General features: G+C 39.4%; 2 protein-coding genes across 5 annotated transcripts; both read right to left on the reverse strand.

The window, feature by feature from the left end:
- Positions 1 to 35755: 35755 nt before the first annotated feature.
- LOC122045418 (recQ-mediated genome instability protein 1-like) lies at positions 35756 to 94525 on the reverse strand. Of its 4 annotated transcripts, XM_042605640.1 has the most exons (10): positions 94016 to 94525; positions 84841 to 85011; positions 72661 to 72806; positions 72167 to 72285; positions 68649 to 69064; positions 67899 to 68009; positions 67669 to 67797; positions 36998 to 37223; positions 36815 to 36900; positions 35756 to 36135 (listed from the first exon to the last, which is right to left on the reverse strand). In XM_042605640.1, exons 1-8 carry the CDS (start codon positions 94487 to 94489, stop codon positions 37056 to 37058), a joined length of 1734 nt encoding a protein of 577 aa, XP_042461574.1. In that variant the 5' UTR covers positions 94490 to 94525; the 3' UTR covers positions 35756 to 36135; positions 36815 to 36900; positions 36998 to 37055. The 4 variants fall into 4 exon arrangements, with proteins under 4 accessions (XP_042461574.1, XP_042461575.1, XP_042461573.1 ...); XM_042605641.1 differs by lacking the exon at positions 36815 to 36900; XM_042605639.1 differs by having other exon boundaries at positions 36815 to 37223.
- Positions 94526 to 101057: 6532 nt separating this feature from the next.
- On the reverse strand, positions 101058 to 101913 carry LOC122049013 (glutaredoxin-C3-like). The gene has a single exon (XM_042610516.1). It carries the CDS (start codon positions 101832 to 101834, stop codon positions 101445 to 101447), a length of 390 nt encoding a protein of 129 aa, XP_042466450.1. The 5' UTR covers positions 101835 to 101913; the 3' UTR covers positions 101058 to 101444.
- Between the last annotated feature and the right edge of the window lie 42266 nt (positions 101914 to 144179).

Genomic DNA, 144179 nt, shown 5'->3' on the forward strand with positions numbered 1-144179 from the left:
ACATGTTTCAACTACAAGAGAATAAGATATACCTCTATTGTTCTTATTCCTACGAGGACAGTCCGCCTTCCAATGCCCCGACTGCTTGCAGATGAAGCACTTGCCCTTTGGCTTCTTCATTCCAGCTTTAGGTCCAGTACCTAGAGATCTTTTCACCTTCTTTGCTGAGCCAGCCTGTTTCTTCTTCTTCTTGCCTTTCGACTTAGAAGTAGAAACATTTTCAGCAAAGTGAATCTGAGAACTATGACGAAATATACCTTCTGCTACCTGAAGTTCGGTCAGAAGTTCCGCCAACGTATAAGCCCTTTTGTTCATGTTATAGTTCAGGCGGAACTGCTTAAAACTTCTAGGTAGCGTTTGGAGAATAATATCGATCTGGGTTTCCCCATCGATTTCAGCTCCAAGGATCTGTATTTCGTTCAAATAAGCCATCATCTTTAGGATATGATCCCTTATGGGTGTCCCCTCTGACATGGTGGTTGTCATTAATTTTCTCATTGCCTCTTGCCTAGTAGCCCGATTCTGGTATCCGAAGAGTTCCTTGAGATTGTTCATCATATCATAGGCAGTTGGCAAGTCTTGATGCTGATGTTGCAGTACATTTGACATTGAAGCCAAAATGTAACACCGCGCCATCTCATCTGCCTTGACCCATTTCCTATGATGCTCAATCTCCTCTTCACTAGAATCGCCGTTAGGCACATTAGGGCAGACCTCTAATAGTACAAATTTATAGCCTTCAGCAGTTAGGATAATGTCCAGGTTTCTTTTCCAATCTATGTAGTTGGGACCTATAAGTTTGTTCTCTTTCAGTATAATAGCCAGTGGGTTGAAAGTCATCCTAAGAATCACAAAAAAACTTTTGGTCAAGACTCTAAATTTAGAATAATATTGATTCCTCAAACAATATTATTTAAATTTACCAACACCTCAAAACACCATGAATTTTACATGCCACGTTAGTGTGGACGTATACAAAATCAAACATTTGTAAGAGGAGAGTCTTACCCATTAATTTTATTATCTTGTCATCCTAACTTTATGATAAATAAAATTAATAGTTGGTATTCCTTTAGTCACACAAATAATAGCAGTGACTCCATTGGGGAGGATACTATTAAATGTGTCTAAGTGTATACCATTACTTAATACTTAGTCCATTAAATATGATTGTGCCCCTTCAGTTGAAGAAGATCACACGCTCCTAAATAATCTCTTATAACCATCCATAAAGGAAGTTTAACCTAGTGATCCGCAAACAAACTCATCCGTTGTGGAGGGAGGCACTCGAAGCCAACACGTAAGTTTGTTGCATCACTTACAAACCAGTAATAGAGACCGTGGAATTTATTTACTAATCCATCTCCCACTTAGTTATTTAAGGTGAGGAATTTTAACCATGCACACACACATCACAGCAAATAAAGCAATAAATATGGAAAAATAATTTTCCAACTATTATGGCCTTTTCCATAACTCCGCCCATGATGACCGGTCATGGTCGGTCCCAAGCCCGGATAAGGAGGAGGGTTGCGTTAGGTTGCCAGCTAGCGTCAAACTATGGAAAATATTCAATGAATGAATCCAAAAGGATTCATACAGCCGACCCCACCTAGTGGGAAAAGGCTTGGTTGTTGTTGTTGTTGTTGTTGTATGGCCTTTTCCATCACTGTCCTCCGTGTGCTGTCAACCCTAGCTGCTGCCATCTTTAGCCACCGCAATCGAGTCTAGTCACCACATCTGTCTTGCTTCTTTTTCCATTACGCCCCTGGTCCATAAATAGTACCACGCCTCGCAAGGATACGATCCGCGACAAAAATAGAATTTTACATATATGGATCCTATATTCCACAAACGAATGTACATGTAATCTAGATCGATACAAAAATGTAAAATCCTAAAACTAATATAGCTCCTGCTGTGTTTAATACATACAATCATGCACACACATAAAATGCCCTTGACATGTCCAAGGATCCAATCACACACAATCATTACAAGCCATAATAGTTGGAGCCTGCAACCACAAAGTTAGCATATCCTACTATTATCCTGCCTAAATTATATATTACATGTGCATAATTAAACTGAAAACCAAACACACAGAGGCAAACCCTAGCTCTGATACCAATTGTTAGTTGCTACTCGGAATATCGTATTGGTTCCCCTGTACAAAAATTTTGTACAAGTCTTGAATCATTCCTAACAACCTATTGTGTTCTTTAGAAATTAAATTTGGAATCACAAATAGAACTTAACATTATTGATTCCAAATTCAATTTATCTGTTCTTAGAGGTTTAGACTTGGATCGCAAACGATGCTTAACATTATTAATCCAAATTCACCTATGTTACAAATTTGATTAAATATTTATTTCAGAGATCGGCTTCCAGATTAAACATGGTGAGGCACTAGGCCTTCTGGGTTATAGGAGCATCCACCACTTCCTAGACAAAGCCTTTCAACGAAATTCAATATTTAATCTCCTTATAGTAACCCTAGGTTTGACCATTAAGAACAATAGAATCACAAGATCGAAAAATAAAAGAAACACAAAATCGAAAACATAAATTCGATAACCTAGATTCATTAGCCTTTTGTGTTTGGTATTTCAAGATCTAAATAAAAGGATGAACTAGTTATGATGCGGAAACTAATAACTAGTTGTAACGACCCACCTTCTGATCACTGGCTGTAAGGCCGATCGTCATAATAATGCTAAACTATACTGTGCGGAAAGCTGGGCTAATTAAAATTTTACTCTACTAATGACGGATACAACTGATAAGAGAGGTCTAAAGACCTTCTTTGCTGGTGTACATATGCTAAGGAGGAGAAACTGAACATCCCAACTGAGCTAGGGGCTAGAAACTAACTTCCCAACTACTCACAGACCTGCCGATCGATCCACAGATCGATCGGAGCTGCGGTCGTTCTGTTCCCAACTGGATCGGTCGGCTGACCGATCCTGTATCCTCCTGGATCGGTCAGCCGACCGATCCAGCACGATACAGTAGCGTTCCAGGAGAGCTTCAGGTGCCTGGATCGGTCAGCCGACCGATCCAGTGGCACTGCCCAAACTCTGATCGGTCTCTGATCGGTCTGGAGACCGATCAGAGTTCGGATTTCGTCCGAGGACTCTGATTTCAGCACTTTGGCGTGCCAAAACCTCACACAACAATTCTAACAAGGCTAGGAAACACTCTAACAATGGAAACTAACATTCTCACATCATAAACGAAGGGTTCTAAGCATAATAGAGTGCATAGCTAACTAATTCATAGTGATTAACAACTCGAGTGCAAATAACAAAATACTGTAAAGTTCTGATGCTTAAGTAAAACTTGCTAAAATCCCTTAGAATCTTTTATTCCAGTTCCTGTCACACACATCTTGATCTGCATTGACCTCCAGCTTCCACTACTGGTCCACTTTTCCTTTACCTTTATCTGCAGTATAAGAAAAGTAGTATCTATAAGCTAAAAAGCTTAGTAAGAAACCATCTACCTCACAAAAACATGCAACGATGCAAATATGATTTAAATCATGTTGTTTAAAACCTATGCTGGATATACTGAATAAACTAAGCATGGCATGGCATGTAAGCATACAATGATGGCATATCTAAAGCTGAACATATAAACATGTATAACAACTGCACATAAAGTGATCATGCATATTCACACGGAAAAACTAAGTTGGAGCATGATACTGACTGAAACTGAACTAAGCCAAAACTGATCTTAAACTATAATCACTGGATTAGATTAAGAGTTTGAAAGCTAATATCATAATAAGTGAAAATAGTAATCATGCTGTTGTTTGGGCCCGGCAACTGTACTTGCTATGCGCGCATCTCTAACTAGACCCGGGGTTGCAAATCCCGAATTTAGTAGAGCTACTAGGTTATCTAAACCTAGGGACCGACTATGGGAGCCCAGCCCAATGGATATCTAATCCAGTACAGTGCCAACTGAAAAGTAAAATACTGAGTATAGCTAAACTGTTCTAAATAGCTGTTTCTAGGTTATCTGAACCTAGAGCTAGGTTGTCTGAACCTAGAGGCGACTGTGGGAGCCCACCCATTGGACCGTAGTCCCATATAAGCTAGGATAACTGTTTTAGATGCTTCTAATGCATTCAACTATGCTAATAAAAATACCTAGGTTGCATTTTTTCCTAAGCTAGTTATTTAATCGACCACCTAGTGTGCTTTAACTCCCCTCTCTATTAGGGAGACTACCTTTAGGCACCCAACAGCATCTAAACCTCCAACTGAAGGAGAAAAGACGTGTCCGGCCCATCTAAAGGTACTCGCTAAATCCCTAAACCTGCGAGGAGGGTTAAATACACCCTATGTGTCAAAAACATACGCATATAACTAAACTAATGCACAGAAAATCAAACGGTAGCTATTATACTGCAGGTGAGGGGTTTCTTACCTCCTGTTCGTAATTTCTTACGATTCTATTCGCTAGAATTCCGGTGGAGATGACCTTATCGACGATCCGCTCACGTCTTTGCGTTCCTCTCGCGGAGAAGAACCTCTTTCGTGTTGGAGTCGTCGCCGGAAGATGATCCGAGAGCCCTTGGGCTTGGGCGCCGAGAGGAAGAGGAGGAAGAAGAGGTGGCGGTGAGGTTTCGGTGGTGAGGGTTGAGAAGTTGCCGAACCCAAAAATAAACCAAACCCCACTTAAACCTTCTATTTATACTAAGTAACTAATTCGGCCAACCCAATTATAAATATAATTTGTCCCCTTTCCTTTCAGCACGGCCCTGCTGGGTTCAACTGGTTCCCAACATTATCCCTAAGCCATAGGTCTCGAGTTCGATTCCCGCCTAAGCTATTTTGCGGTTCTAATTATTTTTGTTGCTTCCGCTACTCGGAAAATTCCGGAAAAATATCTAAAAATTTCAGAATAATCATAGAATAATTCTAATGCAAGTTTAAGAATTTTCGGGCGTTACAATCCCCCATACCTTATAAAAAGTTCATCCTCGAACTTAGAACAATTCTGGGTACTTCTGTCTCATGCTGGCTTCTGTCTCCCAAGTTGCCTCTTCTGCTGTGTGACTGTGCCAAATGACTTTAACTAATGGTACTTCCTTGTTCCGCAATTTCCTAACTGCTCGGTCTATTATCTGAATAGGCCGACTATCATAGCTGAGGTCTTCGCGAATCTGTACCGACTGGGGCTCAATCACCTGGGTGGCATCTGGGGTATGCTTCTTCAGCATAAAAACATGAAATACGTTGTGGACAGCTGACATTTCCTGGGGTAGCTCTAGCTTATATGCTACCTTGCCCACTCTTCTGCTGATAAGGTATGGTCCCACATATCTGGGACTAAGCTTGCCCTTCTTCCCAAAACGCATCACTCCCTTCATGGGAGCTACTCTGAGGAACACTGTGTCCCCAACTGAAAACTCTAAGGGTCTGCGCCGTGTATCAGCATAGCTTTTCTGGCGGCTCTGAGCTGTCTCTATCCTCTGGCGGATCTGCTGAATAGTTGTTGTGGTATCTGCCACTAGATCTGTCTGAAGTTCTAGTTCTTTCTGTTCACCACTCTCATACCAGCAGATTGGAGATCTACACCTCCGCCCATAGAGAGCCTCATAAGGTGTCATGCCGATGGTGGCACGATAGCTGTTGTTGTACAAATTCTGCTAAGCTCGGATATTTGCACCAACTTCCTTGAAGTCTAGGGCACACGCCGGAGCTTCTTGAGCCGTTTACTCTCCGTCGACCATCCGTCTGAGGATGGAATCTTTATCTTGAACTTTAACTTAGTGCCCGACGCTGACTGTACACACTGTGATGTAAATCTACTGTCTCTGTGCGAAATGATGGTTCGTGGGACTCCATGAAGTCTCGACGATCTCCAAGATACAATCGAGCTAACTTCTCCATGGAGTGGGATATCTTGATAGCTAAGAAGTGAGCTGATTTAGTCAACTCGACTATTACCCGGATGGCGTCAAAACCATTCATGGTTCGGCGGTCCCACTATGAAATCCATAGAGATATCCTCCCACTTCCACTCTGGAATCAGAATCAGAACTCCCCCTGGTCGCTGATGTTCTGCCTTGACCCTCTGACAGGTGAGGCAGGTGCTAACATATCTGGCGATGTCTCGCTTCATTCCAGGCCACCAAAAATGTTTCTTCAGGTCTTGATACATTTTAGTGGAACCTGGATGCATCGCATAGGGAGTCTTGTGAGCCTCATCTAAAATCTGTCTTCGTAGCTCCTCCTGATCGGAAACACAGAGTCTGTCACCGAAATACAACACCCCGCTATCGGACACTCTGAATTCTCTACTTTCTGATTCTGCTAGCCCTTGCTTGATTTTCTGAATTCCAGGGTCCTGCTCCTGAGCTGACTGAATATCACCAAGCAAGGTAGACTCTAAGGTCATAGTAGAGAGCTATCCCACGATGAGTTCAAGACCGAAATCTACGATCTCCTTCTGTAGGGGCGGTGACATGGCTGTAAGCGATAATAAGGTAGCACTGGATTTTCTGCTAAGTGCGTCGGCTACCTTATTGGTTTTCCCTGGATGGTAGAGGATGTCTATATCGTAGTCTTTGACCAGCTCAAGCCATCTGCGCTGTCGCATATTCAGATCCTTCTGAGTGAAGAAGTACTTCAAACTCGGATGATCTGTATACACTCTGCACTGAGCTCCGTATAAGTAATGTCTCCAAATTTTGAGAGCGAACACTACTGCTGCAAGCTCAAGGTCATGAGTAGGGTAATTCTTCTCATAATCCTTGAGTTGTCTGGAGGCATAGGCGATCACCTTACCATTTTACATCAGCACTGCTCCTAGTCCCAACTTAGAGGCATCACTATAGATGTCAAAGCTGCTAGTGTTGTCTGGTAGAGCCAAAATGGGAGCACTGGTTAATCTCCTTTTTAGCTCGTTGAAGCTGTTCTCACAGTCCTCTGTCCACTGAAATTTCTTGTTCTTTCTGGTAAGAGCTGTCAGTGGGGAGGCTACCCTGAAGAAGTCCTCTACAAACTTTCTGTAATATCCTGCTAATCCCAGAAAGCTCCTGATTTCGCTGGCGTTCTTAGGTCTCTTCCAGTTACTTACTGCTTCTATCTTGCTGGGATCTACCATAATACCATCCTTGGAGATGATGTGACCCAGGAAGGACACCTGATCTAGCCAAAATTCACATTTCGTGAACTTGGCATATAGCTGGTTCTGCTCTAGTCTTAGGTGCTCTGCATGTTCTTCCTGAGTTCCTGAGTAGATAAGAATGTCATCGATAAACACAATAACAAACTTATCTAAATACTCCCTGAATACTATGTTCATGAGATCCATGAATGTAGCTGGAGCATTGGTCACGCCAAAGGGCATGACTACGAACTCGTAGTGTCCGTATCTGGTTCTGAATGCTGTCTTGGGTATATCACCCTCCTTGACTCTGACTTGGTGATATCCTGATCTGAGGTCAATCTTAGAGAACACTGCTGCTCCCTTTAACTGGTCGAACAGGTCATCTATTCTGGGAAGAGGATACCTGTTCTTGATCGTGACCTGATTTAGTGCTCTGTAGTCTATGCACAGTCGCATGCTTCCATCCTTCTTCTTCACGAACAACACAGGCGCTCCCCATGGTGAGTGACTAGGGCGTATGAAACCCTTGTCAAGCTGCTCCTGTAGTTTCTCCTGAAGTTCCTTCAGTTCTGCTGGAGCCATGCGATATGGCGCTTTGGAAATAGGATTGGTGCCGGGGAAGAACTCTATCTCAAATTCAATCTCCCTGACTGGTGCTAGGCCTGGTAACTCTTCAGGGAAGACTGCTGGGTAGTCACATACAACTCAGACCCCTGCTAGCTGTTGGTCCTTGTCCTGGCTGGTATTGACTACATGTGCTACATCCCGAATCCATCAACTTCTGTGCCTTCATAGCTGAGAGAAATTTTCTGGCTTTTCTCTTCGGTTCTCCGATGTACTCGAACTGTGCTTCTGCTTTAGGTTGGAATACGACCTTCTATTTACGGCACTCTATGGAAGCACCGTATTTGATCAAAAAGTCCATTCCAAGGATGACGTCGTAGTCAGTCATTTCCAGCAGGATCAGATCGCAAAAGAGTTCCCTGTCTGCTATAATGACCGGCACTGCTCTGAGCCAGTGCGTGGATGCAATGATCTCTCCTGAAGGTAGTGCCGTCAAAAACTGACCACTGAGTACCTCTGAGGGTATTTCTAATTTTTCGGAGAACACCCTGGCTATATATGAATGGGTTGCCCCAGTATCAAATAGAACAGTAGCACTATACTGAAAAATGCTAATCTGACCTGTGACAACTGTCGAGGCATTGGCTACGTCCTCTCTGGTGAGTGAGTAGATCCTCGCATTCGCCGTAGCTGGAGGGGCTTCTAATCTGCCCTGGCTGATAAGTGGACCTTCTAGAGCGGCCTGCATCTGATATAACTGAGCTGGCTGACCTGCATACTGAATCTGCTGTGGCTGAGGAAGACCGGTCTTGTTCGGGCACTGCTTGGCCATGTGCCCTTCTTGTCCACATTCAAAGCATCCTCGTGTGCCCTTGCGACAACCCCCTGGGTGGAATTTCCCACAAGTAGCTAACTTTGGATAACTGGGTCACTTGCTAGATGGCCCTCCTTTTGGGTCACTTCCTGATTTGCGCTTGCTGTTGGGGTTCCCTTTCCAGTTAGAGCTGTGGCCTTGCTGTTTTTGAGTGTGAGAGTTTCCTTGGCCTTTGGACTCTGAGGAGACCTGCTTCTGCTGCTTTATGCTGTTCTGGTAATGCTCTGTGGTCAAGGCACTGCTCACTAACTCCTCTGGTTTGTGGCCTATGTATGCCACCATCCACGTTCACTGCTATCTCTGGCCTCAGCATCTTGAGCATCAACCGGATTCGTTCCTTCTCTGTGCTGACTAGCTCTGGGCATAGACGAGCCAACCTGTTGAATTTCTTCATGGCTTCCTCAACTGAAAGGTTGCCCTGACGAAACTCAGTGAACTCGTCGTAGTGGCGGTTTGTGACCCGTATGTGAAAGAACTCCTTCTCAAAGTCAGCCCATAACATCTAGTTTACTGGGCGCTTCGTTCTGATTCTTTCCCACCACATGCGTGCGTCTCCTGTCAGGCAGAAGGAGGCACACTTCACCTTCTTGTGTTCTGGCCAGTCCAGAAGCTCCATTGTGCTCTCCAGTGTTTTGAACCAGGCTTGTGCATCCCATGGTTCACTAGTGCCTGAGAAGTTCTCTAGCTTGACTCGCTGCCACTGGATCAGATAGGCTTCCTTTCTTGGCTCAGCTGCTGGGGCTGCTGGTGCTGGTGCTGGTGCTGTAGGCTGAGCTGGTGAAACCTCTAAGACTACTGGAGTCGTCTTTAAGGTGGCTATTTCCTGTTGCTGTTCAGCTAGCTGCTGCTGTAACTGAGCCACTAATGCTGTAAGGTCTGGAGGAGGCACTGAACTGCCTGCCTCTTGCTGGGGCTCAGTAGCTAGTGCCCTTCTAGCTGGGCGTCCTCGTGCCATTTCTAAAGACATGGAGAACATAACATAACTAAGGTAATCACAGTTATATAACTGTAGGACCGTTAGATTCGATAGAGGGGGGGTGAATATCGATTCAAAAACTTAGTGTATAAACGCAGCGGAAAAGTAAAATAGACACAAATGTTTTTTACTTCGTTCGGAGCCTGTGACGACTCCTACTCGAAGGCCCGTGGTCCTTGACCACTTTCGTTGGGCAATCACTAACAAGTCGAAATATGATTACAGAATGAATACAGGAAATGCTAGTGAAAATAAAGAAATACCGACAAGGAAATTAAATAAAAACCGAAGGAGCACTTTGTCGGAGCGTTGTTGGCGTCGCACTGAACGTCGAGCAGCAAGACCAGCAGTAGAAGAGTTCTCAGATTGATTGATGATTCTGAAGCTCCTGTCTGAGGCTTCTTTTATATGCTGTTCCGAGCGCCTGGATCCCTTCCGGGCGCTTGGAATGTGACGTAGCTGCTCAAACCGAGATGCTCCACGTGGCGATGCGCAATCAGGATAAAGTTTGCCTCCCGGGCGCCCGGATCCCTTCCGAGCGCCCGGACCTCCGGGCGCCTGGATTCCTTCCGAGCGCTCGGACCCTGTTTTCCCACAGAATCCGTCCTGCAAGACAAACGTTAGTCCGGAGGCAAATATATATCCTGTAAAACAGATTGTTAGCACAATTAAAGTTCAACAAAGTAATAGCAAAGAGTATGACTTAGATTCCGTCTTTCCGAGATCGGAATCTAGTCACGATCTCGACTTAGATATCCGAAATGGATCTAAGCCGGATCGACGCCTAATGTTCCCTTCCCGGGAACGCGTCCTCGCAGTCACTCCCCTCCAGTGACTTACCTTACTTACCTGCCAGACGTCCGGTCATCCCTTCGACCCGTCTGGACTTCTCGCCAGCTATCCGGTCAGCCCATCGACCTAGCTGGACTTCTCGCCAAGCGTCCGGTCAGCCCGTCGACCCGCTTGGACTTCTCGCCAGCTATCCGGTCAGCCCGTCGACCTAGCTGGACTTCTCGCCAAACGTCCGGTCAGCCCGTCGACCCGCTTGGACTTCTTGCCAGCTATCCGGTCAACCCGTCGACCTAGCTGGACTTCATGCCAGACATCCGGTCAGCCCGTCGACCTGTCTGGACTTCTCCTACACACTGGATCAAAGTGTCAGACAACAACAAAACTAACTTAACCTGATTTGTCATTCATCAAAACCTGGGTTAAATCGTTAGTGCTAACCGCACCAACAATCTCCCCCTTTTTGATGGAATGACAACCTGGTTAAGTTAGTGAAAACATATGCACAACATGCATTTATGTGGTTTTAAAGTTAGTTTGTATTTTCAAATTGGTTTAGCTAACTTAACCACCTAACCCTCCCCCTTTGGCATTCATCAAAAAATAAGCAGGGGTAAACAAGCATAGTGTAGAGTAATAAAAAGTTTAGTTCAAAAATTCAAAGATATTGATAAAAGTACAATTTTTAACAGCAAAAAAATAGTCAAGTTGACTTGGGGGAGTTTAAAGTTTTGAAAACTTGTTTAAAGCATTAGCTTTTAGCTTTTAGAAAAATTGCTAAGTTTAGATAGTCTAATTTTCAAACATAAGTGTATAAGGTCTAAATTTCAAGATCAAGTTTAAATTTTCAAAACAAGTTTCAACTTTGAAACGCTTTTCAAACATAAGTTTTCAAAACCAAAATTCCAAAAACTAAGTTTGAAAAATCTATTTTTCAAAACTGATTGAAATTTATTTTTCAACACTAAGTTTGTAAAAGATTCAATTTTCAAAATTAAGGAAAATGATTTTGAGAATCTTAGTTTGTAAACTTAAGTTTTGAAAAATCTAATTTCCACAATTTTCAATAACAACGTAATTTTTTTTTTAAACTAATTTTTGTAAAATTTAACTTTCAAATCAAATTGTCAAAATTAAGTAAAATCAAATTTTAAGAACTAAATTCAGGACAATTTTCAAAGTAAAGTTAAATTAAATTTAAATCTTTACTTTTAGTTTTCAAAGGAGTTTGGTAAAAGTAAGATCATATTTTTAGAATGTTTTTGTAAAATTTATTTTCCAAAATCAAATTTTCAAAGTTTAAAAGTACTAGTTTCAATACCATGGTTTAAAATACTTGAAAAGTTCAGTTTTCAAAGACTAAATAAAAAGGATAAAAAGTTTATGATTTAAAAAATTTTCACAATTTTAAATAAGTTGTTTTTAAACTTTGATTTTCAAAATTAAGTTTAAAATTCAATTTGGAAAACTAAAGTAGTTTTATTTCTCCCCCTGAATTTGATACTCCTTTAATTTATTACTCTCCTTTAATTTATTAAATTTTCTAGGGGATTTAAAAAGAAAAAATTGAACCTCCCCCTGAATTGGTTACTCCCCTTAATTTAATATCTCTTCCTTAAGTTAATACTAAGGTTTGGTTGTGTTAAATTTCAAAAGCCCTAACACATTTGTCTAATTTAGTAACACTTATATTATTATCTCTGTATCCTTGGTATAACTGTTTATTTGAATTTGATTAATCAATTATTAATTAATTTTAGAATGCGCTTAACTTTAGTTTAAGGTTAAATAAGATAAGATTTTATTAATTCAATAACAGTTAAGCATTATCAATAATTTATTGATTAGTTTTTACTTGATTTAATAATTTAATACTTAGTGAAATAATTTAAATTTTGTATTAATTGATGAAGGTGTTAGTTATAATTTAACTTTTCATTTACTTCCTTTTAAGTTGGATTAACTTAGTTTAAAGTTGGTAGTAGTTTGAAGTTAAACTCGTTATTAAACAAGGTTAAGTAAGGTTCAATTTAAGTCAAACTTTAATTATGTTTTAATAAAAATAATTAATATTTTAAAGGTTGAAAAAAAATGACTTAGAGTAATTTTAATATTTTTACTAAGGTTAAACCTAGGTTCTAATCAAATCAAGCTTAGTTCTCAAATAAAGTAAAACTTAAATAGTTAAGTTCTACTTATTAATTACATAATTAAGTTTAAAGTTAAAGTTAACGGAATTTAAGTTTTTAAGTTAGGTGTCTAAGTTTTAAATGAATTTAAAAGAATTATAATTATTATTATTTTTAAGGGATTTCTAACAGGATTTTAAAATGATTTTTATAATTATTTAATGACAATTAATATACGTTCAATTCAATTTTGATTTTAGATTAAAATTAATATCAGTGATTAATTTAGGTTTAAGTTTTAAGTTTAAGTTAAATTTTTAAGTTTTAATTTAAGTTTTAATTTTCAGTTAGGTTAAATTAAGTTGAAAAGTGAAGTTTAAATTAAGTTTTAATGAGTTTTAATTTAAGATCTAATTTTCAGTTAAGTTAAATTAAAAAATAATTTTAAGGTTAAAGTGATGTTTAAGATTGAAAATGAGTTTAAAGTCAAAATAATAATTTTTAAAGTGAAAATAGTCTATAGAAATAATTTATTATTATTACTATTTTTTTAAGTTAAAAGAATTTTATCATAGTGAAAAAATAAGAAGAATTTTTCAACATGATACATAATTTTTCAAATAGTTTTAAAATGATTTTTGAAATATTTTTTAAATGATTTTTCAAAGTTTTTTTTTTAAAAAAAAATAATTTTTGAAATAATTTTTAAGTTAAAATAATTTTAAAAATATAATTTTTATATTAAAATAATTTTAAGTTAAAATAATTTTTAAGTTAAAATAATTTTTAAAATAACAATAATTTTTAAAAGGTTTTAAAAGAATTTTTTAAAAGAATTTTTAAAGTTTTTAAAATGATTTTTAAAAGAGTTTTTAAAATAATTTTTAAAAATGTTTTAAAATAATTTTTAAAAGAATTTTTTAAAGTTTTTAAAATGATTTTTAAAAGAGTTTTTAAAATAATTTTTAAAATGTTTTAAAAGAATTTTTAAAAGAATTTTTTAAAGTTTTTAAAATGATTTTTAAAAGAGTTTTTAAAATAATTTTTAAAATGTTTTAAAAGAATTTTTAAAAGAATTTTTTAAAGTTTTTAAAATGATTTTTAAAAGAGTTTTTAAAATAATTTTTAAAATGTTTTAAAAGAATTTTAAAAAGTTTTTAAAATGATTTTTAAAATAATTTTTAAAATGTTTTAAAATAATTTTTAAAATAATTTTTTTAAGATTTTAAAATGATTTTTAAAAGAGTTTTTAAAATAATTTTTTAAAATGTTTTAAAAGAATTTTTTAAAGTTTTTAAAATGATTTTTAAAAGATTTTTTTAAAAAAAAAAAAAAATTTTTTAAAATAATTAAGTTAAAATAATTTTTAGGTTAAAATAAATTTTTAATTTAAAATAATTTTTAGGTTAAAATAAATAAATTTTTAAGTTAAAATAATAAATTTTTAAGTTAAAAAAATTAAGTTTTAAAATAAATTTTTAAGTTAAAAATATTAAGTTTTAAAATAAATTTTAATTTAATTAAATTAAATTAAATTAAATTAAATTTAATTTGAAATTCGAAATTTAATTTGAAATTCGAAATTTAATTTTAATTTAATTTGAATTTGAAATTCAAAATTTTAATTTTAATTAATTTTAATTTCGTTTGAAAATTAATTAATTTAATCCTTATTCATCTCATCCGATCTAGATTATCAATCAGGGAATCTTATAATTTTGTGAGATGAATTAGATTTAATTACAGAGTTTGGTTTAACTTGTGTTAGATTCAGGTTTAGCTTTGGTCTCAACAAATAGGCATTCTTCGGATAAACTTCTAAGCTTGGTGAGCCACTTGGACGTCATTAGAAGTAACCAACCTTTCGAGGTTTTCCGAATAGTCCTATCCACGGAGCTTAGTATTAAACCTTGGTCTAACTAGTTAGGATCCATTTAAAGGTAGCTTCGGTCGGTTCCACTTGGCCAAATGCACCAGATTGAAGCCATATCTTTCTAGACATGCGATGCCCAAGCTTCCCCAACGTACTATCATCAAAAAACTTCACCAGTACCATGATTCAAGTTAAACTTGAACCCTCTTTAACTAGTCCTAATTACCCTGTCGGGTAGGTTGGTTGGGGTTACCCTTTTCGGGTAGGTTGGTTAGGGTTACCCTGTCGGGTAGGTTAGTTTTGGAGCCTCCCCCTGAATTATTGGCCATTAATTTAGTTTTTAGTTCTGGGTTTATTATAGTTAAGTTTTGGTTAAAATTTAATGTTTAATTTATAATTTAGATTCAGGTTTTTAATTTTGAATTAATTAAATTAGTCAAATTATCTTTCTTTAAGATAGTGTATTTAATATTTGAATTTTCTTTCAATTTCACTTTTATTAGGTTAATTGAATTATCTTTCTTTAATAGCTTATTTTTAAAGTTTAAGTTTTTATTCATTTTTAACTTTGAATTAATTAAATTGTTTGAATTATATTTCCTTAAAGGTTTATCTTTTAACCTTTTATTAATTGTTAATTTTGAATTTTTCGGATTATCTTTATTTAATATGTTATTTTTAACATTTAATTTTAATTTTGTTAAATTTAGTTTTGATTTTATCAAAGTGTTTGATTTTATTCTTATATTTTCTTTATTTTTTAAGTTGATATAATTAGTGGAATTTATTAGATTATTCTTATCGTTAAAATTTAATTTTTTATTAATTAAATTATCTTGGGTTTGGATAGGATTTTCTAGATTAATATTGTCTAGATTATTAAATAATTTATTAATTTTATCTAGATCAATATTGACCTTGTCATCTCTATCATTTGAGTTTTCAGATTTGTTTAGGTTTAAGTTTGAATTTTTTAAATTAATTGGATTTGTTTTATCAGATAATATCCTAGGGGTATTTTTGTAATTATTGTCAACTACATTATTTTCACATATATTTTCAGAAATAACCAGATCAATGCTCATATTTTTTAAACTACTATTAGCAGGGGTATTTTGATAAATATCACTAACCTTGAGCGCAAACCCTAATTCAGTAGGCTTTTCGATTGGATCTAACCCGAGTTCGGATTCGATTTTTACTTGATCCTCGAGCTCCATCGGCTCCTCGTGAAGTTTGATCAATTGGGTCCAAAGCTCATGTGCATCTTTGTACTTTTCTAGTCTGCATAAAACATTGTTAGGTAAAACATTACAAATGATTTTACTTACATTTGTGTTTAGTTCTGAGTTCTGAGAAAGTTTTCTCAATATAAGCCAATAATCAAACTTTACGCTTCCTAAGAAGCATTCCATTAATCGCTTCCAATAGTTGAAATCTTGATCGTATGGTGGTGGTTCGTGGGGGTTCCGTCCTTCTTGAAGAGTCATTATTCTTGCACACAGAGAAATAGAAAAAAAATCCCAAGACTTGGTCTTGGATTAGCAGTGCTGGAAAAAATAATACTTCACTATTTTCGGAAAAAATAATAAAATATTATTAAAATATTAATAAAATATTTTAAAAAAATATTATTTCAAAATTTTGAAAATGTAATATTTTTTTAAATACTAAACAATGGTGAAAAGATGGCGATGTATTTTTCAAAAACCGTTTTGGAGGGAAAAGACGAAAGGCGTACCTGCTCTGATATCTAATTTTTCTTTCAAAAAGTCCCCCCTTTGCCTGATTGGTGGTTGCACCAAATCAGAGCGGTACCTGCTCTGATACCACTTGTAGGACCGTTAGATTCGATAGAGGGGGGGTGAATTTCGATTCGAAAACTTAGTGTATAAACGCAGCGGAAAAGTAAAATAGACACAAATGTTTTTTACTTCGTTCGGAGCCTGTGACGACTCCTACTCGAAGGCCCGTGGTCCTTGACCACTTTCGTTGGGCAATCACTAACAAGTCGAAATATGATTACAGAATGAATACAGGAAATGCTAGTGAGAATAAAGCAATACCGACAAGGAAATTAAATAAAAACCGAAGGAGCACTTTGTCGGAGCGTTGTTGGCGTCGCACTGAACGTCGAGCAGCAAGATGAGCAGTAGAAGAGTTCTCAGATTGATTGATGATTTTGAAGCTCCTGTCTGAGGCTTCTTTTATATGCTGTTCCGGGCGCCTGGATCCCTTCCGGGCGCTTGGAATGTGACGTAGCTGCTCAAACCGAGATGCTCCACGTGGCGATGCGCAATCAGGATAAAGTTTGCCTCCCGGGCGCCCGGATCCCTTCCGAGCGCCAGGATCCCTTCCGGGCGCCCGGACCTCCGAGCGCCCGGATTCCTTCCGGGCGCCCGGACCCTGTTTTCCCACAGAATCCGTCCTGCAAGACAAACGTTAGTCCGGAAGCAAATATATATCCTGTAAAACAGATTGTTAGCACAATTAAAGTTCAACAAAGTAATAGCAAAGAGTATGACTTAGATTCTGTCTTTCCGAGACCGGAATCTAGTCACGATCTCGACTTAGATATCCGAAATGGATCTAAGCCGGATCGACGCCTAATGTTCCCTTCCCGGGAACGCGTCCTCGCAGTCACTCCCCTCCAGTGACTTACCTTACTTACCTGCCAGACGTCCGGTCATCCCTTCGACCCATCTGGACTTCTCGCCAGCTATCCGGTCAGCCCGTCGACCTAGCTGGACTTCTCGCCAAGCGTCCGGTCGACCCGCTTGGACTTCTCGCCAGCTATCCGGTCAGCCCGTCGACCTAGCTGGACTTCTCGCCAAACGTCCGGTCAGCCCGTCGACCCGCTTGGACTTCTTGCCAGCTATCCGGTCAGCCCGTCGACCTAGCTGGACTTCATGCCAGACATCCGGTCAGCCCGTCGACCTGTCTGGACTTCTCCTACACACTGGATCAAAGTGTCAGACAACAACAAAACTAACTTAACCTGATTTGTCATTCATCAAAACCTGGGTTAAATCGTTAGTGCTAACCGCACCAACAATAACTACTGATATCATGTTCAAAAACTATCACATACTAACAAGCAATAGGCATATAAACATGAACTGTAATAACAAAATAGGAGCATAAATAAAGTAGATGTATTCTTACTTGGAAGTTGTAGGTACAATGCTGATGTGTGTGTAGGAAGTATGGAACACTGCTCTGATACCACTCTGTAACGACCCGCCTTCTGATCACTGGCTGTAAGGCCGATCGTCACAATAATGCTAAACTATATTGTGCGGAAAGCTGGGCTAATTAAAATTTTACTCTACTAATGACGGATACAACTGATAAGAGAGGTCTAAAGACCTTCTTTGCTGGTGTACATATGCTAAGGAGGAGAAACTGAACATCCCAACAGAGTTAGGGGCTAGAAACTAACATCCCAACTACTCACAGACCTGCCGATCGATCCACAGATCGATCGGAGCTGCGGTCGTTCTGTTCCCAACTGGATCGGTCGGCTGACCGATCCAGGTATGTCTGGATCGGTCGGCTGACCGATCCAGGCACCTGAAGCTCTCCTGGAACGCTACTGTATCGTGCTGGATCGGTCGGCTGACCGATCCAGGAGGATACAGTAGCATACTGTATCTGTCTGGATCGGTCGGCCGACCGATCCAGTGGCACTGCCCAAACTCTGATCGGTCTCTGATCGGTCTGGAGACCGATCAGAGTTCTGATTTCGTCCGGGGACTCTGATTTCAGCACTTTGGCGTGCCAAAACCTCACACAACAATTCTAACAAGGCTAGGAAACACTCTAACAATGGAAACTAACATTCTCATATCATAAACGAAGGGTTCTAAGCATAATAGAGTGCATAGCTAACTAATTCATAGTGATTAACAACTCGAGTGCAAATAACAAAATACTGTAAAGTTCTGATGCTTAAGTAAAACTTGCTAAAATCCCTTAGAATCTTTTATTCCAGTTCCTGCCACACACATCTTGATCTGCATTGACCTCCAGCTTCCACTACTGGTCCACTTTTCCTTTACCTTTATCTGCAGTATAAGAAAAGTAGTATCTATAAGCTAAAAAGCTTAGTAAAAAACCATCTACCTCACAAAAATATGCAACGATGCAAATATGATTTTAAATCATGTTGTTTAAAACCTATGCTGGATATACTGAATAAACTAAGCATGGCATGGCATGTAAGCATACAATCATGGCATATCTAAAGCTGAACATATAAACATGTATAACAACTGCACATAAAGTGATCATGCATATTCACACGGAAAAACTAAGCTGGAGCATGATACTGACTGAAACTGAACTAAGCCAAAACTGATCTTAAACTATAATCACTGGATTAGATTAAGAGTTTGAAAGCTAATATCATAATAAGTGAAAATAGTAATCATGCTGCTGTTTGGGCCCGACAACTGTACTTGCTATGCGCGCATCTCTAACTAGACCCGGGGTTGCAAATCCCGAATTTAGTAGAGCTACTAGGTTATCTAAACCTAGGGACCGACTATGGGAGTCCAGCCCAATGGATATCTAATCCAGTACAGTGCCAACTGAAAAGTTAAATACTGAGTATAGCTAACTGTTTCTAATATAGCTTTCTAGGTTATCTGAACCTAGAGCTAGGTTGTCTGAACCTAGAGGCGACTGTGGGAGCCCACCCATTGGACCGTAGTCCCATATAAGCTAGGATAACTGTTTTAGATGCTTCTAATGCATTCAACTGTGCTAATAAAAATACCTAGGTTGCATTTTTTCCTAAGCTAGTTATTTAATCGACCACCTAGTGTGCTTTAACTCCCCTCTCTATTAGGGAGACTACCTTTAGGCACCCAACAGCATCTAAACCTCCAACTGAAGGAGAAAAGACGTGTCCGACCCATCTAAAGGTACTCGCTAAATCCCTAAACCTGCGAGGAGGGTTAAATACACCCTATGTGTCGGAAACATACGCATATAACTAAACTAATGCACAGAAAATCAAACGGTAGCTATTATACTGCAGGTGAGGGGTTTCTTACCTCCTGTTCGTAATTTCTTACGATTCTATTCGCTAGAATTCCGGTGGAGATGACCTTATCGACGATCCGCTCACGTCTTTGCGTTCCTCTCGCGGAGAAGAACCTCTTTCGTGTTGGAGTCGTCGCCGGAAGATGATCCGAGAGCCCTTGGGCTTGGGCGCCGAGAGGAAGAGGAGGAAGAAGAGGCGGCGGTGAGGTTTCGGTGGTGAGGGTTGAGAAGTTGCCGAACCCAAAAATAAACCAAACCCCACTTAAACCTTCTATTTATACTAAGTAACTAATTCGGCCAACCCAATTATAAATATAATTTGTCCCCTTTCCTTTCAGCATGGCCCTGCTGGGTTCAACTGGTTCCCAACATTATCCCTAAGCCATAGGTCTCGGGTTCGATTCCCGCCTAAGCTATTTTGCGGTTCTAATTATTTTTGTTGCTTCCGCTACTCGGAAAATTCCGAAAAAATATCTAAAAATTCCAGAAAAATCATAGAATAATTCTAATGCAAGTTTGAGAATTTTCGGGCGTTACACTAGTTATACTTTTATAGCTTATAGACCTCACGATCTTCTGTCGTATTCCTCTTCTTATCTCGGACGTTGTGTGGGCGATGATCTACTGAGATGAGAATCCACCCAAGCTTCCTTCTTCTTCAAGCAAGTTTCGGCCAATCAACAAACTCCTTGAGATGAAGAACTTCGGCCATCAACCAAGCTCCAAGGGATGCAAAGAAACAATGCCTCCTATCTCTTCTTCTTCTCTAAGAAAAATCCGGCCACCAAGATCTCTCCAAGAAGATGATGCCGTCGGCCACTTAAGAAGAAGAATAGGGGAAGAGGAAGAAGAGAGGGCCGACCACCACCAAGGAAGAGAGGAATACTAGAGGATATCTTATTGTTTATAAGGTGAGGCACCTCTACCCTCTCTTTTATATTCCTTAGTCTTGGCAAATAAGGAAAGTTTTAATAAAAAATTTCTTATTTTCTTTACCATTGAAAGGAAAATTTAATTGATAAAAAAATTTCCCTTTCTCTTATTAATGTGGCCGGTCATATCAAATCCTCCAAGGAAGGAAAGTTTTAAACATAAAATAAAAACTTCCTTATTTGTTTCCGTAAATTTTTAAATAAAAATTTCTCTTTTAAAAATTCCATTCATGGTTGGTTATAAAAGGACACTTTTATAAATTAAAATCTCTCTATTAAAACATGTGGATGATTTACAAAAAGGAAAGTTTTCTCTAAAATTAAAATCTTCCTTTTAACTACAAGTAAGGAAAGATATCAAATCTTTCTCTTAATCTTTTGTAGAAAGCTATAAAAGGAAAGATTTAATTTTAAATCTCTCTTTTAAAATCATGAGAATGGTTACAAAAAAGGAAAGTTTTATCCAAAATTAAAATCTTCCTTTTAACTACAAATAAGGAAAAATATCAAACCTTTCTCTTAATCTTTTGTAGAAAACTATAAAAGGAAATATTTAAATTTTAAACTCTATTTTAAAACCATGGTTTCCACATAAGGAAAGATTTTAAAATAAACTCCTTTTTATTTTTTATGTGGTTGGCCACCTAAGCTTGGGCTCCAAGCTAGGGCCGGCCACCACTTGGTCCGTCCAAGGCTTATCTTGGCTGGCCCTTGCTTGGGCTCCAAGCTTAGCTTGGCCGACCATCTAAGTGTTAGGACCAAAAGTAGCTAGAGGGGGGGGGTGAATAGCTCGTCGCGTGCTCGTCGCTTGGCGTTGCTTGTCGTTTCTTGTTTCTTCAAAGAGATGCGCAGCGGAAAATAAAGAAACAAACTACAAGACGCTAACACGTTTGGTTTACTTGGTATCCACCTCCAAAGGAGGTGACTAATCCAAGGATCCACACCACGCACACACCCTCCACTAAATAAACTCTCCTTGATGGTAACTACCAAGGGCGGAGAAGCCCTACAAGACTCAATACACGAAGAGAAGAAAAGGATACAAGAAATACAAGCTTACAAGCTTTACAATGAGTACAAACCCTAACCCTAGCTTCTCTTCTTGGCTTTGATCCGCCTCTTGACTTGGAGAGCTTCCAAGATCCTTCAAGAACTGGCGATCTGAGCTTTTTGAGTGCTGTGGAGGAACTGGCGAGAATCTGAGAAGTTGTCGTTCAAGTTCTACCGAAGACCACGCTCGCCTGCGGCTTTAAACCCGACGCAACGGTCGGATCCCGATCGATTCAAATGTTCCGAATCGATCGGGGAGGCTTTGGATCGATCCAGAGCGCCTCTGTGCTCTGGAAACGCGCCTGGATCGATCCACGGATCGATCCAGCGCTTATCGCGCGAAGCAGCATCGTCCCGATCGATCGGCTGATCGATCGGGACCTCTGGATCGATCCACGGATCGATCCAGAAGCTTTCTGTTCGCTGGGAAGAATCTGGATCGATCCACTGATCGATCCAGAGCCTGGATCGATCCACGGATCGATCCAGCACTTGGTTTTTGCCCAAAACCAAGTCCCAAACCTCCCTAACCAACATCCGGTCAACCTTGACCTGTTGGTACATCATGCCTAGCATCTGGTCACTCCCTTGACCTGCCAGGACTCCCCACCAAGTGTCCGGTCAATCCCTTTGACCCACTTGGACTTTTTCTCGTCGTGCCAAGTATCCGGTCACTCCCTTGACCTACTTGGACTTTCACCAGATGTCTGGTCAACCTTGACCCATCTGGATTTCCTTCATGCCAAGTACCCAGTCAATCATTTGACCTACTTGGACTTCCCAACACCAGATGTCCGATCATCCTTGATCCATCTGGATTTCCTTCCTTGCCTGGCTTCACTCACCAGGACTTATACCTAGCTTCACTCACTAGGGTTTTCACCTGGCTTCACTCACCAGGATTTCCATCTGCCTAGCTTCACTCACTAGGACTTTCACCTGGCTTCACTCACCAGGATTTCCTTCTGCCTAGCTTCACTCACTAGGACTTTCACCTGGCTTCACTCACCAGGATTTCCTTTTGCCTAGCTTCACTCACTAGGACTTTCACCTGGCTTCACTCACCAGGATTTCCTTTTGCCTAGCTTCACTCACTAGGACTTTCACCTGGCTTCACTCACCAGGATTTCCCAGTCAAGTATCCGGTCAATCCTTGACCTACTTGACTCTTCTTCAATCATTATCTTATTGTCAAACATCTAAACCCAAACCAAGACTCAGCTTGGTTAACCAGGTCAACCTTGACCTGAGGGATGTTGCACCAACAATCTCCCCCTTTTTGATGTTTGACAATACCATAATAACACTTACAATACCACATGTAAGTTAGGCTAATCCCATAGCCTCATCCTCCATGCCACTAGGTAATGAAAGCATAAGTTAAGCTCTTCATTCTCCTCCTAAGAGGGAAAACTCCCTCTAGGTAATGAAAGCCTAACTTACTCCCTTTCACAAGCCCTTTCATTCTCCCCCTATTGGCACACATCAATCCCCTATTGATAAATCACATCGACCCATATTTGGACACACATCAACCTGTGCTCCAATTTTGGGCACACTTCAACAAATCCATTTGTTGAAGACTCTCCCCCTGAAGAGTTGCTCATCGTTGTTCACAACATCACTCGTTGTGATCAACACGATACTGAAGGTCCCATACCCTTCATTATCCTTACCCCTACATTTTCCCCCAATGTAGGCAAATGCCCATCCTTGAGCATTATCCTTTAAAACCTCTGAACAATGAGGATATCCACTCCCCATTTTCAACCCATGCTCAACCTTGAGCATATTCTTAACAGAAGGTTAACCACCTTCCAAGGTTCATGAAAAATAATTTTTCATGTCTTTAAGGAGTACCTCCCCCTAAAGACATGGTGGTAACTTCTGTCATTGCACCAACAATGACTTGGAATCCCTAAAACTTTAGGAAACCCAATTGTAGAAGTTTTGAGGTTCAAATATTCAAAATTTGAAACAAACCTCAACCTAAACTTCAACTTAGCCTTCCTTAACCAATCCATCCTTGTTTTCACATGAAAACACCCTTCTTGTGTATACACATGTATATTTAGGGGTTTGGAAAGGTTACCTAGACTGAAATAGGTTCAAAATGCTGAAATCAGGCTTTCCCAGCCAAAATCAGCAACTTGGATCGATTGGAGTTGGGTTCCAATCGATTGAACCCAGCTGAATCGATCCACTGATCGATTCAGGACGTGTGGATCGATCGGCTGATCGATCCAGCGAGCTACTGCTCGCGGGAAATGCCTTCTGAATCGATCCACTGATCGATTCAGACTTCCTGGATCGATCGGCTGATCGATCCAGCGAGCTACTGCTCGCGATAATTGCCTTCTGAATCGATCCATGGATCGATTCAGGCACTCCAATCGATCCATGGATCGATCGGAGCTCTGATAGTTGCTGAAATTCCATTTCAGTCAACTTCAGAAACCCCTAGAAAATTCTACAAAAATCCAAAAATTATGAAATTTCGTGTAGACATTGTTTAGGGCATATACTATCAAGGAAAAATAGTTTTCTATGAAAATACATCATATTTTCAAAGATTGACACAAACTTGAAAACTTGCAAAAACTTTAGTGTTTTCTTCAAGTTTGTGTCTAACTATTCAATGGTGATTACTATCAAAAGATAGCCTTCACCAAGGTTTTCCAAAATCATTTTAAAACATTTTCAAAACCAATATCCCATCATGTTCCTTGGGCATAATGCACATGACTTGTACATTAGCTTTCCCAATGATGGGAAAACACATAACTATGTGTTTTGATGAACCTAAAACTCAAAAGAATGTACCAAATCAACATCTTGAGTTTTGTTCATCATCCTAACATCTCACTTGTATCTAATGTGCACTAAAACACATACAAGTCATCTTATAGGTCTTTGTGAGATGTAGATTTTGGTTTTGCCCTAATCTAGGGATCATGCATATCTATTTAGGCATTTTAGATATATATTAGACATCCACCAAGGATGTCACTTGTTAATAAGTGTTGTTAAATGCCATTTGTCCTTAATTACAAGGAATTAAACTTAATGCATGATAATGTTATGGCATACATCAAAATAAAATAACTTTCAAAAGAAAGATATCCTATAGCTACATGATGTATGAATGTCATGACATGGTATTTTTGTATTTTTCATAATAAGTCATGAATGCAAAAATAGACATGATGTCATGACATATGATGGGCAACCAATCATGGCAAGATTTAGCATAAATAAAATATACCTAGATTAACTATCTAAGTATCCTTAAACCCTTAGCTAAAACTTACAACTTAAACCTAGATTGCCCTAGAGTGCTTCAAGAAAATGCCAAAGTCTACATTGGCATTTCTAATTCCCTTGATTAATTTATGCCAATTGAAATTAAGCATATTCCTCAAATGTTGACATATTTCATTTTTCCACAAGAGTAGCACTTTTAAATTAAGGCCCGGATTGCCTTAAGTTTTCTAAGAACATACCAAAATCCCAACTTGGTAGTTCTTATGAATTTCCCAATATGTGCCATTTAAAGATTAAAATCAATTTTTCACCACTAGGCACATTTTACTCTTTCAAGGAGTAAATAATTGTTCCATTTCATTTTCAAAGGTTAACAAAAACCTTGAAAATGCTCCTTGAGTGTCAATTTCCTCAAAGTTGGGTTAACTACCCTTCCAATCGGAGTTGACACTCTCTAACCCCTCTATGGGGTAGAGAAGATGCTCCTAGGAACCCAACACCTATTGGTGCTCCTTGGATGCTCTAGGTACTCACTAGGGATAACTTCCCTAGATACCTTCCTAGTGACCTTGTTAGGCTTCTTAGAAGCCTTGGTCACATTTTCTAGGTCAACCCTAGGGATAGCCTCCCTTGTGACCTTGTTAGTGACTTTCTTAGTCTTCTTAGAAGTCTTAGTCACTTTGGTTGCAAAAATACTCTTAGGGATGACTTCCCTAGTATTTTTGACTTGACCACTAGACCTAGGGTTTGTTCCATAACTATATGGAACTCTATGGTAACTGGGCACATCCTTCTTAGCCTTTGGTTTGTATCCCAAACCTCTATGGCTATTTGATGACTTTGATTTTCCTAACCCTAAGTTATGCTCATTTTGCCCTAATAGGATATTTTCCATCCTTTTTAGGGTCTTTTCCATTTTATCAAGTCTTGATCTCAAGACTTGATTTTCTATCATTAAATCCTTAGATTTTGATTTTCCATTACACCCATGAGCATTTTTGTTTCTAGGCTTATAACTACAATCCTTAGTGTGATTGCCTAGATTTCTATCTACCTCCCTAACCTTAGGTGTGGTAGTCTTAGCATGTAGGGCCACATGCTTTTCCTTAAAGCCCTCATGCTTTCTATTCTTATGGTAAATTGCATTAAAATGATATAAGTTAGAACTAGCATGCTTTTTACCATAATGTAAAGGAGTAGGCTCAATAAAAGATACCTTCTTCTTTACCTTGGAGGCTCCCCCTTGACTAGTGCCTCCTTGAGCCTTGACCATCTTCTTCCCCTTGGGGCATTGACTACGGTAATGTCCCTTTTGTTGGCACAAAAAGCACACAATGTGCTCCTTGCTCTTCTTTATTCCGGGGATGGTCTCCTTGGGCTTCACCTTGCCATTTTGTGCCACTTTGCCCTTCTTCTTGGCCAATTTGGGGCACTTGCTCTTGTAGTGCCCATGTTCCCTACATTCAAAACATATAATATGATTTTTATTATTAATTGAAATATTTATACCTTTGCTTGTAGGGGTGGCACTTGTTCCGGATGTAGAAGCTTCTCCATTTGATTTTTCTTGACTTGTGGGGGTTGAAGCTTCTTCCTCCTCTTCTTCTCTTGACCCGGATGTAGAAGCTTCTCTTTCTTCTTGATCCGGTGTCACCAAAGATTGCTCCCCCTCAATCCTAGAGGTGGAGGCTTCATCATCTTGAATATGAAACAAGGAGTATGCTCCCTCCTTGTTCCCTTCGTTGCATTCCCTTGAGGATGAAGCTTCTTGGATTTCCTCTTCTTCGGAGGTTGAGCATCTCTCAACCTCGGAATCCTCCTCTTGGTCTTGCTCCAAAGAGTCACCCTTTCTGGATTCTTCTTGATCTTGTACAGTGGAGGGGATCTCTTCATGAAGCTTGGCCAATTTGCTCCAAAGATCCTTTGCATCTTCAAATTCTCCAATTTTGCAAAGGATGGTGCTTGGCAATAGATTGACCAAAAGCTTGGTCACTTTGTCATTGGCCTCGCACCTTTGGACTTGCTCCGGGCTCCATTTGCTTTTCTTTAGAACTTTGCCCTTGGAATTTGTTGGAGCTTCGAAGCCTTCCGTAAGAGCAAACCATTGCTCTATCTCCATCATAAGAAAGTTTTCGATTCTTGATTTCCAAGAATCGAAGCTTGTAGAGGTGTATGGTGGAGCCACCCTTGTGTCAAATCCAAGTCCATCTTGGAATTGCATCTTGAAGTTGAGCTTGATAAAATCTTGAACTTGAAGAATTTGCTTCAACTTCTTCACCCTCTAGCTTTTCTTGTTACGCTTGACCCTTCCGGCGATGATTCCGGTGAAGAGCGGCCTTGCTCTGATACCACTTGTTAGGACCAAAAGTAGCTAGAGGGGGGGGTGAATAGCTCGTCGCGTGCTCGTCGCTTGGCGTTGCTTGTCGTTTCTTGTTTCTTCAAAGAGATGCGCAGCGGAAAATAAAGAAACAAACTACAAGACGCTAACACGTTTGGTTTACTTGGTATCCACCTCCAAAGGAGGTGACTAATCCAAGGATCCACACCACGCACACACCCTCCACTAAATAAACTCTCCTTGATGGTAACTACCAAGGGCGGAGAAGCCCTACAAGACTCAATACACGAAGAGAAGAAAAGGATACAAGAAATACAAGCTTACAAGCTTTACAATGAGTACAAACCCTAACCCTAGCTTCTCTTCTTGGCTTTGATCCGCCTCTTGACTTGGAGAGCTTCCAAGATCCTTCAAGAACTGGCGATCTGAGCTTTTTGAGTGCTGTGGAGGAACTGGCGAGAATCTGAGAAGTTGTCGTTCAAGTTCTACCGAAGACCACGCTCGCCTGCGGCTTTAAACCCGACGCAACGGTCGGATCCCGATCGATTCAAATGTTCTGAATCGATCGGGGAGGCTTTGGATCGATCCATGGATCGATCCAGAGCGCCTCTGTGCTCTGGAAACAGCGCCTGGATCGATCCACGGATCGATCCAGCGCTTATCGCGCGAAACAGCATCGTCCCGATCGATCGGCTGATCGATCGGGACCTCTGGATCGATCCACCGATCGATCCAGAAGCTCTCTGTTCGCTGGGAGGAATCTGGATCGATCCACTGATCGATCCAGAGCCTGGATCGATCCACGGATCGATCTAGCACTTGGTTTTTGCCCAAAACCAAGTCCCAAACCTCCCTAACCAACATCCGGTCAACCTTGACCTGTTGGTACATCATGCCTAGCATCTGGTCACTCCCTTGACCTGCCAGGACTCCCCACCAAGTGTCCGGTCAATCCCTTTGACCCACTTGGACTTTTTCTCGTCGTGCCAAGTATCCGGTCACTCCCTTGACCTACTTGGACTTTCACCAGATGTCTGGTCAACCTTGACCCATCTGGATTTCCTTCATGCCAAGTACCCAATCAATCCTTTGACCTACTTGGACTTCCCAACACCAGATGTCCGATCATCCTTGATCCATCTGGATTTCCTTCCTTGCCTGGCTTCACTCACCAGGACTTATACCTAGCTTTACTCACTAGGGTTTTCACCTGGCTTCACTCACCAGGATTTCCATCTGCCTAGCTTCACTCACTAGGACTTTCACCTAGCTTCACTCACCAGGATTTCCTTCTGCCTAGCTTCACTCACTAGGACTTTCACCTGGCTTCACTCACCAGGATTTCCTTTTGCCTAGCTTCACTCACTAGGACTTTCACCTGGCTTCACTCACCAGGATTTCCTTTTGCCTAGCTTCACTCACTAGGACTTTCACCTGGCTTCACTCACCAGGATTTCCTTTTGCCTAGCTTCACTCACTAGGACTTTCACCTGGCTTCACTCACCAGGATTTCCCAGTCAAGTATCCGGTCAATCCTTGACCTACTTGACTCTTCTTCAATCATTATCTTATTGTCAAACATCTAAACCCAAACCAAGACTCAGCTTGGTTAACCAGGTCAACCTTGACCTGAGGGATGTTGCACCAACACTAAGGATGGGTAAGAAGGTGGGTATGAGTGGGTATAACACTTTATAATTAAGAGACTACGACAGGGACCGAGAGGAGGAATTGGTTTTGATCTCCCGATGAACTTGAGCTTCCCGTATTCGCCCCGAACACCCAACTCGAGTGCATCAATAATATCTCATTCCACTAAAGAGTTATTATTGAACTACCGCACCAATCTCATATTACTATATGAGCTCCTTCTTATCATGAGTGTGTTAGTCTCCCTGTATTTAAGATATAGAATGTCCACTAATTAAATGAGTTACTGACAACTCACTTAATTAATATCTAGCTCCAAGAGTAGTACCACTCATCTTCATTGTCATGTCGGACTAAGTCCACCTGCAGGGTTTACATGGCAATCCTTATGAGCTCCTCAAGGGGACATCATCAACCTAGATTACTAGGACACAGTTTCATTCTATAATCAACAACACACCATATAAATAATATTATTTCCCAACTTATCGGACCTATTGATTTATCGAATTAAATCGCACCCTTTGATAAATTAAAGAAATGAATATTGAGTATATGTGCTTGTTATTATATCATGATTAAGAGCACACACTTCCCTAATAACAAAGATCTTGTTCTTTTATACAGTCAGTATAAAAAGAAACTACCTCACATGGTCCTGCTCAATACACTCAGAGTGTACTAGTGTAATTTTATAGTTAAGATAAACTAATACCAAATTACACTACAACTATTCCAATTGTTTATTCCTTTCCATCTTAGTCGTGAGCTACTTTTTATAACTTATAAGGAACTGATAACATGATCTTCTGTGTGTGACACCACACACCATATTATCTACAATATAAATTAATTGAACAACTACACTTAGCATATAAATGCAAACATTTGACCAATGTGATTCTTTATTTCAAAATAAATGTTTACAAAAAGCTAGACTTTTAGTATACACTCTAACAATTCCGGCCTTCTCCTCAAGCAATCTTCCACTCCGGCTTCTCGTCCCTCAGAAACGTCGTGCACTTCCTTCTCGTCCGCCAGCGTACTCTTCCGCAATACCTTGTCTCTCGGACGCACCAAGCCCATCGACTCTTTCTCATGTCATCCTTCTCGCTAGCTATATTTTTTTCTCGATATTTTGTGCTCCTAAGTTCCTGCACACTTAGACACAAGAATCAAACACAACATGACCTAACTTGACTTGGTTAATCACACCAAAACTATCACAGGGTGCTTACAATCTCTTCGTTTTTAATGTGAGCAACACAAATTAAGTTAGGAAATAACAAACATAGTGAAGTAAATTTAAACATTAAAAATGCAAATTAAAACAATTAATATGTAAAATGTTACCTCACCCTAAACTTAATCTATAAATCTCCTCCTTTTATCATATTAAAAATAGGGGTAAAAAATTCTAAGGGTGACAAACACTTAAAAAAATTCTAAAAATTATTTTTCAAAAAGCTAGATTATAAAAATCAGTTTCAGAATAAATAATTTAAAATTATTTTTAGTCATTGAAAACTTCTAAAAAGTTTTGTAACTATTTAACATGCTTATTCAAAACAGCGATAAAATTTCTTCTGATAACAAAAAATTAAGATAAGTAGTAGTTAATTATTCTATACAAAAGATATATTTTTTAAAAAATATTTAACAAATAGATTTTGAGAAAACAATTCTTGAAACCTTTTCTCAATACATACAATAGACATTATATCTTTAGAAAAATTAAATTTTCAAAGATTGACTTTTTTTAAAAAAATAATATTAAAAATTAATATTTTAGTAAAAAAAAATTTGAAAATTTAATAACGGTCAAACAATTTAAAAAATATTTATTTTGACAGAAAATATGATATTTTATCAAAAATAAAATAAAATTTTCAAAAATAACTTTGTGAAATAATTTAAATTTTAAAGATATGGTTTTGTTGAAAATTTATAAAAAACAATATAGCAGTCAAAAATTAAAAAAATTTCCTACAGATAACTAATAAAATCTGTTTTCACAACAAAAATTAAGATCTAATTAATTTTTAACAAAAATTATATGAAACAATTTATTTAAAAAAGTTAGACAATTTTAAGTAAAAAATATTAAATCAAATTAAAAATAAAACATGTATAAAGATTTAATATAGGCATGATTTTGAAACCTAATATAGGTTCCTATCTACTGGATTAATCAAAAAAAAATTTTAAATATACTTTTTTGTTACTCTTCTAATTTGACCCTTATGGAATCTATAATACAAATTTAGTTCTTGATAATTTCTAAAATTTGATATAGCAAAATTTGAAAATGTAGAATTTTTAAAATTTTCTATTTGTTCTTTCAATTTTTCATTTTCATCCTTTAGTTTATCATATATTTCTAAAGGACATGCATTCGCTAAGATTGCTTTCAATTCTAAAACTTTCTTTTTCAAATTATTGACTTAAGCTTATGTAACGATCTAGTCATAAATTTAATACCTGAATATAATTCGTCAGGAGGTAGTAGACATACCTCACTTACTAGATCTTCTCTAAAGTTTGTTTCTTCCTCCTCGCTATAGGTTTTTTCTGAGGAGCCTCCCCCTTCATTTATTCTCTCCTCCTGGTGACTTGCCATCAGTGCAAGTCTAGTGTACTCCTCTAAATTAGATTCTGATGATGACTCGTCCCAAGTCACCTTCAGGGTTTTGAGCTTTGTTGTGCTTGGTCCTTTCTTGTTGTCCTTCTTCAGTCTTGGGCATTCATCTTTAATGTGTCCTTCTTCATTGCAGTGATAGCATCGCACTTTCCTTTTTCTTATTTTCTTGGCCTGCACTTCATTGAATTTATTAGATCTAAAAAATTCTTAAATTTCCTTACCATAAATGTCGTTTCATCATCGTCAACGGAAGTGTCGGCCTCTGATTCCTCCTTCTTAGCTTTTAGGACAATGTTGTTTGATTTTTTTATGCCCTGAGTATCTACACAATAAGACTCCTGAAGTACAAAAGTAGAGAATAAACTTTCAAGCGTACTTACATCGAGGTCCTTAGAGATGTAGTAAGCATCTACTAAGGCTGACCAGTTTGGAGTTCTCAGAAAGGCGTTAAGTGTGTACCTTAAAGAATCATGATTTGTTACCTTTTCTCCGAGGTTATTGAGATGGGTGATTAGATCTTTGATCTTAGCATGGAGTTGAGCTACCTTCTCTCCTTTGTTCATCCGGAGATTCATCAGTTGATTTCAGAGGATGTCCCATCTCACTAATTTTACTTCCAAAGTGCCCTCGTGATTCATGAAGTTTCAAGATTTCTCCCAGAGCTCCTTTGCAGAGTCGTACCTTCCGATCTAGCTAACCTCCCAGGGCAAAAGGACGCTAAGCAGATGGAATTCCGCTTAGCCATTAGCTACAAAGTCGGCTTGTTCCTTCTTCATCCACATGTACTCTTCTTTGTCAACTCCTTTTTGATCCTTTTGTGCTACAAAACCGTATTTTATAATTAACAAAATTTTAAAATCAATTTTAAAGAATACCTCCATGCGCTTTTTCCATGTTGCGAAATCTCCCTCGAATTTCACCGGGTAGATGTTGGATCCAGCCATCGTCTTTATGCTTCAGTTGGCAGTTAGTCCTTCTAAAGCGGTTGGGCTCTGATATCACTTATTAGTCTCGGTGCGGCTGGCTAGAGGGGATGAATAGCCTGAAATAAAATTCAGCCCTTTCTCGCTCTTTTGACTTTGATTAGTAAGCACAATTAATTTACCAAAATAATTAACATAAAAAAAATAACAACTTATAAAAGAAATGCATAAGAAGACCAGAATTTACTTGGTTACAACCTAGGTGGTTGTTAATCCAAGACAGATGAAGGCACTAGAAAGATCTCCTTCATTAAAAGCAGAAAAGTCTCTTACACCTTTTGATAGCTCAGAAAGTTACTAGGAAATGAATACAGAAGTTGTTATTTTTTTTTTCTTGCTCCAGGGGTCTTTTTATAGCCCCTATAAAACTCTATCCGAAGTTTAAAGGCGCCTTCAATTGGGTTCAAGGCACCTTCTATTAGCCAAGTTTTATCACCGAAGATAAAACCTTATCTTCAGCCAAAGGTCATCTGAAAGCATCTTCAATAGGCTGGAAGACACCTTCAACATTGTTCATGGAAGGCGCCTTCCAAGCTATTGAAGGCGCCTTCCTTGCAGCAGAGCAGCTCCTTAGCTGATCTTCATTGTGTGATGCTCCGACTTTCTCCTCGAGCAATCTTCCGCTCGGTCTTCTCATCACTCAAAAATGTCGGGTGCTTCTTTCTTGTCCGCAAGCGTACTCTTCCGCAGCACATCGTCCCTCAGATGCACTGAGCTCGTCGACTCTTACTCTTTCCCATGTCATTCTTCTCGCTAGCTGCGTCTTTCGCTCAACTTCTTATATTCCTAAGTTCCTACACACATAGACACAATGATCAGATACAACAAGCCCTAACTTGACTTGGATCATCATACTAAAACTACCACGGGATACTTACAACGACTACTCTTTGTTTATAAATTATTTTTCTATGTCTTTCTCTGTAAACTTCTAATTCAAATGTCGCAAATGGAGTTTCTTGCCCTGCATCAATTACCTAATCAATCAAGAACCCTTTTGTATTGCAAGGAAATACTCTCAATCGATCACTTGGCTTTGGCCTTAATCAATTACCCAATCTACCCAAAACTCTTTCCTGAGGAAAAGCTCTCAATTGATCACCTGATCGATTAGTTTTGGCCTTGATTTACTACCCAATCGATAGCCCATGCCTAATGCACTAAACTTGGTTTTAGGGTTCCTTTGCCCAACCCGAACCCTTCCATGACTTGTTGGGATTTTTGTTGCCTAGAATATTGTCAACAATGACCTGTCAGGACTTCTTTACTAAATGTTCAGTCAACTCTTGACCAACTTGGACTTTCTCTTGCCGAGTTCCCAACTAGGGCTATCTCGTGTCAAGTATTTAGCTCACAACTAATCCACCTTGGATTTAATCTAGTTCCCAAATAGGTTTACCTAGTCCCACTAATACTTCACTTGTGCTAACTATTTAGCTCCTAGCTAATCCACCTTGAACTTAACCTAGTTCCCAACTAGGTTTGTCTAGTCCCACTAAGACTTCACTTGTGTCAAGTGTTTAGCTCCCAGCTAACCCACCTTGGACTTAACCTAGTTTCCAACTAGATATGCCTAGTCACACTAGGACTTCCCTTGTGTTAAGTATTTAGCTCTCAGCCAACCCACCTTAGACTTAACCTTAGTTCCCAACTAGGTTTAGTTGGTTCCACTAGAACTTCCATTTGCCTAACCTCCAGATAGAACTTCTCGTTTGTCTAATTTCTAATTAGGACTTTATCATTCAAGTATCCAGTCAACTTTGACTTACTTGACTTTTTATTCATATATTGTCCAAACATTGAAACTCAAGTTTGAGCCAACTCGAGCTTAGTCAACCTGGTCAGTCTTGACTCAAGAAAAATTATAGTAACACCAAAGAACGATAGTCATTCAATCGTGTCTCCAAGAATATCCACATATTATGCTAGACTGTCGGAGGTTGAGGTCGAATACTAGATTGGATGATTTAGAGTAAGTCCGGGGAATCGAGTGATCAGGGACGTTAAGTGTTCGGGGACATTGAGTGCTTGGGAACGCTGAGTGCTCAAGGACACCAAGTAGTTAAAGATGTCAAGTGCTCGGGGATGCTGAGTGCTCGGGGTCATCAAGTACTCTGAAATCCGGTATGGCAGATCGAGAAGCGAGACCAGCTGCTCAGAAATAACCAGGTAGCACCATATGGGATACCTCAAATTATTAATTATTTGAGAACATACATTTAATTACTAATTGTTTATCAATACGTGGTCAAAATTATTCATTTTTGATACATAGATTTAATTACTAATAATTTAGTGGCTGATTATCAAAATTACTATTTAATTTATTTTTAACTAAAAATTAATTAAAATCTTATATTTTTCATCTAACGTACTTAAGGTGACTAATTAAGAAAAAAAAGTTAAATTAGATTATTTTTAGATTAGAATCGTAAATTATTTTAATGGATCATATAAATTAATTATTTTAAAGCGGAGTTATATATTTAAAAATTAATTAATTTTTATCAAAAATAAATTAATTAATCATTTATGATAATTAACTGAATCATCAACTAAATAAAACTATAGTTGAGGCATTGCGTAAGTTAAAATCCACTTGAACATCAAAGTACAAGTGATTCATAATAATTCACATAGAATTTATCTACCAAGAAGCTACACGTATAGGTTTTCCTTATTTGTAAAAAAAAAAAAAATCTCGCTTCTAGATCTTCCTCTACTAAGTTTCATATTTACATTTTTTTTTTAATTTATTAATATCCAACGGACTTTGATTTTTAAGATTGTAAATTTTTAATCACCCTTTATCTATCTACTTAGACTTTTAACCATTTAATATAGAATCAATTCCTTAATCTCACGTACTTAGAAGATAACAAATTTATTATAATAAGATAAAGAATCAATTCTTATGTCCTTAAGAAAAAAAATCTCTTCCACCATCTAACTAATCTAACTAATTTGACGATTGATTATAAATTGATTCTATAATTTACCTCTTTTGATATAATCAGAAAATAATCCCTTAACAATTAAATATAAACTAATTCTATAATCTACCTCTTTTTATATAATTGGAAAACAGACTAGGAGGAACTAAGGACCCACCAAGTATAAAAGTATTCAATCTCAACCGGTATAAGAGAAATGGAAGGAAAACATGTCAATAGGAAGTCTTAGTGGACCAAGTCTGTAGTGGGTGGTTATATCAAATTTTATCGGTGTTAGGGCCAAATCACATAAACTTGAAGTTGAAAGTCCATTATAGAAATTTGAAATTTAATCAGAGGATATCATCATCTTATTACATTTCAAAGATTTGCATTAAATTTTCTCCAAAATGCATTTTCTTTGGAAAATTCAGAATTGGAACTTGGCGTTATTGTTTGCATTTGCAAAACGAACTTCTCCAGTGTTTATGCAAAACGAACTTCCCCAATGTCTAGATAAACAGACAGAAGTCCATGCGAGGGTGTTTTTCAAGAGCACCATCCATGTGCAAAATCTTCTTAAATATGATGCAAGCAGCTAGATTGAAGACTTCTAAGGAAGATAGATTTATACATTTCTCCATCGGATACAAAAATCTAAAGAAACTAATACAAGCATAAGTTCACCTAGTTTGGATTATCTGGTGATTCTCAGTGTCTTCCCCGCTGGATAGGCATCATCCCTCACTCTCTACAGTCCATGAATGCACATGCTGCGCATATCTCAAGCAAAAAAGTTCATGCAAGTCATCCTAGCACAACTGAATCCTCATACCCACATAGATAACTTCAGCTAATGAGCCATAAACTTCTTTAGCAGTGAATCACCATCTGATTGATGCAGTTCAATCCAGCTTCTTGTTCAACAGGTTATCCCTTTGAATGACATCATCACCCTGTATATATTGTGCTCAAGTTACACGAATACAACAGTCAATAAACAGCAGAAAATCTACTAGGAGCGTTCAATGCTCTGCTCATTGGAATATTAAGAGTGAATCATGTATTTAATTTGCCGTGTCATAACTGCTAATAACCTATTTACCCAAGTGCAAACGTAAAATTAGCCACTGATGAATCACTGCTGTAGTATCTGATTAGAAAGGCCCCAATGCAAGAGTGAGAATTTCAGTTTTATCTCTGAATTATTCAGTGTCGGCAGCAATCAGCTTGCAGTAGAATGTGAAATTAGAAAGGGTGGTGCCATACGCCATCACAAGAACAAAACCAGAAAATTTGGGAGCTTGATAGCTTAAATCTATAGACAACTGGCTAGTTACCAAGGAGTTTAGCTGTTTGTTACTGATTAATAGTTATGCAAAACTGACTCGTTCATCCAGTTTTAAAATGGTACATGTAGCTTCATAAATGAGAAAAGGATTCATCCATGATCAAATATTCTAACTATACGAAACCAAAGTATAAGTAGAGGCCTAGCAGTTAATTTATGACAAACATCACTCAGTTTATTCGTATAACATAAAATAGAACTTGTTCTAGAAATGACCAATTTTATGCTACCAATGTTGCTAAGAGTTGCTTCTTGGTATCACAAACAAATCCAACATATATTACCTGTAGACGCAGTATAGGGCTCCAGCTCTTGACATGATAACAAAACTGATATTGTTAAATCTTTGAAAACTGACAACCTTCATTTCCTAGTGATAATCTCAACTCACAATTAATTAGCATGGTCCCTTCTATGCAAAGATTTGGAAGCCCTTATGAAAAACAGCAAACGACTCATCAAGTTACCTCCAAAATGACTAAGCTGTGGCATGCCCCTTTTAAGCATAAATGAAGAAAATATATGTCAAGGAGATAACTCAATTAGATTCAAATTGCGGTTTGAAAATTCTTGTGAAACAGTCTTCTCCAATCTTTTGAGGAGCAGGCATGCATCAGAGCTAGAAATTCCTTGATTCATCTCAAGGACAACAGGAAGAGAAGAACTTTTATTCATCTCCAGAAGCATTGTGCCCTGTTCAAATAAAATATCTTTGAGAGAAGAATCTAACTTAACAGCAGAAAAAATTAAAGATTTACAACCGAGAGTTAGTAGACTAGAATTGACTGTAGCATTTCTGACAAGGAGATCCAAGTTCGACACTTTCATTAACACAAAATGTTGTTGTATTGAGAATAAGCAAATGGATGGGGAAACTATCATACTCAAGAACCATATTTTGCCTTTTGTTCTACCAAGTGACACCTACAGTGGATAGAGGAAATGGAAAATAAAAAATAAACAGGGACTAATAAAAATGCTCTAATCTAGTGGTATTTTTTATGCAAGAAAAAATGCTTCGATCTCACAATGAGGACATTCTGCTGCTAGTCTATGAAAAATTTGTATGTTGATATCATGAATGTGAACTTATTGTTGAAGTGAATGATTATTTGCTAGCTTTAAGGCCAGGCTAACTGATAGATTTATGTTGATGCAATCGTGCCCTAGGTGGTCGTGCTTAATCATGAGTTTTGATGTGTTTAAATGGTCAAGCAAAGGTTCAAGTTAGGTTTTACTTAAGTATTTGAAATGTGTGTTAAGTTGTAGGCCTAAATTGTAGCATCCTTGAAAGATTGTAAGAGGATTTTTTACAACCGGAAAAAATCCAAGAAAGAGAAAGTATAGAGGGCTTTCAAGAGTTATTCACCAAACGATCATATAGATCATGGAGCAGGAACGAGGATTCAAACCACGTAAATCCGAGAGAGCATCAAGATGATGGTTGGATAGAGCATTCATCCATCAAAGTTTGAAAGCGAATTATGAGCCCCCAGGGCGTAGCACAGACGGTGGGCGCATGATATCTCTGGCGTAATGGCCAGGGGTCGATTCTCAGGAACTGACGACCTGGGGTTTACCCCGTCATGCGCCTATGGCCTGTGTACCTGCATGAACCTCCCTCCATATCCGTGGGGCCGGCACTAGGGGGGCCGCTAAGGTAGCGGATCTACCTTTTTTGAAAGCGAATTATGCGCCCCCAGGGCGTAGCACAAATAGTGGGTGCATGGCAGTAATGACCAGGGGTCGATTCTCAGGAACTGACGACCTAGGATTTACCCCACCATGCCCCTATGGCATGTGTACCTGCACATATCTCCCTCCATATCCGTGGGAGCGGCACTAGGGGGGCTACTAAGGTAGCGGATCTACCTTTGAAAGTGAATTATGCAGAAGTGATGAATAAAGGCATTCTTCAAAACCAACTTTTTGATATGATGCTAATCATGAAAAATGGTTTTGAGATGCGTAGTGATGTCAACCAAAACATTTTGAATGCGCTGATGGACAAAGAAACAAAGAGAGGAATACACAACAAATTGAAATGTCGAGCGCCATCTACTGAGTGTGCTCCCAATGCACAAAATCAATCAAATTACAGCATACCAGTCCATAAAGGAGTCAAATAAAGGCAAAGTGGCAAAATGGTACCTCTTGAGAGCACAAATAACTGAATTCAAGATTAAAAAAAAAGGAAATAGTGGCAAAATTTCATTGCAAGATTAAGGTAGCTAGCTAACAAATTGAAAAGCATCCAGGAAACAATGTCAAATTGGACATGATTTAAAGTGTCAATTCATTCTCAAGAAGACCTTACTTGGTATCCATAGTAGATTTGTTTCACATGTCTAGGAAATTTGAAGTATGTAGTTTAGAAAGATTTTTTTTCTCTATTATGGAATTGCATGAAACAAGAATTGTAGGAATAGTAGAAAAGGCCTCTAGAAGAAAAGATGTAGCCCTTGCAGCAAGCAAAAAGAAGGGGAAGAAGAATAAGTATCCAATTCCACCAAAATCATCATCCGAATCTTCTTCCATGGATAACAATGAGGAGGCCTACATGGTAAGACAAGTAAAGCTTTTAGAAAACTAAATATTGGTAGGAGTAATGTAATGAAGATACTAGGGAAGAGGAAAAGTAGAAGAACAGTGAGGTGCTTCAATTGCCATAAAGTACAAATTCAAAATCAATGCCCAAAACTGAAGAAAAGGGAGAAGGAGAAAAAAAAAACTAGAAGTTGAGGAAAAGTCAAAGAGGAGGAACCTAAAGGGCCACTTGGAATGATACATCGTCATCAGAGAAAGGAGTCAAACACATTACATGGTATGAATCAGATGACATGGTAAGTGAGGTAAAGAGTTAAAGATTTACTTGATCCAATTTCTAGTTTAATGAGATCCTTAGATAAGGCTAAAATGAAAAATATGCATGTAAAACTATTAGGAATTTTTTAGGACAAATTAGAAAATGTTTGCCTTGGTGATAAATTGCATAGCTTAGAAGAAGAAAACAAGAGGCTAAGGGAACAAGTAAATACCCTTAAGATCGCCTTAGAAGAATTTACGATCATTATTGTAAAATACCGAAAGGGCGAATAACCATAAGAGAATTTTCCAAAAATTTTAGAAATTTTTCGGGAATTTTTCGGAGCTCGTATGACGAGTTTAGGGGGGATAAAAATTAGACTCTGGAAAAGCTTGTTTAGGCTACCTCGTTTTAACGAGGAAAAGTTTCCTTTTCCTTTTCCTTTTCCTTTTTCTTTTCTTTATTTTCTTTTCTCCTCCCCCGTGCGGTGGCCGACGCCGTTCCCCGCGCCGAGCCTCCTCTCATGCCGAACTCACGTCGATCCTTGCCCTAACCGCACGCGACGGTTCCATCTCCCCCTATTTCTCCCCTCGCACGAACCCCTTCTTCTTCTTCTCGCTTCTTCTTACAGTGCCCTAGCCGCAGTCTGCCGCCCGATTCAACCGATCTTCCCGTGCCCTAGGTTGGGTTCACAGCCGGCCGACTTCCTCCTCGCCGGCACTCGAGCACCGCCCGACATCTACTGGCGCCGCCCCTCTCGTGCGACACCAAGCCACCGCCGCCCGACCACCAAATCTCTCTGGCGTGCCCTAGATTTGGGTCCATAGTCACCAAGCCCTAAGCCACCGATACCGTCTCCTTATCTTCCTCCGACGTCGACGCCACAGGGAACCGGTCGCGGCATTTGACTCTTTTCGTCTATGCCCTAGATCGCCGGCCAATCTTTTCCTCTGCTCCAGCGTCAGCATCCAATTCCCTTCCAACTCTGACCATCGAGCTATGCACTAGTGCTGTCGCCCGCTTACTCTGCACTGGTCCTTCAGCACAGCAACAATCGGGTTTCATCAGAGAGGAAGCTACGAGTTAGGTTGATGTTTGATCCGTAAACTCCATTGCGTGATCTTCTTCTTGATCCGTTTGATTCCAGCGGTGAGGTTTTGTGTATTGTAGGGTATTCGATTGGTGGACAGCAGCTTGATCAGGGCAGGGAGGTAGATTCCAGCAATGTCTCCTTTCTGGCAACAACCTTTTCGGCTGTGAATTGAGGTAAGGGTAGGTATTTGATACGTTTTGTAGTTAGACGATCATGTGTAGATTTATTAGGTTTATGGGTTGAATTAAGTGTAGGAAATAGATTGTGTAATTAGTTGTTAATGTGTTAATTAGGGTTTGCCCTAATTTAGTGTTAGAGATTTTTATTTAGCTATTTCATTGAATATTAGCTAAATAAAAATATATATATTGGTGACACAGGACTTTGACGCGAGACGAGTATCTCAACGTCAGATTTGGATCGGATACGATCCTATTATTGGAGGCGGGTACCTTGACTTATCTTTTAGATATGTCATTTGATATGCATAGTAGTTTTTAACAAGTAGTAATGATTATGTTTCATATCTGCATCGGTTTGTCACTACCGGATACCTATTACATGCTTGTTTTGCTTACCTGTTTTGTATTTCATGTTAGTACCCACCTGATTATATATGCTTATAGGGGTAGTGACATAACCATGCTCTATTATGTTCAGGACCTAGGTTTTTATACCTTATCTGATCTGTGTACCTAGACTATTGATTGGATTTATTTGTCCTATGGTACGCATTTTGTAGAGATGGATAGGTTCAGGATATTCCCATCTTAGTATCATGCCCCATTTCGTATGATTGCATGTTGTGCGATAGTCGGCTCCATTATTGTTGAGCACATCGCCAGTTACATAGATCTGCACACACCACCACTCATGGGTTAGTGGTATGTCAGGCAGGGTATGTGGCAGTTCTGCTGTTAGGCTCCGCTGGTCCGGTGACAGCGTGATAGCCGACACACAGTTCTGCTCTGTTAGGCTCCGCTGGTCTGGAGACGCAGCATGGTAGCCGGCAGACAGTTTAGCTCTGTTTGGCTCCGTTGGTCCGCTCATGGGTAGTGTGACGCAGCGTGGTAGACGGCAGGGATTCCTCCTCTGGACTGGCTCAGGGAGATGAAAGCATTGTGCTCCCCCACTTATGATTTGAGATAGGAGGATAGGTGTACTCCGACAGCATCCCGTCCACTCGGTCACTCAGGAGCAGTAATGGCAGAGTGCACGGTTGTCACAGCCCTACCCACTCGGTCTCACCATCGTGTGTGAGATGGCTAACTGGCGGTAGGGGTGACCAGGACATGTTATTGCCATCATACGCATTTATGCATTTATTGTTTGTGTTTGATGCACTTGTATGCTGTATATTGGATGGATGAATTTGTTTGACATGTATACAGAATTCCTACACCTCTCGGTTTATTATCCATACACCAGGTCTTGGTTAGTATAGTTGTTCTCCTATTTATTTCAGTTGCATTTATCCTTCTTATATCAGGAGACTGTACGCATGATTAGTGCTATTTGTTATATTTCTTACTATGCATGTCAGTATTTACCCGCTGAGGAGTTGACTCACCCCGTGGTTATTACTATTTCACGTTGAGGTTGTCCGGAGAGTTCCAGTCGCTAGTCCCCCTGCAGTTCGCGAGGATATTTGTTTGATTTCTTTTTTTTTATTGTACTATCTAGACTTGTACTAGTTTTGTTTCTATGGATACTGTATGGTTTTATTGTCAATGGGTTTTATTGGATATGTTTTGCTACATGCCTGCATGGATGGCAGAAGAGGTGAATTGATTTTATCGTTGTGATTTGTGTTTTTGGGTGTAGTGGAGTAGGATATAAGTTTTGAGCTTTATGGGTGTAGTTGAGTAGGATTTTTGACTTGATTTTTCCTTATCGTTGCATTTGTTTAGTTTTTTCTATTAACTGCGTGGATGCTTGCTTATTTTACTTTTATGTTATATGTATGTTCCGGCCGTGTTGGCCGAGGTATCTGGATGATGTAGTAAAGTTTCAGATTGTCACCCATACAGGGGAGATGCTGCCGAAATTTCTTCTAGCAGGGACTCCCTTGAAGCATGACAATTTATTTGGTATCAGAGCCAAGTTTTATGATGCTTGGTTTTCGTATTGTTGGTTTTGCGGGTCAGGTTGTTACAAGTATAGAATGTCTGGTTTTAGTATTTTGGGATTTTCGAGATTTATCTGATACCAATTTATTTGGTATCAGAGCGGGTTACGATACCTGCTTTTGGTGTTCTGGATTTTAGGGTTAGCCCAAGTTTGCTAGTTAACTTGAGTATTTATTTTCGGATTTATACGGGTTTCCGTCGATTTTCTCGTCCGGAATTTTGAGGTAAAAATGGGGACTGGACAGCGACGGAACATCTCCAGACGACAAATAGGTATAAAGATAATTTTATAATTTTTATACTTGTAGTGATATTTGTGTTATAACTTAACAGATATGAAGAGATCTACACGAGTAGCTGCGAGACGTGGTGTTGGACGGCCACGTTAGAGGACTTTGGAATCTCTGGCAACAGAGTTGCCAGAGATCCCTACTGGGTTTGAGCCTGTCGGTCAAGGACAGACTCAAGATACTGCAGGTGCGTCTAGCTCTCAGACTCCGATGGCTTAGTTGGAGGTACCCACCCATACCGTACACACTGTACCACACGTGGCAAACCCGATACCTCCACCAGCAGAGCCTGCGACATACCTGGCACCACCGCCACCTGGACCTACCGTGTTCCCGGCACCAGAGGCACCTGTGCCCCCAGTACCTACAGTGTACCCAGCATCTGTACCAGCGGTACCGGTTGCTCCATTTCCGGTACCACCACCTCCCGTACCTCCAGCCGCGGCCACTCATATCGACCCTGTAGTGTGCAGCAGCACCAGGAGTACCTCCCCCGGTCTATTCAGCGGTACCACCTGTAGCACCAGCTCCAGGGATTCCTCCAGTTTCCGCGTCAATCCCTACCCATCTCACAGATATTGTTGCGGCACGAGCCCGGATCCCAGCGTTGGCAAAGTCGATGAAGAGTCGATTCACACTCTTTCGAGGAGAGCTTGATCCGAGCGTTGCCCAGTCCTGGATAGAGACCATGGAGCGGACCTTCTTCTACATGGCTTGCTCCAAGTGGGAGAAAGCAGAGCTGGCTGCTTTCCATTTACAAGATGAGGCCGACACCTGGTGTGTTACGCAGCGTTCCATCATAGGTGAGCAGAACATCACCTAGGCCAAATTCAGAGAGGCTTTTGAGAGCCGCTACTTCCCACGAGCATATCAGATGACTCGCCGGCAGGATTTTCTGAGTCTGCGGTAAAACAACCGCTCGATGACCGAGTATAATGCAGAGTTTAACCGATTGGCTAGATTTTGTCCAGAACTAGTTGCTGACAGTTCCCGTATGCAGCAATTTATTTAGGGACTGGATGGGCACCTGCAAGTAAAGCTTGCCGGTTTTGGAAATTCATCCTATATAGAGACACTGGACAGAGCCCTGATGATAGAGTCAGCTCACCAAAGAGCGTATCCGGACAAGAAAAGGAAGCAGACGGGTCAGACATCTAAACAAATTCAACAGCCACAGGCTACACAGCAGCGGAGTGGTCGTAGTCGGCCAGGTCAGGGTACTTCTGGGGCTTCTAGTCAGCCTCAGAAGTAAGGGCGATCTACATCAGGACGTATCCTCAAATATGTCTTTCTTGTCCCTTCCCTCACATGCAACATCATCTCTGTTAGCAAATTCACTCATGACAATAATTGTGTTGCTAACTTTGTCCCTTATCGTGTCAATTTCAGGACCTACTATCAGGAAAGATAATTGGCAATGCTAGAATTCACAATGGATTATATTATCTTGAGGTTGTCACATCTAAAGTCTTTCAACTCAAGTGTCTAACATTGTTTCTATTTCTCTTTCAAGGTCTAGGGAAATAATGTTGTGCCATCATAGGTTAGGCCATCCTAGTGTGGCCTAGTTTTTCATATTTGAAAAGATTGCTTCCTTCTCTATTTCATAATAAAAATCTTAGTGTTCTTGACTGTGAAATGTGCCACTTTGCTAAGCAACCTCGTACTATTTTCTCTCCAACACCATATACACCTTCCACATCATTTTCATTAATCCATAGTGATATTTGGGATCCTTCACCAATCGCCACATCTCAAGGGAAAAAATGGTTTCTAACCGTTATTAACTATCATACGTGGGTTTATCTCCTTCACAACAAATCTGACACAAGTCAAATATTCAAAAACTTCCACCAGATGGTTCAAACCCAATTTCACACCACAATTCAAACTCTTCGCACCGACAATGGTAAAGAATACTTCAATACCATTTTAGGTGACTATCTTTCTGAGAATGGGATTCTCCACCAAAGCACCTATGTCAATACCCCACAACAAAATGAGGTGTCAGAAAGAAAAAATCGTCATTTGTTGGAAGTAGCTCACGCTCTAATGTTCACCATGAATGCCCCAAAATAAATATGGGGGATGTCATTCTCACCGTTGCGTACCTAATCAATTGCCACCAAGTCGTACTCTCAATTTTAAAAATCCGTTGTTTGTTCTCATACAAAGACACCCTCATGTGCCTACATCCAATAACCTTCCCTTAAATACCTTTGGTTGTATAGCATTTGTTCACGTACATGACCACAACTAAAGTAAACTTGATCCAAAAGCTATCAAGGTTATCTTTATTGGGTATTCGCTAACACAAAAGAGTTTATCAATGTTATTGTCCTCAAACCCAAAAAACATATACATCTCATGATGTGCAATTCCTAGAAAATACACCTTACTTCTCCTCAACTCCGTTTCAGGGGGAGAATCGAGATGAAGCTTGTCAAGATAATCCTCTTTTTCCAACACCCATACCTGATTCAATCCAGTCTAGCAATCACACTCCAGACCATCTTCTAGTATTAGAAACAAGGGGAGAAGTGATACCAGAACGAGAGTTACATGTTTACTCAAGACGAAAACCTCAGGCTACTAAAGACATTATGAATTCTAAACACAGTCAAGAAAATGAACAGGTAGAGGATCCTCAATCAAGTACTATCTCCAATCTCAATATTCCTATAGCAATTAGGAAAGGTGGTCTTGCACTCAACATCCCATTTCAAAATGTGTTTCATATTCCAATTTATCTTCATCATTTTGTACCTTTACCTTGAGTGTGTCTGGTATAAAAATTCCCAAGTCTGTTCAAGAGGCTTTGGTTGTTCCTGAATGGAGAAAGGTTATTTTTGAGGAAATGCATGCCTTAAAGCAAAATAATACTTGGAGTTTGGTCGAATTACCATGAGGGAAAAATAAAGTTTGTTGCAAAAGGATATTTATGAAGAAATATAAGTCATATGGTTCAACTGAAAGATATAAAGCTTGCCTTGTAGCCAAGGGATTTACTCAAACATATGGCATTGACTATACTGAGACATTTGCTCCTGCTCCAAACTTAACACTATTCGGATACTTCTATCATTGGCAACAAATCTTTATTGGCCACTTCATCAACTTGACATAAAAAATGCATTCTTGAATGGTGAATTGAAAAGGAAGTCTATATGAGCCAACCCCCAGGATTTGAAAAAAAATTGGAAATCAAATTGTTGGCAAACTCAACAAGTCTATCTATGACTTGAAACAATCTCCACGTGCCTAGTTTGACATATTCTCTAAGGTTATCAAGGAACTGTTCTCATAGTGTATGTTAATGATATCATAGTCACTGGAACGACAACCAGGAAATGAAGAATATTAAGATCATGATGGCAAAGGATTTTGCAATTAAAGATCTCGGAGAACTGTAATATTTTTTGGGAATGAAAATTGCTAGGAGCAAAAAAAGGTATATTTGTTTCTCAAAGAAAGTACATTTTAGCTCTATTGTAAGAAACTGAGATGCTAGGGTACAAGCCAAGTAATACACCACTTGAGCAAGGAAATAAAGGAAGATTGTTTGAGGGAGATTTAGTGGATAAAGAAAGGTATCTAATGCCTTGTTGGGAAACTCATATATCTCTCACACACTCGCCCTGATATTGCTTTTCCAGTGAATCTAGTAAGCCAATATATGCATTCACCATGTCAAGGCCGTCTCAATGTAGTCTATAGAATTCTGAGATATTTAAAACAAACTCCTGTGAGAGGGTTATTTTTTGAAAAGACTGATGATCGAAGAGTGAGTGCTTACGCTGATGTCGATTGGGTTGGATCAATCGAAGATCAAAAATCTACCTCCGGATATTGTACGTTAGTTTGGGGGAATTTAGTACCATGGCAGAGCAAAAAACAGTCAATTGTGGCAAGAAGCAGTGCAGAAGTAAAATATCGAGCTATGGCTCATGGAGTGTGTGAACTAATTTGGCTTAAAAGAGTTATGAAAGAGCTGAAAATAAATCTTGAAAGCCCTATGAAGTTGTTTTGTGACAATAAATCAACCATCAGCATAGCTCATAATCCTGTTCATCATGATAGAACCAAACATGTTGAAGTTGATAGATATTTTATCAAGGCAAAATTGGAAGAAGGCAGTCTCAATGTTGAATACATCCCTACTTCTCATCAACTAGTTGACTTACTCATAAAAGGACTATCAGAACGAACCCATGAATTTCTTATCAGCAAGCTTGGCTTTATCAACATTTACAGTCAAGCTTGAGGGGGAGTGTAGATTTACTTAGTGAATTAATTAGTATCAATTAAAATCTTTTAGTATCAATTAAAATCAATTGGTATCAATCTATTTAATCTGATAGGATTTTAATTGATTGACAAGATATTTTGGTTTTGTATATTTGGTAAGATAATATTTTTTTCATGATTTGTTAGGATTGATAGACTCATTGTATCTATAAAAGTGTATTCTACTCATCACTGAAATAACAATTATTAGTCTCCACCTTTCTACACCTAACATCAATAAAAATAGTTAGTGGATTTTGAAAAAAGAAAATTTTCTTTAATATATATAATTGAGCCCCAAGTGATTAGGATAAATCGTAGATTTTGATGTTTGAGCAAATAGTTTAAGTCACGATATATTTTATTTATGATGTGTGTATTTGAGTATGCAGAACTTGATAATATACACATGGAGATGACTTAGCGCGACCAAGGTCGATGGATACCTAATGAGGCTTAAGGTATGAAGACATAGGAGAAGGATGATATGGTACATTTAAGGGACCATAGACAAGGAGCATCGAAGTGTTACAATTTAGTGCATGCAAGGGATGAAAAGTTTGACAAAAGATGGCCTCATGGTGAAGAAGCTACAAGGTAAACTCCTATTGAGTTGAGAAACATGTACCTCGGAGAGAGTGCATCTCAACTTAGGTGAACGTAACCATTAGGATAGTTATAGTTGACAATCTAGTCGAAGGGTTACTTTAATAGAGTGAACAATGCCTTCAGTTGATTGAACATGCCTTCAGCTAGTTGGAGGTGGAGTCAACCAAGGAGTCGACTCAAAGTGCATCAACCAACAAACAAAATGCTTATTTTCGAGGCCAAGGTTGAGTTAGTCAACTGTTGAGTTGATCCGGACAAATGGTGGTTGAGTTAATAAGGTAGTCGACTTAAGCAGATCAGCCAACAAACAAAATATTTGTTCGTTGATGGGTTAACACAGAAGTCGACTGATCAAAGCATTCAGTCAACTGAAGCTACACCATAAAAAGCTAGAGAGAACCGTTAATGAGAAAACGTTGCACAACGGTTAGAGTGCTTAACGACTATAGTTCAATTGATTAATGGTGGAATGAGTCAATTGATCAATGTCAACACAGCAAAACGGTAAATTTCACTTGAAGACGTTGGAGGCCAAATTTCACTTGAAGACGTTGGAGGCCTATGTAAATGACCGAAGAGGAGTACTTTAGAGCCAATGTTAATTGCTCAATTCTTGTAACTCTCTAAGCTCATTGTAACCTCTTCACTTCCCAATTGTAAGCCTAAATTGTAATACCCTTGAAAGATCGTAAGAAGTTTCTCTATCTATGGAAGAAATCCGAGAAGGAAAAAGTATATAGGACTTTCAAGAGTGATCCTTCAAAGTATCAGAGGTCGTTTAGGTGGAACATGAGTTCTAAACCACGTAAATTCACGAGTTAGCATCGATATTTCTTTTAGTTTTCAATTTTGTTGCATATAGTATTTTGTGTGCTAACGTCGTAAGAATAATAATTGAAAGTATAATAGCTATTGACCACTCTCTAGCTTTTGGCCATCTCACACATTTGGGTCCCAACAAGTATCACCAAATTAGGAGCAGAATTGGTGATAAGTCAAGACACAGGATGGACTGTATGAGCTAGTTATACCCTTTGAACATTAATATACTCTTAATACCTTCAAGAGGAGAGGGTGATGAATTAAGTCTTCATAGGGAAATTCCTTCTTTTAATGACATCATCATGCTACTCGCTTAGAACACATTCGTCTCGTCCTTGAGACCTTTGGAAAAGTTCTTGGTCAATGTGAAGAAGTGCTATTTCTTACAACCATAGGTCATCTTCCTTAGGATTAATATCTTCGAAGAAGGCATTTCGATAAACCTAAAGAAAATCATGGTAATCAAGGATTAATTTAAATCCCATACCCTTTAGGATGCTCGAAATTTCATGGCTTTGCGACCTTCTATAAGCACTTTAGTACCATCACAACACTTGTAAAAAATGCTTTAAGAAAGGGGATTTTCCATAGTCTAAACCCACCCTTGTCGCCTTTTAGGAGATTAAGGAAAGGATGAGTAAGACTCTCCTTCTTAAACATCCTACCCTCTGCAAACCTTTTGTGGCGTGCCGTCATATGTCTAGGTATGGATATAGGAAGTTAAGACAGGCATTGAATTGTATTTTTTAGCAAAAAGACTAATGAAACTTTAATCGGCTTACAATAAAATGCTTTATGATATCATCCAAGACCTTAGCATTAGTGTTACTAGTTATTGCCTCGTGAATTTATCCTCACTTTGACCACAAGACACTAACTGTTGTAGATGCTAGATGTATCGAGTTCCTCAGAAATACACTTTTGCCTTAAACATTGATTTAGCTTGGACAGCAAACCCACTAATGCATTGAGTCACCTTGTCACCAAATTACACGCTATAAGTACAATTGGTGGGATTTGACTAGTTTAAGAAAGAATATCCCTCTTATTATCACTTTAGCCATCATGAGTTTATGATAAGAGACTGCACATTTATGCATTACTGAGACTTCACAAGTGACCCTTATTTGAGAAATGCATGTAGATGGTATAGTTGGACACTTTAAAAAGGATATCCCATTACTAAGAAATGCATTCTTGGAAAAGACCATCACCCTTATGTTTAGGGCTGGCATTTGAGACAAAATTCCCGACCCTTCCCGACTTCCAACCCGTTCCCGCCCCGAACATTTCCCGACCCAAGTGATCCGGATTTTTTCCGACCCGATCAAAATTGGGAAAAGGATCGGGAGCACAAGCTCTACCCAGCGGAATTTCCGACCCAAATACATTAATAATATTTTTTAATTAGACTTTTTTTTTAAAAAAAAAACATAGAAAACTAGGGTTCAATATCCTCAAATTCAAATGTCTAAAAGACTAAAAGTGAAGGGCGGTTTTAAAATATCTACCGTCTTGGGCCTCTCGGCGAAGGTGTGAACGGAACGGCTATTAAAAATTAAACTATCTAAAAGTGAAGGACGGTTTTAAAAAAAAACATAGAAAGAAAACTAGGGTTAAAGACTTAAGAGTAAGTAACACATCTCATATTCTCATTCAACAGCTGTTCACGCCTTCGCCGCACCGCATAACGGTTCAAGTTCTACTTTGAGAGTTGAAGCTTGCCTAAATTTGTCTAAGTAAGTTCCTTTTCTTGCAATTTCAGTCTTGTACTTTCTCTCTTGTACATTATCTACTTTGCTTGAAAAGAAGCACGCTTTCATTTTGGTATCAGAGCTTGTTCTTAAGGTTGTCATGGCTGAGTAAACCTTATCAGGGTATTTTAGGGGAAAGGATGAGTAATTTTTGAATATCCCTCCAAAAATCTTTTACTCCCGAAACTATAAAGGATGTCTTTCCTTAAAACTTAAGCCTAGTGAATTGCAACTGTTGATCAGTTATAACAAAGCTTAAGGGCATGTCTAGCGAATTACAACTGTTGACCAGTTATAGCGAAAACATGAACTGATGTAGTGTCTGAATAACTTGGCCCTAAGATTTATCAAACTGAAAATTTGTGGTAATAAGGCGACCAGGGAACAACGAGTGGATTGCAAAAGAACATGTCCTAACTTGGTAACAAGGCAAGGGATGCCGACATAAATCCAAGGGCACACCTGTGTGAGCAAGAAAACTCCTAGAACCCTCTAAGCTGTAAGCCTCAACTTGTAAGTAAGATAAATCATAGGGAACAGTTATAATAGTGTCTTATGTCAAGACGTTGGGAGGAAAAGATTCAGGAGTGGTACACAAAATCTCATACCTCAAACCTAGAATACCTTGACTTAGCCCAAAACAAGGAACAACCAACTAAGAGAGAACTTGCTCATAACTTATCAGTAATCTACGATAGAGTTTGCTTGTCCTGTAGAATACATCTCAAAAATTTCAAAATAATCCAAGAACAGCTTGAGGACATTAAGAAAGAGAACAAGGAATTAAAGAAGGCCTTAGAAAATCTTACAAAAGAAATTATAGAAAATCGGCCTCTTTCTGAAAGACAGTTAAAAGGCATTGTTGCAGAACAACCACAGCTAACGGAACAGCAAGTGTTCAAAATTTCGAAAGATTTGCAGAGAAAGCTGACACAGGTCGAATCATTATTGCAAAGGGTAGAGACGTGGTCCTCTACATGAGCTATATCAACGCTCAAGCAACAAACTCCTATAAAGAAGCAGTAAGAGCAACTGAAGGAATAGAAGCACCGGCCCTTGGGTTCTGTAGACCAGCAGAATATAAAGGAGCAACAAGTAGCAGCACAGCCATCATCAAACAGGCAAATACACAAATCCAACTTCTAGTAAGCATTCTAGAAAAGTTGGAATCCCTTGAAGAAAGAATCAAGAAAATTGAGGATAAGATAGCCGTGAGCTCAAATTCTCAACAGGAGGCAACCTTACCAGATAACCTGATTCAAAGCTTAACGGATAGAATAAAAACTCTATCTATACAAGAGAAGCCAAAGGAATCCAAAGGTAAATTAAGAGTTTTTACTGATCCATTTACTATTTTGGAAGAAGAACAGGCCAGAGTAAGAAAACAATGATGACAAGGACAAGGGCACAAAACCCACCTGTAACTACAGCAGTGACAAGGCCAGAAGAAGCCAGGGTTTTTGAAGATCAAATTAGAGAATACCGTCAAGCCCATAGACGACGGTATAACACTCAAAGGGCAGTTCAAAGGATGGCTAGTCGTATTACGAGACGAACATACACTCATTCTCTAGAACAACAGATGGACCCGCAAGTACAGCTTAGATTATCCATGCAAGAAAGAGCAGCGATAGTACCAGCTGAGGTACTCTATCATTCCAGGAGAGATGATGCTCATCATCGAGTTTATATGCATAGATCAGAAGAAGCCCTTTTAGTCACAAGAAATCAAGCTGATTTATCCTTCATCCAGCCTGAAAGTTATGCACAACTACAGAGAAGTGGTATGAGGTTTAAGTGGTATGAGGTTTATACACATGGGTGTAATACAGGTACGCATCCAAATTCTACATCGACAGGAGGAAGGTACCTTAGCCTTGGTTGTATTTCGAGATAATAGATGGCAGGGAGATCAGGCCATTTTTGCAACTATGGAGATTGACTTAACTAATGGAAGTCAGTTGGTATATGTAATTCCTGATACTATGCTAACAATCTCAGACTTCTACAGAAACATACAGATATCTATCCTGACACGAGGATATGAAGGATGGCAGAATAGTGAATCCAATTTATTAATCACTAGAGGACTGGTTGGGAGACTTTCAAATACTCCAAATGTTGGTTTTGCGTATGAAGTCCAGAACGTGGTGGATTACTTAACAAGCCATGGAGTAAGGGCACTCCCAGGAAGAAGCTACAGCACGAGGGATGTCATTGGGCAAAACTGGATAGTCAGACCATCATCTACTAATATTCCAGTACAACCTACTGAGGTAAATACAAGGAATTTATTAAATGAGAATATATCCTTGCAGTTTGAAAATTACCAGGCCACTACTGCAAGTCATCCAACATACAACTTAAATGATGAGGAAGTCCAATCGGATGAAGAGGAGGTACGCAACCATATTGTTGCAGTACTAATTGAAACCCCAGTTCCCGAGGAAGAATTGTTGGTTAAAAGAATCTCTTCCTTAGCTGTGTTACCTCAAAGAAGGACAGAAGGATCAGCCGGATATGATCTAGCCATAAGTTATCCACAAGAAATTGCAGCACGATCAAGATCTATGATGGCTACTGGCATCTGCATTCAAATACCAAAAGAAACATATGCAAGGATAGCTCCAAGATCTAGTGCAGCTATGAGAGGACTAATGATTATGGGAGGAGTTATTGATAGTGATTACAGAGGTGAACTAAAAATTATTGCCTATAATGCAACTGACAATGATATATTTCTAGATCAGCAAGAGTGCATTGCTCAAATTATCCTAGAAAGGATCACCACACCTCCTGTACGAGAAGTAGCTGAACTAGCTAATACGACAAGAGCGGATCATGGGTTTGGTTCAACAAACCAAATATGCTCCAGGTACTTGGCAAATCCTTTATGCACTGGTTGTCAATATTGTTGTGATGATACAGACTATCACCTACAACCAATACCTGACCCGGAACTAGAAGCATCAACAAAGAAAGGTAAAAATCCTCTAGACATTCGTCTAAAAACTAAAGAGGAGATTGAAGAAGAGATTCGGAGAATACAACAACAAGCAAGGTTAGATGCTATCGAAGATCATAAATTTTATGAAGATCAGGCTTATTGTCAACTCACTGAAGGAACATGGGCACATAGCATTGCAACAACTAGACGAATTCTCCGTGATTCCAGAGAATACAGAAGACAATTACAAGCTGTACTAGATGACCCTACCACTTCAAGTTCCTCATATTCTTCTAATTTTATATGTGTCCTTTCTGAAGAAATTACAGAATCTGATGATGATGATGATTATTTTCAATATCTACAATATTTAGCATTACAGGACACACCAACAGTACATGATGATGAATTCATCAATCCTTTCGCGAAAGGTGGTGGGAAAGAGATAGTTGCAAAAGAGATAGTTGCAGCCACTACAGCTGATGCAGAATGGGTAACTGATTACCCTCAGATATCCAGATTACAGGAGCAAATTTACTCACAGGAAGCAGTGTCAAATTATCGACCCCTGCGGATACAACAATGAATCCTGTAGGATATCCCCCCAACAGACCCAGCAGGCGCCAAAGGAAGAACCAGTGAGCTTTGGTCATCCTGCAGAACCAAAAGCAGTATTTAAACGAAAAGAAACTTCGGAATGGTGGAATTTGCCAACTGCCCACCAACAAACTGGTGCCCTTTTAGTACTTCCTACTCAATTAAATAGGGTTGAGGATGTTTTTCTCAGGTGGGAAGCAATTACAAGAAATGTGGTGGCTTTACAAAACTTCACGGACACCCAAGACAAGGCGGATTTTATAGAAAATTTATTGGGAGAATCAGAAAGACTTACATGGATCCAATGGAGAATGAATTACCCACATGAATATCAAGAGCTTGTTAATTCAAGTGATGGGAGGAATGGCACCCAAAATATTATTTCTCAAATCAGAAGGGTATTTCTACTGGAGGACCCCTTTCAAGGCTCAACCGAGATGCAAGACCGAGCATATAGAGATCTTGAAAGATTAACATGCAATCAGGTAAAGGATATTTTACCGTTCATGAATGAATATATGACCTTAGCAGCAAAAACAGGGAGATTATTTACCGGACCAGAATTATCGGAGAAGTTCTGGCTTAAGCTACCAGGTGATCTCGGAAGAAGATTAAAGGAGGCTTTTGAAGAAAAGTACCAGGGCAACACAATGGGAGTACATCCCCGAGTTATGTTTTCATACAAGTTCTTGGAAGAAGAATGTAAGAAAGCTGCATTCAGTAGATCATTGAAAGACCTCTCCTTTTACGCACAAATACCAATACCAGGATATTATGATAATCCTAAGAGAAAGTATGGGGTACGAAAATCAACAACATACAAAGGAAAGCCACATCAATCCCATGCCAGGATAGAAAAGCGCAAACATTTAGTCAGAAATAAGAAGTGCAAATGCTTTCTTTGTGGAGAAGAAGGGCATTTTGCAAGAGAATGCCCCAAGGAGTATAAGAATATCAAAAGGGTGGCCATATTCGAGGGTCTGGAATTACCAGATGATTATGAGATCCTATCAGTTCAGGAAGGAGATGACATGTCTGATGCTATCTATAGCGTATCAGAAGGAGAAGACCTTCAGGTTAATTCTTTACTCCAAGAAACTTTATTTGTCTTCATAGAACAAACAAATACTTACATGATAGGCAAAAGTGGCGGATGGCAACCCATGGTTCGAATTTCAAAGTTACAACATGACTGCAACCACATTTGGGAAGTAAATGGTGAAATACCTCCGGAATACCAAAGATGCAGCTGTTGTAAAAGAGAAACAATGCGAAAACATAGGATGCATTGTGGGGTATGCAAAATCACATCTTGCGGTATGTGTACAAGAAACTATTTTGACACAACAATACCCGTGGAAAGGTCTGTTCCTATTCCGTTCTCTCCAACTAACCTTATACAGGAGCAGCAAAATTACATTACATGGGCTAAATCAAAAATTGATCGATTAAATCAAGAGATCCAGACAATCAGGACGGTATCTGACCTGCAGATAGAGGCAATAAAACAGGAGTTTAAGCTAAAGGAGGCAGAATTAATTCGCCAAACAGATGCTGATAAAATGGAGGTAGACGCAGAGAATGAAGAATTGCGCTTAAAAATTGACCTTCTTGAACTTGAAAATACAGATTTGAAGAAGAAGCTTAGCCAATCTCCAGGCCAGCTCCCAGATAATAACGAGATTGAAGAAGAAGAAGGCGAGGAAGGCGAGGAAGGAGCCTATGTTTTAATTGATTCAGGACGAGAAAAGATCTTTTCTATGGAGCAAGCTGAGCAGCCAAGGAGGCGATCAAATGGTCTCTTTAATCTGATAGTAGAAATTGATATACAAGGAGTAGAGAAGTTCAAGGTCAACGCAATCTTAGACACAGGAGCAACTACCTGCTGTATTGATCAGGTATCTATTCCACCACTCTCCATTGAAGATAACACTTTTGTGGTAAATTTCAGTGGGATAAATTCAACGACAACTGCAAACAAGAAGTTGAAATATGGAACTATGCGTATTGGAGATCACAGCTTCAGGATACCTTACACCTATGCATTTCCATTATCAATTGGTGGAAATATATCTATGATATTGGGCTGCAATTTTATAAGATCTATGTATGGAGGAGTAAGGATTGAAGGAAATGAAGTTACGTTTTACAAGAACGTAACCACTATTAAAACTCAACAGACGATTCCTGCTGCAACGGCCATAGAAGAACTGGATTTGGAGGAAGAAGAATACAATCAGATACAAGAGCAGGTATGCACTTGGCATCAAGATCAAAAGCTGACAGATTTATTATCTGAACTAACCAATACAGGATACATAGGAAATGATCCTATGAAATACTGGGGGAATAATAAGATATCCTGTAGATTGGATATTAAAAATCCAGAGCTGATAATTGAAGATAGGCCATTGAAACATGTCACACCACAAATGAAGGAAGCCTTTCAAAAACATATTGATGCTCTACTACAATTAAAGGTAATCAGGCCCAGCTCCAGTAAGCACAGGACTACTGCCATTATAGTCCAATCAGGTACTACAGTGGATCAAAAGACAGGACGGGAAATAAAAGGAAAAGAGCGTATGGTCTTCAATTACAAATGCCTGAATGACAACACAAACAAAGACCAGTACAGCCTTCCGGGGATAAACACCATCATTCATAAAGTAGGGAGAAGCAAAATCTACTCAAAATTTGACTTAAAGAGTGGATTTCATCAAGTGGCAATGCATCCTGATTCAATACCCTGGACGACCTTTTGGGTTCCTCAAGGGTTATTCGAATGGCTTGTAATGCCATTTGGTCTTAAGAACGCACCTGCAGTATTTCAAAGGAAGATGGATGAGTGCTTCAAAGGTACGGAACAATTTATTGCAGTATATATTGATGATATACTAGTATTTTCAGAAACTGAAGAACAACATAAGAAGCACTTGGAAAAATTATTTGAAATCTGCAAAAGAAATGGGCTAATTCTGAGCCCAACAAAAATGAAAATAGGAAGTTCAACAATTGAGTTCCTTGGCGCAACAATTGGGCAGTCCAGAATCAAGTTACAAGCCCATATTATAACCAAGGTGGCTGATTTTGCAAAGAAGGAACTGCAAACTACTAAAGGGCTAAGATCATGGCTAGGGCTTCTCAACTATGCAAGGGCTTACATTCCTAACTTAGGAAGAATACATGGGCCATTATATTCAAAGACTAGCCCAAATGGTGAGAAGAAAATGAATGCACAAGATTGGCAGCTAATAGAAAAGGTGCAAGGTATGATCAAAACCTTACCTGACTTAACTATTCCACCTGCAAAGTGTTATGTTATCATAGAATCTGACGGATGCATGGAAGGCTGGGGAGGAATTCTTAAATGGAAACCAATGAAGTTTGACTCAAAGTCAGCAGAACAAATTAGTGCATATGCCAGCGGGAAGTTTTCACCTCCTAAGTCCACCATAGATGCAGAAATCTATGCGGTGATGAATAGCTTAAATAGCTTCAAGATCTATTACTTAGATAAAGAAGAACTTCTCATCAGGACTGACTGCCAGGCCATTATAAGTTTCTTCAACAAGTCGTCACAAAACAAACCATCCAGGGTGCGCTGGATTGCGTTCACCGACTTTATTACGGGCCTTGGAATTCCGGTCTAATTCCAACACATCGAGGGTAAAGACAATACTCTTTCTGACGCATTATCTCGTTTGGTTTCTGTAATAACAGGTCCATGGAGCCCAACAAACGGAGACGAATTAATACTAGCACATTGCTTGAAGGACCTTATGAATTTTTGGGTCAATACCAAGAAGTCTCAGGAGAATCCGACCCAAGAACATGTACACCAGGCGAAGAAGACGCGCGAAGACATCTGGCGGACATCGAGTGGACCACAGCAAAAAGGCTTATCAATAGCCTGTGGGAATTCAAGCTTATCATTGACACCAAGGAGACAGACTTTTTCAAAAGAAGCCAGCACCCAAAAGGAATCTACTTTAAAGATGCACTACCAGCTGTCACCACATCAAAACAACAATTATTAGATGCCTTCCTTCTGGTACAAGGCATAGTCCAAGACGTGATAGACACTCCACCCTAAAGATGGAACGTGGTGAGCCCGTGAATCCAAAAGATAAGAATGGATTGAGCCCCGGGGAGCCGTCCATATCTTAAAGTTTCTTAGCCTTAGCTGGAAAGTCATATAGACTTTATAGACTTAGCTGTAAAGCATATAGGCTTGTGTGTAAAGAGAACTTGGGAAGTGACAAGTGAACGACTGATGGGGCCCAATGAGCACCCGGTTCACCCTCATCTTCTCTATAAATTCTCTCTAATAGCTCATAGCAGAACACACATCGCATAACGGTTCAAGTTCTACTTTGAGAGTTGAAGCTTGCCTAAATTTGTCTAAGTAAGTTCCTTTTAGGCAAGCTGAGAAAGTTTCAAGCAAAGTAGATAATGTACAAGAGAGAAAGTACAAGACTGAAATTGCAAGAAAAGGAACTTACTTAGACAAATTTAGGCAAGCTTCAACTCTCAAAGTAGAACTTGAACCGTTATGCGATGTGTGTTCTGCTATGAGCTATTAGAGAGAATTTATAGAGAAGATGAGGGTGAACCGGGTGCTCATTGGGCCCCATCAGTCGTTCACTTGTCACTTCCCAAGTTCTCTTTACACACAAGCCTATATGCTTTACAGCTAAGTCTATAAAGTCTATATGACTTTCCAGCTAAGGCTAAGAAACTTTAAGATATGGACGGCTCCCCGGGGCTCAATCCATTCTTATCTTTTGGATTCACGGGCTCACCACGTTCCATCTTTAGGGTGGAGTGTCTATCACGTCTTGGACTATGCCTTGTACCAGAAGGAAGGCATCTAATAATTGTTGTTTTGATGTGGTGACAGCTGGTAGTGCATCTTTAAAGTAGATTCCTTTTGGGTGCTGGCTTCTTTTGAAAAAGTCTGTCTCCTTGGTGTCAATGATAAGCTTGAATTCCCACAGGCTATTGATAAGCCTTTTTGCTGTGGTCCACTCGATGTCCGCCAGATGTCTTCGCGCGTCTTCTTCGCCTGGTGTACATGTTCTTGGGTCGGATTCTCCTGAGACTTCTTGGTATTGATCCAAAAATTCATAAGGTCCTTCAAGCAATGTGCTGCTTGACCATTGGGCCGGATTTTGAGTTGTTGTGCTGAGTCTTCCATCTGTGCTAGTATTAATTCGTCTCCGTTTGTTGGGCTCCATGGACCTGTTATTACAGAAACCAAACGAGATAATGCGTCAGAAAGAGTATTGTCTTTACCCTCGATGTGTTGGAATTAGACCGGAATTCCAAGGCCCGTAATAAAGTCGGTGAACGCAATCCAGCGCACACTGGATGGTTTGTTTTGTGATGACTTGTTGAAGAAACTTATAATGGCCTGGCAGTCAGTCCTGATGAGAAGTTCTTCTTTATCTAAGTAATAGATCTTGAAGCTATTTAAGCTATTCATCACCGCATAGATTTCTGCATCTATGGTGGACTTAGGAGGTGAAAACTTCCCGCTGGCATATGCACTAATTTGTTCTGCTGACTTTGAGTCAAACTTCATTGGTTTCCATTTAAGAATTCCTCCCCAGCCTTCCATGCATCCGTCAGATTCTATGATAACATAACACTTTGCAGGTGGAATAGTTAAGTCAGGTAAGGTTTTGATCATACCTTGCACCTTTTCTATTAGCTGCCAATCTTGTGCATTCATTTTCTTCTCACCATTTGGGCTAGTCTTTGAATATAATGGCCCAAGTATTCTTCCTAAGTTAGGAATGTAAGCCCTTGCATAGTTGAGAAGCCCTAGCCATGATCTTAGCCCTTTAGTAGTTTGCAGTTCCTTCTTTGCAAAATCAGCCACCTTGGTTATAATATGGGCTTGTAACTTGATTCTGGACTGCCCAATTGTTGCGCCAAGGAACTCAATTGTTGAACTTCCTATTTTCATTTTTGTTGGGCTCAGAATTAGCCCATTTCTTTTGCAGATTTCAAATAATTTTTCCAAGTGCTTCTTATGTTGTTCTTCAGTTTTTGAAAATACTAGTATATCATCAATATATACTGCAATAAATTGTTCCGTACCTTTGAAGCACTCATCCATCTTCCTTTGAAATACTGCAGGTGCGTTCATAAGACCAAATGGCATTACAAGTCATTCGAATAACCCTTGAGGAACCCAAAAGGTCGTCCAGGGTATTGAATCAGGATGCATTGCCACTTGATGAAATCCACTCTTTAAGTCAAACTTTGAGTAGATTTTGCTTCTCCCTACTTTATGAATGATGGTGTTTATCCCCGGAAGGCTGTACTGGTCTTTGTTTGTGTTGTCATTCAGGCGTTTGTAATTGAAGACCATACGCTCTTTTCCTTTTATTTCCCGTCCTGTCTTTTGATCCACTGTAGTACCTGATTGGACTATAATGGCAGTAGTCCTGTGCTTACTGGAGCTGGGCCTGATTACCTTTAATTGTAGTAGAGCATCAATATGTTTTTGAAAGGCTTCCTTCATTTGTGGTGTGACATGTTTCAATGGCCTATCTTCAATTATCAGCTCTGGATTTTTAATATCCAATCTACAGGATATCTTATTATTCCCCCAGTATTTCATAGGATCATTTCCTATGTATCCTGTATTGGTTAGTTCAGATAATAAATCTGTCAGCTTTTGATCTTGATGCCAAGTGCATACCTGCTCTTGTATCTGATTGTATTCTTCTTCCTCCAAATCCAGTTCTTCTATGGCCGTTGCAGCAGGAATCGTAGTGGTTACGTTCTTGTAAAACGTAACTTCATTTCCTTCAATCCTTACTCCTCCATACATAGATCTTATAAAATTGCAGCCCAATATCATAGATATATTTCCACCAATTGATAATGGAAATGCATAGGTGTAAGGTATCCTGAAGCTGTGATCTCCAATACGCATAGTTCCATATTTCAACTTCTTGTTTGCAGTTGTCGTTGAATTTATCCCACTGAAATTTACCACAAAAGTGTTATCTTCAATGGAGAGTGGTGGAATAGATACCTGATCAATACAGCAGGTAGTTGCTCCTATGTCTAAGAGTGCGTTGACCTTGAACTTCTCTACTCCTTGTATATCAATTTCTACTATCAGATTAAAGAGACCATTTGATCGCCTCCTTGGCTGCTCAGCTTGCTCCATAGAAAAGATCTTTTCTCGTCCTGAATCAATTAAAACATAGGCTCCTTCCTCGCCTTCCTCGCCTTCTTCTTCTTCAATCTCGTTATTATCTGGGAGCTGGCCTGGAGATTGGCTAAGCTTCTTCTTCAAATCTGTATTTTCAAGCTCAAGAAGGTCAATTTTTAAGCGCAATTCTTCATTCTATGCGTCTACCTCCATTTTATCAGTATCTGTTTGGCGAATTAATTCTGCCTCCTTTAGCTTAAACTCCTGTTTTATTGCCTCTATCTGCAGGTCAGATACCGTCCTGATTGTCTGGATCTCTTGATTTAATCGATCAATTTCTGATTTATCCCATGTAATGTAATTTTGCTGCTCCTGTATAAGGTTAGTTGGAGAGAACGGAATAGGTCTGCTCTCGTTCAACTTTTTGGTGAGCCTCCCATTATTATCAATCTGATCTTCAGGATAGTATTTGAGTATTCTGGTTGAAAATGCATTTAAATCCATCTGCTGGAAATAGGTGCATAATGTCATCTGATCCATTTACATATCTTATTTATCTTGTCTTGTTCTCCAATCAACTTTTGTTTGCTGGCACAAGGTTTTATAGCCTAGCATGCTCTTCTCAGTAATATTTGAATGTTTCTAACTGTGCTCTCTAAACGATATTCATATTATTGTAGCCTTCAACATCGAATTCAACTCCGTTCAACAATCGTTCATTCATGGACACTCTGAAAATTGCAGCATAACATCTCGTTCAACATCACGTTCAACGTCGCATTCAACTCCATTCAACAGCCGTTCATTCATGGATGCATCTAGCAGAAGTGGTAGCTCTCCTTCCACCACTCAACCTCACACATTATCTCCATCCAAAACACCAATCATTCATGAGGAAGTAGTAGATATTGGAGGCAAAATGAAAACAGTAGCGGATGTATGGTCACACACCAAGAAAATTATAAGGAGAAATGATAAAAATAAGGTCATTGTTGTTGTCGCTATTTGCAATTATTGCAAAATTGAAGTTCTTGCCCATAGCAGAACACATGGGAATAATGACATTGATGGACATGTGAAGAAATGCAAAAATAATCCTCATAATATGGTGAAGTCAGGTTCTTCTCAACCAATCTTAATACAGTCGCCCATGAATAATGCTTTTGACACCCCACATCTTTAGCCAAAAAAAAAAGCTTGAAGATAAGGTTGTCGCATTTGTTGCTAAAGATGAGATGTCGTTTAGGGTAATGGAAGGGGCAGGATTTGTAGAGATAATGAAGGAAGCTCAAACTCGATTAAAGATTCCCAATAGAAAGAAAATTGAATCTCTTGTATGGGATTTATATACAGCGGAGGTGGCTAAGATAAAGAGTGTCATTGATGATCAAAGGATAAGTATCACGACCGATATTTGAACCTCAATTCATAATATCAATTACATGGTAATCTCAGCTCATTTCTTGGACAATGATTAGAAGTTGCATAAGCAAATAATAAATTTCACCAAAATTACCTCACACAAAGGAGATGACATTGGCAAAGTTTTAGAAACATGCTTGAGTGATTGGGGGATAGATAAAGTTTTCACTATCACAGTTGATAATGCTAGCACGAATGACAAAGTGGTGGAGTACATGGGAAAGAGGCTAAAGGAAATGGCCACTCTATTATTTGATGGTAAATACTTGCATTTGAGATGTTGTTGTCATATTATAAATTTAATTGTCAAGAGTGGGTTAATCTTAATAAGTCAGTTGAGTCCATTAGAAACTGTGTGAAGTATATTCACTCTTCTGGGGCATGGCTGGACCAATTTAGGGAGTGTGTTATCCTATTGAAAATGGATAAAAAGTCAACCGTTCCAATGAATGTGCCTACAAGATGCAATTCCACCTATACAATGCTTTTTGTTGCATACAAGTTTAAGAAAGTGCTTGGTAGGATGACAAAGAATGTTCAATTTGTTGAATACTTTGAAAAGGAAGATGGTTCGGAGAAGAAAAAGAGTGGGGCCTCCTATGGAAATGAATTTTCTCAAGAGATTTCATGATACTACATTGCAACTTAGTGCTACCAAGAAAACTACATCACCCTTGATTTGGGAGGAATTAGTTTCAATGAGGGCAGTCATTGACAAGACAATACTTGACACTACTTATCCTTCAATGCAAGAAGTTGCTAAGAGAATGGAGAGTAAATTCAAGAAGTATTGGCGCAATCTTAAGAACATGAACAAGCTTGTTTTCCTAGGTCACATTCTAGATCCTCATTATAAACTTCAAATGATTGGGATCCATTTGGGGGATATGAAATTAGATGCTAGTAAAATACAATCCTTTGTTGACGGTTTAAAGAATTGTCTAATGGAGTTGTATCATGCATATAAAGGGAATTCACCTTTGGATCATATTAATGGGATTGATGATGGCGATGTAGACAAAGACTTAATGGAAATGTATAAGAATGATCCCGTTAAACTAAACTACCATCTGAAAATAGTTCAAGTAAGAAAAACTCAAAAGCAAGCAGAAATAACCAATGAGGTGGACAAATACTTCTCGGATCCTTTTTGTGAAATAGAACTCAAGCTTTGATATTTTGGAATGGTGGATAGGGAATACAACGGCATTTCCAATCATTTCTAAGATTGTCGAGGATATTTTTTCAATCCCTTCATCTACTATTGCTAGTGAGAATGCTTTTAGCATTGGGAGGAGGGTCGTAGATCCATTTAGGGCATCATTGCATCTCAAAATGATGGAGGCACTAGTGTATACTAGTGACGGACTTAGAGGTGAAGAAATTAACTTATACAAGAAGCCGACAGAAGACAAATTCAACTTTTATAAGGATTGTGAAGAAGTGGTCACAAGTATGTCAATATTTAACTTGTTTATTATTTTTTATGAGTACTTTGATTTTTTGTATCATTCTTTTATGAAACACATTACAAATTAACTTCTATAAAATGAAGATTTTTTTAACAGAAGTGCATCTATTTATTTTAGTCATTGATGTTCATGAAGAGGAATGTGGCTCAGTAAGTTGGAGTAGGGTAAGTTGGTGCTTGGTATATAATATATATTTATGGTTTTATGTAATTGTTGCATTTCTAGCTACTCCTTAGTTGGGTAAGCCTTCAATAATCAGTAACTATAAAAGATGGCATATTCATTTGAATTTATTGTTTGATCGGATAACTGCTTTAGTTTTTCATTTGTAATTTTTAATCTTGGTAGAGACTAGAGATTATGCTTATATGATATTTGTTGTTTGTAGGTACCCTCATGCACACGATAAAGTAATGCATCCTCCTCAAGTGTAAACTCCAAAGTCCAAAGGCCTTGTGGTAGAAGAATAGCTAATTGATGTGATATGTTAAATTTTATTTTGGATTTGCTTAGATTAAGTGATTAACCAAAAAATTGTTTCAATGGAAGTTGATGGTTTTGCGATTCACATGTATTTTTTCCGCTTTTTGATTACTCAATGTTAGTGTGTTTCAGTTTCAGTTGCAAGTATCATGTTGAACTATGAACGATTTCAAGTTAGTACTTCAGTTATATTGATTTTCCCTTTAGATGTGTTCTCTTATCTGAATATAGCAATACATTTGAATTTTGAACTACAGGTAATAGATACTCCTGGTCTTCTTACAAGACATGATGGTTAGTGATCCAAACAATAGCATTTTTTTTAGTTCAGCATGCACTGAAAATGAATCATCATGATATTGAGACATTTGTTTTTTCGGGTGAAATTTTCTTCTGGACTCGTTATAGAAATTTTGCAAGTCCTGTTGTGTGATGTTTCTCCTTTCCATCTGTTATTTTTACCTTACTAGATACCTATGAGTTGTATCTACCATTATTTTGTGACTTGAGGTAGCAAAGTATTGTTTCCAAATGCGATCTCTGGCTTGATGTTGTTTCCAATGCGATCTCCTGCAAGAGTCTCCTGTCGGCATTTTACAAGATGATGAATTTGGTAAATATAAGATGTGTGGACCTGATGGCTCCATTCATGTCTCCATAATGAGCAATCAAGGTGTCGACAAGGTAATCACAAAAGCACGATATGCAAATTTCTAAATTCTCTGTGATTCTTTTTTCGTCTGCTATCATCATCAGCTGAAGGCTAGAGTTCATGACCTACTTCTCTCCCAAATGGCTCACATCTCAATTGCAATTCATTTCAATTGATATCATTTGTCTCAGGTCAAAAGTATAGAAGGATGATTTACAACTTGAGTGATAGAAATTTCAATTGCTATCATTACAGCCATATATCATATGTAAAATGAACCAAGTGTCGGTGGAAATAAATGCACATGTAGCATTTTTCTTTGGTTCAACATTGCTCAAAACAGCATCAAGAGAACATGACAAATCAGTCTTAAAGAAATTTTAAAAAATATTTTTGGGATATCATCTCTACACGACAGGATCTCAAACATTCAGGTCCCAACACTTATCGGGTACGGGATCGGGAGAAAAAAAATCCCAATTTTTATCAGGACAGGGATTGGGTAAGATGGTTACGAGACGGGTCCCTACCTGATTCCACCCCTACTTATGTTGAATCTATTTTATTGCAACAAGATGTCGCTCGGATTGTATTGCAATGTCGCACATGTTAGACAACTAAGGCAGCTAGGAAACACAAGTCTCTCTACACATCACCCCAATTTCCTGAACCCTAGTATTAGTATAGACTTTGTTTTAGGTTTACCTCTGAATTAATTGAAACCACAACTCTAATATTTAAAAAAGGCATACCTTATTAAGGCCAACAATGCTTCATAGATAGTCAAGTTGTTGTTTAGGGAGATTGTCTATTGCATGGGTTATCAGCTATTTTTAGAAAACTAAAGTTATTTTAGCTCAAGTGTTCATCTGCCTTGCACCTACAAACTCATGGGTAATGGATAGAATGAGGTTGTTAAGCGACACTTTCTATTCATCTAAGTTAACAGAGAAATTTGTTGAGCATATTAGATATTCATATTAATGTCAGCAGGAAGATTGCACTAAATAGTGAAGCTTATAAAATTTCAACGGATGCACATTATAAATTTTAGTATAATATAGGGGAATATATGCTTCTCTATGATCACTTTGAAAGTTTTCCTAAAAACTCCTTCAAGAAGATTCAAGTTCACTCCTATCCCTTCTAAATTCTAAAAAAGAATAGTTTCTTACTTACCTACTAACTTAAACATTAGCCTAATTTTCAATGTTGAGTACTTACTATCTCATTAAGAGATATTCAAGCCTTCCCCCTTGTTTATTGATTTGTCTATAGGTCATGCTTCTATAGTACCAGTTCCTGCACTTCTATCTACGGTACCACCCACCTCTCAGATCACACGCATTATAGGCACTTAGACAGTGATAGCACCTCATGGCAGTATTCATGGTCACTTAGTGTATTGGAAAGGATTTCCATAGATTAACAACACATGGATTACTAAAGATGAGCTTTGACAGTGTGCCACCAAGTTACTTGAAGCTATAAAATAATAGCCACTTGATCCATCTACAGAAGCTCCACCATTATGCACCTATGTTTTGCGTCACAAAGCGCCTCTTCTCCTGCTCAACGATGTCAAACTCCTCTTGGAAAGGGAAATAAATTTAAAATTTTTAAATTACAATTTTGTTATTTAAATTGGCAGTAAAATGAATAGAGTTAATTGTTTACTAAGTCTTCAGATCGAGTCTATATAAATATCCTTGTCATCGTATGTAATATTTAATAATATCCCCACTTTATCTTGCATGAGATTTTTCATCTGTGGATAGGGTTGTAAACGAGCCGAACCAAGCTGAGCTTTGGGGTGTTTAAGCTTGTTTCATAATATAACCGAGCCGAGCCGAGCCGAGCTTAAATTAACTAAGCTTTTGAAATGATTGTTCAAACTTGGCTTGGTTTATTTTTTACGAGCTCGAGCTTGTTTGAAGCTTGGGAGCTTGGTTCGTTTAGATATTATCGAGCTCTCAATTCAAGCTCGACTTGAGCTCGGCTTGAGCTCGGCTTGAGCTTTGTTCGAGTTTGGTTCGTTTAGATGTTATCGAACTCTCAATTCAAGTTTGTTTGTTTGATTGTTTGAAACTTTTAGTCTTTTGATTGGTTATTGAACTTGATAATTTAAACTTATTTATTTTATTTTATTATTCATTTAGCACATTGAAAAGAGTTTTATTAATGAATATGGTCGAACGTTAACGAGCTGAACACATGTGTTCAAGCTTGTTTGTTTAGTTTAATGAGCTGTTCAACTTGTTTGTTTAATTAATCTTGTGTATATTGAACGAACATAAACAAATTCTTACCAAGCTGAACACCAAACTTGTTCACGAATGTTTAGTTCATTTACAGCCTTATTTGTGGAGGCAAGGATTTATGCCACATGTTACATCAATATGATATGAAGAAAAGATAACTTGGCCAATAGAAAAAAAAAAATTTCAAAAACGGCTGAATCAAAACCAGAGGGAAGAGGAGCTCCACATAAGGTTGCCAATTGTTGATTGAAAGGGTTGCAAATTTACAAAATATGTAAAGCAAAACATATAAAACATGAGACAATATAAGGTTCAAATTGTCACAAAATAGAACTACCTCAAACTTGGCCAAGAAAAGTTGGAACTTTTTCATTGTCTCCCTCATATCAGCAACTATTCTCTTTTCTGTGGAAGAAAGAGCAGCAGTTACTTCTTCTGGAGAATGGCCTATTCCATTCTGCACAACCTGAGGAACAAAAGGTAAAATGTTTACCACAAATGATCAACAATGAACAAAAAATTGGAAAAAAAAAAGGCAATATCAATCAAAAGCAAGAAAAAACTTACTTTGTGATCAATGAGGACCTCTGATATTAGACTTCCATCATCCACATAAACACTGAGTTCATATGTTCTCCTTTCTTTGAATTGAAATCCTTTCACACCAGTCAAAAAACACTGCAAAAAACTAACAGTGATAGTTTCAATCTACAAGTTAAAATAATTAACTGCTAAGTATGTACTATACTTCAATAGGTAGAAACTTAGGAAAAAGTGAGTCAATGTTTAATGACTTCATCAAATTAACAGAAAATTACTATATAAGAATCTGTGAGCTAGACAAAGTGCTTCCATTCTTCCATTCACATCAAAGATTGAAGCAAACAGTGAGTTTTCGTTATCAAATCCTTAATGTGCATGACTATATTATGCACATCGTAAATTTGTCCATGTAGGCTAGCAAGAAAGCATTTCCTCCCCATAGCATGTTAGGATTCTGTCACAGCAATCATCAGAAGTATTTCAAGTATATTAATATTTCTTTTCTATTCTAGTGTTACAGTATAGTCCTTCCAATGAAAACAATTTTTCAACTGCTTTGCTCGTAGAAACAGCAACAAATATTCTAAGTATTATACTTGCAACAAATCAATACAAATGTGCATTATAAAGCATGAAAATGGGTATCTGCACCAAAGTGAATGCCGACAGAATTCAAGAAAGAAAACAAACCTTGTTTTGAAAAAATAAAAATCAAAATCAAAGGACTTCAACAAAAGTTTGAATAAAATAACGAATGAGAATAAAAAAAGTGACCTTAATCCTCCCGTGAATCGGTGGTATCTTGTCTTTCTCTGTGGTCCATTTAGCAAATAAACAAGCCAGATATGTGAAAGGGATTGAATCCAAGTCACTTAGAATCAAGGGATGTTCTATTTCAACTGCATCTTCCACGTCTGAAGAATGGGCATGCTCCATGGTAGAGAGAGGATTATGGGTTGAATTAGATAGCATGTCCGATCTGTTTCCATGGCAAGCAGGTCCCTCAGTAATATTTTCTTCAATATGAGCAGAGTATTCTTCTCTTAGAGGGATCCTAGCACTCTGAGCAGCAACTACTTCATTGCTGTGTCTCACAATACAGGGATCATCTTGAATTGTAGTACCCAGTTCAACAAATTCTGGGATTGTGGTACGTGTAGTGACTATCCCAGCACTAACCAAATCGGTACCTACAAAGTGATTGCACATTAGATAGAGAGAGAAAATTTTGGATTGTGTTACAATCCATGAAATATTCGGATGATAGGTGAAGTACTACACTGGGATACATTTTCATTACGTGATGATGACATGTGTAAGTAATAAGAGTAGAAAATGTTCAAGCATATAAGAAAACTTATACGGAAACTTGTGCAACCAATTTGAGAAGCTAAGATGAGAAATTTACAAATTATTTAGTACAGTTGAGCAGAGAACAGAAAGGCGCGCGCGCGCGCACACACACTCCACTGTTAAATTTGTGAGCAAGTAATATAATACATTAAAAGGGTAGCCCGGTGCACAAAACTATCATAGATATGGGGTCCCGATAAAGGGTCTATTGTATGTAGCTTTACCAAGGTTATTTCCACGACTCGAAACCATGACCACCGGGTCACACAACAACAACTTTGTCATTGCATCAAGGCTCCCTTCAAGTAAGATAATGCATTGACTAAGAAAACACACACACACACACACACAATATAATGCATTAAAAGGATAGCCCGGTGCACAAAACTCCCGCAGATATGGGGTCCCGAGAAAGGGTCTATTGTATGCAGTTTTACCCTGCATTGCAAAAGGTTATTTCCACGACTCGAAACCATGACCACCGGGTCACACAACAACAATTTTGTCGTTGCATCAAGGCTCCCTTCAAGTAAAATAATGCATTGACTAAGAAAATTCTAATCAGGTGAATCCAAACATATCAGGTTGTATGCTTGTGTATTAGTGGCTTTTGAGATTCCAACTTCTAAGAGATTTGACATAACATGTATACAACCTCGATCAGGGTTGGTTGTAGAAAAACATAAATTAGACAAACAACCAGGCCAGTATTAGTATTGTGGCAAAAATATTACAAGTAAGCATTCAAATGCATATACTAGAGATGAAAACAGGCATGTCATATGTTAAAGAATCCCTTTCTCTGAGATTTGATTTTACCTAAAGTTTTTAGGGACCTAATTGCAAATACCATATAGCTGCCATTGTGATAATATGCAACTCTATCCCCTCTGAGATCAAGCTTTGATAACGACTCAATCCACATCAGCTCTACTTCACAACCTCCCTATGTGACATAGGGGCATTCACCTGCAACCAAAAGCACATGACACCCACCTATTCATGACGCCAACAACTCCATGCTCATGACTTATTCTGCAACCAGACCTCTCCATGACGCCATCAAGCGCTCATAACTCTACACAGCATCTCTTGTTGTGCCTGCATATAGACCTCTCACCGACTGCCTTCCTCATGCATTGTCCCTTCCTCACAGACATCTCCTCGTGCACCAACCTCACCGCATGACAATTCTGTGAAGTTCCTACACAAGCATAGATAACTGCATCGTCTCTTGCAACCCCATCTATGTACCCAATACATTCTTTCCAGTGAGCTCATTGTTAGATCCCACATTCGTCCTCTCTTTTTGGGCAGCATATATTGTTTTAGAAAGTAAATCTTCGTTTCTTCTCTTTCAAAGTCAAATAGCATTGCTCTCCTCGGTGATCAAAAGCTATCATCAATATAGAATATCATATGCATCTATTAGTTCCCAAGTATCCCCTACCATTGGTTCTTAAGCCTTTTTAGATCCATGACAATGGCCACGGAAAAGTTGAATGGGAAAAGCAATATGCTTTGTGGGCTGCAAACCTACAACAATTTAAATTTGAATTTAGTTGACTGGCCAATGTTACTCGGAACACCTTACCACCCAAGCTACAAAGATTCACCAAAACCTTGTGGGAGCAAATTGATCATCAATTAGTTGCTCTCCTTTGGTAATCTATTGATCTCAGCCACATTAGCATCTTTCTCCTGCTATAAGTCTTGGTCGTATACAAGTCATCTCAAATACTCGGACCTATGTTGTGATTATGTCTTTTTAGTTGTGGAAATCAATCACCAAGATAAGCAATATTAGTGAACGATTACAGAGTTTTGATTTCAGAAACATCATTCAGATCACTCAGATGTTATGCAAGATTACTAGGATAAACTTCTTACATTTACTTTCCTTTATGCTGTCCAGTTTGAATTAGAGAACACTAGAGTTTAGTAGGCTATTTCACTCCACTCTTGTTTCACCCATGGTGAGTTAGACTAACTCACATGGGCAATTAAATTGCCATCTCGAGGATCGCATGGTAATGAAGAAGGTTGTCAAGCGAGGTAGTAGCAGCCATCCTGATCTATAGGCCATGCTCAAGTGCTCCAACTGTGGGAAACTACTACTCTCTTTATGGCTACCCACCAGGCCATCCTTTACATGCAACTCATGTAGCTGAGTCACACATTACTTCCTAGGACAATCCATCAACCCATATATACTTTGCGTTTGATTCCACTATTAAAGTTCTTATTGAGTTATATTTGCGCTTCTTAAGATGCTATCAGTACCTTATCTCAACCAATTACCTATAGTGGCCATTGTGCATAATTTTGGTAACATCTTTTCCTCTGACCATATCCTACCAATGTTAGAAGAGCTAATGGGTCCTACTCACTCATGGGTTAAGAATGTTTCTGCTTCACTTTTGTTGCCTTTGTTCTCAGTCTTCTATACAATTAAGTTTCAATGCTAATTTTCATTTAGGATCTAAGGATGAGTTTCATAGATTGTACTAAATACTAATTGGATATGTCATTATCGTCTTTGGATCTTTTAGTGGCCCTATCTGTCTCTAGACTTATAATTGTCCTCATCAAGTTAATCTATAAAGTTTAAAAAATAGTTTTTAGTGCTTCTAGTCTTTAATTGTCTTGAGTATAAGTTATATTTATTAAGAAAACATACTTGGTCTATGTTCCCTAGTAGAGTCCATAAATGTGCTACTACACCTTTTGTTTTACTTCATTTTGATATTTTAGGTTTGAGTCATGTCATTTTCACTCTAAAGTGTAAGTATTGTGAGAAATTCCTCATTAATTGAATGATTTCTAAATGCATTTTTCCAAACATTATATGTTGTTGAACCACAAATTGTAAAACAACAAATTACCAAATATTAAATTACTTTTAGACAATGCACCTTGGTATAAAGTGACAAAAGTACCTTGATCCAATACTTGCGAATTTAGTGTTGTTGAATTTGTTGGTGCACCTAAAACATTGTTGGAGGGCCATGCTGCAAGACAAGCCCTTGTAGACAATGGACTCATATTACCACGCTTCCTGTGGAAGTTAATGAGGTGAAATAACATTTTTGTGCCCCAAAATGATCACAACAAATGAAAAAGAGAATATTAAAATTACCATGTATTACCAAGCTTCTTGTCAATAACAATTAGTCATCCTATATTTGTTAGGAATTTTTTTAACCAAACATTTGAGGAGATGTTCACTCAACCAGCATAAAGATTTATCTTAGTAGTTTACACCAATACAATCCCTCCCCCTCCCCCTCCCCCTCCCCCCTTCCAACCAATACACACACACACACCCTCCCCTGACCATTTAGTTAATGGATTATGTTCATCATGGCACCATCAACCATTAACAGTATCCCCAAAGATAGGAAGCACAAAATGAGAAAATAAAGCATAGTACCTTTTGCCTCGTGGAGGTTTATTTACTTCAGCAACAAGCCTCTTCCTTGCTGCATCTAAATCCTCAACTAGGCCCCCAAGCACCGTAAAAATTTCTGGGACAAGCATTAAAAGCCCTCGTCGTATATGCACATTATGAACAACAACCTACAATTATAAATAATATGCCTTTGATAAAGTAATGTATTTCAATTAAAAGTTTTAGGTTGAGTACTGAGTGACATCATGAAAAACCAAGCGTTAAAGTGGAGAAAAGAAGTAAAAAAAAGGATGAAAATTGTCCGTCAACTTGACCAATCTGAGTGTCAATCACACAAGGTCAGATATTGTGCTCACCGATTAATTGGTTGTTGAATCCCATGTGATTTGAGGCTTGTTCAATCTGAGAACTAATTAAAAAGTGAGAGGGGCTTTTAGAGATTTTCAATAGATCACTGAGAGTTGTGAGATGGACATTTTGTGATTTAGTCTATCTATCCCCATAGGCGGATTCAATAATATAGAAATTGAAAACTTTGAGGACTGTTTGATTCTCTTATAAACCTAACGCATGCTCTTTGACTCTCTCAAGGATCCCTTCACTCCTTTTTTGCATAAATACCTCAAACAATTTCTTTAATAATTCATGAATAATAGACTTCGCAAACCACATGACTCCCAATTCTTAATTTTTCCACACTTATAACCATAACCCAAGTAACAACAAAATTGTATTAGTTAATGGATCTTTAGCTGTTGCTGATTTTGGAGATGTTCACCTTATCCCTAGCATTATCCTGAAAATGTCCATGTACCAAAATTGTGCCTTGTTTCCATTCAAAAATTAATTATTGAACTTCACTATCATGCCAATTTTCCCCCTTCTTATTGTGTTTTCTAGGATAAGGACTAGGAAGGAGGATTGGACTTGCTAAGGAACATAGCGGTCTTTACTACTTTGAATCAAATAAGAAGATTAGGAATAATTTGTCTTTGTCTTCTCACCGTTCTTCCAATAAAGACAATATTTGGTTGTATCACAAATGCTTTGGTCATCCCTCTTTTAGGATTTTAAAAGTCATGTTTCCTCTTTTTTTCAAGGATTGGATGTTTTTGAGTTTCAGTGTGATGTTTGCAAATTGGCAAAATATTCTCGTGGCAATAAAAGAAGCTCTATTCCCTTTCATTTGATTCATAATGACAGATGGGGTCCTTCTAATATTCCCAATGTTTCTGGGGCTTGATGATTTGTCTCCTTAATTGATGATTACACTCGGGTTACATGATTGTTTCTCGTCAAACAAAAATATGATGTCAACATTGTTATTCCTAATTTCCACTTAGTGATTCAAAAACATGCATATCAAATCGACATGTAAAACGACCAATAAATGCTCCAATTAGGCGATGTGAAACTATGATAAACATGCATATCAAACGAGGAAGAGGAAGACCAAAATAGACTTGGTTAGCAACAATAAAAACAAGATAAAATTTATTTAAATATAGATGATGATATAATAGAAGATAGAGCTCAATGGCGTAAAAGGATTCATACAGCCGACCCCACCTAGTGGGAAAAGGCTTGGTGGTTGTTGTTATTGATTCAAAAACAATTTGGAGTGAAAATCAAAAGCTTTAGGGCCGACAATGCAAGAAATTACTTTAACCAAATCTTATCCCCATATTTCCAATCCTAGGGATTATTTATGACTCGTCTTGTGTTCATACACCCCAATAGAAAGAATAGCAGAAAGGAAAATGGACATTTACTCAACACTACTCATGTTTGTTCGTAAATCCTATTGGGGAGAGGTTGTCCTTAATGTCACATACATGATAAACAAGTTTCCCTCATGTGTCTTAGACAACAAGAATCCCATGCAACTTCTCGACAATTTCTATACTCATTTCCGAATCACAAATGGGGTTACTCCTAGGATTTTTTAGTGCACTGTCTTTATCCATATCCACGGTCTACTACGAGGTAAACTAGACCCTCGTGCCATCAAATATGTCTTTCTTGGATACTCATCCACTCAAAAAAGGTGCGTAAAAGTGTTATCACCCTTCATCTCAAAAGTTTTACATTTCCTTCTTTGAATATAATCCATTGTCCTTCAAGTCCTATCCTCAAGGGGAGATTTTAATGACAAAAGAAAGCACTTGTGAGTCATTTAAACCCATTAACGCTCTTGATCTTCCTCCTACTCAAATCCATACCGAATCACATTATATTCCTATTCCATCTAGTGAGTCACCTCCATCTTCCTTTCCATCCGGTGTCCCTCGTGATACTCCAAGGATTCCTCAAGTGTATTCAAGGAGAAAGGCTGCTCCAGAAGTGATACAAATTCAAGAACCTCACCCGCAAACCTCCGACCCTGATACTGGGATCAGGGTAAGATCTAACTCATCTTTACAATCTACTGAATCATCCATTAACCTAACAAACAGCCTTAACCTTCCCATTGTTGTTTGAAAAAGTACTAGAGAATGAACCAAACACTCTCTCTGACCTCTATCGCACTATGTTTCTCTTAAACATCTATCACCAGCCCACGAAAAATTCATTGCGAGTCTAAATACCATGATTGTTCCTAACATTGTTTCTAAAGCATTGTCAACAAAGGGAATGGAGGGATGTCATGAGAGAGAAAATGGATGCATTAGAAAAGAATAAGACATGGGAGGTTGTTGATAAACCAAAGGGAAATAACATCGTTGCTTGTAAGTGGATTTTCACAATAAAATACAACGCAAATGGATCCCTTGAGAGATATAAAGCTAGGTTGGTGGCAAAAGGAAATACTCAAACTTAGGGCATCTCTAATGGAAGAGTCATGAGAGGTTTGTAAAATCAAAAAAAATAAATAAAAAACCTTGAACCATTGTAAAGGTGGGGTTTGAGGTTCGTAGTTTAAGAGAAGTAATGAAAACTCAAACTTATTCTTTTGTCTCAAAATTAATGTAATATGCATGGAGTCATGCAACTCATGCTATGAATTGGATCACAACAAAGCTCATTTAGAGCTTTAACCATTAAAGATGTTTCAATGAGTTTTCCTATTGTCAATGTTGCAAAGTTCGACCTAGGCGACCGCCTAGGCGCTAGGCAGCCCCTAGCCGAACCGAAAACCATCTATTCAGCCAAAGTAGGCGGTACTGTTTATGTGCAGTCCTAAGCGCTGAATAGATGGCCTATTCGATAAGCGGTCAATCTGTTCAATCTAGGTGATTTTTTTTTGTTTTAAATAAAAATATAAATTTTTATATTATAATTATATTAGTTAATTAATAGTTTATTTAATTAATTATTAAATTATAAAATAAATAATTATAATTTATATATTAAGTAGAAATTATATATAATTTATAAAAAAAAAATTATATCACTGATATAATCCATATAAAACTATTTATATTTATAATTTTTTTTTTTATTTTAATATAACAATTTTAATTAAAGTACATTTGAAGGGGTTAGTAGCTTAAAGTCGTAAACTATTTTTTAATACTAATAGATTGATAGTTCGTTATGTTCTCATAAATATCAATTGTATTTGTAGGTATATACAAAGAAAATGAATAGACTAGATACGCATCGATTAAATAATCTAGTCTTTGTTCAATTCAATGCAAAATTGATGAACAAGGAAAATAGGGAGAAAGAGAGGAAAATTAAAGTGCTTTTAGCAAGTGATGCAAGTTCTGCACAAGATTGGATTGTCAATGGGGTTGATGATGAGGTTGAACCGGACACGGGCATGACTTGGAAAGTTGTTAGTGATGCTGTAGGAACAGATGAAGCGCTTAGGCCTAGAAGAAGTAGTAGACTTAGAGAACTTGATGAGGATGACTTTCAATCTGAGAGAGAGGAGGAAGTAAATGTTGTAAAATACCGTAACAAAATAATAATAAGGTTTAATAGACGAATAACCTTAATGGAATTTTTAGAAATTTTTTGAAAATTTTTCGGAGCTCGTATGCCGTATTTTACAGGGATGAGTTTATTGGGCTTAGAGGAATCCTATTTGGAGTACCCACTTAAGTGGGAGTTGATTAAGGAATAAACTTAAGGTTTAATTGATTAAATCTAAAGTATAAAAGGGAAAACCTAGGTTTTCCTTTATTCCCTCATTCCTCTTCCGTCTCCTCTTCATTCTTTCTGATCCAAGCTTCGCCGATTTCCCCCTTCTCTACCGCCTCTCCCGATCTTCTCCTCATCGCCGCCCATGCCCTAACTTCTTCTCACCCGCCGCCCATGCCCTAACTTCCTCCCACCCGCCGACCTCCCGATTCTTCATCGCGCCGACGCTTCTCCTCTTCTCCCCATCCCTTGTCGCCGCCACCTGATTGGCGACGCTGGCCTCTCCAACACCGACGATCGGAGCACATCATGAAGCCAGCCAGTGGCGAGCTTTTCTTCCTCTCGCGTTACTGCAACGCCCTGATTTGCCATCACCGCACCTTCCTCCACTCGATCGTCGCAGAAACAGTTGTTGCCGGGTGTTGCCATCGCCGAGAGGGAGGAGTCGACGAAGGGAATTAGGACAAACTCTCCCTCTCGCTCGCGGATCTGAGCAAGGCAGAGGTGGTTTCCATTAGGGAGGTCCATCACCTTCTCCTCTCCACTGGATTCATTTTCCTCTTCCTTGCCGGCATGGATCTACTATCGATCCTTCGATAGGGATGGCAATGGGGCAGGGCGGGGGCGGGGGCGGGTTTGTCATTCCCATCCCCGCCCCGTTCTCATTTTTTCGGGTTCAGGGATCCCAGAACCCGAACCCACGGGGATCAAATCCCCATCCCCGCCCCATCCCCGCCTCATTCCCAAATTTAATTTATATTATTATTATTATTTAATAATAATTATTAATGATAATATTAATATTAATATCAATATTAATAATATTATTAATAATAATATTTTCAAAAAATTTAATATTAATATTAACACTATTATTAATATTTTTTTAAAAAAATCATATTATTATTTATTAATATTAATAATAATAATATTCGGGGCGGGTTCAGGACGAGTATAGGAATGGGGATAGTATTCCCATACCCGCCCCGAACCCGCCCCATCCCCGAAAAATAGGGGATCCCCATCCCCATTTCGGGTTTTCCCCGCGGGGCCCCAAACCCGCATGGAAAATTGTCATCCCTATCCTTCGAGTGGGACAGATTGACCATCCTTCTTCTCCGATTGCCATCGAGCCATGCCATAATGTCGTCGCCATTCTCCTCTGCCCTAGTTCATCACCACAGCAGCAATCAGATTTCGCTAGAGAGGAAGCTACGAGTTGGAATTCAAGTAAGACGTGTTTGGTTTCAGATTAGCAGGATTTGGTTGGTTTAGATAATTTCATGTTCGTTCACAGGATCGTTTGATTGAGTTGTAATGGATTGGTTATTGGGCAAAATCCTCCAAATAGCACTGTTCTGGCCAGCAGAGTGCAACTGTGATTGATCCAACCAAAAATTAGGGATCGATTAAGGGTAAGATGTTTAGTTAAAGGTTGTGAATTAAGATTTGGGTTTAATTCTCAGTTGTTGATGTATTGATTGTGGATTGTGGTGCTTAATTTGAAGGGGCAACGATTTCATTGAGCTATGGCCAGTTTTCTAGCCGTGATTGTTCCGGCCACAAGTCAACAGTAAAGCACACTAGAATTAGTGAGTTGTTGAATTGATTCATTTTTAGCTTAATCTGAATCAAGTATGGAATGCTTAGGGATATTGTGTTTGATTATGGATTTAATTATTGATTAGTGGATTTAAAAGGATTTATGATAAGATTTGATTAGTAATTGATTGGTAAGAATTAAGGAATTGGTTGGTGGATTAAAGATGAACTTATCATCTAATTAGATTTGGATCGTTAGGTGGATTTAAATATGGTTACCTAATTAAATTAGGATTGGATTTTTGGATTTAGCTAATTGATGTACTTTGAATTAGCTGAAACCGTACATATGTTGATGCAGGACTTTGATTCGAGACGAGCATCTCAACGTGGGATTGCTTAGTACGATCAACAGATAATGGCGGGTACCTTTGACTTATCTCTTTTGATATTGTCATTCTGATATGCGTAATAGGTTATAGCCAGTAGTAATGGTTATATTTATATTTGCTTGGTATGTCACTACTTGATACCCGTAGTATGCCCATATTGTTATCTGTTATGCATTTATGTTTATGCCTCTTGATTCTTGTCATATGTACTTATGTTTATATAAGTAGTGGCATACAATGCATTACCGAGTATAGGCCTAGCTACTAGATATACGTGGCATGTGTACCTAGATTTATTATCTGACATGTATACCTAGTTTTACTATCTGGCATGTGTACCTAGATTTATTATCTAGCATGTGTACCTAGTTTTACTATCTGGCATGTGTACCTAGATTTATTACCTGACATGTATACCTAGATCCTTATTATGGACTCGGTTTTCCTTTTGGTACATATTATATGGAGGTTGATATTTTCAGGAGTTACATGCTTTAGTGTCATGCACCATTTTGCATAATTACATGCTGAGCGATTGTCGGCTCCTTTATAGTTGAGCACATCGCCAGTTACATCTGCACACACAACCACTCATGAGTTAGTGGTATATCAGGCAAGGTGTGTGCAGTTTGCTCTGTCAGGGATCCGCTGGTACGCTCATAGGTAGTGTGACTGCAGCGTGATAGCGGGCAGGGATCCCTCCTCTTGACTATGATACAGGGAGATGAGAGCTTAGGCTCCCCCACTATGTTTGGAGTAAAAGGATAGGTGCACTCCGACAGCATCCTGTCCACTAGGTCACTCAGGAATAATGATGGCAGAGTGCACAGCCGTCATAGCCCTACCCACTCGACCTCACCATCGCGTGTGAGGTGGCTGACTGACGTCAGGGGTGACTATGTCATTTGCATCATATGCATGGATTGTATTTATTGCTTGTGATTGCTGCATTTTGGATGCTGCATTTTGGTGGTTGCATATGATTGACATGCATACAGGAGACATTATGTATTTGGTCTGACGACCCTGCACCTGTTGGTATGGTTCACACCTTTATGTTCGGATAGGAAGTCCTTGTGAGCACAATTTCTTCTGTTGTTCAGTTTTGCATTACCTGTTATTGTTCAGGAGACTGTACTGCATGATTATTACTGATAGTTATATCTTACTATGCATGTCTGATCGATACCCGCTGAGTTCTTGAACTCACTCCGTTGATTTATTCCTATTTCAAGTTAAAGCCGCCTGGAGATCCTGTCCGCCAGTCTCATGTCACATCGAGCGACTTCTTCCGTTCTTGCTTCCGTTCGCTTTATTGGTTTTGGACTTATTCATGTATATGTATCTTTGTATGGAATTTAGCTTTGTGTTTTCTTGTATTTGGTTTGATGTTTTCGTGTCAAGTTGGGTCGGATCGGCTCGCAGTTAGTTGTTTTTGTTCGTTTCATGTTCGTTATTTTGTGATTTTCGTTGTGTGATGTTTCAGCCGTGTAGGATGTCAATTAACTACGTGGTTGTGTTTACTTCCAGTCGTGTTGGCTGCTTATAAACTGCGTGGTTGTTTTTATCCAGACGTGTGGGCTGATGTTGTTTGTGAGTAGCCATATGGCAATGTATTTATGTTTCAGATTGTCACCGATACAAAGGAGATGCTATCGGATTTTCATCTGGGCAGGGCTCCTCTGGGGCGTGACAAATGTGGATGAGTTTGATTTTGAATTAGACAAAGAGCGTGTCATAGAAGAATATGGAGAAAGAGAGCAATTACCTAAGGATTTATAGTTTGTACTGATGTTATCTTTGGAGTTTAGATAAAGTGATATGTGGATTTTATATCCTAGTTGCTATTGTGTTATGTACTAGACTACTAAGCTTGTTTCCATGTTTTTTTTAACTTTAAAGTTTGAACTTTGAATACTATTTGCTATTGGGCTTAGGCTACTTGATGTTTATTTTGGTATTTACTTACTTGATATTCATTTGGTATTTACTGTTTTCTACTACTTGTCATTGTGCCAATTTGATGTTCAGAGCGCCTAGATAATGCCTAGGCGCCGCCTAGACAACGCCTAGGCGCTCTAGGCGCTAGGCATCAGTCGAGCGCCCGTCGCTTTCTGCAACATTGCATATTGTTGATATGACATATTAGGATCGTAAAAAATGTTCATTTAGATGCAGAAATTTATATGCACATCCCACCAGGATATTGGTAACAGATTATGTAAATTGAGAAAGACTCTTTATGGTCTAAAACAATCTCCTAAAGCATGGTTCGGAAGATTTGCAAAAGCCATGAAGAAGTTTGGGTTAAACAAAGCCAAGGGGACCATACTCTCTCTTCATTAAGCACTCAGTTGCAAGGCAAGGAAGGTGACGGCTCTTCTAGTCTATGTAAATGATATCATTGTAACCAGAAATGATGAAAAGGAAAAACATGATCTAAAGCAGAAATTAGTGGAGTTTGAAATAAAGGAATTAAGCAAACTGAAGTACTTCCTTGGTAATGAGATACCATACTCTACTAGCAGAAGTATGTGACCGATCTGTTAGCTAAAACAGAGATGATTGAGTGTAACCCAATTTCTAATCCAATAGATCCAAATCATAAGATGTATCAGAAATTATCGTTGACAAAAGGATGTATAAGAGGTTGGTTGGTAGTCATATACCTTGTTCCCACTCGGCTAAACATAGCATATGTTGTGAGTGTAATAAACGAATTCATGTATGATCCAAAAGAATTTCACCATCAAGCTGCTTATTACATTACTTGAAAAGCACTCCGAGAAATGGAATCTTGTTCAAGAAAAATGAGACGCTAAATTTAGAAGGTTACACAGATGTAGACTATACAGGTTCTCTAGTGGATAGAAGATCAACTATAGATATTGTACTTTCTTTAGTAGTAATCTGCTGACATGAAGGAGCGAAAAGCAAAATACATCTGCATAATTAGAATTTAGGGTTATTGCTCAAGAATTATGTAAACTAGTCTAGAATTATGTAAACTAGTCTAGAATTATGTAAACTAGTCTGGTTAAAGATTATTTTGAATGATTTGAAAATCAAATGGGAATGTCCCATGAAATTCTAGTGTGACAATAAGTGAGTTATCAATATTGCTAATAATCTTATTCAACATGATAAGACTAAGCAAATTGAAATTGATAGACATTTCATCAAGGAAAAATTAGAGGAAGGATTAGTGTATATGTCATATGTCCCTTCGAAATTACAATTGGCTAATATGTTAACAAAACAGTTCAAGATTCCATTTCATGATCTTATAATCAAACTGGAATAGAAAACATCTATTCCTCAACTTGAGGGGGGCTATCGAGTTGTAAACAACAATGTGCATGGTAGGAAATAAACAAAATAGGAAATCCCTTAAATTAAGGGGTTTAGCTAGAAAGATATCCTGTATTTAGGAATAAGTTAATTCCCTATTCTCACTCCTGATTTCCTATTTTATATATTGTAATTTTGTATATAAACACTTGTATGTTCCTATTCTGAAGGGTGCAGAAGAGAAATCAACTTTTTCCACAAAACTAACAATAATAAAAAAATTAAAAAATGATTATCATTATTATTTATTGGTCTTACATTATCAAAGAATATATAAATATCTTTTAAAATAATATGATATTATTGTAGAAGATTTCCTATTTTATATATTGTAATTTTGTATATAAACACTTGTGTATTCCAATTATGAATGGTGTACAAGAGAAATCAACTTTTTCCACAAAACTAACAATAATAAAATAAATTGAAAAACGATTATCATTATTATTTATTGGTCTAACATTATCAAACAATATATAAATATCTTTTTAAATAATATGATATTATTGCAAAATTAATTAGTATATCAGGATGAAGTATGTCATCAAATATCAATACATATAGCTAGTGATTGAAATACCTTTCCGTGTCGGGAGACACGAACGGTTTTTACCGGGCGGGAATAAAACTGACATCATACGCATGACAATTTTGCTTGTCATCACGTGTGTCAAGCGCATGCGTATTGCGCGATAGAAGATGGGTCGGAAGTGTCCCGGAGGCATCGCAGAATGCCTCCGACGGCGCCAGCAGTGTCCCGCAACGCGCGATGCTATTGTTCTTTCAAAAAATAATTTAAATTATATTTAATTAATTTAAACAATTCTCGACTCAAGTGTGATATTTCCAAGAGACTTTTATAAACCTTAATTAAATTATCCCAATCAAATATATAAAAAATTTATTTAAAATTTAAAAATTAATAATAATAAATTTTATTAATTGATACTCTAAATTTTTTTTACTATTTTAAATTTTATTTAAAAATTCTAATAAATCATATTTATATCTGATAATTTTTCTATTTTATTTTTTTATTGTTTTAATGCTTAATTGATATTCTGATATTTTTTTATTATTTTAAACATATATTATTTAAATTAATAATTAATTAAATGAATAAATAGTTAATTTATATAATTATTATATATAAAATAGCATCTTTGTATTAATTTATATAATTATGATTATTTAATCTAGGCGTTGGAGAACCAATACTTCCAAGTTCCATCTGATTTACGCCATCAATTTTTAATTTTTTTTAAAGAAACTATATTTAATTATTTTTTCTAACAATATTAAGTTGTTCAATAATGGAGAACTTATATAAAATCAATATACAATTTATTTTTAAATTATACACAATAAACATATTTATCTAATAATTACTATATATAATTAAAAAAATACTGAATCCGTATCAGCATGGCATGATACCAAAACTATATCATTTCAGTCTAGGACTGAAACCTCGGCACGGCGCATAAACCATATAATCTGTGTATATTTTTTTCATTATTACAAACTATTGTGAATAAGATCATAAAAATAATAACAATACTCTAAAATAATTCAGAAAAAAATTTATAATTAATAACAATCTTATTATCAATATTAATCAAGCAAATAATATAACTTTTGTATTATGATAGTCTATATTATTTATAAAAAAATATACAACAACAACCAAGTCTTATCCCACTCAAAAATAGTCTCTTGCAAAGCAAGGTAAGACTACGTACAATAAACTCTTCCCCGAGACCCACATTGGCAAGAGATTCGAGCACCGGAATGCCCTTTTAATTATTTATAAATAATATAAACTAGATTATTGATAATTGAATGTTATTTGCTGAATAATTAATATAATTAATAATATTATTATTCTAACGTTAATCAATTAAATGATTTAACCTTTTCATTACAATAATTACTTGGTCGATCATTACTTATATAAGTATTTATCCATTAATACTTATTTGTTATTAATACTTATAATCATTCAAGTATTGACATCTAGCTTCCTTGTCATCATTATGTTAATGCATTTTCCAAAATGTTCATCACACCACTACATAAAGAGCATGACTGGGCTGAGCCAAAATGGTAATATTTTCACTAAATAAGCAAATGTATAACATATTCAAATTCCACCTCTTAAGTTGATGGCTATGATTTCAGGTAACTAATCCCATGTCATAACAATCATAATTGAAGTACTTATGCCCCCACAGGTTGGCGCAGTCTGTACTTGCATAAGTGTTTGCCTCAATAAGTCTTGGGGTCAATTCCGAATGGGTGTGAAAATGCATCGTTAGGTGTCTAACCTTCCCCATGCAAAGGACTATTGCACTAAGGCAAATATCCCCCATGATTTATCCCTTCCAAAGTGTGTGGGGCCGCCCTAGAGGGGCCGCTAAGGTGACAGCTTCACCGTCCCCAATAATTGAAGTATTTATAACCCACAAATTAAACTATCTTCCACCTCTTGAGTTGATGGCAATGTTTTCAGGTAATGAATCCCACATCAAAAAGATCATAATTGAAGTATTTATAACCCACACACTAAAACTATCTTCCTCAAGTATGATAGATCTCTTGGAGGCTTAGCAAAAAGGAACAAGACAAGAATGATTAAAAGATAGTTCACAATAAATGTTTCCGTAAACAATAGAAAAAGTAGACATTTTTCAAATAGTTGAGAGATAAGAATAGTAATGGAGAATACAAAGTTTCACAAAAAGATCAATATGTAAAATGAACTGAGGCTCACTGAGATTAGACAAGGCAATGTTCAAAAAAAAGGCTACAGAAGCTAATAGCATACCTTCAGACCAGAAGAAGCAAGAACCTCAAGCTCTTTAATGGGTCTGTATTCCATGCCAAATACGCGTTGCACACCATCTGTCATTGACAATTTTAGACATCTCTTATATCCAACTGGTACTTCATGATATCTTTCTCGAATGGGGGCAGAGATGTTAACAATTTCATCAATCTGGAATTCATAGAGGGAAAATCTAGTGTTAAGTGAATGGCGAATGTATTTTCAAACATGCATGGACTACTTTGCCATGAAAGTAAAATATTACTATATATATATAAAAAAAAAATCAAAGTATATATATATATATATATATATATGTACTTTGATTTTTTATAATTTAATTACTTCCATGTAAGTGATCAAGTTAGACACCTATTGATACATGTCAACTAAAACCTTAACCAATGTCAAAATGTGCAGACCCGCTTACTTGCAAAGCCTTCATAGGACAAGGTTCAGCAATATAAAACTGCAATAGCATCACACTGAATAATAGATTAAAGTCAATTTGCAGGTGACCAATTGAATTCTATTATATACCCTGTGAAAGCAAAGTAAATATAAATTTGAAACTTTCAGCCAAAGATTTGCAACCTCTTATCACTATTCCAGAAGTTGTTCTGGGAAAGTCTAAACCAAGTGGAAATGTTTTCCCTTCTGCTATATCATCCTATTTTAGACTATAAGACAACATAACTAATAAAGAATGCTCGGTAAAGAGAAAAGTACAGACACAATATGAAAATCATTATGCATCATTCCCTAACACCTTAACAAATTCACCAAATTGAATTCGTATTACAACACAAAAGGAAAAAATAACGTAGATTTCAGATCAACCTTTCATCCAAGGTTTAAAATCTGAATTGTGCCAGAATTTTGATTTCTAATTGAAACAATACAATTTGTGTTGTGATGGTACCATTTTGATATTTATTTAATTGAATTATTAATAATAACATGATTAATTAATTAACTTTTTATTGTAATTATGTTTTACTAAATAATTAATTGGATTGTTAATAATTAATAACATGTTTGTTCTATTTATAATTGTTGATTAATTTGATCACATAAAGACTTAAATGTGTTAGCAACGAATTAATTTTAGCTTTAGTCACCCGTGAACTGTTAACTTTTCAGTTTCATAATGATTTAATTTATAATGTATTCAACTTTTGTAGGTAGAACGTTAGGATGAACAGAAAGAAAATGAATCCTTCAATTGTGCTCTACAACAATGAAAAAACTTCAGATTTGAACACCCGAGAGTCTTTCATTGTTGAGGATGTAATTTTCTTTGAGATGAGCCTACACATTTATGTAATGAAATTTGTTCCTGAGCATTTGATTTAAAGATCATTAAATGTTGCTTTGTTTCTTGTATAAGATCTAAATAACTCTCAGATGTTGTGAAATAATTCATTTGATTTTAATTTAGTTTTGTTTCTTCCACATAACTCATTCCACTTAGTGGGATAAAGGCTTGATTGTTGTTGTTTTTTTGTTTCTTCCCCTTAAGTACAATTATTAGAGTGGATATAAACTAATGTGATATAATATTTTTCAATTTTTGATATCTGAATATTTATTTTAGATTTAAATTGGATTTTAAATTTTTTTATTTAATTTATTTAATTTTATAAGTAAAAAAATTTTAAAAATATGACTTGATTCAATCAAATTTCTAAAATTTTAGATTCAAGACTTTTTAATAAAATCAAATTAGAATTTGAACATTTTGTATTCCTTCAAATTGATCTACATAGAATTGATCTTGATATTTTTGAAAAAAAATAATCTAAAATGATTTGTGTGCGCCTATTGCAATCATCATCTTTTTTCAATAATAATCCAATGAAATTGGTAAAACAAATTGTGAAGATAAGTAAATAAATTATTTTTTAACTTAAACAAATAATTTTTCATTTAATCAAAGTGTTATGTCGAACCTAAGTGTTTATTGACACTCGAACAAAAGCTAAGAGAAAGACACAAAGGAGGACAATAAGCTTGACATAATCTGATCAAAGCTTACTCATAATCTCTCTTGGACTCTTCTAGCATCACAAAAGTTATAACACACAAAAAAAAAATCAATTTCATCCTATTTAAATCTTTTCAAGTTAAATTATTTTTAAAATTTTTAGAATTGAGTTGAAGTTGGTTAAGTAGACATAGTGATTAGGATCAAGTGGTATAGGTGGAATATATTAAGTAGACATAGTGACTAGGATCAAGTGGTATTTGAACCTGACTTGATTCAAATTTATTTTGGCCTATTTAAAATTGAACCAAATTTTTATATATAGGATAGTCCAGCTCAATCATCTTTAATTAGAACAATAGTATTTTAAGAGGTTAGGAATTATATTCAATTCCCTATTTTTTCTCTCTCCCACGCTCAAAGTGGCTTAGTTAGTACTCCAATCGATTGGAGTATGTTTTTCAGTCGAATAATACCTAAGTTGACTAATTAATTGATTTAAGGTAAATGAAAGCTTATTGTTCACCTCTACCTATGTGGTAGTCGACTAAGACTATGTACCAGTTGAACTGACAGTAGCTTAAGTCGACTGAAGAAGCAATTGATTGTTGTAATAGAATAATTAATTTGCCGTGAAGTCAATAAAGGGAACTTGAATTGCAGTTGAACAATTACAACGAAATGGTTAGCTATTACAACAGTGGACAGAAGTTTCACTAAAGAGTAGTCGACTAATGGCAAAAGACAGGACACAGTTGCGTGGCCAAGTGCGGCAAAGACCAGTCAACTGATCCAGAACATAACAACATAGTTTGGAGGCAGCTTGAGGACTTGGGTGGAGATTATAAATATAGGGTTGTAGGCTATGTTTTTACAACACTTCAAAAGCATTGTTACTCTGCCATTTTCTCAAGTCTCTGACTCTCTTATTCCATTTGTAATCTCCATTTGTTCTAAATGCTTTACTTGTAAAGATGACTGATCCTGTCTGGAAGCTGAGAAAACGAACCTGCCGGTGTGACGTGTCTGGAAGGTTGACCGCATCCCCATGACCCGGTGGATGATCTGTCCGCTACGTTGACCGAGTCGTCTGGAGTCCTCCTCCGGTCAACTGTACCTGTATCCATCGACCGGGTTGCCCCGGCCTCTGGTACCTCGGTGCTCGAGGCGAATTCCCCAGATATATGAGTATCCAGATAATAATAGAAGAGTGCAACAAATGCAAGAAGAACGAGCAGGATGACGTACCCTGGCCCGGGGGGGCGCCCTCGGATGGATGGGTGAGCTGGTCGGATACAGATCGAGTCGTCGCGACTCTGCCGGATAGTGGATGCATCTGAGCCGACCGAAGAGGAGGTCCGGAGATGGCGACATGGAGCCGAATACGGCGTGGCTCCGAAAGGTGAGATACAACCGGAATATAACGGCGACACAGCCGGCATGTGACATCGGCCAGCAGGCCGGAATATAACATACAGTCACGGCTCATAGGCCGGTTAGTAGCCACAGCTCACAATACCAATGGTGATACAAAGAACAAAGCACAACGGCTCGATGGCCGAATACACCACGGACGACTGCCGGAGATGCAACAGTGGATCGGATCTACGCCGAAAATGATGAAGACAGTGGCTGTAGAGCCATCTAGGGCTGCTAGAAGTGACGACCAACAAAGAGGAGTGTAGCCGGCGCAAGGCACCACAGGGAGTGCAGGGCGACAACGGCTCGGAGGGCGGAGGTAGTGGTGAGATCTATACATGACTGCCCACGGTGTTGATGACTCTCGCCGGCGTCGGGGTCAGCGCCGGCGAGGAATGCGAGAGGGAGAGGGAGGAAGGAAACCCCTCTCTTTGGCTCCTGTTGGTGGCAGAGGAGTTAACCCGGAGCAGAGGAGGGGGTGGCAGCTCGCCGGCGATGAAGGAGGGGACGAGGCTGGCGGCTGGGTTGCGAGGCGTGGAGCCAAGGCTTGACGGCGGCGGAGCCGCGTGATGCGCTAGCGGCAGCGGCGAGAGGCACCGATGTCAAAGGAGAAGGGAGGACGTGACCCGAAGACGGTCATCGCCGGCGGATCTCTCCGGCGGCCGTGACGATGAACCGAGAAGCTATTTCTTCTTCTCCCCTCTGGCGGCGGCGGAACAGCACGAAGAAAAAACCCTCCCTTCCTTTCACCTGAACCGGCTACCAAATAACCCCCCTAACCCTCCACCTCCCAAATGACGCATATGCCCCCTCTCTTCTCCCTAATCCCTTCTATGCCCCCAACACTATCCGCATCACAAGCCTCCCCTTCAAGTCTAGTCGAAGGAGGCGTTAGTCCGACTGACTGGACAATCAATCGCAAAGAACTGAACCGCTCTCGATGTCAAAGCCAAATCGCTGAACCAATAGTATAATGTCCCTCGAGCGGTCGCTGTAATAATGGTGTCGTAGGAGATGGTAACGATACCGAGCCGACCAAGTCTGTAATCGATCTGACGCTGAGCGACGCAACGTCAGGTGTGATGCCGAGCAAGCTGTGCGAGCGACAACGTCGATCGAGTGCTAAAACAACAAGCAAGCGACGAGTGCCATGATAGCAGACCGAGCGACACGATGGACCATGAATAGACCGAGTGGACAAGCGATGCTGAGTGTGCGACCGCGGAGATGCCGATCGATCGAATATATGCCGAGCGGACGATGCCGCGCGTACGACCGGAATGATGTCGATCGATCGGAGAGATGTCGAGCGGACGATGCCGCGCGTACGACCAGAATGATGTCGATCGATCGGAGAGATGCCGAGCGGACGATGCCGCGCGTACGACCGGAATGATGTCGATCGATCGAAGAGATGCCGAGCGTGCGGCTCATGAAAGTGCTGAGGGCGTATCATGCACGAACAGCGCTGGAGTGTCGAGAGTCGAACAGGCGCAAAGCCCAGAGATATTTTAGTCCATAACCAGTGGGGATACTCCTGTCCGTGACCATCGGCGATAGCTCGACCTCGAAGATAGATGCTCGCGACGAATGCTCGACCCCGAACGGGGGAGATAGATAATCGTGACAAGCTGGTCCGTGACCAGTGAAGGCCGCTCAACCCCGAACGGGGGAGATATGATATCTGAAGGTGACTACCACTCTACCCCGAACGGGGGAGATAGAATATACGATGCTGGTCCGAGACCAGTGGAGTCTGCTCAGCCCCGAACGGGGGACATAGATACCCGCTCGACCCCGAACGGGGGAGATAAGATGCTAAGCTCAACCCCGAACGGGGGAGATAAGATATATGATATGCAAGTTCATGCAGAGGTCTTCAAGCCGGGGTTTTTATAGTCGCCGGTTCGACTCTACGGTTTAACGTCTGGGCTAGACGGTCTTCAAGCCGGGGTTTTTATAGTCGCCGGTTCGACTCTACGGTTTAACGTCTGGGCTAGACGGTCTTCAAGCCGGGGTTTTTATAGTCGCCGGTTCGACTCTACGGTTTAATGTCTGGGCTAGACGGTCTTGAGAGATAATTCAAACCCGGCCGATCGGCTCGGGGGTCTTCAAGCCGGGATTTTTATAGTCGCCGGTTCGACTCTACGGTTTAACGTCTGGGCTAGACGGTCTTCAAGCCGGGGTTTTTATAGTCGCCGGTTCGACTCTACGGTTTAACGTCTGGGCTAGACGGTCTTCAAGTGAGACTATATACCCGGCCGAACGGCTCGGGCCTTCACATCGAGCGCTGGGCTCGGATACCATATACCCGGCCGAACGGCTCGGGCCTTCACATCGAGCGCTGGGCTCGGATACCATATACCCCGCCGACCGGCTCGGGCCTTCACATCGAGCGCTTGGCTCATAAATCTCCCGGTCGATCGGCTCGGGGGCCTTCGTCTTCGAGCCTGTGGCTCGGCTATAAACCTCCCGGCCGAACGACTCGGGGGCCTTCGTCATCGAGCCCGTGGCTCGGATATAAACCTCCCGGCCGAACGACTCGGGGGCCTTCGTCATCGAGCCCGTGGCTCGGATATAAACCTCCCGGCCGAACGGCTCGGGGGCCTTCGTCATCGAGCCCGTGGCTCGGATATAAACCTCCCGGCCGAACGACTCGGGGGCCTTCGTCATCGAGCCCGTGGCTCGGATATAAACCTCCCGGCCGAACGGCTCGGGGGCCTTCGTCATCGAGCTCGATATAAACCTCCCCGAGGCCTTCACTCCCTGAGGTTCTTGGATATAATCTACCTACCGAACGGCTCGGGCCTTCGTCCCGAGGTGGCTCAGATAAAACCTCCTGGCCGAGCAGCTCAGGCCTTCGTCATCGAGCCCGTGGCTCGGATATAAACCTCCCGGCCGAACGGCTCGGGGGCCTTCGTCTTCGAGCCTGTGGCTCGGATATAAACCTCCCGGCCGAACGGCTCGGGGGCCTTCGGGACTAGTACAGATCATATGACTGAGAACAAATAACGGAAAAACTGACCGTGATCATGAGGATGGCAGAACTATCCGGCGTCGTTCATCTTCACGTTCCAGATCAGGCGCGTTCCCACAGACGGCGCCATTTTGATCCTGTCTGGAAGCTGAGAAAACGAACCTGCCGGTGTGACGTGTCACGTTGACCGAGTCGTCTGGAGTCCTCCTCCGGTCAACTGTACCTGTATCCATCGACCGGGTTGCCCCGGCCTCTGGTACCTCGGTGCTCGAGGCGAATTCCCCAGATATATGAGTATCCAGATAATAATAGAAGAGTGCAACAAATGCAAGAAGAACGAGCAGGATGACGTACCCTGGCCCGGGGGGGCGCCCTCGGATGGATGGGTGAGCTGGTCGGATACAGATCGAGTCGTCGCGACTCTGCCGGATAGTGGATGCATCTGAGCCGACCGAAGAGGAGGTCCGGAGATGGCGACATGGAGCCGAATACGGCGTGGCTCCGAAAGGTGAGATACAACCGGAATATAACGGCGACACAGCCGGCATGTGACATCGGCCAGCAGGCCGGAATATAACATACAGTCACGGCTCATAGGCCGGTTAGTAGCCACAGCTCACAATACCAATGGTGATACAAAGAACAAAGCACAACGGCTCGATGGCCGAATACACCACGGACGACTGCCGGAGATGCAACAGTGGATCGGATCTACGCCGAAAATGATGAAGACAGTGGCTGTAGAGCCATCTGGGGCTGCTAGAAGTGACGACCAACAAAGAGGAGTGTAGCCGGCGCAAGGCACCACAGGGAGTGCAGGACGACAACGGCTCGGAGGGCGGAGGTAGTGGTGAGATCTATACATGACTGCCCACGGTGTTGATGACTCTCGCCGGCGTCGGGGTCAGCGCCGGCGAGGAATGCGAGAGGGAGAGGGAGGAAGGAAACCCCTCTCTTTGGCTCCTGTTGGTGGCGGAGGAGTTAACCCGGAGCAGAGGAGGGGGTGGCAGCTCGCCGGCGATGAAGGAGGGGACGAGGCTGGCGGCTGGGTTGCGAGGCGTGGAGCCAAGGCTTGACGGCGGCGGAGCCGCGTGATGCGCTAGCGGCAGCGGCGAGAGGCACCGATGTCAAAGGAGAAGGGAGGACGTGACCCGAAGACGGTCATCGCCGGCGGATCTCTCCGGCGGCCGTGACGATGAACCGAGAAGCTATTTCTTCTTCTCCCTTCTGGCGGCGGCGGAACCGCACGAAGAAAAAACCCTCCCCTTTTTTTCACATGAACCGGCTACCAAATAACCCCCCTCACCCTCCACCTCCCAAATGACGCATATGCCCCCTCTCTTCTCCCTAATCCCTTCTATGCCCCCAACACTATCCGCATCAATGACAATTAAAAGAGGTTTCTCCACTTTCAAAAGGGTATCCAAGAAGGAGAAAAGTAGTGGATTTTGTGGAGTAACTTGCCAAAATATCATATGTTGTGGTGTATGGGCTATCGAACCACATAAAATCTTCGAGTTTCTATTGTTCACCCTATATTCTTTTATCATTTCAGTTTGTGCATTGTGCTTGTGATTTTCTTTTAGTTAATCTTTCTTTGTTGCATAAAAGGTTTAAGGAAGGCTATTCACCCCACCCACCACCATCTAGCCTTCTCTCTTAGATCCTACATTTGGTATCAAAACAAGTTAGTTCCAAAGGACTAACCGCTAGAGAAAGAATATTTTCATGGTGATGCAAGAAGGATTTAGTACAATGAGGCCTTCCTGTTTCAATGGCTCATATTTTTCATATTGAAAAGGTAGGCTGAAGTATTATTAAGGTTTCAAGATGCCCATTGACAAGTTTAGTTCCATCATCAAATCCCTGCACACATGAAAAAGGTGCAATCAAATGCTAAAACTACTACCACTCTTCAATGTGGACTTTCACCCAAACAATATGCCAAAACTAAACCATTTAAAAGCACAAAAGAGCATTGGGGCAAGCTCAAAATATTACATGAAGCTACACATGACTCTAAAATAGCTAAGAGTGATTTACTTATGAATCAATTGTAGAAAAGGCAAAACCATTAGTGTAAGATGAATATAAAGAAAATCTGTAAGGAACCAAAAAAACAACCAAACTAGAGGTAAAACTAGACCCAATCTACTATAAGTTGTTTTTGAGTTTTGAGTGAAATAGCAAGGGTCACTACAAGTTGAAGTGCCCTCTGCTCAATGAGCAAGAAGAAAAGAATGAGAAAAAAGACTCTAAAAGCAGCATGGGATGAATCCTCTTCATCTTCCTTCGTCCGAAGAAGAAAAATCAAACAAGAATACTAAAAATGTGGCATTCATGGCTTTCAACAACAATGATAAAAGTTCAAGTCATGAAGGCTCATCCTCGAATAACTAGTAGATAAAAATAAAGATAAAGATAAAGATTGAGTTAAGTTGATGAAGAAACTAACTAGTTGAATGATCAAAACGAATAATAGGGCCTAGCCAGAAGACCCTGTTAGCAACAAGTTTGTGACTAGATGACATCAAGAATAGTATTCGCCAATTTAACTTAAAAGTAAAGACCATGGCTAATAAGATAGACTTGCTCTCGTGACTAGGCCATGTAACTTATAACCTCTTGTAATGCATCTTTGAGTGAACCACTGTTGCCTCATTTTTTCACACAAAGAAAAGAAGGAAAAGTTTTATTCAATTACTCTAGAAAGACAAGATAAACAAGTTTCCAAGCATCTAGGGCAATGGAATTGTTTCTAAAACGCAATCCCTAGAGGAAGAAGCACTTGCCTGAAGAACGAACGGGCCCTCGAGCTCGGTCTTGTGCAATCTGTGAACATACTCTGGAAGGACGCCGGCACCGGAAGTATTCATGTCGGAAATAAGGAACTGTTCGAAGCACCTTTTGGCCCTTCCGGCGACATCCAGACGGGAAAAATCTGATCCACTGGCCATCAAAGTTGCGGCGCACGACTCCAACCATTCTGGCCGGAGCCGTAATCCTAGACTCCTGAGAAAGTCATCAATTTCTCTGGTAAAACCATCCCTCTCCTCCTCCATCCCTCCGGGTGCGTCGGCGGAGTCTCCAGCGCGGCCGGGTGGGGCTTCAACCACTGGTGGTGAAAGATCATCCGGAACGTCCAAGAAATCATCGTCGGAGATCTCTAACAGAGTGTTAGGGTTCGGAGTGATCAAGGTTTGGGGTGGTGGGGCGTCTTCATCGTCCTCAGAAGAACTCGGCAAACGGAGGTGCCTTCGCAGCATCCCTTTCTCGCTCTCTCTCTAGAAGCGGCGCCTGTTTTATTTATTATAAAAAACACTTTATTTAACTTATATTTTTTTGTCAAAATTTTCACTTCGTATTCTTTGAAAAAACAAATGGGACCCGGTCTGATTATGTAAAGTGAGTGATAGTGTGGTGTGATAGATAGTTAAGATGATAGGATAGTTAAAGTTAAGATGAGATGATGATATGAGTTAAAGTATATATAATTGAATGAGTTATTTTTATCGGGCTTAGATCTCTATTTTTCATCGCAAAGACTCTTAGCATATAATCGGTCTGTCCAAAGTGTCAGTCGAACCTCTCTCAGTATATAGTCAGTCGGCTTTAGAGCTGGTCAAACATACAAAGCTTAGCTCCTCACTTTTTAATGTCGGTCGAGCATTCTGAACTCAATGCCTCACTTCTTAATACCAAAGTGCATAACATACAGCCGATCGGATCTAGAGTTGGTCAGACATTCAAAAATCAAATCCTTACTCCTAGAGGTCAGGCCAGCATATGGTCGGTCAACCCAGAGTGCTAGTCGGAATTCCGGGACTTAGCCCCCACTCTTCAAAGACAAATATCATAGTATGCAGTCGGTCAACTAAAAATTAGGTCAGGCCTTCCGTGACTTACCCTCACACCCTTCAAGGGCAAGGACCCTATCATTCGGTCTGTCAACCCAAAGTGAAGATCTCATATAGGTCGGCAAGAAAGGAGATGAATTGCCTGCAACAGAATGTAGCACCTCTTTCGATCTTGGACTTTAGTTAGCATACGCTAATTAAAAATTAATAACATAAAAAAAAAAGCAACATTAAGAATTACTTGATTTGCAACTGGGGAGGTTGCTAATCTAAGACAGTTGAACACACACTATCAAGCTCCTTCTTCGACAGAGTTGAAGGTGTAGTAGCTTCTTACAACATTTAAGAACAACCAGAATTAAAATATGAATTCGAAAATGTAAGTACAGTGTGTTGTTTTAAACTTTAAGGATAAAAGCTCTATTTATAGCATATTGGTCGAACTAGTCATTTGTTGATGTGACAACTCCTGGACGCCTAGACCCAGTCCGGCCACTTGGACATGGTCGTCTCAATCCACTCTACAACGACTCTTCATCAATAAAGTTATCACTGTCCGGGCGTCTAGACTGATCTGAGCGCCTGGAGTCTTGCTGACATGGACTCTAAATTTGATCCTTGCTGCAACTACTTGATGAGACGCTAAGCTTGTCCAAGCACTCGAACCTAGACTAAGCTCCTGGAGTCTGGGCGCCTGGACTTGGTTGAGGCTCCTGGACAAGTCAACTTTGTGTTGACTTATTCGGTAGCTTCTCCGATCACTTGAATGATTCTCTAATCATCTAGAGTTGAGCTCATCCGAACCCAATTTCGACATTCTCCTCGAACAATCTTCCTCCCTGACTTCTCGTCCTCAGAAGCGTCGCGCGCATTCTTCTTGTCTGCCGGTGTACTCTTTCGTAACTTTTCGTCCCTCGGATGTACTAACCCCATCAACTTGTTTGTCATATTATCCTTTTCGTCTGATGTATCTTCCGCTCAACTTTTTATATTCTTAGTCTCTGCACACTTAAATACAAGGCATCAAAAAATACGTCAAAAAATATAAAATATAACTTAACCTGGTTAATCACATCAAAACTCACTCGGGGTACTTATAATTTTTCCCTTTTTATGTGAAACTCAAGTTAAGTTAGGGTTAAACTAAAATAAAATATTTTGAACAAGTAAATGAAATATGCAATTAGTAAAAAAAAAAATTGCAATAAATAAACCTCCCCTTAATTTATTCCCTATTTTTCCCTCTTTAATCACATAAAAACAAAATACGAAAAAATACGAAAAAAAATAGTTTAGAAAAAATATTGAAAAATTTTCAAATGGTACAAAACATATTTTCTAGAGATATGTCATTTTATTGAAATTTATATTCAAAGAAATAATTTTTTATCAATTAATTCTCTATTTTAGGAAAAATAAAAATATATATATACTATTATTTTTCCAAAAATCTTGAAGACTTTTGTCAAAGTCAAAGAGAAATAGCTAGATCAGGATAAAAATTTTCACCAACCCAATATTTGTAGTGCGATGTCAATAAATATCTTTAAATAGATAGTATTATTTTCAAAATTAATTATTAAAAATAGTTTTCAAGTCCTAAAAATCTTGCTAATTTTTCTCACTATCCAAAGTACAAAGATAACTTTTTGAAAAATCAAGTTTTTCAAAATTAATCTAAAAAAAAATAATTTTTATATTATATTTTTGGATAAAAATTATTATATAATAATCAAAAAAATTTAAAAAAATTTTACTCTTACATAAAACATAACTCATTATTATAGAAAAATAAAAAATTTGAAAAATAAATTTTATAACAATTTTTAATCATTTAAAGTTCATTTTTCAAAAGAAGAAATTTAAAAAATTGTACAGAGGTAAACAAAAATTAAAAAATATTTCTGTTGGTCGATTAAATCATCATGTAACACAGTAAAAATTTCAACTTAAAATATGAACAATAACTGAATGAAACAATTAAATTCTTAAACAATGTTAAAATTACACTAAATTTACATTTTAGCATGTTTAAAAAATTAATAGAATTAGATTAAGCCTGATTTGGAAACTCAAAATAAGTTTATGTTTATTAGATTTACATAAGAATTTTTTGGAATAAATTTTCTATCTATTTTTATAATTAGACTCTTATGATTCCTAATATACTAGTTAAGTCATTTATTTGAAATTTGGAATAGTAGAATTTGAACCTGCATAATTTTTAAAAATTTGTATTTATCCTTTCAATTTTATATTTTTATTTTAAATGCTATTGAATTCTTCTAGTGGACATGCTTTAGTTAAATTTAACTTTAACTCCTTGGTTTCTATTTTTAAATTCATACATTTATTTTGCAGTTTACATAAATTTCTAGATAGTATTTGAATAGCAATTTAAAGCTGGTTGGGAGGTAAGAGTCATACCTCACTTATTGTGTCGGACTCATCATTCGAAGTTCCATCTTCATCGATACTCTTAATGCTCATCTCGGATGAAGTCTCATCGTCTTCTTCATCTTGGTGACTTGCCATTAGCACAAGTCCGGCGTATTGCTCCGTCTCAGATTAGGATGAAGTCTAGTCCCAAGTCGCCTTTAGATTTTTTTGTTTCATCTGTCTTCGCCCTTTGTCTTTGTGACTTTGTCTTTTTCCTTGGTTTTCAGTTTCAGGCAAGTTGTCTTTAACGTGTCCTTCTTCTTAATAGTTATAGCACCAAATCTTTTGTTTACTTTGTAAAAGCTTTTTAACCCGCGACTTGTTAAACTTGTTAGATTTAAAGAAATTACTAAACTTCCTTACCATAAAGGTTGTTTCATTTTCGTCGAGTGATGTGTCGAAATCCAGTTTGTCTTTCTGGTTAGCTTTCAGTGCTACATTTTGGCTTAGCTCCTTTTCCCTTTTTAGACATGTGCATCTCGATTCATGTAATTCGAAAGTGGAAAATAAATTTTCTAATATACTTACCTCGAGATCTTTGGAGATGTAGAAATAGTCTACTATAGACGTCCACTCTAGTGTTCTCGGAAAAGTATTTAAATACCTTAGCGAATCTCGGTTTGTTACCATTTCTCTAAGATTCATGAGTCTAGTGATCAACTCCTTGATTTTTGTGTGTAGATGAGTGACTGTTTCAGTTGACGGTTAGTCCTTCTGAAGCGTCCAGACTCTGATACCAATTGAAGATCCCATGTAAACAAGCAGAGGGTGAATTACTTGCAACAAAAGATAACACCTTTCTTAATCTTTGGACTTTAGTTAGCACATGCTAATTAAAAATTAATAGCCTAAAAAGAAAAAGGGACACTAAGAATACTTAGTTTACAATCAGGAAGGTTGCTAATTTAAGGCAATTGAATGCACACTATCAAGCTCTTTCTTTGACAGAGTCGGAGATGAAGTAGCCCCTTACAATGTTTAAGAACAAGTAGAATTAAAACATGAATTCAGAAATGTAAGTATAGTGTATTGTTTTAAACTTTGAGAACCAGAGCTTTATTTATAGCTCACTGGTCAAACTAGTCATTTGCTGACGTGGCAACTCCCGGGCGCCTGGACGTGGTCATCTCGATCCACTCTATAACGATTTTTTGTCACGAAGTTATCACTGTCCGGGCGCCTGGACCGATCCGAGCGCTTGGAGTCTTGCTGATGTAGAGTACTCTAAATCTGATCCTCGCTGCAACAGCTCGACGAGGTGCCCAAGCTTGTTCGAGCACCTGGACCTAGTACGAGCGCTGGACAAGTTAGTTTCGTGTTGATTTGTCTAGCAGCTTCTCCGATCGCTTAGGTTATTCTCCGGGCATCCAGAGTTGAACTCACCTGAACCCAACTCTAGCATTCTCCTCGAGTAGCCTTCCTCTCTAGCTTCTTGTCCCTCAGAAGTGTCATGTGCATCTTTCTCATTCGCCTATGTACTCTTCCACAGATTCTCGAATGCACCAAGCTCGTCGACTCGCTTCCCCTATCATCCTTCTTATCTATTGTGTCTTCCACTAGACTTCTTGTGTTTTTAAGTCCCTACACACTTAGACACAAGACATCAATTAATATAAAGTCTAACTTAACCCAGTTGATCACATCAAAATTCACTCGGGATACTTACACAAAGTACCGGTCAAACCTATGAGACTGAGCTCCCCACTTCTCATATGTTAGTCTTTCATCATATGGTCGGTCGATTGCAAGGTTGGTTGGACTGCCTCTAAGAGACAACATTGTTAGAAAATCGTAACAGTCTGTTAGATAATAACAACTATACGTCAAAGAATATTCCACTATTATAACATATATCTACAATGAAACCTTCCTCCGAGAGTGATCATACCCCTTCCATTACTTGATGTTACCTGACATATTTTGACTCAAACATTCTAAGCCGCTTCATTATTGCGGAGGATATGAAAGACAGTTCAGTTCATATACAAGTAATGTAACCTTCCTTGAAGGGTAACTGTATATCTTTCATTATTCGACATATTCTGATACTAGATATTTTTTAACGCCTCATTATATGGACATACACATATACGCTATTATTCATCTTTTTCTCCATTTTTGGCCATTATTCTGACTTGAATGTCGAAGTATCTGTGTTAAGGATCCCCTTTTTTATTCTTGCTCTAACACCCTAGTTTCTCTATCTGTGGCATGCATAAGTTCGTCCTCATCAGCCAAGTCTTCTTCTTCTCGTAGTTAACACCGAAGCCACGCGCCTTGCCATTGCACCATCTTCTATGTTTTCAGATAGGATCAGTGCAGTAAATTATTGGTAAGTTTATAGTTGACCGTCAAGTTAGTTAGGAGATGAAAATGATTTTTTTCAAAGACATGTATCCACCAAAAATTAATCTTTTCTTTGTATAATAAATTTATTATCCCCTAACCAACTTAACATATATGGAGACATCTAATTCTTCATCCAACCTCATAAATGCCGTTTGGTCTTCCTGTAAATATCGTTTTGTCTCTAGTTTTTGACTAACTTCTCATTCTTTTTCAATTTACGTTATTATTCCTTTATAGATATTTGATTTTTCATTTCTTCTTCTTAGACAAAACTTATAAAAATTTCAAAATAAATTACAGTTTTAAACCTTATAATTTATAGGGTTGTAAATGATCTAAGTCGAGCCAACCTTAATTAATTATCTTCGTGATTTCTGTTATTTTCTAATTGAGCTTGTTAAGGAGGTAAATACAATTACAATTGTATTTGTTAAGGAGGCCAGTTAAGGAGGTAAATACAATTGTCAATTTGTAAGTGTGATTTTAAACTATTTGGCAATTACAATTATTAACAATGATATTTACGTTCTCGTCAACCTTAAATAAAGTCGCTTTTCTTTTATAGTCTTCAAGTCTCTTCCTAAATTTATCGACTAATTCTTTACTATTCGACTGTTGTCACATAATTAAGTAATTAAATAGTTGAGTATATTACATCTCAATAAAGAGGGCCAATTACTTGTCCGAGCTCGCCCAAGTGCCTGAAGATTCTATCACCAGTTATGGTACATAATAGAAGCTACCAAACAACCTGCAGGAAGCGAGGGAATTAATTCTTCGTTGTTGTTGCCAAACTCAATAGTACTGTCAATACGATTCATCACCTTCTTGACAAAAATAGAACACATGCAAATTATTTCCAGCTCATTAAAAAGAGTGAATCTTTTAACAGATGCTTATTTCATTAAAAAAAAAATGGTGGAGCACCGACAAACAAGTCACTTCGTACGGAGGGGAAGCAGTTGGAAGGCGTTAATTTGTCCTCCACTCGCACCGCAATGTCCCGCATGCATTCCTTGAGCATGCACATGCTTATTGCTAATCTTCAACACTGTCTTCTCTTTTTCCCTTTTTCCTTTTTTTATTTCTGTTTTTTTTTTGGAATTTGTTTTTGAAATCTAATAAATTATTAATCGAGTTCTTCTGATTTGGAGTATTTAACCTGGGGGATATCAAAAGAAGAACAAAGTAGCACTGCATTTTGTTTTGTTTTTTTTGAAGACATTTCTATACATAAAGATCATCATCATCAAACCAAGTTACACTCCAAAACCCAAAGGCAAAAAAAATCAAAAAGGGAAGACAATAAGAAAAAAAGGCATACAAATGCACCCCATAAAGCGCATGCACATCTCTGTGATCGTGCATGAGGTGATGATGTGCCCAAAATGGAGGACCTAAAAAAACCAACCTCCCTGATCTCCCTCACTCTCTTCTCTTAATTTTGTTAATGAACATGAATTGAAAAGGAGACAAACTCGATCGCAAGGATTTATAAGAAGAAGATTTTAGATTTTTTTTTGTTAGGAGAATAAGAAGCAGTTGTGGTATGATGCTGCCCTCCGGTCTGTTTGAATCAGAGCCAGAGAGCGCCGGCTTCCTTGAGGAGGGGGACGAGGGTGCCGTTGATGTGAGCTGCCATTACCCTGTCCATGGCGCCCACGAGCTTTCCGCCTATGAAGACGACAGGGACGGCCGGGGCGGAGCCGGCGCCGAGCAGCCGCGAGAGCGCGCGCTCCATCTCCTTACCGCGCGGGTCCTCGTCCAGCTCCACCACCGTGGGGCTGACGCCCATGCCGCAGAAGAGCCGTTTCACGGCGTGGCACATGCAGCAGCTGCTCACGCTGAAGATTACCACCGCGCTCTCCGACGCCAGCCTCTCCACCCGCTCCAGCGCGTCCATCGTCGCTCCCCTCCCCGCCGTCACGTACCCCCACGCCTCCGCCGCCGCAGCCTGATACTGCATTTTCTGTCGATCTCACGCAGAAACCCCCGCTCGGTGCAACAGTTGTCGATGGAGAGGAGTTGTTTGCTTTGCTCTGCTCTGCTTTGCAGTGAATGTGGGAAGTGGAGTGAGTATTTATAGGAGGAAAGCAGGGGCGATTTGTTAATAAAAAAAAAGACAGTTTCAGAGGTCCCATGACCCTGAAACAGTTTCAGGAGTAAACGGGAAGTTCGCCAAAGGAATTAAACCTGTGCTGTGCATCTCAAACTGTGTCAACTTGCACTATTTCATTTCTTTCCTGCCGATCCCACTGTTCCTCTCACTAGCTTATTAATAAAATAAATCTTTACGTGATAAGCAGAAGGAGCAGAGCATGCTTGTGGTTTTTAGTTAATTGTTATCATCTTTTTCAAGTAAAAGAGGCAGAAGAAAAGAAAAAGAAGAAGACGAAAGGAGTGGGTGCAGGCTTTATCAGGAGGATACAGGGATGTCGGGTAAATGCGGCTGTCACCGTCCTTGTTGTCGGGTTGAGAAGTGATCGCCGGTGGGGCGACCTCGGCCGCGGCGGGCCACTTCGACTCGACACCAAAACGGGGGCCGAGAGAAGCAGAACCAGGCGTTTTCTCGTCTGATGAACAGCCTTTCTCTCTCGCTCCCCTCGCCTTCCTGAACAAAATCTGAAATTTTCTTCTCGGCCAATTTTCAAACATGCATTAGCTTTTTGAAAGTTTTACAAAAACCATCCATATTACATTTCTAATTTAACAAATATTTATATAGACCTTACCTAAGACTTAAAAAAATTATAATATAAGGAACTCAGTTTAAAAAATTCTTAACAGAAGAGAAACATTTATAATAGAAAAATTAAATATCATTGACGATGTTTGAAAAAAAAAGAAGATAAGTTGATTGAGAAGATGATTTTGATGTTGATTATTTAAAGACTCTGATTTAATAAAAGTGATTTTTAAATGGTCTTGCGTGTTATAAGGGGTATCAGTGGTTAGGTCAGGAAAAGGATATCTGACATAAACCTTCCAACACTCAAGTCAATGATCGAGTCGAGAAGATGAACAGTAGCTATGATTGTATAAAATTAGAAAACATCGCGTATTTTTAATTTGTCTGTAGATAGAGACTCTCTTTTATAATTGATCCTGTCCGAAATCTGAGTTAGATGAAGGTATGGTAAACTGGTGTGGACGTTAGGGGGGGGCAACTGAAACACCTTTCTCGTTTATTCTTCTGAAAAGGGGCTCCCATGTGGTGCTGACGGGCGGTGACGCTTGAGCCGACGATACTTGAGCTCTGCGCACACTTAAACGAGCACACGGGTGTTAAAGGGCAGAAACCAGGGAAAAAGTCCCCGGAGCAGGCCCTTCGACGCTCAAATCAGGTACTTTTTCCCTAGAAAAACAGCGTACGAAACGAAAAGAAAGTAGAAGATAAGTGCGAATGCACGAGAGAGCGTACCTGCGAAAGGGTGAGGTCCTTCCTCTTCTGGAGCCTGACTGATGTCAGCGAATGTCGAGTGTCAGGACTTGTCGGGTGATGAAGGACATGTGACATCCTTTTATAGCCTGAAGGAAGGTTCCATTCGCAGGTGATGACAGATCGTTGGAATATTCCCAGACACTTGGCAGTTTTCTCTGACAGGTGGTTATGATTCTCTGACCTTGTTATCCTGTAGCACCTCCTTCTTTGACCGGATATGAATAGAGCAGCTCGGGATGATCAGTCGGGCGTACCATCTGGCCCAAACTGTGGGGGTCAGGAGCTATGGATAAATCATCTAAGGGTCAACCGGGAGTTGACCACCCAGGAGTTAGCTTGCTGAGTGCACTTGGCTCCAGTACAATCATGTTGCGAAAACTCGACCAGCCAGATTTCGGCCAAGCATTTCCCCGACTGCCCACCCAGGTGTCCCCGACCTGGAGTTTTGATCTGTGAGAACCCGACCGGGAATTAGGTGGCTGGCGTCGTCACCCGGTTTTACTTCCTATTTCCATGCTTGTGGACTGTCATGTCCCCTTGACTTCTGACTACCACGTCCCCTTGACTTCTGACTAACACACCCCCTTAACTTCTGACTAACACGTCTCCTTGACTTCTGACTGTCACACCCCCTTGACTTCTGACTGCCACACCCCCTTGACTTCTGACCGCCATGTCCCCTTGACTTCTGACTGTCACCTCCCCTTGACTCGGGATTGCCACGCCCTATCAGACCCTGTCATCACGCACCGTATCACAAGCCTCCCCCCAAGTCTAGTCGAAGGGGGCTCAAGTCCGACTGACTAGACTCAGGCTCAAGTTTACTTGTTCCACTATTTCATTCTTAAATGCTGCATCTTTTCCTAGCTCCTCGGCTAAGCAACCTGATTAATTACTCAATCAACCTTGAGAGAAGAGCCCAATAAACGCCTTAAAGCCACCTCTTCCCGCCTTCCTCTTTAAAAGGACTGAGTCCTCCCATATCATTGTACTTTTCTTGCTTTCTTCTTCTGATAATGGAATCCACCCTTAACTCTGATGAGGTGTCATCTTTACGCCAGCAACTAGCCCACATGAATCAGCTACTTGCCTACAAGGATACAACTTTAGCCGAGATGACGCAAAACAGAGATCTTCAGTCTTCTCTCCGCCAAGATATTGAGGAACTCTTGTTAGCCTCCAAATCTCGAATCTGAGTCGAAGTAGTGTTAAAGCAGAAAGCTTATGCGGATCAAGAGAGCCAGACTCACTTCCCGATCTATCTAAAAAAGAACCATGTTGCCTCCATAACCCTTCTTCAAGAAGAGAACCAGCTCAAAGACGAAAGTATTGCTCAACAGCGCCGTATTATCGAATTCACCAAGGTCGAGCTGGCTTAGGCGCGATTTAACTCGGGGCAAGCAGATCGCACAGAATACTTTTGCTCGAGGTACAACCCGGCTACTTACGCTGGCGCGGACTTCTGATTAATTTAGATATCCCCAGTTGTGAAATGAGAGCTTGAGAGGTGTTCCATGTACTCCATTAAATAAATGCAAATCTGGTTGGGCTCCAGTCTCTGTTTATCCCCCCCCATATTCTGGCCCTTCTTTGTTGGCTAATAACCCGCCCGGGCCTTAAGAGTGCAAAAGGCTGACCTATGAGTTATAAAGCGTGGTAGTGTGGTGATGCGAGGACGAGAGTTTGAAGCCTTATAACTCGCGTTGGGATGAGAGTATGGAATCCCGACCAAGAGGTCATTGGTCGTGAGGGCAAACTCACTTATAACTTGCACGGGGACGAGAGTCTGGAATTTCGATCGAGAGGTCGTTGGTCGTGAGAGCAAGCTTACTTATAACTCGCGCTAGGGTGAGAGTCTGGAATCCCGGCTGAAATGTCGTTGGTCGTGAGAGCAAGCTCACTTATAACTCGCACTGGGTGAGAGTCTGGAATCCTGACCGAGAGGTCGTTGGTCGTGAGAGCAAGCTCACGTATAATTTGCATTGGGGAGAGAGTCTGGAATCTCAACCGAGATGTCATTGGTCATGAGAGCAAGCTCACTTATAACTCGCATTGGGGCGAGAATATGGAATCCCGACCGAGAGGTCGTTGGTCGTGAGAGCAAGCTCACTTATAACTTGCACTGGGGCGAAAGTATGGAATCCCGACCGAGAGGTCATTGGTCGTGAGAGCAAGCTCACTTATAACTCGCACTGGGGCGAGAGTCTGGAGGTGTGAGAGCATGCTTACTTATAACTCGTAATGGGGCAAGAGTCTGGAGGCGTAAGAGTATGCTCACTTATAACTCGCACTGGGGCGAGAGTCTGGAGGTGTGAGAGCATGCTTACTTATAACTCTTAATGGGGCAAGAGTCTGGAGGCGTAAGAGTATGCTCACTTATAACTCGCATTGGGGCGAGAGTTTGGAATTTCGACCGAGAGGTCGTTGGTCGTGAGAGAAAGCTTGCATATAACTGCACTGAGGCAAAAGTCTGGAATCCCGACCGAGAGATCGTTGGTCGTGAGAGCAAGCTCACTTATAACTCACACTGGGGTGAGAGTCTGGAATCCCGATCGAGAGGTCGTTGGTTGTGAAGCAAGCTCACTTATAACTCACGCTAGGGCGAGAGTCTGGAATCTCGACCGAGAGGTCGTTGGTCGTGAGAGCAAGCTCACTTATAACTTGCACTGGGGCGAAAGTCTGGAGGCGTGAGAACATGCTTACTTATAACTCACACTGGGGTGAGAGTCTGGAGGCATGAGAGCATGCTCACTTATAACTCGCACTGGGGCGAGAGTTTGGAATCCCGACCAAGAGGTCGTTGGTCGTGAGATTAAGTTCACTTATAACTCGCACTGGGCGAGAGTCTGGAGGCGTGAGAGCATACTCACTTATAACTCGCACTTGGGCGAGAGTCTGGAAGCGTGAGAGCATGCTCACTTATAAGCATGCTCTCTTATAACTCGCATTGGGGCGAGAGTCTGGAATCCCGACCAAGAGGTCGTTGGTCGTGAGAGGAAGCTCACTTATAACTCGCACTGGGCCGAGAGTCTGGAGGTGTGAGAACATGCTTATTTATAACTCGCACTGGGGTGAAAGTTTGAAATCCCGACCAAGAGGCCGTTGGTCGTGAGAGCAAGCTCACTTATAACTAGCACTGGGAAGAGAGTCTGGAAACATGAGAGCATGCTCACTTATAACTCGCACTGGGCGAGAATCTAGAGGCATAAGGGCATGCTCACTTATAACTCGCATTGGGTTAAGAGTCTGGAATCTCGACCGAGAGGTCGTTGTTCACGAGAGCAAACTCACTTATAACTCACACTGGAGAGAGAGTTTGGAATCCTGACCGAGAGGTCGTTGGTCGTGAGAGCAAGCTCACTTATAATTCGCACTGGGGTGAGAGTCTGGAGGTGTGAGAGCATGCTCACTTATAACTCACACTAGAGCGAGAGTCTGGAATCTCGACCGAGGGGTCGTTGGTCGTGAAAGCAAGTTCACTTATAATTCGCACTGGGGTGAAAGTCTAGAATCCCGACTGAGAAAGGATCCGGATTCCTGATCTTCACTAACTAAGGTGTTTTTTTATTAGTTTTGCAGAAACAGCCATGTTTCGCGCCTACACCGTTGATTCTTCCCGGCTGCCCAGCGATATTCTACAAAAACAGGGTCAGGAAATTTTGGAGGGACACAAGGTTCCTCATGCTCCGCAAACCAGCGCCTCAACGGAGCCTTCCTCTCAACCGTCCAGGAACCCAGAGGCCCTTGGAACCGATGATATTGCGGAGGAGAGGACTCCCTCTCTTCCTCTAGAGAAACGCCTGCGCCTCTAAAGTAAAAGGAAGTAGGTCATCCCATCAGTTCAATCCTCTCCCTCGAGGCTCCCTCTATCCTCCAAGGCCAAGGCGAAGACCCCGGCTCGGGTGACTCCTTCTCTAATAACAGAGGCTGCGGGTTCCCTCGTTCAGTTTTTGTCCCGGAACAGACCACCTTCAGGTTTGGAGACCAGCCCGAGGATTCTATGACCCCGTCTCTTCCACCCCATGCTCCTACTTCGGCCCCCGCCTCTTCTTCGAGGCCCAAGGAGCTCACTAAAGGCAAGTATGCCTTCACCTTATCCTTTTAGCCACACTAAGGTGCAGGGTCCTATTCCATCGCCCAACGCTTCTCCCCATTGCGACCAGGTGAAATTTCATGGGACCCTGGGTGAGTCATAGAAGACCGCTGCCGACCAGATTTTGGAAGGCCCCCCTCTGGAGCTAGCTGATCTGTTCTCTAATTGGCTAGTATCGGTGAGTTTCTTGTTCCTTTCCCTGATCCTTGAGTTAATACTAATTCGTTCCTATACTTGACAGGCCTACGCCATGGGTCTGAGTATATCCCAGTACGTGGCCGGTCTACAATAAGAGAACGAGTTCCTGAGGGCTCGTCTTCAAGAGTTGGAGTCCCACACTACCACCGGCCACATTTTTTATTTGACCACCTCTGATAATCCGATACAATCCTGCCTTCAAGCCGCTGGAGAGAAAGCCCAAGCTGCCGGGGACATGGCTCAGACAGAATCAGAGAAGGTGCAGACCTTGCGATCTACCCTGAAGACCAGTGAGTCCAAGCTCAAGTCTGAAGGGCTGAGGCGCACCCAAATTCTTGCTGATCTAGAGGAGAAGGAGACTGAGGTGGTGCCCCTCTCTTCAAAGTTGAAAGAACTGTAGGAAGTACACGCTGCTTTGGCGAAAGATTTGGAGGCAAAGAAGGCAGATCTGTTCGCTAGTACTGACCGAGAAGCTGCTCTTCTAAAGCAGTGGGAGGTAGACTCGGTTACTTTGAAGTCCGACTTATCTAAGGCCAAGGACGAAGCTGCCGCCACACACCAAGAGCTGGCCTTGGTCCGAGTTGATGCGGACGAGGCCAAGGATGAGCTAAAAGATTATCAGGCTGGTGAGGCTGCTCGTTTGGAAGATTATAAGGCCTCTTACCTGGCAGGTGGGGTATTTGGAGCAAAGATGGGTAGCCTCATCGATCGGATAGTCTGCTACAGAGGGGTGGGAGCCCTGGGGCAGCTTCATGAGAAAGGCTACCTCCGGTTAGCTCCTTCTGAGGATTTCCTGGGCAGAGCTCGCCTTATACGAGAGCTTCCTGATGATGCCTTCCCGACTTTCGATGATTAGTGTGTGTTTCCTGTCTTCTACTTTCACACTGAGCCTTGTCCTGGGCCTGTGTGCTGGCAAACTATTTCTGTAATGCATAAATGTATAGTTCGTTAAGCGCTTTTTCCAATGATCTATGTTATTTCCCACTAGATATGTTCGCATGGTTCGCATGATCCGCTAAGTGCTTATCCTTTCGGCCGTGATTTTACCAACTTAGTTTCCATGTAGACGTCGAGACTGTGGTCAATCGGGTTTTTGTTGCTCGATCGGGCGTCCAACCTGACTAGTCTACTTAACGCTCTGATCGAAGTCGATCATTGGGCGACCCAACCAGTTGTTTTAGTGAGCCAATCTACTTTAAGACACGTGACCGAGTTTTGCGTGACTGAGCCATTCACCTGGTCACGAGCCAAGGTACTAGAGAGTCCCAAGAATAGGACACTATAGTGTCACCTATTCCCGAAGCTATAATCACCTCTCATTTTTCCCTTTATGCCTTTCACTTGTACATTTCCCCACATGCCCCCTCAGCTTAATTTTCTAGAAGGATCCTGCAGCGATAACTACTCTTAGGTTTACGATTGACATCATCTACTTTGCATACAAACTGTCTGATGGGCATGAATGATGAGGCCTCCTATGCCCTCCTTGGTGGCTATAAATATCCCTTCCTCTCAGCTTTTCTGAACTTTTCGCCTCCAGAGTAAGCCTTCCTTTTATTCCTAATGCCTGTGGTGCCTTGCCCCTTATGTTTTATGTTTACATCATCCTATGAATTCTCCTGCACCTAGCTACGCTCCAGGAGTTTCAACCTTTACAGGCTTGGATCTAGACGATCTCTGCTTCACTTATGAAATCCCGATGGCCATGCACATTATTATTCCTTTTGAGATCCACCGGGCTTCTTCACCTCCAACGGGATACACAACCTTCTTCAAGGAGCAAGTGGTTGTTGGCCTCCGCTTCCCAATTCACCCTCTCTTTACTCAAGTGAGTCGTTACTTCCTCATCCCTCTCGGCCAACTTATACCTAATTCCATAAGGATCTTGTCCGGATTCATCCTTCTTTGCGAAGTGTGTGATCTACCTTGGACTCCCTGCCTATTCCACTGGTTCTTTACCCCTCGCCGTCACAATGAGGGCCTCTTCCGTCTCCAAACTCGCACCAGAACAACTTTTTTCGTTCCTCTTCTATCCTCAAACTCAGATGGGAAAGAAAAATATTTCTTCCTAAGTTTTCCCCTAGCCGTAGAATGACCCACATAGTGGTGCTCAGCTCTACCTCCGACACCGCTTCTCAGAGACTTTCAGACAGACCCTGACTTTATAGAGGTCTCTGCGCAACTGGGATGCTGGCGCTTGGACTTGCTCAGGCTACTATCAAAGGACGTACTGTTCCTATTCATGCTGAGCCACACACCTTCAGAGCTACCACGTTCGCTAGGTACAGCTTATTATGCCTCAGCTGACCTTTGTTTTTATATTCTAATTTTTGTGTTCTTCTTGTAGCCGACACCCTGGCTCGGGCGTCCCCAATCAGGACTCTCCCACTGAGTAATATGGAGATACAGCGCCGAGGACACATACTACTGGATAGGAGGGATCTGTCACACCTTGCTCTCCTTCCCATAGGGGCTACTACTTCAACCGCTCCATAGTCAACCGCCAGAGAGACTCCTAAACCTTCCAGGCGTGTTCCTCCTGTGCCTCTTGCTCGTCGGCCCCGAACTTCCTCAGAGGAGTTGGATTCGGACGAGCAGCCTCTGTCACGCCACGCCAGACTCCAATCTATGGGATTAGGTCCGGTTCCTAAGGCTTTGACTGCTGCTCCATCATCCCGACCGAGTCCTACGCCCGTCCCGGAGCCCCCACCCCCGAGTGAGGCTATCAGACCGCCTCGACCCCGGGCAGAAACTGGACGAGGGAAGGCTTCGACAACCTAAATCCAGTGTCCCAGCCAAACCTTCTCCTCGACCGACCGCTTCCTCTCAACCTGCTCCTTCCGCTCATCCTGAGTCGGCTACCTCTTGCCTCAACCCGACTCCATCTTCATCGGGCCCTTCTGTTCCATCAGGATCTACGCATACTCCTCCTGGTCCATCTTCTCAATGAGGGGTTGCTTCCACCCAGCTTGGTTCGAGCGGGATAGCTTTAGGTTCTTCCCGACCTCGGTATCTCCGCTACCGTGCCGCTTTGCCTACAGAGTTGGAACAACACCGTGCTCTTCATGTCCCTGCTCGCAATGTTCTATTACGAGGTCGCTTAGCAACTCATTGGGAGTGCACCATGCGGTCGATGGACACCTGCCCCCTGCCTGGCTTGGTGGGCTCATCCACTAAAACTACTACTAACGTAAGTCTTCAATCTCTTTTGTAGTTATGCTCCTCTTACTCTGTCTTTCTACTCATACCTCTACAAAATTACGAGTAGATGTTTGCTCAGTTGCTCCGCCTGAACAAGATAATCCTGTACATATATCGACACCATAAAATCTTAAAGGATCAAGTGGCAGACCTAGAGTCTCAAATCTCCAACCTTGAGGCAGTTGTGTCGGGACTTAGGGCAAAAGTGGTGGCTTTGAAGAAAGCGAGAACCTCCCGGGAGCAAACCTTGGAAAAGGCCTAGTCAGAAATCAACCATCTTCGAGAGGATAAGAGCAGGCTTGAAGCTCTCCTGCAGACCTCTGAGACTAAATGTCAAGAAACTCAATCGACACTGACTCAGCGATCTGTAATTCTGGAGAACGTCAAGCTTATACATAAGCAGGAAATGGATCGCATGACCCAAGAGTTGAGTTCCCGAGACCTGCTTGATATGGACCAAAGGCGGGACCTGGAGTCCCAGGTGACAGAGTTGGGTTTTATACAAGCAGAGCTATCTCAATCTGTTCTATCAAACTCCATGATCGCCCTGGAGACCTACAAGGTTGGAGAGAGTGACTGTTGACAAGCAAGCCTAGAAGGCATTCTCTAGAGTTTGGCACACAGGTAGGGGACCGCTTCGTCACGTCTATGGCCTACGACGCAGTAGGGGCATTGCAACAACTTGAAGAACAAGGATATCTGCCTTCAGTTCCCCCCTGCAGATTTTCTCAACCATCGTCACATCCTCAAAGAGATGCCCGACGATGTATTCGTCGAATTTAAATGATTTATGTGTGAATCGTAGGAACACCTTATTGCACTCTACTTAGTAAAGATGTCATGTCTTCTCCTTAGTCTTGACGCTGGACTCAATAGGCCAAGGTTATTTTATCCTGAGCACAGGGTCCTATCCTAATCTAGTCTTAAAAAATATTCGTGAATGTCCTGAACCCAAGTATCCCAACCTGACAATTTGTGCCCGGCCTACAACATTTCCCCAATATAAAGCTTTACAAAATACTAATTTTGAGTGCGATAAGGTTGGAGGTAGTTAGCGTTCCAGGGACGGCCTAGCTTCCTACCCTGAGCGTCTTGCAAATAGTAGGCGCCTGATGCTAACCGTTTAACAATTCTATAAGGACCGTCCCACTGAGGTGCTAATTTTGTTATCTCCCCTACGAGCTTTGTCCTCTTCCACACTAAGTCCCCTTCTTCGAAAAATGGGGAACAACTCTTCTATCATAGTTTTGACGCAACCTTTACCGATATACCGTTAGACAGGCTGTTGCGCATTCGCGAACTTCACTGATCAAATCTAGCTCTGAGATTCATTGTTCGACATTCCCCTCATCATACAACACTCTTCTAACTGAAGGCACTCCGACCTCGATAGGAACCACAACCTCACTGTCGTAGACCAGGTGAAATGGTGTGAGTCCTGTGCTTTCTCGAGGAGTCGTGCGGTAGGCCCAGAGGATGCTGGGCAACTCCTCCATCCAATCACCCCCAACATGGTCCAACTTGACTTTCAACCCCCGCACTATCTCCCTATTAGTAACCTTGGTCTGCCCATTTCTTTAAGGATAAGCTATAGATGTGAAAGCCTAGGTTATACTGAACCCTTGACACCAGGCTTGGATTTTACGCCCCTGGAATTGTCTTCCGTTGTCTGACACCAATTTGTGTGGTATTCCAAATTGGTAGAGGATGATCTTCCATAAGAATTGAATATTAGATCCTTCGGTAATCCTGGCCAGAGCTTCTGCTTCCACCCATTTAAAAAAGTAATCTACTGCTACGAGAAGGAATCTCTTCTGCCCTAGCACCATCGGGAATGATCATACAATATTCATGCCCCATTAATCAAAGGAGCATGAGACTATTGAAGTTTTCAATATGTTAGTCGACCGATGGGTCAGATTCTGATATTTTTGGCAGGATAAGCAAGTGTTCACCAAACTTTGAGCATCTTTCTGCAGAGTGGAACAGAAATATCCGACCAGTAATACTTTCCGAGCTAGTGTCCTTCCCCCAGCATGGTTGCTGCAATATCCTTGATGTACTTCCTGCAGAGCGTACTCTACTTCTTCCATTTCTAAATATTTAAGTAGTGGTCTGGAGAATGCTCGCTTGTACAATTGGTCTTCGATCAGGGTATACATATAAGCTCTCTTCCTGATTAATCTGGCCTCTTCTGGGTCATCGGGCAAGTCACCCTACTGAAGATAAATGATCATCGGGGCCCTCCAATCGATCTGCTCCTCCGTATTATTCTGCAGGTTTATCTGAGCTATTAAGAAGGTCCGAGCTATTGACCTATCAAGCACCCAAGTGGTCAAAGAGCTAGCCATCTTGGCTAGTTCATCAGCCCTTTGATTATTTGCTTTGGGAATCTTAGTTACAGTGACCTTCTTAAAATACTCCCTTATCTTCTCATATACTTCTCGGTATACCTGCAGCTTATCACTATTGATTTCAAAGTTGTCTGCTACTTGTTGAGCTACAAACTGAGAATCTGAATAAACAGTCACTCGGACAGCTCCAACATGCCGAGCTGCTTGCAGCCCTGTCAATAGTGCTTCATAGTTTGCCTCATTATTGGTAGCTTTGAAATTTAACCTGATCACAAGTGGCAAGATATCTTTCTGAGGGGAGATCAGGAGGATCCCAACTCTGCTTCCTTGTTGGGTAGATGACTCATCCACATAGATCTTTTAAGTTTCTTCTGATTCCAGTTGATGAACCTCCGTTAGAAAATCTGCTAGAGCTTGGCCTTAATCACAATGCGATGTTGGTATTGTATGTCATATTCTCCCAACTCCATGACCGATTTGATGAGACGACATGCTACTTCTACATTAGTGAGGGCATTACCCATAGTGCTGTTGGTAAGGACTGTGATAGGGTGTGCCAGGAAATAGGGCCTCAAGCATCGAGTGTTGACTCTCCGCAAGTGTACGGAAATGTTGTAAATAATAATAAAAGATATCGTATCCACAGGGACTGGAATAACTACTAAAGATTTCTCAACACGAATTAGCTAAACAATTAATCAATTTATTCACAAAAGAAAAGTGTAACTATGAAAAGTAAAACATAGAAACAAAAGAATAAGAAATAAGAATAAGGGCAATGATAAGAGATGTTCTAGGAGTTTTGGTTTCTTTGTAAGGTTGTTCAATGTAAATGATCTACCGAATCTTATTTCTCAATTGTCTATCATTTGTAGAGAGTTGTCGATTCTCTCTTGCAATAAACAACTGGCCTAGGACTAAAATCTATACCTAAATATGATCAAATAGGAATGAATCTATGCTGTCCTTACACGGGCTTGCCTGTCACGTGTGTCCCTCGGATAATCAACATAGGAATTCATCACTTATCAACTACATCGAGATACAAAGATTAATGCAAACTATCCATCCTACCCCCTTGAAAGACACTATTTCACCTTCAAGATCATCCCTCAAATGTTCTTACATGGGCATGTTCCTGTCACGAACGTCCCTCAGAAAATCGAATGAGAAACAATCCATACAAGATCCACAAGATATTTAAACATTCAATCAAGTATGGTAATTAGGCATAATCACAATAATCCATACAAGATCAAATTGATACAAACAGGGCAAAATCATAGAAATAGGAAATTGGCAAATCCACAAGAGTTTTACATCAAACCATCCTTACAATTACTCCCCCCATCCTAGAACAAAGAAATCTACTCCATGAAATGAGAAAAGAAATCTGAAAAGAAGGGAATTATAAGCATTCTTAATCCCAAATCCAAGAAAAGGAAGAAAGAAAGCTTACCTACGATGATGAACCGTCTCCGGATCCATTCCACAATCTTGGAGTCGAAACGTTGAAGATCTCCCCTTGAATCGCTGCAAAATCCCTCCAAGATGAAGAAGAATCGCCCTAAATCTTGATTCCCCTCAAAAGGGAGAAGATCCCCTTTCAAATCATGAATAAGGGCTTATATAGAAGGGGGGTTTGGGCGCCACACGACCCCGAGGCACGACCGTGTGAAGCTTACACTGCCTGCCTCACTCCCCTCTCTGCCTATCTCACACGACTGTGTAGTGTACACGGCCGTGGCTTGCTCCTCCACTGCTTCCCTTGCACGGCCGTGTAGATCTACATGGCCTGCACTGCCTCCGGCTCTGGAGCCCTTGCACGGCCGTGTGGTGCACACGACCAAGGCATTCTTGGGCTCTGGAAATGCTGCACGACCGTATAGATCTACACGACCGTGTATAGCTTCGGTTCTGGATGGCTTGCAAGGCTGTGTGGTGCACACGACCATGAACCCTCTTGGATTCAAACCTGGCACGGGCGTGAGATGCTCACACGACCATGGCTTCTTCCTTCTCTGCTGCAGCCACACGGGTGGTGATCACCACACGACCTGAGCAACCCCCCATGTCATGGGCGTGTGGCACACATGGCTTGTGCCTTCCTTTTTCGTTCAAGCGTCAAATCTTTTCCAAAATCGACTCCTGCATACAGAAAATGCCCAAAAAGCAGATCTCTGAACAAAAAGAGTAAATATGCTGAAAGGAAAACTGGAAGTATGAAAATGTATAGATAAGGCATGCTCGAAGTATGTGAATGTGCGTCAAAATATGCTAAACAAGTGTATACAATCTACGCACATCATCGAGCCATGAGTATCAATCCATAGACTAATTTTTCCAGGTTGCGTATCGGAACTTGACCCCTTTTAATAAGTGACTGAAGAAGTACAATGGCTGTTGTACATCGTCCTGCTCCTTCACCAACACCACCCCTATGACCTCAGGGGTGGCTGACAGATAAATCCAAAGTGGCTCTTCCGCGGTAGGTTTGAACAGGGAAGGTAAAGTCTCCAGGTGCTTCTTTAATTCTTTAAAGGTTCGATTGCATTCCTCGTCCCACTGGAACTTGGCAACTCTCTTGAGTATTTTGAAGAAAGGCAGGGCTTTATCCGCAGACCAAGATATGAACCGAGATAGTGATGTTATCCGACCTACCAACTTCTGAGCTTCCTTCAAATTCTGAGGCACCTTCATATCTCGCAGGGTTCGGACCTTCTCCGGATTTGCTTCAATCCCTCACTCAGTGACGAGGTATTCCAAGAACTTTCCTCCTCAAGCTCCAAACAAGTATTTCAGGGGATTCAACTTTAGCCCATACTATCTCAGAGTGCCGCAGGTTTCTTCTATGTCGACGATCAAATTTATAGCTAGAGTGGACTTGATGAGTATGTCATCTACATAGACTTCAACATTTCACCCTATTTGCTCCCGGAATATCTTATCCATCGTCCTCTGATAGGTAGCTCCGGCATTCCTCAATCCAAAGGGCATAACGATATAATAGAAAGTATCATCTGCTGTGATGAAGCTAAGCTTCTCTTGATCTCCTTGCGTCAATGGGGTCTGGTGTATCCTTGATAAGCATCGAGCATACAAATTCTTTCATAGCCCGAGGTCGAGTCCACCATCTGATCGATCCTGGGTAGCGGGTAGTAGTCCTTAGGGCTAGCGCGGTTGAGGTCCCGGAAGTCAATGCAAACTCTCCATTTATTATTGGGTTTATCTACTAGGATCACATTAGAGAGCCAGTACAGGAATTGTACATCTCTAATATGACCTGCTTTTCTGAGCTGATCCACCTCAGCCCGGATGATCTTATTTTGCTCGGCCGCGAAACTCCTCTTCTTCTGCTTGACCGATCGGGAATAAGGTAAAAGGTGTAGTCAGTCACCTCGGGCTTGACCCCAGGCAACTTCTCAAGGGACCAAGTGAAAACATCCCTGTTACGAGTCAGACATTAGATTAGGTCCATCTTAATTTCGATAGGTAGGTCGCTGGATATACGGGTGACACTCTCCGGGCGTTCAGGATAGAGTTGTACCTCCTCCCATGGGATGAGTTCCTCTGTTATAGGCAAAGGCTCCTCTTAAATGACGTGGATCCTACCATCCTGAGTTCGTTGAGCCTTGCGAGCCTCCATCTTCACCATGTCGACGTAACACCTGCGGGAGACCAACTGCTCACCTTTAACTTCCCTGACCTGGTCTCCCACAGGGAATTTGATCTTCTGATGAAAAGTGGAGACTGCCGCTTGAAATTTGTGCAAGTTTGGCCTCCCTAGGATGACGTTGTATGAAGATGGTGAATCCACCACTATGAAGGTGGTCCTCCACGTTCTCACTAGGGGCTCGCTACCCAAAGATATAGCTAGCTTGATCTGGCCCATGGGTCGTACTTCCTTACTAGTGAAACCATATAATGAAGTAGCCACTGGCTGGATTTCGCTGGCGTCGATTTACATGCTCTCGAACGTGCCTTTGAATAGCACGTTGACAAAGCTTCCGATATTCACGAAAACTCTGGCCACGCGACTGTTGGCGATCACGACCTTGATTATCAGAGCGTCTTTATGAGGTAGCTCCAGCCCTTCCAGGTCCTATGACCCAAAGCTGATGACGGGCCCTGCGGCTTGCTCCTGGCTGTACCCTACATCGTGTATCTCCAAGCGCCGCTCATGAGATTTCCGAGCTCGGGTAGAATCTCCATCTGTGGGTCCTCCTGAGATCATGCCTATATCGCGAATGATTATGTTTCCCCGGTTCTCCTCTTCCCAGGCTCCTGGTTGTGACCAGACTGTTGATTTCCTTGTCCTGCATTTTTGGGTTGGGGTCTGCCAGACTGACTGACCACGGGCTGTTGGCTGGCCAGAATCCTCTCTTGAGTCTTGGGCGCGATCTCAGGTGGAGGTAGGCCTAGTTCAGCGGCGCACCAAGAGTCTCGAGCAAACTGGAAATAATCATTGGTGGCATGGATGTGAGATCGATGGTAAGTACAATAATGTGGCCCCCGTGGTCCAGGTCTTGGGGCTTGAATCGCCACCGCACGCTGGGCCGACCTAGGATCCTGACTGGGAGGAAAGGGTGGTTGAGCATCCCGGGCGCACGGAAGAGGCTGAGTTGGCGGGTGAGGCTGCCTTTTCTCTGGTTTGTCAGCAAGAGTAGGCGCTTTGTCTGCTTTGCGTCGAGTGGCTTGAGCCTCTTCCACGTTGATATAACTAGCGGCCTTCCCAAGCATCTCGTCGAAGTTCTTCACGAGATCTCGAATAAGATCTCGGAAGAACTCCCTCTCTACCAGTCCATGAGAGAAGGCGTTTATTAGTATTTCAGAGGTGACTGATGGAACGTCCTGAGCCACCTAGTTGAAGCGTTTGATATAACTTTTTGGCTGACCCCTGCTTAAGAGCGAAGAGACAATGGTCCGTTTTTTGGTACTTCCTGCTGCTAGCAAAGTGATACGGGAAGACGGTTTTAAAATCATGGAAACAAGTGATAGACCCGCTCGGTAATCCATCAAACCATTTTTGTGCCGAGGCAGAAAGAGTATTCAGAAACACTCAACACTTAATAGAGTCGCTGTACTGATGTAACAACGCCACATTTTGGAACTTGCAAGATGGTCTTCCAGATCCTTATTGTCATCATACTCTCCATTGGTCAGGGGATTGTATCCCTTCGGTAGTTTCTCTTCTAGTACCCTTAAAAAGAAGGATACTTGCTCATCAGGTTCCCCTCAGGGCTCCTCTCGGAGAACTATAGCCTTCCCTTTCTTTGAATCCCTGGGCGGAGAACTTTCAGCCATAGAGACCTGCGGTTGCTCTTTCTTATTATAATAGTCCGGACCCTTATGGTAGTAGTTCGAGACTGATTCCCGGTAGAAAGCAGGGGGGAATTCCTCGGGTTGCTTCCTCTTAGATTCTCTGTCTGAAACATAAGTTGGGTCATTGGAAACAACAGGCATTTTGTATGGTCGCAAGGCAGTGGTTTGCTTTTTGAAAGCCGCTCTTCTCTTAGCTTCCTTGAACAGCTCGTACTTCCCTACCGTCATGGTCACGTTGATTCGTCTCGTATCCTCCATCTTCACGTTCTAGAATAGGTGAAGTAGTTTTCCATAGACAACGCCAAATTGATATCGTCCGGAATCTGAGTTAGATGAATGCTTGGTGAACTGGTGCGGATGTTGACGGCGGCGCGGGGGGGGGGGGGGGGGGGGGGATTGAAACACCTTTCTCCTATATTCTTCTGAAAAGGGGCTCCCACGTGGTGCTGACGGGCGATGATGCTTGAGCCGATGGTACCTGAGCTCTGTGCACACTCAAACGAGCACACGGGCGTTAAAAGCCAGAAACAAAGAGAAAAGTCCCCGAGAAGACCCTCCGATGCTCAAGTCATGTACTTTTTCCCCAGAAGAATAGTGTACGAAATAGAAAGAAAGTAGAAGACAAATGTGAATACACGAGAGAGCGTACCTGTGAAATGGTGAGGTCCTTCCTCTTTATAAGACAGTGCGTACCTTCTGGAGCCTGACTGATGTCAGCGAATGTCGAGTGTCAAGACTTGTCGGGTGATGGAGGACACGTGGCATCCTCCTATAGCTTGAAGGAAGGTTCTATTCGTAGGTGATGACAGACTGTTGGAATATTCCCTGACACTTGGCAGTTTTCTTTGACAGACGGTTATGATTCCCTGACCTTGTTGTCCTGTAGCGCCTCCTTCTTTGACCGGGTATGAATAGAGCAGCTTGAGATGATTAGTCGGGCGTACCATCTGGCCCAAACTGTGGGTGTCAGGAGCTATGGATAGATCATTTACGGGTCGACCGGGAGTTGACCGCCCAGGAATTAGCTTGCTGAGTGCACTTGGCTCCAGTACAATCATGTTGCGAAAACCTGACCAGTCAGATTTTGGCCAGGCATTTCCTCGACTGCCCACCTAGGTGTCCCCGACCTAGAGTTCCGATATGTGAGAACCCAACCAGGAATTAGGTGGCTGGCGTCATCACTCGGTTTTACTTCCTATTTCCATGCCTGTGGACTGTCACACCCCTTTGACTTCTGATTGCCACGCCCCCTTGACTTCTGACTAACACGCCCCCTTGACTTCTGACTACCACGCCCTCTTGACTTGTGACCGCCACACCTCCTTGACTTCTAACTGCCACATTCCCTTGACTTCTGACTGTCACATTCCCTTGACTCCTGACTGCCGCGCCCTTTTGACTTCTGACTACCATGTCCCCTTGACTCTGGATTGTCACACCCTATCGGACCCTACCATCATGCATCGTATCAATAGTGTTACTTTTTTATTGCACACGAATCTCAAAGCGTGTCAAAAAAATACATACCATAAAGATGCTTAGACACATTTTTTAAAATGGACTCATAATTTTTGTATTTGGCAGAAAGGAAGTTTCTTATCTACAACTTGCATGCAGAATATTCTCTGTCCTTTGTGACATAAAATGTTAAAAAGGAATATGAGATTGTTGGGGTTGAGAGGCCTACCATATGCTTACATGGCCAGCCGACCGAGTTCCTCCTGTGTCCCGATCGACAATCGCTCATAAGGATCAGCCGATCAGACTTATAGAGTGTTGTCGAGAACTCGTCCTTCACTCGGCCCATTTGTTCAGCCAAAAGGTTCAATCAAACCAAGCGTCCACTCTGTCCGATCAAACTATAGTTCCGATCGGTTGGACTATTCGACCCAGCCAGTTAATTGTGCTATCTTCGAGTGACCAATAAGTCTTGGTTCTAGAGAGTGCTGACTCGTCTTGAGTTATTCATCAATATTTAGTGATTCAGTATCCGACTGGGGCAATGGTTTGGTCGGACAATCTAATGGACTCGGCATTCGACCGACCCAATGGGGCGGTCGGATAACCTCTCGATCGTGATGATCGACTGTGTTGGCTTCAAAGGTTGATCCTTCTTTGATTTTGACCGTCATATCAACGACCCTCTTGACTTTGACCCTACTCGGAAGCTCCACATCATCCACCGTATCGATCATAAAAATAGAAATTACTAAAAATAACAAAAAAAATATTCAAAATCTCTTAAAATGACCTAAACGATATTTTTTTGGATTTAAAACTTAGCGATTACAAGTTTCCCGAAAACAAAAGTATATTTTTAAATTCTGCACGTGTGAGTATAGACAAAATCCGATATCGAATCTTGAGTCCAAAGTTATGATCCATTCAAAATTAAGTCTTCCTATATTAGTCATGTATCAAGTGGATGATCCAATATCACAAGTAATTTGAGCACGTCAGACATATGGTATATCTTGTGAGAAATCCAATCTTCATTGCATGAGAGTCCGTCTTATTTTTTTTACCATCGCATCATGTTCCGAAGAGCTAACAATGGGATATCTAGATTGTATATAAAAATGAGTATATCAAGTCTACCACGTTAAATTGATTTATGCTAATCAAGTCATACTAACTCACTTGATTGAGTCAACCAAATAAGCTACGGTGATCCAACTAAATAAATTAAATTGAGTTAAGAGCATCTGTATAGTTTGAATGTTAATATACATCATCTTTTTAAATAACATATCATATATCTATTATATTAATCTATTTTTTATTAGCCCATGCTTATGTTTATTTTAACATTAATTTCATTGTCCATTATTTATTTTTATCTTTTATATTCAAAATTTATTTTTTTTATTTTAAAAACTTTTTTATATAAAATCTCTTCATTAACTTTTGACAAATCCAACTGAATAAACAAGCTCGGTCTAGTACGAGTTCATCCAAAATAGATATATAATATTTTCGTTCCTAGTGTCTAAAATATTATTCTTAAAGTTTACTATAGAAAAAAAATGCACGAAATCAAAGATCCATTAGACAATCGACAACGGAATAGCCGCCGGTCAACCTGTCTCAGTCAAACGTCAAAAGTGACCCACCACCTGAGGCCAGACAGCGCGGGCCCCACGAAGTGCGTCAGCATGAGTCCCCCGACGACGTGGTAGGCAGCGTGTGACGGTGTCGGCGACGAATACGGCACGTGCGAGCAGGGAGGGGCCGGTGCCACCATGAGAACGTTAAAGCCGGTCGATGTGCAGCTCTTAATTCTCTCCGACCGCGGTGGAAAACGCATGTAAGAAATCTACTGGTCAATCCACCAAATCGGCCTCGGTAACTGTCCAGTCGCTCAAGTATAAACCTAGTTATTAAATTCCTCATACGCAGCCAGCAGAAAAGCGGCGAGGGAACAAGCCACCCTTTGCGTGCTCACGTTTACCGTAGCAAATCCGATTCTCTCTATCTCTCTCACACACTCTCGCCTATTACTATCCGTGATTTTTTTCCCACCACCCCCACCAGCAGCAGCAGCAGAAGTCGGCTGCAATGGAATGCATGGGTTCACATCCACCAATAAAGCAAGACACAAAAGAGCAACCTACGCACGGGAATAAAGCGAGGAAGAGGTGGAAACAACAAATGTACCTTCCACATCCCCACGCTGCCCTTTTCCAAAGCATTTTGCAGCAGCAAGTTGGGAAACATGGAGCAGTCACACTCGCACATGCTATTGTGGCTTGAATTGCTCTTCCCCCGTCCCATCAACTAGTTTCAAAAAATTACCGTATTCATCTAAAATTTCAAGGTTAACTAGTACAGTTACGGGGTATGAAGAATATTAGATCCACTTCACCAAGTCAGTTGCGAGACACGGCTTTTGATGACGAGGTATATGGAGTGGCATCGCAAAATCTGAGTCAAAGGCATGATCTTTTGATATAGCTGAGTGAAAATGTAGGGTGGTGGAAAGAACAAAGTCGGGAGGTGTGTCAGAACTCTCTGTCTTCTTGTCCCTGGATAGCACGGCATGCATTGCACGCAGGAGAGGCCGACTCCATCCTTTTTCAGTTTGCCAATCGATTAACCATTTTTTTAATTTACCGGCGAGCAGCTAATTGGACTGAGATCGCTAACAATCCCCAAAGCATGAAACATATATACGTCGGCAACTGCTGACGGTTGGCTGCCACATATGTGCATGTATCTCTCCTTTTTTTGATATATATAATAGTTTAAATGCAAGTGATACCTATCTCATCAACTTTTGAATCAAGTAGAACATCTCCAATTCTAAATGAGTTTTTTTTACTATATATTAATACCATAATATGGGTATTTTTTTTTTTGAGTTGATCTTGCCGTGATGTCCATCCATGCGTGGCTACGTATGGGCGGGGTGATGCAGTGGTCCCGTGCAACCAAATTCCGGAACATGCATGCCGTGGTCGTATGTGCAACTGTTTACCAGGTTGTGTCGATGAGGCCGTTGGGTGTAAAGGCGGAGAAGGCAGCAGTAGTGTTGCATGAACCGCTGTTTGTTTTTGTTTTCCTGTCTGTTTCTTAGACATGGATGATTAGCTGTGCCTGTTGTAATGTTTGCACGGAGGACCACACAGTAAAAGTGGAGGACACGAAAAAGTGACATTCGATAATACATCAAGGTGTCTTTGCCTAGTCTTGCACGTTAGGACCACGTAGTCCTGAGATATTGGACTTTTGAATTGTTTATCGTGAGCATTTTCCGGCCGATGGAAAATTCTGATGATGCCGGATTGGTTAGATTAAATCATTCATCAAGTTAGGAACTAAGAAGGGACGTCATGTCGTGGCCACGAGTGGCCCATGTGAGCCCATTAAAGGAGGATGTGCAGGCCACAAGTGGCCCATAAAAAGGCGGATGATGACTTGATAAAGTTATACAAATAATGTTACGTAGTAAAAATAAACTAATTCAATGCATATCAAACACTAATTAAAAAAATATAATATGGGGGGACTCTTCTATAAGTCATATTCAATGTCTTATAGTCATTCCTAAAGTTGATTTTTTTTTTTTTTTGCTTTTTCTTTGATAACTTTTGGAACTGAGATAACCTCTTAAAATGACAAACTTGACAATGAAATCGCAAAGGATTAGGCTAAACAAAGAGAAGAGAATAGACAGTTTCTGTATTTTTGGCTTAGCTAGCCGTTAATTTTCATATTGTTTCTTTTTTTATAGTCTTAACATCTTCAATTTTCATTTACTATTTTATCATTCTATTACTCTCAATAAATTGAATTATTATCAGCCAACTATTTTTTTTTCAATCCCCTTCCACTACAATTTATCAATAACTACTTCAGTCGACTTAGACTGATTTTAAGATTTGAGTTTTTGTCTAAATTTATATCTATCCTTAAGAGCGTTTGGTTTCTTATCCTGTTTGCAAACGTTGATTGATAATTCATCGGTGAACTGGTTAGATGGCTAATTTAATCGTCAATAGTTGAATGACAAGGAGGGCAACAATGTGATTTAAAATTTGCGTAGAAGAAAAAAAGACAACAAAAAAAAAAGGTTGGGGTGATGGCCAGGGAGTTCCCCGGCGTAGTCACTCCGATGCTCAAATTAAAAGAGGAATATAAAGATTAGGGTTTTGATATGTATAGCGACGCATACATATCAAAATCTTAATCTTCATATTCCTCATCTAACTTGAGCGTTATAGTGGTTACTTCGGGGAATTCTTTGTGGTCACCCTAACCTTTTTTTGGTAGTTTTTTTTTTCTTCTGCACAGGTTTTAAATCACATCATCGTCCTCCTTGTCATTCAGCTATTGACGATTAAGTTGGTCATCTAGCGAGCTCATCAGTGAATCATTCATCGACGTTTGTAGACAAGGTCAAATTGGCGCCGTCTGTAGGAGCACTGAGTTAAGACCTGAACCAAAACATAGAGATGGATGATACATGAAGACTTAAGGTCATAGCCATGACAACAGAGGACTTCGGCAAATTGGTGGTTGCCACGGTAGAAGCAGTGTTGAAGGGACAACCTTTGGGCAACTCTTCCACTGAACCACCACACACATCAGTTGTAGCAACGCCAGCACACTAGAAGATATCATGACCCACAAGAACACTACAAGCGATTTCTCCCCTATTGATGGGTAAGTCCATGATTGGAGAACCTTCTGCTGAATCTTCAGACAAAACCTCTCATAGAGAGTTTTCCAAAAGAACCGGTCCTAACTTTGGTATTTCGAAGGCCCCACAAGTAGAGCCGTCAATTTAGGTTAGGCCCATCGGGTTGGCCTGCCCTGCCAAACAATTTAAGTGGATTGGGTTAAAATTCTATCAATCCAAGTCGGTTGTGGTCCGACCCGTCTAGGCCTGCGACCCGTGTGGGTTGGCTTGTGACGGTCTTAGGTTGACCCGCAGGTTGAGAAACACATGTAAGTTAAGTTTTATGTCAATTTATTATCTTTCTTTGTTATAATTTTAAAATAAAAATAGTACTTTTGATCAAATATGTGTACTCATTTATCTCTATTTATATTTAAAATATCTATTTCTGAATATATTTGATTGATAAAATCTTTTTGAAGTAAAATATAGATTAAGATTTTGTTTAAATTTTTTTAAAATTTTTGATGGGCCTGTGGGTTGGCCCACCTAACCTGCAACCCACCTTCGATATGGTTGGGTTGGAGATTTCCCAATCTGCCAAGATGATGTGTCGGCCTGCCCCGCCTTGCTAAATGGCTGACCCTCTACGACCGATCCACCCCGCCACGGGTTGACCCGTCTGATAACTCTACTCACAAGGCCCTCCTTTTTCAAAAGATATCCTATAGGATGAATTACCAAAGTACTTTCGAGTACTACAGATTAAGCAATATAATGGTACTACAAACCCAGATGACCACATATGCAAGTTTGAAAATGCTTCCTTATTACACTAATACATAAATAGTGTCAAGTTTTCTTAACTACTTTCTTGGGATAGTCCCAAAGATGGTTTAGTTGATTCCTCGCTTCCTCAATACAAACTTTTGAAGAATTTAAAGTCATATTCATGCAGTATTTTGCAACCAGTCGAAGATACCAAAAGACACCTCATGATCTGTTTGCCCTATGGTAGAGATTCAAGGAACCCTTGAAGGAATACTTGCAGCGCTTTAATCGAGTAGTCATGGATGTCTCCTTAATCACCCCGAAGATACAAGTTTAGCACCAAACTCCCTCGGACTTGGATGTAGTCAGGGTCGAGATCCTCCTGGCTGCGGTAGCGAACTCTCCTTCATACAAGGATTGAGCAAGTACTGTATCACCGTATCCTTTTCAGGGCCGAAACTCTCCCAGACTTGGACGTAGTCAGGGTCGAGATCCTCTCAGCTGCGGTAGCAGACTCCCCTTCATACAAGGTGTTGGTGTAATCGACCTCTAGGGTTTTAATGTTTGACAATATACTAATGTCGGGTCAGGTTGATTAAGGGTTAATCCAAACATGACTTGATGTTTAGAAGAGTGAAGTCTAGTCAGGACTAGATGACTAGCAAGGATAAATCTTAATTGAGGGTTAGGCAGGTGAGAAGTCTACTAAGTGACTAGTTCTAACTGGTGGTTAGGAAAGAGTAAGCACTAATTGGAGGTAAGACAAGTGAGAAGTCTACTGAGTGACAGTCTTAACTGTAAGTATCCTGAGTTGGTTTTGATGTGATCAACCGAATCAAGTTAGATCCTATTATTTTTGATGCCTTGTGTCTAAGTGTGCAGAAACTTAGGAACATAAGAAGTTGAGCGAAAGACCTAGCGGACAAGAAAGATGGCATGGGAAGGGAGTCAATGAGCTCGATGCGTCTGAGGGACTAGAAGTTGTGGAAGAATATATTAGCGGATAAGAAGGACGTGCACGACATATCTAAGGGATGAGAAGCTGGAGAGGAAGCCTGCTCGAGGAGAAGGTCGGAGTTGAATTCAGGTGAGTTCAACTCTGGATGACCGGAGCATCACCCACGTGAAGAAAATTAGCTTGGAGGTTGATCTGCCTGCTAAAAGGCACCTCCAAGAGGCTCGGAGGCACCCTCGTGTCTCAAGGAGAAGGTGCCCTCTTGCCTCCAACGAAAAGAATGACTGTTGCTGTGAGCATTGTGAAGGGATAAAATTTTATCCACTTGGAGGCGCCTTCGACTCTCTTGGAGGCGCCCCGAGCCAACGATAATATTTTTCCAAGGGCTATAAAAAACCCCTAGAGATAGGAATTCAACAACAACTTTAGTAATCAATTCCTAGCTATTTTCTGAGCTTTTCAAAGAGTGTAAGAGACTTCTCTGCCTTCAAAGAAGAAGTTTTTTCTAGTGCTTTCATTCGTCTTGGATTAATAACCACCTATGTGTTAGAGTGTATACTAAAAGCCTAGCTTTTTGTATAAAATATTCATTTAGAAATAAAGAATCACATTGATCAATTGTCTACATTTATACTAAGTGTAGTTGTTCAATTAATTTATATTATAGATAACATGGTGTGTGGTGTCACACACAGAAGATAATGTTATCAATTCCTTATAAATTATAAACAGTAGCTCACGACTGAGATAGAAAGGAATAAACCATTGGAATAGTCATAGTGTAATTAAGTATTAGTTTATCTTGACTGATAAATTACACTAGTACATTCTGAGTGTATTGAGAAGGACCATTTAAGGTAAGTTCTTTTTATACTGATTTAATAAAAGAACAAGACCTTAGTTATTATGGAAGTGTGTGCTCTTAATCCTAATATAATAACAAGCACATATATTTAGTATTTATTTCTTTGACTTATCAAAGGGTGAGATTTAGCTCGATAAATCAATAGACCCGATAAGTTGGGAAATGATATTACTTATAGTGTGTGTTGTTGATTATAGAAGGAAACTGTGTCCTAGTAATCTAGGTTGATAATGTCCCCAAGAGGAGCTCATAAGGATCGTCATGTTAAACCTTACAGGTGGACTTAGTCCGACACGACAATAAGGTTGAGTGGTACTACTCTTGGACTAAGATATTAATTAAAGTGAGTTGTCAGTAACTCAATTAATTCCGACATCTTAAACACAGGGAGATTAACACACTCATGATAAGAAGGAGCCCAAAATGTAATTTGGGATTGGTGCGGTAGTTCAATAATAATTCTTTAGTGGAATGAATTATTATTGATGAAATTAAGTTGGGTGTTCGGGGTGAACACGAGAAGCTTAATTTCATCGGGAGACCAAAACCAATTCCTCCTCTCGGTCCCTATCGCAGCCTCTTATTTATAAAGTATTATACCCACCTTTATACCCATCCTACGGTGGACGGCCAAGCAAGCTTGGAACCCAAGCTTGGGCCAGCTAAGCAAATAAGATGACTCAAGTTGTGTGGCCGACCCTAGCTTGAATCCAAGCTTGGTGTGGCCGCCCACATTAAATTAAAAAGGATTTTATTTTTTAAATCTTTCTTATGTGGAAGCCATGGTTTTAAAAGAGAGTTTAAAATTTAAATCTTTCTTTTTATAGCTTTCTACAAAAGATTAAGAGAAAAGTTTGATATCTTTTCTTATTTGTACTTAAAAGGAAGATTTTAATTTTTGATAAAATTTTTCTTTTATGAAACCATCCTCATAGTTTTAAAAGAGAGTTTAAAATTTAAATCTTTCCTTTTATAACTTTCTGTAAAAGATTAAGAAAAGATTTGATATCTTTCCTTATTTGTAGATTGAAAGAAAGATTTTAATTTTTGATAAAACTTTCCTTTTATGAAACCATGTTCATGATTTTAAAAGAGAGTTTTAAAATTAAATCTTTCCTATTATAATTTCTACAAAAGATTAAGAAAAGATTTGATATCTTTCCTTATTTGTAGATTGAGAGGAAGATTTTAATTTTAAAGATAACTTTCCTTTTTGGAAATCATCCACATGTTTTAATAGAGAGATTTTAATTTATAAAAGTTTTTTTTTATAACCAACCATGAAGGGAAAATTAATAGAGAAATTTTTATTTTAAAAATTTCCGGAAACAAATTAGGAAGTTTTAATTCTTGTGATTAAAACTTTCCTTGCTTGGAGAATTAGAGGTGGCTGGCCACTTTAATAAAAGAAAAGGAAATTATTTTTTATCAATTAAATTTTCCTTTTCATGGCAAAGAAAATAAGAAAGTTTTTATTAAAACTTTCCTTATTTGCCAAGACCAAGGATTATAAAAGAGAGGGAGGGGTGCCTTCAAAAATAGAACTCTCTTCTATTCCTCTCCTCTCTTCCTTGGTGTGACCGGCTCTCTTATTCTCCCTTTTCCTTTTTCTTTCTTCTCCTTGGTCGAACCTCATCATCTCTTGGAGCTTGGAAGGTGGCCGGATCTTGCTAGGAGAAGAAGGAGGATAAGGAGGCTTTGTTTCTAGCATCCCTTGGAGGTTGGTAGTGGTGGCCGAGACTTGCTATCTCTTGGAGAAATTTGCTTGGCCGAAACTTGGAAGAAGGAAGAAGAAGGGCTTGGGTGGTTCTCATCTCGGTAGATCGTCGCCCACACGACGTCTGAGATAAGAAGAGGATTACGATAGAAGACCAAGAGGTTGTTGCTTACAAAGAAAGATATAACTAGTAATTCTATTCCGCATCATGCTAGTTTTCTTTGTATAGATTTGAAATACCAAACACAAGAGGCTAGAGATTCTAGATATTCGGATTTGTTTCGAGTTTGTGTTTCTTTATTTTTCGATCTTGTGATTCGATTGTTCTTTTTGGTTAAACCTAGAGTTATATAAGGAAATTAAATATTGAATTTCGTTAAGAGGCTTTGTCGAGGCAGTGGTGGGTGTTCCCATACCCAAGAAGGCCAAGTGCCCCGCCATGTTTGACCTGGGAGCCGATTTCTGAAATTAATATTTAATTGAATTTGTAACATAAGTGGAATTGGATATATAATGTTAAGTATCGTTTGCGATCCAAATCTAAACCTCTAAGAACAGATAAGTTAAATTTGGAATCAATAATGTTAAGTTCTATTTGCGATTCCGAATTTAATTTCTAAAGAACACAATAGGTTATTATGATAGGTTTAGGATTTGTATAAAATTTTTGTACAGGGGAACCGGTACGATCTTCCTAGGACCAACCAACACTAGGTTGTAACTAAGTAATATCTGTGTCTCTTACTTATTTCTTTGAGTTGTTATTTCTTTTGATGCTAATTATTTATGCTTAACTAACTTGTATCTTGGCTAAGTTCAAGCAAGAGAAAATTTTAACTTTGGTTTCAGGGCTGTTTACCCCTTCTAATCGGACTAATGCGGACCAATAATTGGTATCAGAGTCCAACCATCTTAAAAGGACTAATCATCAATTGAAGCAACAAGACGATGGCTAGATCTAGCATCCACCCGCAAAAGTTTGAGGGAGAGTTCACGATATGAAAAAAGTAAATGGAGGCATTCTTTAAAACTGACTTCAAAATTTTGTTAATAATCAAGTATGTTTTTGTAGCACCTAAAGATTTGCATGGAGCTGAAAAAGAAGAATACTTATGGACCAAAAAGAAATAAGCCGACTTTGTAGAGAATGGATGAGCCAAATTCCACTTATTGAGCGTACTTCCACCCTAGGAAGTCAATCGAATCGACAGCTACAATTCGGCAAAAGAACTCTAGGAGAAGTTCTTAGAGTTGCACGAATGAATCTTGGAGGCAAAACTTGCAAGATGGGACATTCTCCAAAACCAACTCAGCAATCTCTGGATGGAAAAGGAAGAATCAATAACTCATCTACATGCAAGGATTAAGAAGCTAATCATTGGACTCATAAATCTCGGAGAAAAAGTAATAAACCGAGACTCACTAAGGTATGCACTAAACGCTTTTTTAAGAACACCCGAATGGATGTCCATAGTGGACTCCTTCTACATCTCAAAAGACCTCAAGGTAAGTATATTAGAAAATCTATTTTCCACCTTTGATCTTCACGAGTCAAGATGCATAGGTTTAAGGAATAAAGAAGAAAGTCAACTCAAAACTTGACACTCAAAGTCAAGCAGATTGAGCCAAAGTCAAAATCCTCGCTCGATGAAAACGAAGAAGCGTATATGGTAAAGAAGTTCAATAAATTTTTTAAGGCTAACATTGTTGATAAGAAACATGCAACAAAGCTACTACAGAACAAATGAAAAGTTCATTGCTACAATTGTAAAGAAGAAGGACATATAAAGGACAACTGCTCGAAGCTAAAGAAGAAGGAGAAAACAAATCCCAAGACAATCAAAGCACAAAAATCTAAAATTAACATAGGATAAGTCGTCGTCTGAGTCTGAGATTGAGGTCTACGTTGGACTTGCACTTATGGCAAGTCATTAAGAAGTGGAAGGCGGAGCATGCTCATCTAAAATGAGCATTGAAAGCAATGCAGAAGGGGGAGATACAAACTATGACTTTGACACGGTAAGTGAGGTACGTAACCTTACATCCGACCCACTATATGAGCTTATGCAAATGTTAAGTAGATCTCTGTGCAAAATTAGGACCAAGTACTTAAAATCAAAAAACGACTATGAATGCCTGTTAGAAAATTTTAACCAAACTAAAATTGAAAATATAAAATTAAAAGGAGAAATAGAAACCTTAAATGTAAAGAATACTGCATGCCCTTATATTTTTTGAATTTCAAATTTTAAGAATTATAATAGCAGACTTAATTGATATTTTAAATATTATAAGGGTTAAATTATAAAAATTACTAGAAATAAAATTCTTAAATTTTTTTGATAAATCTAATATGTAGGAATTTATTTTAAGTTTTTAAATCATGCTTAGTTTAAATTAATTTTTATGCATGCTTCAAATATAAATTTAGTTTAATTTTAATATTACTTGTAAAATTTAATTATTTAATACACATACTCTTAATAAATTAATTCTTTACTGTACTATAGGATGATTTGATCAAATAAGAGAAAAAGTTTTGAAATTTTTTAATCTTTATATAAATTTTTATGAATTTTATAATAAAAATTATATTTTTAAAATTAAAATTGAGAAATTATTTTTTTTAAAGAATTAAATTTTTTTTTAACATAACATAAGATACTTTATTGATAGAAATTATTTCAAAATTATTTGACTATTATATGAATTACTATGTTTTTTTTTTCAAAATACTCTTTTAATAGTTAAAAATTCAAGAAATTATATTTTTACAAAATTAATTTTTCTATAGATAAACATAATATCTTATAGACTCAAAAAATAGCATAATTTTTTTGAAGTCTGAAACTGTTTTTAAACATTAAATTTTAAAAAATATGCATACCTAATTCAAAATAGTTATTTTGATAATAGAAAAATTAATTTGTTGTTAAAACTTTTTACTAGTATGAAAACTTATCTTTGACATTAGATAAAATTTTTCAATTTTTTTTAAAATTTTAAAGTATTTTTTAGATTGATTTTATGAAATCTGAGACTTAACTCTTAAAACTTAATTTCTATTTTAATTTCTCTGTGAATTAATTTCAGTGAAAATATAAAAATCTTTGAACATTTGTATGTGACCTCTAGTGTTAACTGAACACTAGGTGATGCGAAGTCCCGATGAGTTAAGTCAGGTAGTGAAAAAAATCCTAGTGAGTGAAACTAGGTGATGAAAAATCCTGGTGAGTGAAGCCAAGTAGTTGGAAAATCCTAGTGAGTGAAGTTAAGTGAAAGCCCTAGTGAGTAAAGCTAGGCAGATGGAAATCTTAGTGAGTGAACCTAGGTGAAAAGTCCTAATGAGTGAAGCTAGGCAGTGAGGAAGTTTTGGTGAGTGAAGCCAGGAATGTGAAATTCAGGCGGGTTAAAGTTAACCAGACACCTGTGTTTAAATTCCAAGTGGGTCATGGAGGACCGGACACTTGGCACAAGACGGTAAGTCCAAGTGGGTCAAAATTGACCGGACACTTGGCATAGGGAGAAAAGTCCAAGTGGGTCAAAAGATTGACCAAACACTTGACACAGGGAGAAAAGTTCAAGTGGATCAAAGGATTGACCAAACACTTGGCACAGGATGAAAAGTCCAAGTGGGTCAAAACATTGACCAAACACTTGGCACAGGGAGAAAAGTCCAAGTAGGTCAAAGGATTGATCAGACACTTGATGATGAAGTCCCAATAGGTATGACTAAATACTAGGTATGACAGAGTCCCAACAGATCACGGTTGACCGGATGTTGGGATTAGAAATCCTAGACTTGACTTATAGGATTGGTCAATCAATCAGGTGATCCATTGTACCAGAGCCTGATCGATTGGGAGAGTGCTGTGAGCAAAGGCAACCCAATCGATCTGCTAATCGATTAGGAGGAAATAACAAGAGCATAGTGTGCTCCCCAATCAATCGATTGGGCTACTCCAATCGATCAGTTGATTTATTGGAGTAGGTTTTCTTTCAATGATGCGAGGCAGTCGGAATCGATTGGTTAATCGATTCCAGGGTCTTTTGTAATAGCACAGAAGATATCTAGATCAACCAGTTGATCGATCCAGCTGCCCCAATCGATCAACCAATCGTTTGAGATATGACTGTTGGCGCAGGTTGCAGGTAAAATCAATTCAACGACTTCAAATGGAAGAATCCTTCCTCTCACATCTCCTTCACCAATTCTCTCCAAATTACCACTAGAGTTCTTGAAGACTTAGAGGGAAGTATTGTTGCATTTCCAAGTTAATCAAGAGGTGGACAAGAAAGAAGGAGCAAGCTAGGATTTTAATGTTATAAATCTTGTAAGATTTGTTTGTATTAGCTTCTTTTTTTTTTTCTTATTGTATTCGAGTCTTGTATGAGGTTTCTCTACCTTCGGAGTGTTTTAAAAAAGGAGTGTTTTGATAGTGAATGTGTAAGAGAGGGTAGGATCTTTGGTTTAGTCACGTCATTTGAGGTCAATACCAAGTAAATTCTTAGTGTTAGCAATGGTGGAGTTTCACTTTGATTTTCTGCTGCAAGATTATCATCAACGAAGCGAGCGAGCTATTCATCCCCTCTAGCTTCGAGTGTCCTATCAAATGGTATTAGAATGAGGCCGCTCTTCATCAGACTTATCGCCGGAAAGGGTAAAGAGCTAAAGGAAGAAAAAGAAGTTGAAGCCCTAAAGTTAATAAAGTCAAATACTTTATCAACAAGTTAAACTTTAAGATGGCGCTCCGAGATTGATTCGGATTTGACACAAGGGGGGGGGGGGGGTGCCTCCACCATTCATATCTATAGGCTTCGATTCTTGGAGATCAATGATTGAAAATTTTTTCATGATGAAGATAGAGTAATAGTTTGCACTAATGGAAGACTTTCAAGCTCCAAGGGATAACAAAAGCAAAATCATCAATAGAAGCAAATGGAGTAAAGAGCAAATTCAAAGATATGAGTCCAATGATAAAGTGACCAAACTATTGGTCAATTTATTGCCTAGCAACATCTTGAGGAAGATAGGAGAATATGAAGAAGCCAAGGAGCTTTGGAGCAAATTGACAAGATTCATGAAGTTCCCTTCACTATACCAAATCAAGAAGAATCCAAAGAGAGAGACTCATTCGATCATGAAGAAGAAGATTTGGAGGTTAAGGGGTTCTCATCTCCCAAATAAGAAGAAATTGAAAAAAATTCATCCTCAAGAGAGCACAATGATAAAGGGAGACACTCTTTGTTTCACATGGATGATGATTCGGAGGTTGAGAGATGCTCAACATCCGAGGATGAAGATGACGAGACATTCATCTTATGGATTGAGGGGGAGCATTAAGCCTTGGCACTGGATCAAGAAGAGGCCTCTATATCTAGATTAAGAGAAGAAAATGTTAACCCTATAAATGAAGGTATAAAAATTTTAATTGTTAATAATAAAAATCATATTATTTGTTTTGAGTGTAGGGAGAAAGGGCATTACAAGAGTAAGTACCCTAAGTTGACCAAGAAGAAGGGTCAATTGGCATCTAAGGGCAAGGAGCCGAAGGAATCCAACCCCGTTGTATGAAAAAATAAGGAGCACATTGTCTGCGTTTCTTACAACAAAAAAGGGCATTATTGGAGTCAATGTCTTAAGGGGAGGGAACCGACCAAGGTTAAAGGGGGAAGCTCAACTCAAGGGAGAGCTTCTAAGAGCAAATCCAAGGTATAATTTATTGATGCAATCCCTTTAAGCCATGATAAAAAATATGCTAGGTATAATCTTTATCATTTTAATACAATTTATCATGAAAATAGGAAGCATGATAGAATTAAAGAAAAATATATAGCATATCATGCTAAAACTATCTCATCTAAGACTAGGAAGGTAGATAACAATTTAGGCAAGAGCTCTAAGGATTTTAGATATATGACTAAAAATAAAAAAATACCTAAGGAAATAAAAAAAAATCAAAATTTAAGTATTTAAGGATTTAAGGAGAGAACATCAAAGTCTTAAGTGTTGGTGCAATTTTCCTAGATTAAGATTGACCAGTTTAACTAAGCTTGAGTTGGCTCAAGTTTGAGTTTTGATATTTGAGTTTTGATGTTTGACAATATATGAAGATTGCAAGTGTAATTGTCCATTTGGGGAGATTGTTGGTGTAATTCTCCTCTGATCAAAGTTTGATCAGTTTGATGTGAAGAAGAGTCAAGTAAGTCAAGGTTGATCGAATACTTGACTAGAAGTCCTAACTGGAGGTTAGGCAAGGGCAAGACTAATGGGAAGGTTGGTAGAAGAAGAAAATCCAAGTGGATCAATGTTGACTGAATACTTAGTGTGAACGTCCTAGTGAGTGAAGCTAGACAATTGAGAAACCTTAGTGAGTGAAACTAGGTGATGAAAAATCCTAGTAAGTAAAGTCAGGTGAAAAACTTAGTGAGTGAAGCTAGGCAAATGAAAGTCCTGGTGAGTGAAGCCAGGCAGTTGAAAAATCCTAGTGAGTAAAGTTAGATAGATGGAAATTCTGGTGAGTCAAGTCAGGTGAAAAACTCTAGTGAGTGAAGCTAGGTAGTTAGGAAAACTTGGTGAGTGAAACCAGTCAGATGAAAGTCCAGGTGGATTAATGGTTACCGGACACTTGGTGATTGGAAGTCCAGGTGGGTTAAAAGATTTACCGGACATTTGGTGAATGAAAGTCCAAGTGAGTCAAGGTTGACCGAACAGTTGGCATGAGATGGTAAGTCCAAGTGAGTTAAGGTTGACTGGACATTTGACACAAGGAGAAAAGTCTAAGTGGGTGACCAGATACTTGGTGACAAAGTTTCTGCAGGTCAATGTTAACTAAATGTTAGGCAATGAGGAGTCTCAACATGTCACGGTTGACCAAATATTGAGCAAGGAACTCTAGAACTTAAGTTTAGGAGCTAGGGTTACTGAATCACTTAGGGTAAGCGATTCAGAAGGGTTTAAGTGATTAAAGTAATCACTTAAGGACCTCTTTGTGAGAAAATAGAAAAGGTTGTAATCGATTAGGGTAATTGATTATGACATGCTTAATTGATTACGGTAATCGATTAAGACAATTTTCGCGAGTGCACAGAGAGGTGCCTAATCGATTAGGCCAATCGATTAGGCAGATCTTAAGCGATTAAGGCAATCGCTTAAGAAGCATTCTGCAGGAAACATAAAGCTTCCTAATCGATTAGGCCAATCGATTAGGAAGACTTAATCGATTAGGTTAATCAATTAAGTTTAGAGAAATAGTCGTTATACAGATTGCTGACATGGTAGTCGATTAAGGAGATTCTTAATTGATTAAGGCGCCCGAAGAGCCCAAGAAAAAGGTGGATGCGAGCACTGTTTCATAACTCTTCACACATCTTCTTCTCCGATTCTCACCGATGGTTCTTGAAGCATTTTGGAGACAAGTGTTACTGTACTTCCAAGGTCAAGAGACATTTACAAACAAGAAGAAGAAGCTAGCTAGAGTTTCATTTGTGTAAATCCTGTAAGATTTTTATTGTACTAGCTTCTCTTTTATTCTTGTTGTATTGTGAGTTTGTATGAGATTTCTCCACCTCTGGAGTGTTTCCGAGGAGGAGTGTTTTGATAGTGGATTTATGAGAGAGAGCCAAATCCTTGGATTAGTCACCTCGCTTGAGGTGGATACCAAGTTAATCAAGGCGTTAGAATTGCTTCGAGTCCATTCTGCTGTATATCATCATCGATACGAAGCATGAGAGCTATTCATTCCCTCTTCTAGCTCCCAGAGTGACCCAACATTAAGGTTAAAACTTGATAAAATGGAAAAGACCCTTAAAGAATGGAAATATATTTAAGGGGTCAAATGAAGAAAATCTAGGGATAGATAGGCAAGAGCCATTTTATGGCCATAGAGGTTTAAGATACAAACCTCAAGCCAAGAAGGGTGTCCCTTCTTATTATAGAGTTCCATATAGCTATGGGACAACCCTAGGTCTAGTGGTCATGTTAAGGTAACAAGGAAAGTTATCCCTAGAAGTAACATTGAAAGACCAATGTGACTAAGGTGTTTAAGAAGTCTAAGAAAATCACTAAGAAAGTTACAATAGAAGTTATTCCTAGAGTTGATCTAGAGGAGTCTAGTGTGACCAATGCTTCTAAGAAACCTAGAAAGGTCATTAAGAAGGTAACTGGGGAAGTTATTCCTATTAAGTACCTAGCACACCCAAGGAGTACCAATAAGTTTTGAGTTCATAAGAGTGTGTTCTCTACACCCTATATGGGTTTAGAGAGTGTCAACTCAAATTAGAAAGATAGTTAACCCAACCATGGTGATGTTGGTACTTTGGTGCATTTTCAAAGTATTGTTATACCTTGAAAATAAGAAGAATTAAATGGTTACTCTTTAGAAGAGTAAAATGTGCTAAAATTTGAAGATTTTAGCTTAATTAAATTGGTACAATAAGAGTAGAGGCAAAAGAAATATTAGATTGGAATTTTGTCATTTTCTCAGAATGAAAGGGCAATCTAGGATTATTTTTAGTTTAACAAATGGTTTAAAGACAGAAAAACTTAAATGAAAATCTATGTATCTTCTTTATGCTAAATTTTCATATTTGCTTGCCCATCATATGTCATGACATCATATTTTATATTCATATCATTATAAAAAATGTTACATGCCATGTCATACATATATCATATAACTATAGTACGTTTTCTTTTGAAAATTATTTATTGTGATATATGCCATAAATCACCATGCATTAGTTTAATTCCTTGTAATTAAGAATAATAACATTAGTTATCAAATGAAATCCTAGGTGGATGATCACAATTTAAATGCCTAGATAGATATGCATATACCCTTAGATTAGGGAAAATTAATATCTACATCTCATAAAGACCATAAGTTGACTTGTATATGTCTTAGTGCACATTAAATATAAGTAAGATGTTAAGAAGATAAAAAAAACTCAAGATATTGATTTAGTGAATCTTTTTGAGTTCTGATTTTATCAAAACACATAGATAATATGTTATCTAATTATTGAGAAAGCTAGTGTACAAGTCATGTGTATTTAGCCTAAGAAACATGGTTGAAAATTAGTTTTGAAAATTATTTCAAAATACTTTTGGAAAATCTTGGTGAATGCTATTTTTTGATTGGAATCACTATTATATAGTTAGACACAAAATAGAGTAAAACATTGAAGTTTTCAATGGTTTCAAGTTTTGTGTCAATATTTGAAAATAGGAATTATTTTCTTATAAAACTATTTTTCCATGATAGTATATGACATAAATAATATTTAGGTAAAATTTTATAATTTTTAGAAAATCATAGAATTATTTAGAAATTTTTGAATTTTGGTCTGATTTTGAAATCAGGAAATTCAGAAACTCAATAGCTCAAGTAATCGATCCAACTGGGTGTAGATCGATTGGTCAATCAATTGAAGGGGTTTCTCTATGAACATAAGCTTGTGAAATCGATCAGTCGATAGATTATCCCCAACATCAATCGATCAATTGATCAATTTAAGTAGTTTTTCTGTGAACAGAAGCTCGTGAAATCGATCAGTTGATCGATCAACACCCTCTAATCAATTAATTAATCGATTGAGAGATTGTTTTAGCTAAAATTATTTGATTTCAGTCCATTAAGTCACGTTTAGTCATGCTAAGCATCCCTAACCCTAAGAAATTCATTTATAAATATTTCAGGGTAGCTTTATTAATGAAAACAAGAATGGAATGGTTAAAGAAGACTAAGTTAGAGTTTAGGATGAGGTTTAGTTTCAAAGTTAACTTTTGAACCTCAAAACTTCAAATTTTGAGTTTCCTAAAGGTCTAGGAATTCCAAGTCATTGTTGGTGCAATGATAGAAGTTTAGAGCATGATTTGAGGGAGAGCTACTCCTTAAAGACATGATTCAAATATTTCTTCCAAGAAAATAATGGAAGGTTGTAAACCTTCATTATTGTGAATGCTCAAGGTTGAGCATTGGGGAACAATAGAAGCTTGGAAATCTTCATTGTGATGGATGTATGCTCTAAGATGAGCATTAGATGATGGGAATATGCTCTAGGATGAACATTTGAAGACAATGAAGGGTATGTGACCTTCATTGTGATGTTGTGAATAACAAGTGAGGTTCTGAATAATATGTGAATAACTCTTCAGGGGGAGAGTTTTTGATGTGTGCCAAATGAAAATAATGTAGGGTTTAGGTTAGGAAACCTTTATTATCCAAAGGAAGAGATTACCCTCTTGGAAAGGGGGAGAATAAAGAAACCCTTATTCATCCTTTAGCATGAAGAAGAAGTTGAGGCTAGTGTGAGCCTAACTTAAATGTATTGTCAAATATCAAAAAGAGAAAGATTGTTGGTGTAATTTCTCCTAGGTCAACGTTGAACAGGTTGACTAATCTTGAGTTGGCTCAAGTTTGAGTCTTGATGTTGAGTTTTGATGTTTGACAATATATAGAGATTGCAGGTGCAATTGTCCATATGAAGATTGATAGTCAAAGTTTGACTAGAAGTCGAGTAGGTCAAGGTTGATTAGATACTTGATTGGGAAGTCCTAACTGGAAGTTAGATAAGGAAAAATCCAATGGGAAGGTTGGCAGAAGATAAAAATCTAAGTGGATAAATGTTGCCCAGATACTAGGTGATGAGTCCCGGTGAGTGAAGTCATGCAGTGGAAAAAATTCTAGTGAGTGAAGTTAGGTGATGAAAAGTCCTAGTAAGTGAAGCCAGGTGAAAAGCCCTAGTGAGGGAAGCTAAGCAGTTAGAAAGTCCTGGTGAGTGAAGCTAGACAGTTGGAAAATCCTAATGAGTGAAGCCAGGCGAAAGGCCTAGTGAATAAAGCTAGGTAGATGGAAATCCTATTGAGTGAAGCCAGTTGAAAAATCCTAGTGAGTGAAACTAGACAGTGAGAAAGTCCTAGTAAGTGAAGCCAGACATATGGAAATCTAAGTGGGTCAAGGTTGATCGGATACCTGGTGTTTGAAAGTCCAAGTGAGTCATGAAGGACCGGGCACTTGGCATGAGACGGTAAGTCCAAGTGGGTCAAGGTTGGCCGGACACTTGGCATAGGGAGAAAAGTCCAAGTGGGTCAAAGGATTGACCAGACACTTCGTGACGAAATCTCAGCAGGTCAAGATTGACTAGATGCTATGCATGATAAAGTCTTAATAGATTATGGTTGACCTAATGCTGGGATTGGAAACCCTAGACTTGACTTATAGGGTTGGTCAATCGATTATGTGATCGATTGAACCAAAGCCTAATTGATCAAGTGATCGATTAGGAGAGTGCTGCGAGCAAAGGCAACCCAATTGATCAGTTGATCAATTGGATGGAAATCGCGAGAGTACATTGTCCTCTTAATCGATCAACTAATTGATTGGGCTGCTCCAATCGATCAGTTAATCGATTAGAGCAGGTTTCTCTTGTGATGACGTGAGGCAGCCATAATCAATTGGTAAATCAATTTAGGGGTCTTCTGTGAGAGCACAGAAGACATCTGGATCAATCAGTTGATTAATCCAACTGCCCTAATCGATCATCCAATCGATTGGGATATGACCGTTGGCATAAGTTGCAGGTAAAAAAATGCTTCGACGACTTCAAACTGCAAAATCCTTCTTCTCACATCTCCTTCACCGATTATTTCCAAATCACTACTAGAGTTCTTGAAGACTTAGAGGGAAGTGTTGTTGCATTTCCAAGTTGATTAAGAGGTGGACAAGAAAAAAGGAGCAAGCTAGGGTTTCAATGTTATAAATCTTGTAAGATTTGTTTGTATTAACTTCTCCTTTTTCTTCTTGTTGTATTGGAGTATTGTACGAGGTTTCTCTATCTCTGGAGTATTTCCAAGAAGGAGTGTTTTGATAGTGGATGTGTGAAAGAGAGCCAAATCCTTGGATTAGTCACCTCATTTGAGGTGGATACCAAGTAAATCTTCGGCGTTAGCATTGGTGGAGTTTCGCTTCAATTTTCCGCTGCATGATCATCATCAAGGAAGCAAGTGAGCTATTCACTCCCCATCTAGCTCCGAGTGTCCCAACATGGAACCTCTTAGGCCTCCGAGCCTCGAAGTATTTTGGGCTTCCCGACTCCGGAACCTCGGGCCTTTTGGCCCGAAGTACCTCGGACTTCTTGGCTCCCGACCCACTTAGGACTCTCAACTCATTATCTTTTCGAATTCTTGGCTCCTGACCCACTCATGACTCCCGACTCCTGACCTTCTCAGGATTCCTGACCTTCGACTCTCTCGAGACTCCTGACTCCCGACCTCCTTGTCATTCAGCTATTGGCGATTAAGTTGGTCATCTAGTCCGCTCACCGATGAATCATCAGTCGACGTTTATAGACAAGTTTAGTTTCATTTTCATTTTCTGAAAATGCATGTTTTCTTTTTTTTTTCTTAAAAAATAACTCTTAAACCTTCTCTATTTTTTTTTTCATAAAATGATATATATATTTTTTAAATAAATATAAAAATTACCAATCAAATAATATTTCTCTTTTTTCTCATAAAATAAAAATAAAAAATAATCAAACCTAACGCTACCTAAGTTTCTTAATTCACACAACTCATATAAGTCAAAGTTTGGCTTCCTCAACCATAACAAATCTCAACTATATTTCATTGAAACATTTGAATAGTCATATAGAAAGTTTAGCATTTTATGTGAAAAGGAAACGATATCGAGTTTAAAAAGTATTCTTTGCTTTAAAATTTGATGAACACAATAACAACAACAACAACAACAACAACAACAACAACAATCAAGCCTTTTCCCACTAGATGGGGTCGGCTGTATGAATGCTTTTACGCCATTGAGCTTTATCTCCTATTATATCATCATCTATATTTAAATAAATTTTATCTTGTTTTATTGTTGCAAACCAAGTCTTTTTTGGTCTTCCTCTTCCTCGTTTGATATGCATGTTTATCATAGTTTCACATCACCTAACTGGAGCATTTATTGGTCGTCTAAGTACATGTCTGTACCATCTTAAATGTGTCTCTCGGAGTTTGTCCTCAATAGATGCAACTCCGACTTTCTCTCTAATGCTCTCATTCCTTATTTTGTCCATCTTCGTATGTCCACACATCCACCTTAACATCCTCATCTCTGCAACTCTCATCTTATGCTCATGTGCTCGAGTCATAGCCCAACATTCAGCTCCATATAACATAGCAGGTCTAACAACGATTTTATAGAACTTACCTTTAAGTTTAAGAGGTACTTTACGGTCACATAAAACACCTGACACTCCCCTCCATTTTACCCATCCTGCTTGTATTCTATGTAAGACGTCTCTCTCAATCCCTCCATCATTTTGTAAAAATGATCCTAAATATTTAAATCTCTCGGTTCCGGACAACTCGTCCTCTCCTATCTTAACAATTATTTCATTACTTCTAATATTGCTAAACTTAAATTCCATATATTCTGTCTTTAATCTACTAAGCTTAAAATCTTTCCCTTCTAGTGTTTCCCTCTAAGATTCTAGCTTAGCATTTACTCCTTCACGTGTCTCATCTACCAAAATAATATCATCTGCAAACAACATGCACTACGGTACTATGTTTTGAATGTGCGCAGTGAGTTCATCCATAATTAGTGTAAAAAGATAGGGACTTAGGGCTGATCCTTGATGTAACCCTATCTTTATTGAAAATGCTTCAGTTACTCCACCTGAAGTCTTTACTCTGGTCGTTACATTCTCATACATATCCTTAATTAGTTCAATATATGTTACGCTAACACCTCTCTTTTCTAAAATTCTCCATATAATTTCTCTTGGGGCTCTATCATAAGCTTTTTCTAAGTCAATGAATACCATATGTAGATCTTGTTTTTGCTTCCGATATTTTTTAATTAATTGTCTAAGGAGATGTATAGCTTATATTGTCGACCTTCCAGACATAAACCCAAATTGATTTTTTGTCACTGTGGTCTCCTTCATTAATCTTTTTTCTATTACTTTTTCCCAAAGTTTCATAGTATGACTCATTAGTTTAATACCCCTATAGTTTGCACAATTTTGTATGTCTCCCTTGTTCTTATATAAGGGAACTAGAGTACTTATCCTCCATTGATCAGACATTCTTTTCGTTTTCAATATCATGTTAAATAATTTTGTAAGCCATTCAATACCTTGTTTCCCTAAGCACTTTCATACCTCTATCGAAATATCATTTGGTCCAACTGCTTTTCCATTGTGTATCTCATTTAAAGTTTGTTTTACTTTTAATGTTTGAATTCTACGATAAAAATTAAAATTTCTATGCTCATTTGACCTAATTAAATTACTTAAGTTAAGTTGGTCACCTAAACCTTCATTAAAAAGTTGATGAAAATACCTCTTCCACTGCTCTTTTATTTCTCCATCATTTATTAATACCCTATTACATTCATCTTTAATACATTTTATTTGGCTAAGATCTCTTGTTTTCCTTTCTCTAACTTAGCTATTCTATAAATGTCTCTTTCCCCTTCTTTTGTATCCAATTTTCGATATAACCGTTCAAAAGTTTCATTTTTTGCTTCACTCACTACTTTTTTAGCTTCTTTCTTGGCTATTGTATATTTTTTAAAGTTTTCCTCGTTCTTACAAATATATAATTCCTTATAAGCTATTCGTTTTTCCTTCACTTTCTCTTGTACTTTCTCATTCCACCACCAAGATTCTTTACTTAGTGGTGCATGTCCCTTTGACTCACCGAGTACACTCTTAGCTATTATTTTTAATTTTGATACAATCTTATCCCATGTTGCATTAGAGTCACCGTATATTTCACCTAATGCTTGTACTTCTACCTTCTCCTTAAATATATTTTGTTTTCCATCCTTTAACTTCCATCACTTAATTTTAGGAATTGTATATATTTTCTTTCTATTGATACTATGTTTGAGGCGTATATCCAACATTACTACCCTATGTTGGGTAGTTAATCTTTCTCCAGGGATGACTTTACAATCTTTACAAATCTTTCTATCATTCTTCCTAACCATAAGAAAGTCAATTTACGATTTATTATTCTCACTTTTGAATGTGACTAAATGTTCTTCTCTTTTCTTAAAAAACGTATTAGCTAATATAAGGTCATATGCTATCGCAAAATCTAATATAGTTTTCCCTTCCTTATTCCTCGTTTCAAATCCATAACTCCCATGTATTCTCTCATATTCCTTATTTTTCACTCCGACATGTCCATTTAGATCACCTCCTATTAAAATCATTTCATTTGGCGGAATATTTTGTAATATTTCATCTAA

The sequence above is a fragment of the Zingiber officinale genome, chromosome 2B (genome assembly GCF_018446385.1).
Source record: "Zingiber officinale cultivar Zhangliang chromosome 2B, Zo_v1.1, whole genome shotgun sequence".
Lineage (NCBI taxonomy): Eukaryota > Viridiplantae > Streptophyta > Magnoliopsida > Zingiberales > Zingiberaceae > Zingiber > Zingiber officinale.

What these genes read in the sequence shown, in the direction of transcription:
- LOC122045418 (XM_042605641.1), bottom strand. Translation starts at nt 94,489, where the DNA reads ATGCTGCGAAGGCACCTCCGTTTGCCGAGTTCTTCTGAGGACGATGAA. An exon ending in TTGCTTCTTCTGGTCTGAAG is followed by an intron (nt 72,807 to 84,840) that starts GTATGCTATTAG and finishes TTATAATTGTAG; the next exon opens with GTTGTTGTTCATAATGTGCA. An exon ending in CGATTCACGGGAGGATTAAG is followed by an intron (nt 68,010 to 68,648) that starts GTCACTTTTTTT and finishes AGTTTTTTGCAG; the next exon opens with TGTTTTTTGACTGGTGTGAA.
- LOC122049013 (XM_042610516.1), bottom strand. Translation starts at nt 101,834, where the DNA reads ATGCAGTATCAGGCTGCGGCGGCGGAGGCGTGGGGGTACGTGACGGCG.